A 113,265-nucleotide genomic window follows, 5' to 3' on the forward strand; every position below is an offset into this window, starting at 1 on the left:
GGTTCTATTTATGAGGTGAATGTCGTGATAAGTCAGTTGATCATGGTTCAAGCGCTAGCCCGATCATTAAAATTTTTTATTTTTTTTCAAAACTATATTATTGTTGGGTTTTTTTTAGAAAAAAAACCCAATTCATGACTTGTGTCTTTAGCCAGTTAATTCCCCAGGTTGAGTCTTATATTATGCTTAAGATATTATGAAATATGCTGTTCTGTACTGCTGTTTGGCGGACACAGTGTTTGAGAATACAATTACTTGGCCAGGGTTTTAGCACAGAACAGGTCATGTAATGGTGTTCTAAAAGAAAACGATTGCAAGAAAAGTACAATATTGTTACCTTAAAATCTCATCCTCCATGGAAACATGAAAACTAATGTGATGGATTGATGCAATACGATGAACGTTGTGTTGTTGACTAATGTTGTTTTGGCATCTTGTTGGATAAATCTCAAAAACTATCCTGCAATTCTACTGTTTTGTATGAAAAGGGCAAAGATTTTCCCTTTTCCACTCCTATGACTTTTGTTCTTCACTTTTTTCAGAGGAGAGTCGAGTCTCCATTCCTCTGGTGAATTATGGTGAGCAAGTCACATTCTTTTTTACAGTACTTGCATGGGCTCTTTTGGTCGTTGAAAAATATCCCACACAGTGTGTGAAGATCACTTTCACCAATGAATAAAATATCGAACAAATCTGTGTAAAAAATATTGCCGTGGGAGGATAAGCATCTGAAGTTTGTTCTGTAGCAGTACTGATCATGACCTTCTCAACCTGGACAAGAATGCCGGCTAATGTTCGTTTAATTTGCAGAAAACTCCATGCATAGAGCGACAACGCCCTAATTAAGAATTATATATATATATAGACAGACACATCAGCATGTATTATGGACGTCAATTATATTTTGAATTAAATTAATTACACATCAATATCTATAATTCCACGCGTGAGAGGGTTTTTTTTGTTTATCCAATTATTATAACTTGATTTTTTCAGATATATAATAATAGATAGAAAGAACACTCACAGGGAAGAATCCTATTAAAAAATAAAAATAAGAAATATTGCTCTTCCCTGCTATCCACACTAAATAATAAAGGAAGTCTTTTGAAAAAAAACTTGCTAGTGGAGAAATACCTTCTACAGATCAGAAAAATAAAGCTAAAGAGAGAGCCAAAAAAAACCAATCAATTTCAATTTCGTATGTAATATGATAGAGATTTGCCAAAGCACGTCCACCTCCAAGGTTAACTCTTGTGATGGATCTTACAGAGGTTTGCTATTAAAAAACCTTCACCAGATGATAAAATGGTCTTAATTAAAATTGGAGAAAAATGGTTTTATATATACGTCATCACTCGATACGTAATTTGCAAAGCAGTCCTTCAATTAATTGAAATATTAATTAAGTAGAATTTGGCCATTGTTGGGGATGGGATCGAGATGCTTCTAATAAAGCCACTGTGAGTCTATGACCAGAACGTGTGGACTTTGAGACCGAACTACTAATATCTTCATGCTCATAAAAAACACCCAGAGCATCTTTAAAAAAAAATTAAAAAAAAAGATGTCCATATCATGATCCCATAAGTTCATGTTTTGATTTGGGGAGCATAAGCAGATATTAAGATCCGTGTTATAAGATATGGTTCTATTTATGAGGTGAATTAATGTCGTGATGAGTCGATCATGCTTGAGGCCGGATCATTAAAAAAATATAATATTTTTTTTTCAAAACTATATAACCAGTAAATTTCCCAGGTTGAGTCTTGTATTATGCTTAAGATATTATGAAATATGCTGTTCTGCACTGCAATTCTCAGCTGTCTTCTTCCAACAACTAAAGCTAGACGTAGATTGGCTTGCTGACGTTTGTTTCCATGTGTTCATCTGTCAAAGGAAACTCAAATAAGTTAATGTATATATACGAGTACTCACGTGACTTCTGGCCTTAACACTTTAAGAAATCATATTAACAAGTACCAATTAATACAAATACTGAGCATTTTCTTATTTTATTCGACAAAAAGACAAAGAAAAACCGTACACTATTTGCTATTAACTCCATGGGAGTTGAAGAAAAGTCAAATAGAGAAGAAGAAGAAGAAGAAGAAGAAAGGAAAGGAAAGCACATGCTCGGGTCGTGATCATATCCTTCCTCATCCCCATGAGTTCTTGCCCTCGTCTTCTTCTTTCCACATCTTCTTCTGGACTTGTTCAAACCCAGGAAAGGAACCCTTTTTGTTTGGATCCATACTTGTAGAAAAAGCCCCATACGCAATCCCACAAACAGTAGACCCAAAGAGAGGAAAGGTGTCAAAAAACATGAACCATTTTGGCACATTCCACACTTGTTGCTCCATAACCAAACCGATCACATACGTTGCATGGGCAGAGCCATATTGAAGGCTTGGATGGCTGTAGCCCAGTTCAGATTTCTGTCAATGTTTTTTGCTACTATTAAATAAGTCTAAGTTACACTTAAAATAATATTTCTTGGAGTTTTGTATAATATTTTTATTTTATTTTATTAATTTAATATGTATTTATTTATATTATTATTTGATTAAATAAAAAAATTAATTTAATAAAAAAATATAATAAACATAACCGGATAAATTTTTTATTAAAGATTAAATATCTTGATCTATATTTGTTTCTTGATTTTTTTAATTTTATTTTGAGTTATTAATTTTTTATTTACTTTTTAACATACATAGGTTATAATTTATTTAATTATATATGTGCATAAATTTTTAATTTTAACTTAAATTTTTTTTTAATTACAAAAGTATATTAAAAAAATAATATCTAACTCATAGTGAAACGCGGTGAAATAACTAGTAAAAATCTAAATTTGCTTTTTTAAAAAAAGAAAATGAAATAAAGAAAACACCCTACGATTAGAAACGAAAGGCATTTTCGACACTTGAAACACCAATTAATATGCTTTCCTTTACTGGTCCTACAATTTTGTGCTTACTGACCATAAACTAATGTCCTTAGATTGATTCAGTGCTCTCTCTTCACTTCCCCCACAAAGAACCTTCACCTCATCACCAAGTTTTTCCTTTTGTTTTCTTAGCTCCTCCTCCTCCTCCTCCTCCCCCCTTACCTCAAGCTTTCTTTATTTACTGTTTGATTTCAACTATTTCTTTGATCAGATCTCTCTAAGCTATAGAAATGAAGGTGAGAATCAGCTCTCTCTCTCTCTCTCTCTCTATTTTCTGTTAGATGACTTGCATGAAAGAATCATGAATCAAGTTTTCTTTTCTTTTCCCTTTTTTCTATGTTGATTTACTTATTTTGCTGAAAAACTTGCTTCTTTTTCATGATTCAGTGAGTTTGGTTAGCTTCAGTTGATTTAGTCATTTTTTCTATATTGATTATAACAAAGTTATACATGAGCTTATTTTGTTGCAGAAAGCTGGGTTGAAATTGGGTTTCCACGATGACAAAGCCAAGAAAAAAGCCACGAAGACAGCCTCTAGTCTTTCAGGTATATAATTTAATTATTTATTTTTGGCTATATGGTCATTAACTTATAAATCCAAGATCATCAATGAAGTATTCATGATTTTTATTTTATTTTATTTTATTTTATTTAGTGGTTTAATTTGTGACGCAAATTTGCAGGGGACGTTGATCCCGTAGTGGCCAAATCGAGAAAGCTGTGCGGCGCAGAAATAGTTACAGCACGACCAGCAAAAGAGTCTGGAAAGAGAAAAGACGAGCCCAAGAAAGAACAGTAAAAGAAGCAAGAAGATCAGAAGATAGCGACCATGGAGCTGAGCTGGTCAAGGCTTACCAGGCCTATAATCCTCGTACGACCACCTAGACCATGTCGCTGAGCTGATCAGAAGAGGAAAACCCAGATGCTTGTGTCATCTCTTAGTTTGTCAATTACATGTTAAAAAGAAATCTATAATAGATAGATGAAATAAGTGAAAGAAAAATATAGTTTTGTTGGAGATTTTGGAACATTTGGGTGTGTAGAAGGTTGACGGTGGTGGGTTGTTTTATATTAATAAATTATGGGTCTTGCTTTGATATTAATGCCTTCAAATTCGTTAGTGATTTTTCATTAATAGATATTTAAAGGTTGTGTTGTGTTATTATCTTAGGTAGAAACACAATCTTATTAGATTAAAAAGATATAGACAAGGACATGAAATAAATGTTTTTAAAATATTTTTTAAGTAATTTTATTTTTTACTTTGAAGGCATAATGTATAAGGAGACATATTCTCTATATATATCTATATTATCTTCATTTTTAAAAACTGTTAAATATATTTAAGTAAAATTTATTAGCATTTTTAGTTGTATAATGACAAATGAGCTGAATTGTTTTTGGTATATGGACATATCAAAGAAAATAAGTTAAAAAACAATACATTTTGAATCATTAACTATATTATTTTTAAATAGTAGATTTTTAAAACATAAATTGAAAATAGATTTTTGGTGTTTGGAGAACATTGAAAATAAATTTCTTTTGTATGGTATCGTAGTTTTATAACACAATTTATATGATTTAAAATATATGATTATTATATAATATAACATGTTTTGTATTTAAATGTATTTTCTAGCAATATTATTTAAATTAAAGTGTTATGTAATAATATATCAAATTAATATATTGTATATTAATATATTCTAATATATTATTTTCTATAAAAACATATCAGTAATTTATTATTTTCTAATAACTTATATTTTAAAGTATTATATATATATATATATATATATATATATATTAAAGTATTGTATCATTTTAGTTTTTGGTCCTATAGGGAAAGTGTTTTTTGATATTTTAAACTAGAAAACACTTTTCTCTATTTAAAATTTATATTTTTCTTTGACCAGAAGGTGAATTTCATGGACTAGTTTTGGAAAATGTAATCATATATAATAAATAATAAAGTCAAGAAAATGATTCACAGAAAACACCTTGTGGCCAACAAGCAAGAATTGAAAGTGAGATATCATGTCAACTTTGTGTTTGGCATTTGTTGACACATAATTTGAGTATACAATTACTTGGTCACGGTTTTCGCACAGAAATTGGTCAATTTGTTAATGTAATGGTGTTCTAAAACAAAAACATGAAAACTAATGAGATGGATGCAACATCATTGATGAACACTCTGTTCTTCTTCACTAGTGTTGTTTTGACAATTTTCTTTTTCTTATGAGCTAGAAGATAAAGCAAGCCAAATTAAGAAGGCAAAACAAAAAGGACCCACGAGGGTGAAGAGGAAGACAGATATATGGGCGTTAGGGCAAAACAAAGACAGAACCAAAAAAATCACAAAATGATTCTTTGCACCCTTCGATCTTGGACAAATTGCAAGAACTATATATCCAGCAGTATACTGTTTTGTGTGAAAAGGGCAAGACTTTTCCCTTTTCCACTCCAATGACTCTTGGCTCTCTCTCTCTCTACCAGCAATGTTCTTCGAGTTTCCTTTCCTTTGTGAATTGCAAGAAAGTCACATTTTTTTTTGACAGCTGCATTACTTTTCTGCTTCCTTGAAAAATATCCCACACAGCGTGTGAGGATCACTTTAACCGATGAATAAAAAATCGAACAAGTTGTGTAAGAAATCACGACCAATTAATGGGATCAATGTTGCGGTGGGAGGATAAGCATGTCACCTAATGTTTGTTTTGCAGAAAACACCATCCAGAGAAACGACATTGCCGTTTAAATAAAATGTATTTTAATAATATTATTTATTTGTTTGTAAATATATTAAAATAATATTTTTTATTTTTTAAATTTTATTTTTGATATTAACACATCAAGTGATCTGAAAATATCAAAAATTTTTATTTTTTATTTATTTTAAATTAAATTTTTTATGTTTTCAAATAGTTTTGATGTACTATTATTAAAAATAAATTTAAAAAAATAAAAAAATATTATTTTGATATATTTTTAAATATAAAATACTTAAAAAAATAACAACTTTCCGTTACAAAAAACCAGCTTTAAAACACACATCAACATGTGACTTCAAATTAAATTAAATACACATCAATATATAATTTCAGTAAGATTACTGTTTTCTTAGAGGTTAACTCAGCATCTACTTTTAAGCTTGGATGGTGTCGGCTAAACTTACTTCACATCTCGTATGTGATAAGATGATCGTAATATGATAGATAGAGATTTGCCAAAGTACGGACACCTCCGAGGTTAACTCTTGCAGAGGTTGGCTATTAAAAAATCATAGGGTTTTTAATTTCCAGCTAGTTTCACACACCACCGTCACTGGATGACAAAAGGGTCTTTTAATCAAAATTGGAAAAAATGGTTTTACACGTCATCACTCGAGACGTCATTTGCAAAGCAGTCCTTCAATTAATTAAAATCTTAATTAAGTAGAATTTGGCCATTGTTGGGGATGGGATCGAGATGCTTCTAATAAAAGCCACTGTGAGTCTATAATGACAAAAATGCGTGGACTTCTTGACCAAACTAATATCTCCATCAACAATAAATATCGTATACACGTGTCCATGTCATGATCACACAGGTTCATGTTTTGATCTGGTGTCACATGTGGCGATAAATTGTGCAATCATCATACAAATATTGGGCGAATTAATATAGAGATAAAAAGTTTCAGTGAAATTTTATAGTTTGATTATATCATGTTATGTTTTAGTGTGATATTTATTAAATGTGATTTAATGATTAGATAAAAAATTATAGCATTTTTGAATTTTTATTCTGAAATAACACGCGATCAGACCTCTTCTTGAGTCTAAACTTGTTTTAGTGATTCATAAATACATCTGCTAGGTAATCCATGTAAATTGTTTGGGGTAAATACTCATTTGGTTATAACAGACCCATACTTTACTGCTCAGAATCACAAACTACTGTGTGAACAATAATATTTTAAGATATTAATTGGAGTCTATTTTTGAGACTACAATTTAGATAAATAAATGTATTTTGACTCACAAAATATATTTCGAACAAAAACTTTATAAAATTATGTTTTTGTGTAAAACGGCTAATCGGTTAATACAATTGTATCTAATCGGTCAACATGTTAAGGTAAAAAAATTAAAGTTGTACTATATCACATTTTTAAAACACAACATAATTAAATTATTTAATTTTATTAAAAAATTTTAATACAATATTATTCTATAAAATTTTCACATTTAATGTACCATTTTTTTTTTTTAAATCCCATATGTAGGTGTTAAGAAATGATTGAATATGCTGTGTTGTACTGCAATTTTCAGCTGCCTTCTTCCGACAACTAAAGCTAGTTTTGGATTTATGTGTTCATATGTACTACAATACTGTAGATTGGCGTGCTGAGGTTTGTACGTGTTCATATAAACAAGGAAACTCACCTAAAACATCATATTACAGTACCAATTAATACAAACATTGAGCAATTTCTTAATTTCTTCGACAAGAAGATAAAAAACCATACACTATTTGTTGGGAGCACTTAATTGCTCGTTATTCTCATATAGCTTATATGATGATGATTTGTTTATAGTATGATAATTAACCACTACTTCTCTCAAAGGTGAAATTATCTCAAGCTCAAGCTGAGTTTGGAGGTCAGATCACAAATTAAACAAAATTAATCAGGGCATCAGAGACATCATGCTGTTTAATTGCTGATGTTAAGAAGGAAGAAGAGCTGGAAAAAGAAGAGCCAATGAAGCAAGAAGAGTTGGTGGAAGAAGTAGTTGATGCGTCTTCGCTAGCTGCTGGTATAGGACCTTCAAAAGAGCCCAGGAAGAAGGAAGAAGAGCTTGTTAAGTTTTACAGGTCCTGTAATCCTCAAATGAGCACATATTATTATGCTACAAGTATGGAGGAAAATCCAAAAATAATATGTGCTCATTTGAAGGTCATCAAAATAATTCAAAAATCATAAATTTTTTTTAAAAAAAGAAAAAGTTCAAAATTTTTAAAATCTCCTATTGAAGCGCCTCCCCCAAACACCACCTTGGACCTCAAAAGACAGGACAGGGTGTCTTGAACAATTTTTCTAACCATTTTTCTCTCTATTTTCAAGAAGTCTTCGATGCACGTGGCTAAATGTCTCTTGGACAAAGTCATTGTAGGCCTAAGGCCCAGGCCAGATTTGGTTTTGTCCAGGACCTAGAATTTCATTGATATTGCTTGTGGCCTTATTTCAATGGCCTAGGCCTAGTCTATTAAGAAAATGGATGGGAGTAGAAGAGCGTGCTGTAAAATATAAACCCCTTCTTCCACTTTGAGCTAATTGAAAAATCAAAGAAATGATAGAGAAGCACAAAATAATCCCATTACAGAGAGGCCTATTTTGTGCCCCTTTTCATAAACAAATCCCAGCTCCAATAGCCTATATGTAACAGACACTACATGCCATCAGGCCTTCTCAGCTTCTCGTATGATTTTCTTGAAACCTGCCGATAGAATACTGTTGTCAGCAACAGGAAAGAAGCAAGCAATATTCAGATGCAAAAACAATTACTACATACATTTGAGCATACCTTATTGGAGGATGGTGAATAGTTAGGAGAGCCTGTAAGATGAGCTGGAGAATTTGGAACAGATTTTGCTGGCGGGGAAGCATAAAGTGTTGGCCTAATAAATGGTGAGTAAGCATATGGTGGTATTGGTGAAAGCAGTATAGGAGATACTGGACTTTGATGATAGGGAGAAACCGGTGACGCCGTTCCTGCTCCAGGTGATCTTCGCGGAGGAATCATATTGATTGTAATCCTTTTCAAGAAGATAAAGGCAGAGTGGTTAGTGATTTTTAAGAGTAGCTGATAAAGTTTAAGTTGAGTGAATATATATATGTAGAAAGGAAAGTAGACATTACTTGTTATGAACATCTACATACTCATCAGTTTCATCCAATATTTCTTCCTGCAAAATTATACATGTAAATGTAGACATACTCAAGATGTTAACCAGAAACTGTAACATATGCAGCTAAAACTTTACTGTTATCCACCAAAGTTCGGCGGTCAAACTGATTATTTTCTGAAAGTTATTAGAATTTTACACTGATTTGAAGTTTTCTGAATGTTGTATTCATATCTGAGTTTCCTGATGCGAATCTGAGTAAATGTCTAAGAAAAAGATAATTTATTCATCACCTGAATCAGTTCCTCCATAACATCTTCCAAGGTTATAACACCAATGACTTCCTCATCTGAAGCTGAAAGAAATTCCAATTCTTCATGTGAAAGATTTCCATGTTGGTGTTCTTGATTCTGCAATTTTGGGTGCAAATTGTCTCTTAGATTCCTGAAATCGATCTGTTTCGGACTCTCAATGTCAGTGCCACTGGAATACACAGATGGTGAGTTCACAGGAATGATGAATTGATCTTTCTGACCAAGTTGGTAGCTTCCTGAAACTACAACCATAAACTTAGAAAGATAGGTTTTTGCTTCAAGTTCATAGAAAATATGTGAAAGGCCATGTAATTCTACCTCTTTTCCCCAACATGGTAGGCTTGTAGTTTGCTTTTTGTGCAGTCTCGTTAGCATCATTCTTACTCTTAACAACAACAGCCATATGGCTATGACCTTTCTGAAATTGATTCATTATATCATAAAGAGGCAAAAGATCAGGAACCCTGCCACAGATTTTGAGGGACAGAGTTAAATTTTGTACAGATTGTGGCATACAAAACATATATAAAAGCTGCCAAAGTACAGCTAGGAAACTATATACCTTGGAATCCTCCTGATAGTTAGATCTCTTATCGGTGTTTCATCTTCAGGTCGGCACCTGATTAAATTTTTCACCTGTGCACATATTTTAGCTAACTGTTTAGCATGTTCCTTTAAACCCAAAATAGCAATTGCAGCTTCCATCTTCTTACCAAGATCAGACCGATAATATTTGTTGGATTCCCTGTGTAAATCGGTACACGGCTATGGCCTTTCCTTATTATCAACCCCATTGTTTTCCTAAGGAGAAAAATGAATCATGGATAGGATAAGATGTAAATATCAGAAGTAAATTTTACGGCGATACAAGGCGTGCGTGCATACTCGTCAAGTTTACAATTAATATCCAATGAAAACGTTTCTGATATGGGTGTCATAGCATCTTTTGCAGTTTTCTGAGTGAGATCCAAGGCTCCAGTAATGATAGTTGTTTCATCATGCGTCAGCTCTCCACCTTTCCCTGCCTAACAGTTCAAGATTTCGATCACTTTCAGCCCCTGAAATGTCACCACCATAGTTTTTTCTTTCTTTTTGCTTGTGAAGTTTGATTCTTTTAGATACACTGACCTCATTTCCATGCATGTCCACCAAAGTCTTCAACTCTGCGCGTCGCAGAAGGGCAGAATGCTTTTCTCCAAGGATCCAATCCAGGAGCTGTCACAAGGAATATTGATCAGAAATCTTTAATAACATGTTCTACCAAAAAAAAAAAAAAGCTGAGAAACACCTAGCTCTTACCTTACTGATAGGATAAGCTAGAGGAAAGAGGACTATAACAATAAACCTAACGACGATAGACAGTTTCGCACCAATGCTCAGGCCATACCTAGAACAAACTGCTTGAGGGATAATCTGCAGAACAACATGACTTGTTATTCTAGGAAACTGTGGTTGATCCATGTATGCAAGTTCCTCATGATAACCGAAAAACGTATGATTTTACCTCACCAAAGGTAAGTATGAGGGTTACTGATATTAGTATAGCACCCCAAGCAGGAAGAAGCGCGTCAAGGAAGATAGGCAGGGCCTTAATTCAATGCATAAATCAGAATTAATCACATCTAATTGAGATTTTGCAAGATTTGTTATATTTCAAGGCAATACATATACCTCCATAGCCAAAGCATTTCCTATGAGGAGAGTACATAGCAGTAAATGCTGATTTTTCACAATAGGCAGAATCTTCTCTGCCATGATCGATAAATAACATGTAATTAAAAAACACTCAGTTAGATGTTTAAGCAGTGAAAGAAAATATAGCACGGTGAGAAAATATTGATATGAACCTGCATTCTTTCGTTCTTGGGGCTGACCAGCCTTGATCAGAACCTCAAGATCAACAACAGTAAGAGACATAAGTCCTAATGTAAGACCAGACATTAGGCCAGCAAAAGACACTAGAGCCATGCATATGATTAGATATGTCCAAAACATGGGCTCACAACATGGCACATCATTTGCTGCCATTTTTCTGTATGATATCAAGTGATGACTGGAAAAGATATAGACAGCACGGTTGTTATATACAAAAATGGAAAGAGACTATCTATTCAGATGAAGAAAGAGTTGGTTCTGAAAAGGGATCTGGTAGGGCAAAACAAGACACCGACTTTGGTGTCATGAAGCTTGGAAAGGGCAAGATACCAGCTGCCAAATATTAAATTATTAATAATCTGCCATGCATTACCTTACAGTCTTACATTATGACCTGCTGATCCAAAAAGCAGTTAACTTAATCCCACAAATATATTTTAAATCTTGAGAAAGATGGAGTCTCCATTAGTGTATATATATTTTGATAGCAATTGAAGATATAGTTATTGATCAATACACACACACACACAAGCTAGCTCATTGGACTCATGCATTCTTTTCTTGTTGGAAAATAAAATTCTGAAACTTACTAGTTCCAAGAAAATATCTACTTGTATTCTTCTTTCGTAGCGTTGTGTTCTTGAAATTCTTGTTCCTTTATCATCGTGATATTAATTAAACATAATTTTATTTTGCTAGGAAGTTTCGAGGAAGTTTCCTAGTAGTGATTGACGAAGTCGTCCCACTTAGATTCGATGATTTCATGAAAATTTTGCTTTCAGTGCTGAACAAAAAGAAGAACTAGACAACAGACTATACAAACACACGACTCTTACTCCTTATTGGCCTTTTCTTACTGTATTTTTCATATTTTTGGCCGCCCATGAAGTGGCAAACAGTGGGTCTGATTAAAAATAATTAATTCATTACTCAACTTATGGGAACAAAATCTGCCCATTCATATACACCCTCATTTGATTTTGGTATTTCACATCTAAACTAGTTCATTTATGAAAAATTATCTTTTTCCATGCCCTTTTCTAATGATTTGCTAACTGAATTTGCAAATGATCCAACTAGATTCATGGTCGTTATAAATGTTCTTAGTTAGATTGTTCACTTCTGTGATTTTTTACTTTTCCTTCTCCTGAGTTACTGTTTTAATTTGAACTCCCTGGTTTTTTCTTTCCTAGTTATCTAGTTTTCATCAATAATATTTTTTGATTAACATAAAAAAAATATAATGATAAATGTATAAAATAAATCCTTAAAACATAAATTAACGGTTTAAGAAACCAATGATTTTCTAGATAGTATTCAGTAGAAAAAACAAAGAAAATAGCTTATTTTTATTCTTATTATCTTTATTTTTTCTGTTTCGAGATAATAAATAAATAATATTTAAAAAAACTATTAAAATCGGTGAATGAAATGTGTATTTAATATTACCATTGAAATCTTTTTTTTTTAAAAAAAGAGAGAAATATATTCACATCTCTATATCAAAATCATTTAAAAACATATAAAAAAAAACATCAATTAACATGGAGTAGTTAATTTAGGTCAATGATATTGACATGCATCTCCTTCAAAGCACAGGGAGTAACTTCTTCTGTACGTAGTGGAAGACAGTACCACACTTATTCGAAGTAAATAATATACTCGTGGTAGAAACATATATAATTACGAAAGGGATCATATATAATGCCAAACCAACTAAAGCAAGATAACACATAAACATAAACAATGAACTTAATTCAGAAGGTAGCTGAGGATAAATTAAGATGATTTAATAAAACAGGTGCAGATCGATGAATGAGATCAGCCTAGTTTTTATCATTGAATATTACCAGCTGCTAGCATAGACATGCTTTAACTGGAATACTGCATTATACTTTAGCTAAGGTTAGGTAAGGATTCTTACTAATACCTAAATACCTGTTTCTAATTGCTGTATTAATATATTCATTAAGCAAACCAACTTGGTTTGCTTGCAAACTGCAGGACTTACAGTGCTCTTCACATCCTTCTTGCTCTTCACAACGACAGCCACATGTGGCTGTGACGTTTTCGGAACTGATTTAGTATACTGTATAGTGGGAAATCTTCGCTCACCCTATTTCAATGGTGAAAATGTCATTCATGTCATTGAAGCATAGCTTAAGCATGATGAAGAACGATTATCTATGAGCTGAGATTTCCATCTGGTCAAGGAGGACTAGGGTTTAGATGGCAGAACCTGTCAAGTATCATAAAGCATTCCATACTCAGGAATTTTCGATCCTGATAGACATGCATTTCGTTGGGGTTTCATCTTCAGGATTTATGGGTGTATTGTGCATACTAAAAATAAAATATTTTAATATTTGAATTACCTTCGGATAAGATGATTGCTGTTAGAAAGTATTTCTTCACAATCTGTCCACAAAGTGATGGGTGTTCATATTAAAAAGTTAAAGATGAGTATAAATCACAGGGGGCTTGAATTTAGAGTCACTTGGGGAATGGTCCAAGGTTTTTTTTTTTAATAAAAAAAATTAAAAATAAATAAAATATATTTGTTAATTATATTTAATGAAATGAAAATTATTTCCACTTAAAAAAAATCCCAATTACGAAATAAAAAAGATATCGTTTATACTTAATTTTGTTAAAATTCCTCATTCATCTTCAGTCCGCTAAGGTATAAATAGTAGTTGCTTGCAAGTAATAAATATCAAAACAATATTGACAGAAGGTGATGCTTGAGGCATAAGGAATAAAAACTATGTTAATGATACAACTTGAATAGTTTTATTTATAAATACCAATAAAGTAAATGGCTAGAAGTTTTTTTAATAACAAAAGTTTACACATTATAGCATATTGGTTCGTGCTAGGCAATAATTGTTTTTTAAAATATAAAAAATATATGAATAGTAGAGAGAATATATTAAGTGCGCGTCTTGGATCTGGCGGTAATATCAGATCCAATACTATTAGGTGTGGTAGCCAAGCAAAAAGAAAAAGAAAACATTATTTTTGCAAGTTTTTTCAATGTATAGTTCAAAAAATATAACAAATTAAAAAGTTTATGTATATATGTAATCAAATAAATTAAGAATTATGTGCATTTCTAGTGGTAGCAGAACCCAACGCTATTCAACTCAACCCAACCTCAAATGAAAAAAAAATTATCGTCATCCAATTTTTATATAATATAAAAAAAATTCCATCAATTTATTTCTTCTTTATCATATAAAAAAAAATTAAATAAGAGAAAAAAAAGTTCTAAAGAGACAAAAAAATAAAATTAAAAATATCTAGATCTAACTGAAATTCAGACCGAGCATTTTTGGATAATATCTAATTCATTGAATTATTTTAATTTTTCTTTCTAAAAAAGGATAAAACTCAATCGAAACATTTATTAATCTTTCTTATAAATTCTCTACTTGAAAAAAAGATAAATATCAAACTACTCAATTGAAAACATTTATTAAACTTTTTCTCAATGTATAGCGAAATACAAATTAAAGTTGAGTGATCAATTTGGACATCCTTTAAACGTTAGGGAGAGGTTTTGTAATGTAGTAGAAAAGAAAATGTGTGGACTAATTTGCAAATTCAGTGACAAGATTTCCCGCTTCTTCTTCCACTGAACAGGAAAAAAAAAAAAAACAGTGAGAGAAAAAATGGGATCGAAATCAACAACAATGGAAGACGTAGATAGATTATTCGAATGTTTCAAATGCGGCATTTCTCCTCCTCGTAAGTTCCAAAGAAAAAAGAAAAAAAGCCCAATTTTTTTAGTTAAATTTTTCAATTTTATTCGAATTTAATTTTTTAATTTGATCTCTTTTTTTAGATTTAGAAAAGAAGATTTACAGTTATAATGATGTTGCAGAATCTGCTGTGAGAGAGAGAAAGAGAAGTAAAGGAAAAATCAAGAATCAAGGGATTTCAATAAATGAAGCATCTCCTGGTTCAGCTGAGCAACCAAAGAAGAAAGTACATAATTTTTTAATTGCTTATTGTTTTTTCTACTTTTTCAGAGATGGGTTTTGCTCTTTTTGATTGGAAACTCATGTTTTGATGTTTATTGTAAGAGATTGATAAAGTTATTGACTTTGTATTGTTATTGGTTTTTTTCTTTTCCTAGTTTTATAGTAATGGGTTTTGCTTTTTTTAGTCAGAAATTCATGTTTCGATGCTCGTTGTAATGTAGAGATTAATAGAGTTAATGAATTTGTATTATTGTTGTTTTTTTTTTTTTTGTGATAGATCTTGCTTTTAAATAAAATAAAACAAAATAAAAAAAATTATGTTTTGATGCTGATTGTAATGCAGAGATTGGTAAAGTGATTTACTTTGGATTATTATTGGTATTTTTATTCTTACTCTTTTAGTGATAGGTTTATTTCTCATTGGAAATTTATGTTATGATGTTCATTGTAATGTAAAAATTGATGAAGTTATTAACTTGGTGTTTTTATCGATCTAGATTGCATCAAATGCAGTTGAAGGAAAGAATGTTAGTCAAGGAAAGCAGATCTCTCCGGTTGTGTTTTATGGGTCTCCACATGGAGTGCCACCAAAAAGACCCATTAGCTTGTTGAGACTTTTGCGTGAAATTCGCATTGATCTCGCGGAACAACAAAAATCACAATTGAGGTTGTAGTTCATTTTTTTCTTTATTTCTTTTTCTTTATGGTGTGAAGTGATTGTGTTGCTTGTTTGGTTAGTAAGGAAGTATGGGCAACATTTCCTAGGCAGAATGAAGCGATGAATTTTGCAAAAGAGCATGCAGATGTACGCATTTTTAGCTATCAAGATCACCATAATGGACAACGAAGGTTTCTTGTTTCTACATACAGAGAGTTTTGGAGAAGGTTCTCTCTCTTGTCTTTCCTTTTTGCAATGATGTTTAGAATCAATACAAATATTTCAGGTACTTTCTCTGATAGGTGTCTGGTTTTTTGCCCCATCGTTTTCAATTTCAGATACAAAAACATGGATGCTAAATTTCGCCACCATTATGAAGTGATTCAGGAGGTAAGAATCTTCCCCTTGTTTTCATCATAAAAGAAGACACTAGGATGATTGCACAGGAATCCCATTCATCATAAAATGTAAACAGTGTTTGTTGAAAAATCGTGGTTGGCTTTACGTTGATAAATTTCTATAAATTGCGCCTACAATTTCACGTTGTTTTCTATTTACTGTTTCATTTCAAGGCAATTGCATTGATGTAATTTGGTTGCCGCAAATGATGGTCATTTGTGTGCCATTATTGTAATTTATGCCAGTTCTATGCTATTGCTGTTTCAGGGTTTACCATGCCACCTTTATTTTGATCTGGAGTTCAGTAGGAGAGACAATGCAGAAAGAAATGGAGATGAAATGGTCGATCTCTTGATATCAGTCACCCTAGAAGCATTATTTGAAAAGTATTCTATTCAAGGGAACCAGGATTGGATAGTAGAGCTCGACTCTTCTACTGCAGGTATGGTGTTCTGGAGATGCATGATATTCATACCCTATCCTATATTACATAATGTCAAAGCATATTTATATGCTAAAGAACACTTAGTAAACCACTTTGTGAAATTTGTCTTGCATAATTAAGTGTCACTCAGTATATGAATTTCTCATCCATTTGCTATGCTTTGCTTTATTTGGTTCAAGAAGAAAAGTTATTATCACTTATAATTGTACTCATGCAGAAAAGTTCTCTCGCCATTTGATCATCCGCATCCCGAAGACTGCTTTTAAAGACAACACACATGCAGGTGCATTTGTTTCAGAGGTAAACCTTATGGAATGAGCACTTATTTCTGCTTACAGAAAATGAAGCTGAGAATGTGTTCTGTATTATATATATTTCATACTAGGTTGACTAATGCAGGAAATTTACTTTGGGTATTGGAGTTTAATTTTTCATATTTTCTTATAGAAATACCAATTGTTATCGCTGTGTTCACATATTATCAGATATGCTCTCGGATTCTTAGTACAAGAGGGAGAGATGAAGGATTTGAAAATATGTTTATAAGAAAAGATTCATCCTCTGCTGAACCTCCAAGCCAACTTTTTATAGATGCTGCTGTATATTCTAGAAACCGCTGCTTTCGCTTAGCTCTTTCATCAAAAGCAGGGAAGAATTCTGTCCTGCTGCCTACTGAGCGCTTCAAGTGTAAGGACATGGTATGCCATTTGCCTTGAAAGTTAATACAGGAATTCTTCAGAAGCCCTGGAAACTATGCTCGGCACATTGTCCTTAGGTTTTGTTGGTAACTTGACTACCATACAAAGGGGGTGGTAAATTCTATATTTTACAATTGTTATTGCCTCTGTTTATCATTTATCTGAATCATGTTGTAATAATGCACATAAGTGCCATATTGATCACCTAGAAGTCTTCAATCAACTCTGATGGATTTTTCCCCTTCAAGAGAATGCTGACCAGCTATTTTTCTGTTATTAGCAACAAGTTAATTAGTGATTTTGTGATGATCCAAATTCCCCAGACATTCAGCGCACAATAATATGCTGGTTTGTTGATTAACAGTGTGAAGAAGACATGTTCATGTCATCCTTGATCTGCAGCATGGATGTTGATTGCAATAAACTTCTTGTCTGCAAAATGGACATGGAATGTATGAAGACCCTGCAATTTGATACGGAGGTAAGTTTGAACCCTGTGTTAGTTCTAATGATGGGCAGCCCCCTTCATTTTGTTATGTTTTGCAATACCCTCAAAGTGCTTTAACTGTCATGTACTCCAGTAGTTTCTGCTGGTTCTCTTAAGATTGAAGTTTAGTTATTGTTGGTACTTTCAGAAGCAGCATGCTTCTAATGTACTAATTTTGTTTATCAATAATTTTTTCTAATGTAGGTAAACAATGATTACAGAAGACACTGCACCCCAAAAGAATTTCCATTGAATGGTGTGCCAAGCGATACTGGAAACTCACCATTCCCAGCCTTGGACAAATTCATAGAATCTATTGCCTCAATCGGAAATATATCAGGTGGTACCATTTTCAAGATTTATTTTCTGCAGCCATTGATTTCCCATTTTGGATAGTAAGGGTAAAAAATATGAAAAGTCACCTATTTTCTAATAATTTCATCACTTGAAACAGCAGGACCTGTTAAAACTGCTCTATTTGATTTTTCCTTTTTTTATGGTAGATATCCTTCTGTGGTTTCTTCTTGATTTCATCTCCTGCTGAATTTTCCTTTACAACTAAGTAACTTCAGCTTAATCTAAAGAAATTAATGGGAAGTTGGGACTCGGGCTCATTCCAGCAGCCCTTCAATTTTATTTTATTTTTTTTATCACTGGGATTCATCACATAACCTTCAGCTTTAGCATAAATTAATTTGTCATTCTTTTCCCTATTTTTGCTTCATAATTCTCTTATAAAATGTTTTAGGTATCGACTGCTTTTCTTTTTATTTTCTTTGTTTCCTTATTTACAATTTTCTGCTGTTTAGGAAAAATACGAAGCTGGTATTGGTTCTCGGAGTATGGACTGATGGTCTACAGCATGTCCAGAAATAGATACTGTGAACGAATTGGTAGAGAGCATAAAAGCAATCATGGTAACTCTTACTTTATATTATTTTATTTTTCTTTTAGCTGCAAGTAAAATATATTTGTGCTCTATGCATGAAATCTATACCCTTTATAAACTCTAAGTTATGCGACTGCACATGGCAAAATTACTAAGATATTTTGAAGTTCATCAAACTTTTTCTGCTGCTTCAAAGACTTGGTTGCCATTGTTTTGGAATTTCAACTACTTCCTTTAAATAAAAGAAAGAGGCTTATATGCTTCAATGCCTTTTTTTATTCAGTTATGTATGTTGTTGACTTGAGAAGGGCGGATTATTATCAGAAATGCCATGATCCAGATTGCCAAGGTGCAGTACAGTTTTTTCTGTAGTTTTGATAATTGTTGTGTCCTTTTTATGCATGGGTAATCACTTTTTGAACTGTTATTATCGATGGTACAGGTTACCGATCCCCTTTACGTCCCATCCCTTGGAATGTGATCTCTGATCCTCCATATTCTTATGATTCAGTGCAAATGGTGGATCAAATAGGGTCAACAAATGATTATCTTAAACTTCAACACGTTAGCAACGAATGTGAAGATTTTCTGCTTTGTGATAACAAACATGACCCAGATAGCTGTTCTAAAGATTCTTGGTGGCTTGAAGCCATAAAAGTTGCAGATGATATTGAAAATAAGCAGAGGACATCGGTTAGTGTACTGCTCTAGTCACATTTCAGGAGTCTTACTGCTTAATCTTATCTCATAGCATTTCCCATGTCAAGAGTTGTTATATCATCATTCCCTCCCATCCCCTGCTCCCTTCGGCTTTTTCTCTCATTTGTTACTTTGTTGAAGCAGATTCTGATTTTCTTAGTCAAATGCCCAAAGCATTACTTTCCTGTTCCGTTGATTATTGTATCATGTCCAGATGGAACCAGAGTTATGTTGGGGATCAGGGATATGCCTCCAGAGTAGGTTCTCTATGGCAGGCATGTCGCAGAGAAGTTCTCTCAAAATTGACGAAGTAGCTCCATTGTCTCTGATACTGACTTGGTGAATGGCAAAATTACACATTTTACTCATCAATAGCGATAACATCCAAACTGGAAATATCTCGCCTGCTTAGAAACAAATATAGCTGCCAGAATTGAAGTTTCAAGTTTATTTCAACAGTCCGAGTTCTGCAAATTTGAATGAATGCAGTTTTTAAAAACATGATATTTATTGAACCTGATTATTCTTTTATATTCTGGAACCAGGATAGCATTGACGAGGAAGATGACAATTGGTGGACGGCTGTGGAAGAAACTGCATCCCAATCTGAACTTATTCACTTCAGTTAATAAATGGGTGTTGACAGATGGTTGATAAACGCCCCTCCAGCTCAAACTGATGGCTGATGTGAATAATGTCCAACAGGGAAAGCACTGCCAACTGCGCCCGCGCCCTGAGCTAGTTGTGTAGCATCTTATTATGAAGAAGTAGCACTGATGAATTCGGATGGGTCGCCTTGCTGTTCAAGGTCCAAGCAAACCATGTCCAGCTTATGCATCATTCATCTTAACATTGCTGTACATAGATAGTCATTCTTGCTTTTGCAAGTCTCTATATATATCTGATTAGGCGCAAGCAATCTGGATGTCTACGTTGTGTTAGAAGTTGCTGTAGTATCCCCTATTAGAAATCAGAGCTCTTAACAGATCTAAGAGGTTGTTTTTCAACTGATATCGTGTAAATATAACTATAATCAGCTTATTACACGATTTGCATTGTACTGTATACGTTTATGGTTGCAGTAATTGTAGTTACCCCTTGTATAACGGTTAGGCAGTAATGGAAGTTACTTGATATCCAAGAGTATAATGTACCATTTCTTTATTAATGTACCATCTCTTTATATTTTAAGTTAATGAAGATCAACTGGAGGAACCCAAGTAGAGCCACCAACTAAAACTGTTGTCCATGCATGACTGTGTTATGTCAGACCAGCTGCCCACTTTACCTCTAGAATCAATTTCTCAGCATGCAGCAGTCACTCAATCTCGTGAACTGCTCCCAACAGAGCACACCAGGAATGCTTGATGCTGCAATCTTTAATCCTAGGAAAGCACTTCTGTGGGTCAAATGGAATGATCAAAGCGTGGACATTATCATGGCTTCCATGACCTTGTGGGGTGGAAACTATAAGTTCCTTGAAAATTGTAAGCATTTGCTCATGGTTGTTTCATCTGCCTAATTCCATTGAAGACTGGATGGCAAGAGTTTCAGTACTTCGTAAGCACAGTCACCAGGTTTGTATTAAGCACAATCCATTGCATGTTTTATGTTTATAAAAATAAGGAAGAAAGTTTGGGGCTTGTACAAGTTGAAACTTCTTGCAACCTTACCAGAGCAATTTTACCAGAATTATGACGCCCCTCTGATACATCTTTCCCTCTTGAAACAAAACCATAAATGCTGAAAAAACATTTACTAGCAAGAAGTTTATGTTCATCGCTTTTTTCTTCATACAAGTTACGCAACAAAAGTTCTATCATTTTATTTTACTTTTTGAACCAAGGACAAAAATAGAACAAACCACTTCACATGAAAAAACACTTGCACCAAAAAAAAAAGAAAAAAAAGAAGAGGAGACTAATAAACCAATAGGTAAAAACACACTTCTGACCGATACATTTCAAGATGTATCATTTATTTGGTGATAATATCATGAATAAGAACATGTCATTTAAGAGGAGACCAATAAACCAATGGGTAGAAAATGAATATCATTGTAGTAATATCATCATAATAAAAAGATTCAATCAGAAATTAAACAAGGATATAGAAACTACGAAACAGGCTAGTCACATCTGCTTTTACAATTTCGAAAGGGCCACTCACAAGTTGCAATTTGGTTCTTTTTTATTCACTTACATTGGATAGAGCTGCCTAGTGCAGAGCTTACAGAAGGATATGAGCCAAGACGCCATATGCAGACATCCAAGGTGATCCCCCCATGGGTACCAAGGAAATCATTTGGGACTAGAAGGAACCCCAGTGATGGAGGGTGATCGACTCTGGTTTGGATATTTCTAGTGGAAGATTGGAATCTGACATTGCTTCCCTCCGCTTTTGCTGTGAGTTCATAAAAGTATCCTTGCTTTGATGAAGAAGGCCCCATACAACTAACAGTGATCACATTTCCAAGACACTCCGATCTATTAGTCAGAATGAATAAAACATCTTCTTTCTCTTCTTGAAGAACACGGAATTTGTGATCAACCATAAAGAAAAGAGGGAAGCTGGTATTAAATTGGAAAGATGTCAAGTCACATAAATGTTTAATCCTACAATGTTGGTACAAACGCTTAGATGAGCCCTGGTAGTTGCAAGCTGGCAGGGGGCATGTACATGGAGCATGGGTGCAACTCTTATCATGTTCGTATTTCTTACTGTAACAAATGCTTTCTTTGCACCCATAACTACTATTGGAGCATGATACTTTCAGTGATTCAAGAACTTTCTCAATGGCACGACAGCGGTTATAGCCAATAGGCATAGTGCAAGAAGGACACTTGTGTTGAAGTTTTATGCAGCATGAAGAGCAAGCTGTATGTCCATTGTCACACTAAATTTCCCAGCAAGAACCCAGAAAAGAAAAAATCAATACAAATGTTACTCACATGGCAAAATATCATATGTAATTATGTATCATATAATAGCTCACATAAAGAACTAACGGATTGAATTAATGCAAGTGAAATAGCACTAATTTTTACATCAACTACTGATACAGATCTCCACCGAGGAAAGGAATGTTATTTCTGTGGATCAACTTTTCAATGTTTTGTTTTCCCGAGAGGTCCACGTGTACACATTTTTTTTTTTAAGAATGCTTAAAGAGCAATTATGAAATTTTAAATCACACAAGTTGCTTATAACTGGAAGATCAAAAATGTTTTGAACTATGATGACAACCTCTCTGATCCCCATGACATTGACAACTTTCCTATAAACATAACCTGGAAGCATTTTTTGGCAGAGCAGAATGATTATGTTATTCCTAAAAGTTCAAACTTCATAATCCTAGAAGAACACCAAGGCAATGGATCTTCAACCACCCATTTAAATCTCTCTTCACACTAAATCTGGAAAGTTAGCTCTGAAGATATTTGACATGTAGAATGAACTATGCAAACTTGGGCTCCCAGTGAACCTACAGGACCATCACATACAACAAACCATAGCATTTTTCCACTGTAACATAACAGCAAAAGAAATGCATCCCCTGAAACTACTATCACCATACCAGACATCCTTCTGTAAAATCATCCCAGCCTGCTCTAATACCTTTCAACAAACTCGCTTCACATAAAACATTCACTGCCTTTGATCACCAACCATCTCCAACAACATGCTTCGATCCTACAGCTCTCCTTCAAAATACTCTTGTGCAAAGTGCAACAACCATTTTCCAAGAAGTACCTGATTAAATTGTTAAATTTCTGGACCTCCACCATGCAAGGCAGTATGAACTTCATTCCAATCAAACAAATGACACTTAAATCCATTACATTAACTAGCCACCTTTAAGAAAATTACTGCTACTTTCATAGCCACTTCACCACACATACTGGAATTTTTTACAAGACCTGACAACAACTTCCTCTTCATAAACATCCAATGTCTGTCTTATTAGCTACCTAAAGATGTCAAATGGTAACAACATAGCTCTGATCTTTACACAAAACAACTGCATAATTAGAATAGAAAAATTCAATTTCAACAAACCTTTCTCACACACAAAATAATCCCAAGAACAAACAAACAACCTAAAACCAGATACAAAATCAAAGAAACTCAAAGTAATTGAACAGAATTTTACCCAAAAAATACCAAATATAAGCATCAAGATGGAATCTCAGCCCAAAATTCCAATAACCCATTACCATATTCAACACAAATATATAAATAAATACATCATTAAAACAGAAGAAATGGCATTCAGGTGGAAAAAAACAAAAACAAGTAACAAATACCTGAAAAACAGGAATGGTCAAGGGTTCACAGCAGATGGGACAATCAAGAACTTCTGGGTCTGATAAAGTTGCATAAATAACCCCATTTCTGCTTGGCCCCACAAGGGTATGTCCTAGAAAGACTGAAGCCTCAAATAATCTGTGTTGTGGTGGCTGTAGTCCCACAGTTGTTATCTGATTATTTTCTTGCGGCCGCGGTGGTGGTGGTTGTTGTTGTTGTTGTGGTGGTGGTGGTGGTGGTGGTGGTGGTTGTGGTTGTCGTTGTGGTGGTGGTGGTTGTGGTCTAACTATTTCTTCCACCTGCTCCTCCTCCTCCTCCTCCTCCTCATCTTCTTCTTCACTTCCATCACTTGTGTCCACATCGTCCTCTTCCTCATCTTCTTCAGATTCTTCATCCTCGCGAACAATTTCTCCCATGGTAAAATCAGGAGGAGGAGAAGAGGGAGAAGAGGGCCTTTGTCTTTTTGGCCTTGGAAAGCTTGACCCTTCTCCATCTTCAAGTGAGAATTTTGCCATCTCTCTCTGCAAAGTATTGATTTTTATTTGCATTTCATTACCAGACTCAAACCTTATTATCAGCAAACAACAACCTGTTCATTGTGAAAGGACTGATTTGTCCTTAAAGTTTTTACAGAACTACAAACAAACCCAACCTGTAAATAATTAAAAATCACACCTCTAAGGCTTTGCCTTTTTTCCACTTGTAAGCTGCCCACAAGAATGAAGAATCTCTAAGTGAAGTTTTCTCCCTACAATGTTTGTTTATATGTTTGTTTTTTTTGTTTTAAAAATATTTTAAATATTTTAATTTTAAATTAATATGTTTTTAGTTTTTTTAAATTGTTTTAATGTTTAGTATTAAAAATAATTTTTAAAAATAAAAAATATTATTTCAATATATTTTTAAAATAAAAAATACTTAGAAAAGTAACCACTATTACAATAACAACAAATGTACTCTTTATTTATTTATTTATTTTTATCTCAATTTAAGTATTATTTTTAGTTTTTAGAGCTAAAATAATTCATGATGTAATTGGTTGAGATTGATGAATTATTTACTTTAATGGGATCCAAGTACTCTCCAGTCTCCATGTAACAAAAAAAAAGTGAAATCCATGACCAAGTTTAATTTTTTTTTTTTAAATAAATCCAATTCAAAAGGTTTATTTTTTCTTGCTTTGATTATTTTGATATATAAAGATTTGATATTTAAGTGTTTTGGTCTTCTTTTTAAGTGATGGTATCAGTTAATGGAGGTTTTCAATGAATTGTTACTGTAATTAGTGAAATATAATTTCATGAGGAGAATAACTATAGGAGTTTAGGAGCTGCTTAGTGCGCTTGACAATGGACATTAAGGCTTTTAATCATTTCATTGATTGGAATTCCTACACATTTGTTTATGGCTTTTCATTCCTTCATGTGATTAGCTATTGATTTATAAAAACAAATACGAAAATAATAAAAACGTGTTTGGTTAAAGAAATGAAAATAAAAATATAAAATTAATTTTTATATTTTTAAAATATAAATTACAAAAAAATATACTCTTTATTTTTACTATCTCCATCTCTTTTATATCAAGACATTAAACAAACGCGAAAAGCCTTCTTATGTAATGTTGAATTATTGTGCAAAACGAAAGATAAAAAGAGAGAGAGAATGTGCTTTGCTCAAGACATTAATTTTGAGATACGATATTGAAGTTGGATTAATGTTGTCTCTTGACTGATGCTTGAGCACTTATAAACGGGCTAACTTGGAAGTATGGCCTCTGTACCTGAGTCCACAGCAGGTGCTGATCCATGGTGACCTGACTGCCATTAACTCGTTTTCCACATCATTATACCTTGAAACTCACTGTTGTTTTGTTGGTTGACACAGTAACCTATTTAAATTTCTGTTCATGCTTTTTTTTTTTCCTTTGTGATTCTTTCAGCTGTATGGTAGATAGCGGCACCCAGAAACGGGTGATTGTTGGTTGATTTGGTGCCAAATCGCCTTTTGCCTGGTGTCCAAATTATGCTACTTTTCACAGTTGTAGGGAGATTTATCCAATGGCTTCCTTCATATTTAGAGCAGCTAAATTTTTCAAAAAACATTTTACGTGTGCAATTGTATACATTAGCTCCTCCATTTTTTCAATGCATAAATTGCTAGCTGGTCTTGAATTTTGTCATGAAGGGATTAGTGTTCTTCATATTTGCTTTGCTTTTTTCTTTGATTGCTTGTAATAAACAATTTGAGGCGTTGCATTCTGCACTCGTTAATTGAAAAAACCAAAGAACTGGAAGGCTTGTTTATTTGTCTGATCACCTTGGTCATTTCCCCTTTGGAATCAGGGAACTCTTGAATGATCTCTGTAGTTAGCTCTGATGAACTTCCTCTTGCAGAAAAGCATGTCTGGTGGTTAGATCATGTCTCCCTTTTCCTCAACCTAGAATTTCATTTCTTTCTGTTTGATTAACTTGTTTCATTCTGGTAACAGGATTAAGGCCGCCTTCGTTATCGCATCGTGGGTCAATTTGCTAGGTTACTGGATTGACGCAATAGATTAAGTATCTTAATAAATTCAAATTCATGTTGTTTTTGATGAGTTGCTAAAAAGTTGATTATGCATTCACAGTATAGAATATTACCTCTGCAGACCATTTCTTTTCGATCCTCAGTATCCACTAATTACAAAACTAATCCTCTATGTCACAGTCTCAGTACACAAAAGACAATAATCATTTCTCATACTATATTTTCTCAGGCACAACACGGTAAGGAAATCAGGTTTTTATCAGCAGCCATACTTGAAAAATCATGGAGCACTACTATAAATCCATGTTACTGAGCACTGCCTTTTAACTAAACACTCGTAACCAGTTTTCCGGCCAACAACTTCAGCTAAATTTAGGAATGAGTTTTTTTGGAAACCTGAAAGGACTTGTTTTCTATGCATAATATTAGGCTCTGAAATTCTTTGAGTAGATTTGAGGACGTAATTTCCCACGATATATATCAAGGAAGATGTGATGTCGAAAGAGAGGAATGTCTTGTTGGGTGAAAGGAAAATGATCTCCAAGTGCAAGACAATCAGCATACTTCATCACAAATATACCACAATCTACTCCGCTGCAGTTGCAACAAACAAATCACACATAAATACTCATTAATTAATGGAACTGCAAGCCATTTTGAATTTTCCCAAAAGAGATGGTATGAAAAGTCAAGAAAAAAATTGAACAGAACTTGTCAAACATCTGGTCGCATTGGAGCAAAAGATCAGGCTCAACACTGTCACCATGTCAAACAAACTGAAGAAGACACTGAAAGTAATTAGTTACTTACTTTGTTTGGCGAGGAAGATCCACGGGCTCCAAAAATTGCCATTCTTGTGCATTATCATAACCCAACTTTGGCATTAGGTGCTCTATAATCCACCTTGAAATTACACCCTTTTTATCATGATGAGAATTTAATGAATCTAACCATAGCAATGCCCTACTCTCTATGTCGACACAGATGAGGATCCAATGATTTTCCAAGCACACTGGAATGAACAACTAAATGATGATGAAAATGATAGGTACGTTAGAGAATGAATTGAGCAAGTTACAAACAGGCATTGAAATCATTTGTCTAGCTCAAACATTAAGCTTAATTACCTTTGATGTGCCTGCTATCTCTTCAATGTTTAAGTAAGATAGCACTTTCGACTCGGTCCATTTCCCAGAAAGCAAGAAGCTCTGGTAAATTTTCACCAGAACACAGTTTAAAGCAAAAAAATATAGAGAAATAAAAAGGGCCTAGTTCTAATCTCCTTTACCATAATCCAAGTTGGCAACGAGTAGTTCTTCATGTACAAATTAGGAATCTCCATCCATCTCTTCCTCAGCAGCTCGAAATATGCATTAATAACCTTGTTATAAAGACATAAAACAATGGTTTCAGCATTTACATTAGATTTCAATGCAGAAAAGTTGAACAGAAAAATAGAGGAACTATACATACTGAGTCATCAACGTAATATTGTTTAGCCTCCCAGATTGGGGTGTTAGATGGAGGAATTCTAAGCAAACTTGCCAATGATGTGTCGCAAACGCTCAATTTCTTATCTCTCCCGGCAGAATTCCTGTAAGTTTTTAAGTCACATCTGCATGATTAAGACTAATTGATGGGCCATGTAATTGTTAAGATCTAGAGTGATTTCTGTGCGCATACCCTGTAAGCCGACGGGACATCCATCTGTTAATTCTTCTCGATTCCCTCTCTGTAAGAGAAGAAACCAAATATTCTCGTACCTCCTATAAATGATCATCACATTCATTTGTTACGTTATCATTTGCTATTAACAAGGGTGATTGTGACGATGAGCAGAGGATAAATCTAAAGAAACTTGAGGAATAGGCCTTTAATCTTCAACCGATGACTAACTGCAAAGAATGGAATAAATGTTGATTAAGCATTCACAGTACAGAATGTTACCTCTGCAGACCATTTCTTTTGGTTCCAGAATATCCCAAGTGTTTTAGAATTATCGTAAGCACTGTCATCTTCAGAATCTGAAGAGCACACTTCCTCTGGCTCAATTACTGAAGATACACTTGCATCTTCAATTGTGATGGGATAACTAATGCCAACCCCTTGAGTGATAAAGATTTTTCACAAAATCAGAAAATACAAATGAGCACAATTACTTGATGATTAAACATAGGAAAAGAAGAGGAAGAATGCAAGATATTATTTACCTCTACTAAACTCAGTTGGATCGATGGGTTCCCACAATGAAGCAAAGAACAGTGGGTGACCATGAAATGGGTAGAACATAGGAAATTTACAAATAGTTTTGAACAACCTGGATGCGTTCTGAAATGGACGGAACCCTGCACCACGCAATCGTTCTTTCCACTGATCAAATGTCTGGTGCCGCTCAACCCTGTCAATGCCCTTACATGCAACAACATTGCTAATCTGTCGTCTCCAGTGCCTCTCCAGTATCTCTTCTCTCTCTGTCTCACCAGAAACGCAATTAAAATGATTAAAAACTCTAGAGTAGTATTGGAAAGACAGGGCAAAACGGTCAAAGAAATCAGGACTGTTGTGATCGGCTTCCTGCTCATTAATCAACATAAATTTTGATTTCAGCTCCTTCAGTTTTGAAAGTACTCTCTCGATTGCTCCCTCAATGGCAAGCAATTTGTGGAGTTCAAATTCCCATCTCACTATAACTATCTCATCCTCGCTTGTGCTTTCCAGTTTGAGTACACATTCTTCTATATCAGCAGGAATACTGGCTTCTAATTGTTTGAGCTGGAAATCGATGTTCAACTGTCGTGCCAGTTCAGTGAGTTTTCGTTGCCTTTCTTGGATATGGTTGTTGTCTTTACACGGATTTGGCCCGATATTAGTTAACCGGAATACTCTATTGGGCAGAAACTTTCTTAACAAAGAATCATATTCCCGGCTGCCTAGCATGATGGAAAAGTCAATGAAGTGGACTGGTTGCTTTCCACTGAAATAGGCAGCGGCAAGGTAATCGATGGTGGCAGGGATGAATTCAAAATAACGAAGAGAACGTTGGGTGTTCACAATTGAGGAGGGAAGCAACGGAAAAGGATTTCGAGGATACACTCCATGGACTCGCCTAGCCAGAGCTTCAGCAAAGTAGCTGACAACTTTTTTTGTCACTTCACTGGTTTCCTCGGCAGTCAGACCTTCCATTTCCTCATAAAGAACATCTGCTAGTTTGAGATTACCAACTGCAACTGCCTTAGCACAAGCCATCAATTTGTTGACCAGAGGAGAGCTCATTTCTGTAAGCACCAAATTAAGATCCGGTGGCCCTGTCATGTGGATGGATAAACAGAATACATGGTGATCTCTTTTCTTTCTTTGGTAGCTTATAACGAAGTATTCGTGATCCATCAGCCCCCCCATTCCCTTCCTCCCTCTTTCCTCGTTTTTTTTTTCTTTCTTTTTCTTTATTGACTATGAATTGCTTTGTTCCTGCAAGTCAATGGCGGGCAGGCAGGTACTCTCTGTCCACACACATTTGCCAACCAATATATTTGCTTGACTCCCACGCAACACCATCTTCTTTTGGTCGAGTCTAGCAGGACCCGACCTTACAAGCTTCCTTTCTTCCAAGTTGTATGGCTCCTTCCTTGAAACACTCCATTAAATAAAGTCATAAATTGCTTCATTCTCCGCCACCAATTAATCATTTTAGTTTAAAATTCTTTTTCCATCATCAGATCATCATATGTATTGATATATTTAGCGAAATTTATTTATGCGCAGCACACACGCCTATGCAGAAGACTCGTCGAATTCTATAGAAATAGACGTTGGCAGCCTTGTCAGATTAATAATACGAGAAAGGCTAGCAGTTCAACAACAGGACCTTCTTTTCTTAGCTCGGATAGGGAAAAGGGATCCCACCTCTAATCACACACACATATATTCATGTAGGCACAGACAGACATTTGCCATAGGATCACTGCAGAAGGAACCGAATATCAAGGAATCAGATATCTAGAATGGCTTGGTAGTCGAGGTTTAGTTGCCACCATTGATGACATTAACCAAGTATATTAATATAATCAGGGGGTATACTTTTGGCACTTGCCAAGGAAATGTTCAAGCTAACAACATAATAACCTAATGCATTAGCATTCATATTCTATTAAACTACTAGCTAGTTGTTTGACTCACGTTTGGATATTTGTTTTTTCAAAAAAAAAAACATCCAAAAGAAAATTGTTCCCAAGGAAAACTTTTTTTGAGAATTCAAATAAGGATAATGTTAAAGAAGAGTGGTACTGCCAATAAAGCATTTGTTTAGTTAGGTGCATTGGTTGTGCTTTTAAAATTATAATTGTGTTCTTATAATGCATTGAAAAAAAATAATGCCACTCTTCATTGGCATTCAACTCAACGGATGTGATTCAATTATCCTTGAATTTGACTCAAAAAAAATGCAAACGCATAAAAAAAAACATTTAAGGACTAAATTGAGAAAAAAAAAACAAGGTTTTGAATAACAAATCCACAATAAAATGTGAGAGGGTTAACAGTGATGTATGCATAATGATTTGGCCACACTATTTAATATTTTTTGATAATTAATTAATGATGGAGAATTTTTAACTGTGTTGTCACTGTGGCCTCAAGTATCAGAACACAAATATTTGATAGAAAGAAATGCATTTTGCATGCTATAACCCCTTAACCTCAATATTTGGAGTCAAGCCTATGACACAGTTATAGCTCTGTAATTATGTTCTGTTTTTACCATTTCACTTCAATTCAGTAGCAATGTCATTTACAAGCAAATTAAGCATGCTTAGATTTCTTCCTTTGATGGAGGCTATTGCAGAACAATAAATTATGTTAACCTAAATAGATACTGTCAGAAAATATATCTCCACATCAAGTGAAAAGAAATTCAACAATCATCTTTGAAGTGGAAAGTGAAGCTTTCGTGTCCTTTTCGTCCAATCCACAACTCTATTGCCTTTTTCCAAGTAGAAAGGGCCGGAAATCACCAACAAGGTATTGGATCCGAGTTGACTTCATATGAAGTTAGAATCCAATCGATACTATGAAGTCTGAAATCCCAAATTTACTAGTCAGCAGTCAATAACAAGGCATCTAGTTAACAATCCAAGATGAACGGTTCCATCTTCGGTTTCATAACTCTTACGAAAGGGAAAAGTGATTGTTTAGAAGGTGTGACCCATACCCACTACATGCACTTGTGCAATCCTCTTTAGGCCATCTTTCTTGATTGATTCCAATATGTTCCTTCAGACAAGTTAGATTTTAGTTATGTTAATCTTGTCATCGCATAAATTTTGTCAGCATCATACTGTTCTTGCAATAAGATCCGAAGATGCCTGCTACAAGCACTTTAGATCACGTTTTGCTTTACCTATAAAAGTAACGGGAGCAATTATTTAGCCCGAACAAGCTATGACAATGATTCATAAGAAATATCCGACTGTGGTCCGATTCCTTTATCCCCAATCTCCCATCGTAGTATCAGCAGATGGCCACTAGTGGTGGCCCACCATATCTCCTATATATATTAAGAAGCTCTGGAATGTGTCTACTTCCAAGCTTTAACTCAACTCAAACAAATATGGACATTACTCATAGCATCAAGCAGTTTTTTCTTTCAATCGCCACTCTCTTGAACCTTGTCTGGGGCAGAGTTAGATGCCTTCTACCATCACATTCATCAAATAGATCACCTCCTTCTCCTGCCTTCGACCTCGAATCGCAATCACTGGAAGCACTTGCACAGCTACCCCCACAGACCCCTCTTACCACTAACCAAATATCTCAAAACCCAGAAATCCAACCTACGCGTTTTGATAACCAAGCCCCAGAAATGCTGCTACAGCCACTTCAACCATTACATCCATCACATGCACCACCTGCTTCTCCTGCCATTGACCTCGAATCCCAATTACAAGAATCACAGGCACAACCCTCTGTTACCATTTATAATCAAGGATTATCTGAAACCCAAGAAACACAGCCCTTACATTCCACACCCATCAACACAGAGATACTGTCGCAAACAGCACAATCACAGGCTCCTCAACCTCATTCTGCCATGGAAACAGAGCTGCAATTAGCACCTCCAACACAACAAACACCTCCCCGTGCCATCAATCCACGACAAATCAATATGGTAGTTGTCAGGCAGATATCTGTAGAATGGCCTAATGTAATCATGGGATTCTGTTTTCAGGCAGCGATTCAAATAGCTCTCCAATACGAAACAACTCAACACTCCAAACTCCCTGTTTTCTTCTACCTGCGTTCTTTTTCCATACTACTCACCTTTGCTTCCCTTTTTGTTTCACAGTTAATTAGCAACAGGTTCCCTGACACATCCAAAGTATTCGAGAAAGTTGCAATATTCCTTGCTGCCACTGCTTTTTTCACCACCATTGCAACACCAATGTCCCTCGCCTTCAAGTGAAATGCAAATAAATCTGTTGTAAGACTTTAAGCTGATACGCTTTGTGTTGCCAAAATCTGCTTTGAAGGACAGTGCGGTTGTCTCTTGCGACTCTTTCTTCTCAAGAGAAATGTAAGGTAGTTGATTTGTGTGTATGCTGAGAGATATAATAGTGATACAGTTCTTTATGTAAGATCCAGTTCTACTTCTTTTATTAAGGATTTGTGTTCTTGTAGCTTACTTCAAGAATTTTCTTGAATAACCTTAATCATTGTCCATTGATTAATTCTCTACAAGGAATACAATTGATTAATTTAGAACATGGGATCATATGTGCGTGGTGTGCTAAGTATTTGAGTGAAATGTACGAGACTCACCAATCTTGATACTCAATGCTTAAGTTATTTTTCTTAATAAAATTACAAAATCAATTAATACAATAAAGTTTTGAGAATAACGAAAAAATTAAATTCAATATACCACAAGAAAATAAAATATATTGTATAGTTTTTTTTTAATATTTGATTTTATCTTTATTAAGACCCATTATTAGCAATAATTCTCCTCCCTCCTATCAAACAGCCTTCACATTTCATCCTTTTTAACTATTTTTTTCCTTGAACACTTCACCTCTAAACCTCACCTCCTTGACATTTCTCCTTCAAATTTCTCACCTCATACCGTTCCAGAACAGCCTAATTGTCAAGGAATCAAGTGTTAAGAATATAAAAAATGACTAAGTATGAAATGTTAAGGATTCACTAGCTCCAAGAAAATCTAATTTCTGTCACCAAAATTCCAAATTGAATCTGTCCCTATCTGATTCAAGATTTTGAACACAACTAGTTTATTTGGATCTATCCCTATCCGATTATCACCATTGTTTACTTTGGACACGTCTTGCCATCTCAACTTATCTATGAAAAATGACTTGAAGGATCCCCCCTCTCATACTACTCCAACTTTCCTCGTAAGCGGGAGTAGTTGAAGAATGTTTTTTAAATTGTTTTTCACATTTGTTTTCTTCAAATTTTCATCCAACCTTTCACACGCGATAGCCAAGGGTATATGATGAATATCTTTGACACGCGACATCGGATCGGGTTTCTTTTTTTTCATCCGAACGTTTCTTTCATTTATTTTTCTCCCTTCACAACCCCCATGATCCTCTGCCCACATATCATTGTGTCCCACAAAAGAAAAATCGTGTAAGCCCTGCCGATTCTTTATCTATTCACCAGTGGAACTTGTTACTCTCTCTCTCTCTCTCTCTCTCTCTCACTATTTGTCAAAAATAAAGTTCCAGGGTTGAGTTTACCATGTTCCAGTCAATTTAGGTAAGCTTTAGGGAACTTGGAGGGCAGGAATGGTGATTAAGATCAAAGGGGCAAGCTAGTTTAGTTAGATCTCATTAAGACCAAAAGATTTTAACAATTAAATAAAGGCAATTAGAACAAATTACTTAGTAAGATTAAGTTGAAGTACTTTGAAGTAGCAGTGCTTCTGTTTTTATTATTTTGGGATCTCTAGCAATGAAGAAACTAAATAAGCGTTTGAGAACAAATATTTTTTTAAAAAAAATTATGATCTCAAATTCTGTTTTTGGAGCTGATAATTTTTTTCATTAAATAAAGTATAAATTGACATCATTTTTTCCCAAGGGCATTAAACCTAAAACATCAACAAGGACAAACAAAAAACAAAATAATTCATGGAAAAAAAATAACAAAAGCCATTAAGCAAGCTCAATATTTAACGTGACTAAACATCTCAAAGCTTGATTCATTGATGGATTTTGTTTGAACTCCATTAAACAATCCAATATTTAAGTTTTAATATATTTAAATATATGTAATTCAAAAGGGTGTTATGGTACTTATAACATATAGATATGGATTATGTATGAATTAATATATTTAAATCTTAATCAATAAAATTTTGATATCTATTAAAAAATTAAACTCACCCACTAGATTCATATTGACACTTATGATAGAAAAATAAAAATATTGATATCGAATTGAAAAGGAAGAAAATATGAAGAAATTTTTTCAACTATATACTTCAAGTCATAATTTCTAGACATGGGTTTATTGTAGAAAATTCTTAAAATTAATAAAAACTTCAAATCATAAGTAGTTTAAGTTACATATTGAATATATTTTTTTGGTAAGATGTAAAGTAAAAAAAAAAAAACTCATATCTTATACTAGATCAACACATATCAAAGTTCTTCAAATTGTTCAAAAATTTATGATAGTATAGGAGTTCATTTATATATTATTTAATCCCTTATAAATTTAAGTCATTTGTCTTAATAAAATTATTAAATCAAATAAGACAATAGTGTTTCTGTACAAATTTGAGAATAACTAAAAAATTAAATTCAATATACATCAAGAAAACAAAATATATTATATAATTATTTGTTAATATTTAATTTAGAAATTGATTTTATCTTTATCAAGACCCGTTATTAGCAATAATTTTGCTACCTCCTCTCAAACATCCTTGACATTTCATCCTTCAAAATTTTTTTACCTTTAACACTTCACCTTTAAATTTTACCTCCTTCAATTTTTTTCACCTCAAACCAAAGACAACCTAATTGTTAATTGTCAAGGGATCAAGTGTTAAAAATATAGAAAAGTGATCAAAGTATATTGAAATGTTAAGGATGCACTCCAAGAAAATCCATTTTTGTCACCAAAATTTGGGATTAAATTATATTCTGAAATAGTATATTTACCATTATAAATTAGTTTCATCCTCTCAAATCCATTAGTCGAGTGGGATGGAAAACAAAAGGTCTTCCTTTTAAGAAGATTGACAAAAGAGCAGAAATGTTGGTTTATGTTAGAAGATTCCTTCTCTTCAAAAGCTTAAAGAAAGAGAATAAAAAATCCCCCATCACTGTCGATCATCGGGTATGTTTACCTTTCTTTCATGCCATCTTTCCTTTCAATTACTTTTTTTCTTCCCCCTCCCACAAAAGAAAATCCATGGAAGCCCTACCATCGGTTCTACATCCGCGGTCCTAATTGGTGTCCACAAGAGCAATTGAAGATTTGTCACCATGTTGCAACAAACAAATCACACATAAATACAGAAAAGCCCCATCTTCTATTGGTCGAGTCTAGCAGGACCCGACCTTACATGCTTCCTTTCTATATCTTACTTTTCATTCCAAGTTGTATTGCTCCTTCCTAGAAACACTTCATTAATTAAAGTAAAAAATTCCTTCATTCTCCACCGCCAATTGATCATTTTAGTTTAAAATCCATTTTCCATCATCATATGTATTGATATATTTAGTGAAATTTATTTATGCTTAGCACACACGCCTATGCAGAAGACTCATCGAATAGGAATAGACATGGACAGCAGCAGCAGCCTTCCCTGATTAATAATTCTAGAAATGCTAGCTATCCAACTACATGACCTTCTTGTCGTAGCTCGGATAGGAAAAAGGGAGCCCACATCTATAATCAAAGACACACATATATTCATGTAGGCACAGACAGACATTTGCCATAGGATCGTTGCTGAAGGAACCGAATATGAAGGAATCAGATACCTAGGAAATGTTCAGGCTAGCAACATCATTACCTGGCATTTGTCTTCTAGGAGACCGTTAATTGATGATGGAGACTCTTAAGGGTGCATGTCATGGTGGCCTAAAGGACTAATCAGAACAGAAATGTTTGGTAAAAGGAAATACATTTTGCTAGCCATACCTCTTTAACCCCAACATTTGGAGTCCTATTGCACAGTAATAGTTCTGTAATTATGTTCTGTTCTTATTATTTTACTTTAATTCAGTGGCAAAGTCATTTACAAGCAATCTTGGCTTTCATTTGTGATCTAATGAAGGATATTACTTAAATTTAATATAATATGGTAATAACAAGAAACCTATAATAAAAAAAAATAGATAAAATTGTTGGAAGCAAATTAAGCACACTTGGATCTCTTCTTCCTTTGATGGACGCTATTCCAGAAAAACAAATTATGTTTACCTAAATGGATACTGTAAGAAAGTATATCTGAACATGAAGTGAGAAGAAATTCAACAATCATCTTCGAAGAGGAAAGTGAAGATTTCGTGTATCCACAACTTGAATGCCTTTTTTCCAAGTAGAAAGGACCGGAAATCACCAACTAGGTATTGGATCCGAGTTGACTTCTTCATGATCGATAATATGAAGAGGGTCCCAAGTTCCATGCCCTCTTTCTCCACTCTTTACTAGTCGGTAGGCCAGTCTAGTTAACAATCTAAGATGAACGGTTCCGTCTTAGGTTTTATAACTCTAAGAAAGGGGAAAGTAATTGTTTAGAAGGTGTGAGTGTGACCATTGCCAACTACATACACATGTGCATTCCTCTTTAGGCCAATCTTCTTTCCTTATTTCTTCCTTCATTGATTCCATTCTGTTCCTTCAGATAAGTCAAGCTTTAGTAATGTTAATGTAATCGCAGCAATTTTGTCAGCATCATAGCTCTTGCAACAAGACCCGAGGATGCTTGAGACAAGCACTTTAGATCACATTTTGCTTTACGTATAAAAGAAATGGAAGCAATTATTTAGGCAGAACAAGCTTATGCTCATGAAATATCCGATTAGAAATTTCTCATTTACCCATGCCCACATGACAAATATCCGACTGTAGTCTGAATCCTTTATCCCACAATCCCCTGACTTGGATGTTGTCTTTCCAATAAAGAAATTTATCAGCAGATTGCCACCAGTGGTAGCCCCACCGTATCTCCCTATATATCCACCTCTTGCATGTGTCTGCTTCCAAGCTTTAACTCAAACTCATACAAAAATGAAAACTACTCAAAGCATCAAGCAGTTTTTTCTTCCAATCACCACTTTCTTGTTCCTTGTCTGGGGCAGATTTAGATGCCTTCTACCATCGCGTTCAACAAATAGATCACCTTCTTCTCGTGCCTTCGACCTCGAATCGCAATCACTGGAAGCACTTGCACAGCTACCCCCACAGACCCCTCCTGCCACTAACCAAATATCTCAAAACCCAGAAACTCAACCTCCGCATTTTGATAACCAAGCCCCAGAAATGCTGCGACCGCCTCTTCAACCATTACATCCATCACTTGCAACACCTGCTTCTCCTGCCATTGTCCTCGAATCCCAGTTACAAGAATCACAGGCACAACCCTCTCTTACCATTTACAATCAAGGATTATCTGAAACCCAAGAAACACAGCCCTTACATTCCACACCCATCAACACAGAGATATTGTCGCAAACAGCACAATCACAGGCTCCTCAACCTCGTTCTGCCATGGAAACAGAGCTGCAATTAGCACCTCCAACACAACAAACACTTCCCCGTGCCATCAATCCACGACTAATCAATACGGTAGTTGTCAGGCAGATATCTGTAGAATGGCCTAATGTAATCATGGGATTCTGTTTTCAGGCAGCGATTCAAATAGCTCTCCAATACGAAACAACTCAACACTCCAAACTCCCTGTTTTCTTCTACCTGCGTTCTTTTTCCATACTACTCACCTTTGCTTCCCTTTTTGTTTCACAGTTAATTAGCAACAGGTTCCCTGACACATCCAAAGTATTGGAGAAAGTTGCAACATTCCTTGCTGCCACTGCTTTTTTCACCACCATTGCAACACCATTGACCCTCGCCTTCAAGTGAAATGCAAATAAATCTGTTTAAGACTTTAAGCTGATGCGCTTTGTGTTGCCAAAATCTGCTTTGAAGGACAGTACGGTTGTCTCTTGCGACTCTTACTTCTCAAGAGAAATGTAAGGTAGTTGATTTGTGTGTATGCTGAGAGATATAATAGTGATACAGTTCTTTATGTAAGATCCAGTTCTACTTCTTTTATTAAGGATTTGTGTTCTTGTAGCTTACTTCAAGAATTTTCTTGATTAGTCTTAATCATTGTCCATTGATTAATTCTCTACAAGGAATACAATTGATTAATTTAGAACATGGGATCATATGTGCGTGGTGTGCTAAGTAATTGAGTGAATTGTACGGGACTCACCGATCTTGATATTCAATGCTAAAGAGTCTTTTGTATGGAACTTGTTGTGGTACTTGTCTAGCTGATGATCAAGGAATGATTATCGTGCCTTCAGAACATTGAGTTGGTGAATTTGGATTTAACTATCATGCCATAAAAATTGTTTCTGTTAAAGGATTAATAAAATATTTAGGTGTTATATATCTCTTTCACTCGCATGTGTGATCAAGTGCTTTCTAATTAGTTTGGTTAGTGGGTAAAACCTTGACTTAGTCCCACACGTATCTTCATCGAGGAAAAATCCATTTGGGTCCTTGTAGTTTTCTATATTTTCAATTGTACTCCTATGTGTAGAGTTGATGAATTTCGTCTTAATGAAGAAATTGTAGACATTATTCATATTTGTGATTCTTTTAGACAATGAATAAAGATTTCTGAGCGCTTGAGGACCAAATTTTAAAAAAGAATTCTTTAGGATCTCAAATGTATTATTATTTGATAATATAAGAGTTTATTTATATATCATTTGATCAACTCGCATCAAGATCTTTTAAATTATTCGAGATTTTATGATAGTATAAAGGTTCATTTCTCCCTTATAAAATCAAGTTTTTTTTTTTTAATAAAATTACAAAATCAAATAATACAATAAAGTTTTGAGAATAACAAAATTAAATTCAATATACAACAAGAAAATAAAATATATTATATAGTTGTTTTTTTATATATTTGATTTTATCTTTATCAAGACCCATTAATAGCAATAATTCTCCTCCCTCCTATCAAGCATCCTTCAAATTTCATCCTTTAACTATTTTTTTCCTTCAACACATCACCTCTAGAATCATAAATTCCACATTGGGTATGTCCTTTCTTTCATGCCGACTTTTTTTTTGCAACTACTTTTTTCTTCCCCAAGCTTAAAGAAACCCCACCATCGGTTCTTGTCTTGCTTATCATGGATAGTCGTCGGATCGTACCCCCCCGGGTTTTGGATGGTTTTGTCCGATCACATTTGCTTTCTTTATATATCCAACCAACATTTCACACGCCATAGGCAAGGGTATATGATGCATATCTTTGACACGCGATCATCGGATAGGGTGACTTTTTTCATCCGAATATTTCTTTCAATTAGTTTTTTTTGGAGCCACTACCCGCAACTTTCCTCGTAGGCAAGGCTACGGGGTCACCTACCATTTTTCTTTTGGCCTTTTCTAGATCCGTGTATTTTTTTTCAAATGTTTTTTAGATTGTTTTTCAAATAAAAAAAATATTAAATTAATATTTTTAAAGTTTTTTACTCCTATATTCAAGATATATATATATATATATATATATATATATATATATATATAAACAACCATCTTCTTCCAAAACAATTGTAATTCTATTTTCATAATAATAAATATATTTTTAAATAATCTATGGTAGTAATGGTGGTGGGATGAATCACAATAATTGAAAAAATAATTTTATTTTCAATCCTATCTCTTTAGAAATAGATTATTTTCATGTTTTTTACTCTTTAAATTCATTTTTTTCATTAGAATAGCATTTAGTTATTATTTTAAAATAAAAAAGACAGGGAAATAAAAGGGACATGTCTCCCTTTCAAAATTATTTCAACAAACTTTTATTTTTTATACATGTCTCTATCTCTTTAATAAAGTAATTTTTTATCTCTTTTATATTTATCATTTTATCATGAAACACCATACCAACATAACCTAGAGGATAGACTTGCTTGGAAAGGAAGTCATGGCTAAACCCATAATCGATCGTTCATTAATGTCAATATATATATATATATATATATAGATTTGGCAATATATATTTCAAGGCACAATATCCATTTATAAGTCATCAAAATAGATTGGATTCATATATATATCTAACTCCATATCTCTTATTAATTTGCCAATATATAATATTTTATATAATGAAATGATTTACGATCGATCAGGGTAGTAATTAATATATAGAAAGAACTTAATACTCACACACACACTTCCATTTACGTCCGTACAACTGCACCTTTATATATAACATTGCATCAAGAAGAGCATGTGCATGGAATGAATATACAAAGCAAGAGAAACAAGCAAATTGGTATTTCCTCGTCAACCAAAAAAGATATGGAAAAGTCTTCACTACTCAAGCTGGCCTTTCAGTCCTCCTTTTCACCATTGCAGCTTGTTAGTTTCTCTCTCGAATCATACATTTGCTTCATACTTTCTTTACATTTCTCTTTTTTTTCAGAAAAAAGTTAGTATATTTTGAAATTAATTGTGAAAATATTGTGGTTGTCAGGTTCACATTTGGCAGCTGCAAGGTTTCATGTATACAATTTGAGATGCCATAAGGCTTCAGACTGTGTATAGGCGAAAAATGCCCTGTTTGTGCAGATTGCTAATGTTCGTCAGCCAATGGGTGTCAATGCAAGGGTTTATCCTCTTCGGAGAACACCATGCTTGCACCTTGATGAGCTCAAGCAGCAAACTCAAGGCATTGAGGGCGGGGACACAGTGGTTATGTTGGATGTAATAAACTACACATTCGTTCAATGAAGTCCTTGTTGTTGAGATCAGGATTTCAAGAGAATGATGATAATAAAGATGGACAGTGTTTCTTGAAGACAAAATTTTTATCTTGAATGATCATATATATATTTCGAAGTAATCAAGAAAATATTATTGCGACCTTGAGATCCATGAGTTCACCACAAATTAATTACCAGTCAAAAAATACTGAGGGTGCTAATTTTTCTTATTTATATTAATAAGTCTCGTTTCACCATCCAATTTAATTGGTCTAAGCAACCGTTTCATTAATGTTGCAAGGTTTGCTGTTGTTAATTGTTGCTGGTGCCGAAGCTTTAACCTTGGTTCAATGGTGTGAAATATATAACACAGAACAGTACCAATCTTTGAGCAAAGTTTGTCGTGCGCTAAAGTGTTCAAAGAAATAGATAAAGTGATGATATTTTTGCACAATGAGAGATTTTCAACAGTGACTTGCAGCGAACTTATTTCCAAGTTAAGTTGTAGAGTTTTAATTTAATTTCCTAGTTAAGTATTTTGGTTTATATTTTTTTTTTCAAATTTGATTTTCTCAAAGAGAGAGAGTTGAGCACATGTATTCACTAGCTTGTCAACATAGCAAAAGGGAGCTTGGAAAAAATGGATTTCTAATTAATCATTAGTGGCACTGAAAAAACGCATAAGAATACAAACTATAAGGAGTTCTCTTAAGCAGCTTGGAAAAATGGATTCTCAATGATCAGTACTAGCTTGTTTTTCTTGCCAGGCATGCTGCAATTGAAAAATACATACGAACACAAACTGCATGGAATTTTTTCAAAATTCGACACAAGCCATCCAGAATTAAACTGGGTTATGGCATTTGAGCAGTGTTCTTTTTCTGCAGCCTACTTTGGATCCTTGGGAATAGTAAGTCATTCAGTTGTCTTTCAGCACTATATTCTGAGGTTGCCTGCAGAAACAACGGAGTTGAGAGAAAGAAGTATGTCATGGGTAAAGGAAGGCCAAATCTGAAGTGAACCAGAAAAAAATAGCAAGACTAGAAAACTAAATGCAGCTGATCAACAGGTATTGGCATCAGCAGAAACAATTGCTTACAGAAGCACATACCCTTGAATTGAACGCAAACCGCAATGTTTGGATTTGCGTTCCAGAACAAACTCTCAAATCAAATCCAAGAGAATCTACATCAATAATCGTTGCCTCCTGCAATATAATAAGAAAACTGATTATTTATAAAATGAAAGTAAGCAACAGAAAAATGGATTATTGTTTGATGGCAACAGCAAAATCAATTAGTGTTTGATGCTTCAGGTAATCTAAGTCCAGCAACACAAACCAAATATCAAAATCTAAAATATTTTCAAGAGCTTCGGAGTTGTCCGAGGTTTTCTTTTGTTTTTTTTTTAAAGAAAAAGAAAAAAGAGCATGAAAATTGCATGGTTATGTTTCACAATGGGTTGCCTAACTAAACATTCAGACAGGAGCAAGAAAGGCAATAGTTCAACAAACAATTATAAACTTCGAGTTGAAAGACAAAATTTTCACACGGTGTAGTTCAACATTTACTGATGAACTGAACTTATGTGTATTACCTCCACTTGGATACCCTTGCATCTCCAACAAAGAGATTTAAAGGCCTGCGTAATCTTTTCACCACCAGCTTTCAGACGAGATATGATTTTGGCTGCCGAAAGTGCAATCGCATCAGGTTGTGCTTTCCTAAAGTCTTCTACTTCAACTGTAGTCTTTACAGAACAAGAGAAGGAGAATCAGTTCCTTGTGACAACTTCTTTCTCATATGTCACCAATTTATGTCCACAAAAAAAAATGAGAACATACTTGGTGTCCATGAGCTGAAATCAGCTGAATTTTAATCATCTCCAGCTTGTAAAATGAAGTTCCACTACTTGGAACCTCATCCTTTTCCAATTCCTCCCGCCACAATGAAATATCTTCAGATGATCCTGACTTATGTTCATGACCATTTATCACACCAGGTTCTTCTAGCTTGCCTTCCATGCTTTGCCCAACCTGATTTGTACCAGCATGATGAGACTGATTGCCAGACATATGTCTCTGGATGTCAGATTGCTCTTCCATGAAGGCGGGTCTAATAAGGCCCTGGATAGCTACACCAGCAGGAGGCTGCTCCATCCAGTCTATAGGATCATCTGAAGCAACCTACAACACCCAAATAAGAAATAACATAGAAATGTAAGAACTCAGCTAAGGCCGCAAATCATGGGAATTGCAAATCATGGGAATTCCATAATTTCATGATGATGACTAAAAAAAATACACTTTGCAAGTAAGAAAGAAACTATTGATGATCTTTACACCGATACAAAACAAAAGGAATTTACATATTCTTCCTAAGCGTGTATCAGGTCAAAAATTCACAAGGGACAAGCACCTGAGCCAGCTTTTTGGCAAAATACATTGGATGAGAAGAGCTCATAGTCTCTAATTTTGCCCAGTCTCCAAGTGCCTCATCATCATCATCTTCCTCATCATCATCGTCATCAAGAACAGCCACCAAATCCTACAAACAAGACAAAGAAATGTGTTGCGGAAAACAAAATTCAAACACTTCTACGTTTTAAAGCTAAAACCCAACAGCAAGAATGGACTGAAAAGAAAAGAGAAACCAAACCTCATCATAGTCGTCGTCATCCTCATTGGCCCCATCTTCAACATCACTATCTTCCTCTTCTATTTCCTCAACCCCAAAATCAATTTCTGATGTACCCAATGACTCCATCTCACTGAGCATTTCCGTGGCATCAAAACCTATAATGGCTTGCTGCATTTTGCATAAACCTCGTAAACTCAAGAAGTTCGCAAGAAAATAAGGGGCATTTGAATTCCCCCCTTCATTAAACATTGCAATGTGTCAACCCTTTTCTTTTCCCCTCTGATAAAAAATTTAGAATGCCAAAAGATATGTGAGAAAATGTCATTTTGTTTTCAAAATCCAAAGAGAAGGTTTTCTTCATAATCTGAACACCAACTTGGCACGTCAATGCAGTAAACGGACACAATATTGCTAATATCCACCACTTGTCAGTTACAAGGCCAAGCAATAAAAATAATATGCCACATTTTGTCACAAAAAAGTTTTCCTACATAATCTTAGCATCAACTTGAGATATTAAAGCAATTCACAGGATATCCGGCCAAAAAATACATTCCATACCACAAAATTATTTTCTGTAGTAAGTGTTTGCAAAATGTCTTCATCATTCTTCACTTGAAAGTATATATCTGCAACGTATTAGAAAAAATTAGCACTTCAATGTGCAACAACACTTCTGCACTTGGATTAAAGTTCGCGTGCAAGACAATGTTGAATTTCACGGGCTTGACTTACTCCCATGTTCATCAGTCACATAAGGCAAGTCTGGCCAGATAATGTTCTCATGAATATCATCATTGATCACACCAGTCAACATTAATGTTGCTTTGCTTTTCGCCTGACATAACATACTACAGGCAACATTAGCTCTGCAAACTAGCATAAAATAACAATCAATATACATGAAGACTTGTGATATAGTGAAAGTCGTAACAGCTTGATTTTATGAGGACTGAATGCATTTCTCATCCGCTCTGGATTCGTAACAAATATATAATCCTTTGCAATAAAACCTATACATGATTTCTTTTTCTTTTTCTTTTTTATTCCTTTCCAACTCAATCTCCTAGTCTGCTTTTTCTTTAAGCAGGTGGTACTGATCTTAGAAATTAGCTTTATATGAAGGATAATTGCTTGATGTAAGATGTAATATAAAAATGTTCAGAAGGCAATCAAGGGGGTAACTTTCCCCAGTTAATCTCTTATAATTATTAGGCCAGTATCAAACTAACCTTCTTAGATGGGCGATATTGAAAAGTTCATTTCAGCATGGTCTAGTTATCAGCATTATCACCATTGCTTAAGCATCAATCATGAGACCATAAAATTTGCAGATTTTCAATTTTGAACTCAATATGCAACCATCATTTATATAGATCATAAATTCTCAACAAAGAGCTCTATCTTGATGGTTTGGATGTTGTTCATATGTGAAGGGTCATACACTCAAGTGATATTGTTATTTTCCGTAGTGCTGACATGGGGTTAGACTTGTGTCACCAGAAAAATGAACTAGGAGCAGCAGAAGTCATTCTACATCGAAGTGATGGCTAGAAAATGTAAACTGATACCTCAACAATAGTCCTACATGTTTCTTGAGGTGTAAGCATAGCATCACTACTTGTTTCTGATGTTGACTCTGCAATCCCCTCAGATGGATGGTATTGCAGTTTACCATTCTGCTTCGAAGAATCCAAGTTTGAATCTAAATTCTCTGCAGACGCTTGAATCTTACTCTTTAAATGACTGCTCCTTCTTAAGAAAGAAACGCCATTTAGTCTTCGAAATTTATTCCTGCATTGATATCAAAAACTACTTGTCCTTAATATCAGCTAGTGCTTATACAAGGTTTCAAAGAATTTGACGAAATAAAAACAAAAATATGAACCATATGCATGCAAAATTAAGAACAAAAATTGTCGCTCTTATGATAGAAAATGGTAATGGAGGATTTAGGAGCTCTGATCTTTTGTCAAAATAAGGCTATTTGAGCTTCCAAGTAAATTGGAAGGAAGTTGATTGTTTTATATAATTTCTAACAATGAAAATGTTGTGTTCCTTTTAACATCCTTCACCTTTCAAGTTTAAATACTATTACTTGCGAAATCACCTCTTCAACGCACACTTTCTGATATGTAACCAAACCATAATGCTGAGCAAATTGTATTATGATGTGTAGATGGAGAATGCCAGCTCAAATCAACATTTGAGAAAAACAGGCTCCATGAGTTTGAGCACAGGATTGAGTGACACCAGGCCCAAATAAAATCTACTCAGTTTTGGAGCTGATCTCCATGATATATGAAGACCCTCGAATTCACGCCTTGATCAAAACCAACCCATCAGATCATACCATCTCTAACTACTCTATAAACTGTCCATCAGCCACTTCATGACCAGCATTTACTCCTGAATTCCACCAAAAGGATGACAATTCACACCTTCTCCCGCCATCTTAGACATATATAACCCCCATCAACACACACAAAGTTCAAGTTTTTCAAGCCATTTTTAACATAGAATCATTTACTCCCATCTCCCAAAGTTTTTTTCTTTTTCATACCATTACCCCTTCATTATAGCTTGTACATGATGGTAACATAAGCATCAAAAAATCCCACCTTTGATTTCCTTTCTTTATGCAGAGCCACATCCATGCTAAGCTTAACCAGTACAAGACCAGGTTCATCACTTACTTTTCTACCCCAAAACTCCCAATTTACTTCAAATTAAGAACCCAAGGAGGTGGAAAAGAAAAAGGTGCATTTCCACTGATCCTAAAAACCCACTTTTATTTTTCTTGACACGCAGTAAAAATTTAGACTTTAAACAGTATCCAGCACAATAAAACATAGAATCAATAACAAAAATACTTCAACACAGTACAATGGCAGGCCTTAGTGTAATTTATTCAGCAAAATCCCCACATTACAAGCTCTAAAGAAACAGAAAGAACAAAAAGGAAATCTAAACCGATTGTCATATCAATAATCAGAGATTACTATCAAAATCCTTGCTCCAATAGTAAAAATGAAACCAAAACAAAGAATGAAGCTATTATAGAATGCAAGTGATAATGATAGTACAACTGGATAACACACACTCTATAATGGAATCTCTGATCTATGACATGTTGCTAAGATATTCGCATTTTAAGCTCTTACTTGAAAACAAATGAAAGCTCGTGAAAATTTGATATTTAGTTACCAAAGAATGACAGAGCTGCTGCGGGGCAAGGAGGAGCAGAAGTTTGCAGCAGGAGTGGTGGAGGCGGGGAATCGGACGGCTGTGGTGGTTTCAATCATCATTGCCATGGCCATCATCATTTCTTTCTTCTGTTTGCTTACTGTTTTTTTTTAAGGCTAGGGAGCTTAGCTTGGAAATATCCGTGTAAGGAAGAGGAAGCTGCTTTTGAGGATGACTGGATTAGGATTGTAGGTTGGGATTCTGTGCAAATGCTCATATACTTGCATCTCCTCCTATTGGACACGTGGTGCATCACCTTTGGTTTTGTACTGAGTTACTAAACGTGGCCTGTTCCAATGCTCGGCTTATATGTTTCCCATATTAATTTGAATTAATTAAAATTATATTGTTTGAAAAAGAAAAAAAGATTCAAGTTATTTAAGTCATATTAAATTTATTTTTATTTTTATTTTTATTTTTATTTTAACCTAATTTAATTCAAATTCAAAATTTAATCCATAATAATTTTATATATTTCAACAACTCTTATTATATTAATTAATTTCATTTATTATGGTTAATTTTCGAGTTAGTTTTGACTTACTAAAATTAAATTCTTCAAATCACATTTTAAATAAATCATTTATAATTATTCTATTATATTCATAAAAAAACTATATTTTTTACATTTTTTATGATTTGAATCTTATATGATAAAGTAAACTCATTTATTAAGTTAATTTTTAAAAAACAATAAATTTACTTATCATTTAATCAAATATATAAATAATTCATATTAGGAGTTAGGACCATAAAATTAGGGCTAATAAAATCCAGTTTATGTTATCAACATGGGAAATAATTTGTGTTGATCATATCAAATGAAGGCTTTCGCATCAAATCAGCACAAAGAGGAAGCTCTAGAGCTGGTTGTAGGGAATCCTTTATCTAGATGGAATGCACCGTTTTGTTGCGTGCAAATAAGGAAATATGAAATATCTATCCATTTGTCTATCTATCCATCTTGTGTTTGGCTGCTAGAAAGAAATAAAAAGCGAGAAATAAGAGGGAAAAGAAAAGAAAATCAACATAACAAGTTTTCCAGTCTGACACTCACACTCTCTCCATTACAGCTTCTCCTTCTTCAACTTCTGCCCGGTAACTTCCTCTCTCTCTGATTTTAATTCTTTTTGTTTGCTGAGAAAGTCTAAAATTTGAAAACAAACAAACACATTACATTTGTAACTGTGCTCATGGGTTTGTTTCATATAGTTAGTGTTAGAAATTTCAGAACTTTACTACATAAACCTTAACTAGAACAAAAATGGTATCTGGGTCTGGAAGAACTAGTTGTGTTATGAGCTAATCAGTTCATTTTTTTGTGTTTAAAGCAGGATGCTTTGTTTAAGATATTCGTTGCCACTAATTCCAAATAGATTTCAGTCCTTTGATACTACCAGGAATACCAAAAGCTGTGTTGTGGTAAAGCTTTTTTTTTCTTGTTTGAACTGAATTGTTTACGATGGGAAATGGTGTTTTTGTGTTATTTAGTAATTATTTGGATTTGTTGATGAATTTTATAGGTTTGTGCTGCTAAAGGTCCACGACCAAGATATCCGCGAGTTTGGAAAACAAAAAGGAGAATTGGGACTATCTCAAAATCAGCAAAGCTTGTTGATTGTGTAGGTTTTTTTTTCTTGTTTTTTGGTACTCCTTGTGTTTGATTTGGGACAAATTGTCTTTTTGTTGGACAAGGATTTGGAATTTCAGGCATTGTTTTCAAGGTTGAGAAACATGTTAGAATGTAGTTTTGAAGCACTAAGGAATTAGTGGAATGGGACTATGTTTTGCAATATTGAGATGCCAATTGATTTTGGGTTGTGGTTATGTAGATAAAGGGATTGTCTAATGTCAAGGAGGAAGTGTACGGGGCTCTTGATTCCTTTGTTGCTTGGGAATTGGAGTTCCCACTAATTGCAGTTAAGAAAGCATTAAGAGCTCTGGAGGAGCAACAAGAATGGAAGAGGATAATTCAGGTATTGCCGTATTGGGGACCAATTTTTTCTTTCTTTTTGTTCACATTTCCTTCTGTGGCTATCTATGGGAATGGGTGTCTTGGTTTATCGGCTAAAGAAAATATTGGATTGTAGGTCACCAAGTGGATGTTAAGCAAAGGGCAAGGAAGGACAATGGGAACTTATTTCACATTAATGAATGCTTTAGCTGAGGATGGAAGACTTGATGAAGTTGAAGAGCTTTGGACAAAATTATTTTCACAGTACTTGGAAGGCACGCCTCGAATGATGTTTGATAAAATGATTTCTATATATTACAAAAGGGACATGCATGACCAGATATTTGAGGTATTGTTGCATGCCATCTTCCTTTTTCCTGCAACTTTTAGTTTTTTTTGTAGAATTAATGACTAGGTTTTATAGAGCAGAAAGTCTCTATGTGTCGTGTTCTGTTACAGTGAAGACATGGAAGTTGATTTTATGACACCCCACAGACATCGTATGTATTGTGTATAGTGATATCTATCAATTAATCAGATCATAAATCTATTCATAACACCAGGATTCGGTGATGTACTCTCACTGAGCAGTAGCCCAAAGATTCTACAGGTTGACTAGGATCAAGTCTTATAATCCGGTCCTATCTCATTCTATCTAATCCAGTTATGTTATAGTAGTGATGCCACAGTTTTAGAGATAAACTGAACTATTGCAATACAAGCATTTTGACTTCTCATGGTTGAATTAAGTTGCTTGCCAGTGTCTGTGGATATATTCTTGTATCCCATAGGTTTCAACCTGATGATTGGATGGTTTTGGTAACTACAAGGGAATAGTGTGTCAGTTAGCCACATTATGCCAGATTCTATGCTAATGACTAGTACAATCCTCTCTTGTGAGGCACATGATTAGCAGTAACTTTTCAGATTAATATTTGAATTAATCCCTCCATTTATGTTTTGTTCTCCTTATTGTTTCAATTAGAAAATTTCAATCAACATGATCTTTTAATGACCCTGAATATGATGCGGATGATGGATATCCTTGTCTTGCTTTTGGAAACAATGTTATATGGCACTAACCAGATAGTAGTTCATATTGGAATACCTGAATTACTTTGGTATATTAATTTGATCTCTCATTCTTGCAGATATTTGCTGATATGGAGGAGCTAGGTCTCCGCCCAAGTGTTTCAATTGTCAACATGGTGGGAAATGTCTTCCAGAGATTGGGTATGATGGACAAGTATGAAAAATTAAAGAAAAAATATCCACCACCGAAATGGATTTACCGATACATCAAAGGGAAGCGTGTCAGGGTTCGAGCAAAGAATGACAATGAAGCTGGTGATGTTAACAGTGTTGCAAGTGGGGATGAGGAGGCTTCCCATGATGATGAATTAGATGGCATTAATGATGTTGCAAGTGGGGATGAGGAGGCTTCCCATGACAATAAATTGGATGGCATCAATGATGTTGCAAGTGAGGATGAGGAGGCTTTCCATGATGAGAGTGAAGTAGGCATTCGCATAGATGCGAATGAAGTCGGCGTGGAAACCAATTTAAGTTCCAATGATTTTAGTGTTGAAGCTAACAGTTCTCTCTCTGAGTGTCAAAATCAGGATCGATTGCATTGGGAGCATAATCAACCTTCAGGTGTCAGCAATTCCAGTTAGATTCATTTGAACAACTGACGGTCGCGATACTGAAAGAACAGACGGTAGTGCTGCTCGAAGACTTCAGGGCCATAATCCAAGAAACATGTCCAAGCCCATCAGATAACCCGTTCCTGGATGGTTGCAATTCAAGGTCCTGGCATGTGCCATTGCCATTGTGTTTCTTGTATGGATCAATCAGAATGGCTAGTGTGCAAGTTACTCTTCTGGAACCGAAGTTACTCCGGGAAAATGGAAGAGAGAAAGGGTAGTGATAGAGAAAGATGAAATGATTCTACACATCAAAATATGGAAGCATCTTCAAAATAGAATGGATTCCCTGTATTCTAGTTGCATAACAGTTCGTGAAAATGCAAAGAATATTGATATTCACTTGCCCCTTTCTCATTTTTTCTTTTCATTGTCTTGTTGCCATCAAAGGGCACTCTGCAAGTCATTTAGTGACTAATACAACCACCTAACTCCTTTCAATAAGACCAACTAAAAGGGTAAATTTCAAGAATTTGTGCTTGAGAAGTGGGATTTTTTTTATATATCCAACCGATAAAATCTTTAAACTTCAAAGACCAGTGTGTTTAATTAGTATTCCGAGATAAAAATGACAAATACATATAAAACATGTTTAATTAAAAAACACATCTCTAGAGTATTTATAAAATGATTACTTCTATTTTCAAAACAAAAATTACGTAAAAACATGTTCCTTCAGAAATCATTGTTTGTGTTTTTTTTTTCTTCCAAGAGAGCAACTACCCTTCGATCCTAAGCATATTTTCTATCCATCTTGAGATAGTAACTAAAAGATAAGTAGGGTTAAGATTTGCATGCCCAAGAGAGGGAGAACACTGATATTCCCAAAGTGGAGTTGAGCAACCAGCTAGAAATTACCACCTCTAATTGTCACATACAATGACATCCTCGGCCCAGATATTGTTTTTCCATACAAGCACAAAATATGATCACCGAAGAAACAAAAAACTTAAATGGGCTAAAATCAGTCTGTAACTCAGTGTGTGGTATCAAAAATATGGAAGCATTCTGTCGCCAAGCTAGAAGGTAGACAGATACCATCACTACCGTAGTTGCTCAAGTTATTCCACGATATAATTTATAAGAGAAAAAAAATGGTTAATTTTATTCATTGACAATCAGAACAACATATTTCATTCCTCATCTGAACCTGAACCTTCTGAGCTCGAGTCTTTTTTATGCACTTTGCCATTGGCAGCAGGGCCCTTCTTCTTCGTATCCTTTTTGTCTTCCTCATCTTCACTGTACTCACTCTCGTAATCATCATCGTATTCTTCTTCATCCTCCTCTTCCTCTTCAATTCCATCCTCCGCATTGGGTCCCTCTTCAGTTACCAAACCACCCCGAGACCCAGCCCGTGTTCGTTTCAGAATTTTAACCTTCAAATTCGTCTTCATGTCACAGCCAATCCAAGAGTCGCACAAGCAGTAACATGTCAAATTGTAGTTCCCCTCTGCTGGGGCAGGGAACTTGCCCATCACTAACCTAGAGCCGCTCCGCACCTTCTGAACTGCTTCTCTAACTGCTGCACTAGTCTCTTTAACACTAGCTCCTGAACCCTCCATTGTATCTTCAATTGCCTTGGAAGCAGCAATTATAGCTGAAGCTTCATCCATAAAATTGACCTTCTGGGAAAACCAAACATTATTTGAGACGGGGTCAGCAAGCAGAAACCAGAAATTTTCTTCCTTGTGAAATGGGAAGTTGGGTGCATGGGGAAGTGCACCCACTAGACCATTAGCACGTTTGAGTGTTATCCAAGCTTGTATGGTAACAATGTCACCCTCTTGTATGCCCTCTTCACCTTCAGTCTCACATCTAACCTCGACTGTTACAGAAGGCATCATTCCCAATACCATCTCAACATCTTTTACTTGATCAGAGGAAAATCCAGCTACTTGCTCAAGCAACTCTGCACGTTCTTGGAGAGTCATGTCACGGAAATCCTCAAATGTTCTCACCTTCTGCAATCAGAAAGCAAAACTCATGAACAAGAAGAAAACAGGAGACCAAACTAAAGAAAATAAAAGATTATTGTCAATTTGAAGGGAGAAAATTCTTCATCTGGACCAGAGAGAAATGATATTTGTCTAGGAACCAAAAAATGATGTCAGTGTATCAAGCATATATTTGTTATTAAACCACACAGGCAGAAATAGATAAGTATGAAGGACTAATGCTTCATAGGCTGTATACTAATTTAGTTTCTGAACTCATGGGCAGCAAGAAAATGAAGTGTTCACATTCACAGCTCGCAAAAGGCTCATTGAATTATTGTATTCCAAATATGACATATAATTTTTCCACCTACCTTGCGTGCTATCTTCTTGATAACAGACTCACTAAAATGAGGCAGCTGCAAAAAGGGTGCACCTTCAGTGGATCCACCTGTTGCCTTCCTCGCAGTGAGAGGAACAGCCTGTATCACAGTTAACCAATGAATCATGTCAATCATCAATTATCAGTAGAATAGAAGAAAGCATTTGAATCATCCAGCACAGGTTACCATCATATGGCAGTGGTTAGCAAATATGGGAACCGGAGAATACAAACTATTCATGATTCCTTGCAAATATGTATACAGCAGAGCGAAAAAGCAATCAGGTTTTCAAATAGATGAGAGAAGACAGCCAAACAGGTTTCCCAAGTCAAGCGTAACTAGATTCCAAAACCTCACTACTTAAATCCTGAAATGAGCATAAAACAGAAGAAACACAATAGGGACAGCCAAATTGAAGATAGCAGGGACTAGTGCACTGACAATACAACTATCAAAATTTATGTATTACTGGAAACTGAAAAAATAATTATGCAACCATGTATGTTAAAATATTCAGAGAGGATGGAGAACATTTGCATCAAAAGAAGAATAGAGAATTTGAGGAAATCAACAATGCGTGATGAGAAATAGCAGGCTCTAGCACTGACAAGTTTTCATTTCTATGAATACCAGACATAAAAGAACTAAAATCACTGTTGTGGAAACCATTAAAGTCTAATAACTAGTGAAATGTAGATTATCGACTTTTTATCTGTGATATTTGTAAAAAGTTTCTCTAGGCTTCAATTATCTATAACCATAACCAGTAAATAGGGTAAAATCAACACCTGAATAATGCATTGAGAGAGCTCAACAACCCCGGTTGCAGGTCTCAGCCATCCAAGTCCCTGAGAAGTGCGTGGTATGACTGCCATCTGAATAGAGAGAAAAGAATTAGTATTTCAGTAGGTAAAGAATTAGACTTTAGTAATTTACTTATTGAATGGCTTACAGCATGAAAAGAAACACTTATCGGTGGAAAATGACAGCAGAATGACACATAAGCTACTGCATTTGAAAAGGTAACAAAGAGTGAAAGAGAAGCAAATGACTCCACTTCATCTCTTCTACTTTGGCCAATGTAACTTCACAAGGTAATAACACCTTTCTTAGCAATTTGTCATTTCAGTAGGAGACAAATAAACATTACCAAGTAATATAAGTGATGTTAATATAATCATCCTTCAAGGAGTCATCCTTAAAGGACACCAGACCAGCATCCTTGGATATAATCACAGAAACTGTGTTTCTGATATTTCTCATCTACTTTTCACGTGAATTTCTCGTACAACTGTATCTAAGTAATTCAACAAAAAGGTAATCCCTCAGACACACACATACAGTCGACTATCTATTTATTACTCTATATGACATTGAGAAGTGTGCTTATCTTCAACCGTGAAGCATGGAAGACAAATATCTTACTGGGAAACATTCATTACCTATAAAAAAACAAGTACCAAAGAAGGCAGGCCCATTCAAGTTCCATTAGAGACAAACTTTCCAATGACAACTTCACAAATATGCCAAGATTGTGGTTCAAATGGTTTCCAAATTACAATGAAAGCTTTATTCTGCTTTGTGTGGAACCACTCGGCAGTCTGCACTTAATACCACTTCTTGCCTTGTGCAAAGCAAAGGTTTTGAGCTACGTAAGACATGCAAATGGTTTATGTATCACATTTATTAATGACCCAACAGAATAATCCTTCATTTTTCAGTTTCAAAATCAACTTGAAGAATGAACACAGAATGTAAGACCACCTTCATCAATTCTTCAAGAAGACGAGGTGCGAGTTCTAGAACGCGTCTGAAATCTCCCAACAAAGTTGGTGGCAAGTCTGCTGATTTGCGTGTTAACTGGGCCTGAATTAACAGCTCTGTCTGAACAGAAATGAAGATTAATAACTGTATTAACTTCATAAGAATTCAGTGCTAGGATTGCTCATTGTTGCACAATCTAACAATCAAGCTACCTTAACTAATGCAGGATGCTGCTTCCAAAACTTAGCCTGCTCTTGCTTGATGTTCTTGAGGTCCAGATTCAATTCACTCCTGACAGACATAAACAGCTTATGAAGAGGTTCATCATCAGTCCTGCGAACTGGAGATTCCATATATTCAGCAGCCTTAATGAAGACTTCCATTACTTTGCTGCATAGTCAAGTCATAACATGACATGATAAGCAACCATGATAACCAAAGATGTAGAGGTACAAAAGATCATATTAGGAAGGAAAAAGATGTGTGTCTGAAGATTTACAGATACAAGGGAATCAGAACTGGATTCTCCAAAATAAGGGAAATAAAAAAAAAGGCAATAATTATGTATTTTGGCATGGTTATAATGAAAATAGCAAAATATTTACTGAAATTGTACTCTGCAATAAAAGTATTTATTATGCCCTTCACACCATCTTGAAGTCTGTGCCCAACATCTATTTCTACAGATAAGGGTAAAATGCATTGGATGCTCCAGAAAGAGGAGAAATTTCCCAAACATTTGACAAAAGCGACACTTGGACATCATAATCTAGCAGAGATTATGATTATTCTCTTATTTCTAGATAAAATAAATTTGAAAGTAACAACTGATTCTAGCACCTAGGATTCCAACTTCAGAGAAGGCATTAAAATTGGTAAGCTGGGGCAACTTTGCGATACCAGCTGTGCTTACATAGAATTGCTGGTGAAATGCCATACTAAGGCAATAACTTCTACTTAATACACTTTACACGGAATTGAACCACCACTAAATTGGCACCATGTTGGTAGGAATCAGTCCATTTTACTCCAATAAGGTCATGGTTTGGAATACTATTTTCACAAGTAAAATTCAGAGAAAAAAAAAAGAGTATATGTGCTCTTGCTTACAGAAGAAAAGTTGCTCATACAATTCCAAATAATTACTTAGTCTGTATTTAATAATTACCTTGGGGCCAAAGACGGTTTCATGAAGTAATAGTATGCAGAGAGAGTTTGGTGCATGACATAATTTCCAGTATATTTGGCCGACCTTGAAAGATATATTACAGCTATCACCAATGGCAAGAGTATACATATCCCAACAATCCAAAGTAGAAGTATTCCGCCAGATGCCCCATCAATATCAAGCAAAAATTGAGGAAGAGCTATGCCCATTTGGAAACCCTGGAAGAATTTTTTATGAACATTAGTTTCAAAAAATGAATTATTTCAAGAAAAACATTTTTAAGCAAATATGTGTTATTTCTTACAGACGCAGCAGAACATCACCTGTCTACCATCAGGATGACCATATTTCTCATAATTCTCACGCGATATTGGATCAGTCAAAGCTTGATAAGCTTTCGTAATGAACTCTACAAAATACTTGTTGGCCTCTGGAAAGGTAAAAGAAATGAGAAGAATACAGTTAGTAAACCCACGCTGCTCTTCAAAACCCGTCTTCCATGACAGTTCAAAGATAAAACAAATACAACCGAAAAATCTAAAACACCATCAACCTGGATCAGGATTTTTATCAGGATGGTACTGAATAGAGAGTCTCCTATAATTCTTCTTTATTTCCGAATCCAAAGCACCAGGCTCCAGTCCCAGAATAGCATACGGATCGAAAACTTGAATCTAATCAAAACAAACAAAAACAAAACCCCCATCAAATCCAACATACAAAACCCCAATATCACTAAAACCTCAACAAAAAACATATAACCAACACCTTCTCATTTCCAAACAATTACCTCACGACTCATATTCTTAATGTAATAAACCAAAAATATCATGACAGCCCAAACCAATATCAACGTCAAGTTACTATAGGTCGAAAAGTTCGAAATCTGCCAAAAAAACAAACAGCAATTACAACACAATAACCCTAAAATGAACAAAAAAACACAACTTTACTAACTCACTGACTGACTCACCCTTTTAAATATAGATTTCCGATACTTGCCAGACCGCACACACTCAGAGCAGTTACAGTGAATACTCTTACTCTTCTTCGAGGCGGCTCGGCATAGCTTCATAACTGTGTATGGCACTAAAGGTATTGCCATTATCGTTAAGATAAAAATCGGAAACAATGCACTGTTCTCTTCCGATGCCGCCATGATTAATTAATTAATTAATTAATTCCCTTCTTGTGAACCCTGAATTTACAGATATTCAGGTCATCAAAAATAATCAAATCAAAATTAATTAAAAAAATAAAGTTCTAATTAATCAAAATTGACTCAAATCTTAGAGGAATTGATGAGAAGGAGAGATTTTTTCTGGTACCGGAAAATCGGAGAGAAGGAGAGATCGGCGATCGGATTTGTCCGTGCGATCGGGGAGGTAGGGATTTTTTGGGTTTGGGTTTTTATGATTTTTGTGAGATCCGAGAAGAGACGTAACGGAAAGGTTTTCGGAGCGTGGTTTTACCATTTTATCCATCGAGAAATTTTAGTTTTGGGAGTAAGTTATAATTTAGTCCTTGTAGTTTAATGAAGTTGATTGATTGGTACTTGTAGTCTTAGGATTAAAATTGTCATAATTCAGTTCTTCTGGTAGTTTTATACTTTTTTATTTATTTTAAAAAATAATAATGAAAATAGTGTTAGGTAAAGGGGGATTTTTTCTATTAAAGAAAGTATTTTTTAAGAAAAAAATATTAAATTGAGGATGATCAAATCAAATAAAGAATTATTTTATTGTTTTTGAGAATAATTAAATAGTTTTGAGGAATATCTTGTGAAATTTTGCGGAAATTCACTCTTTCTATATTTTGCCTTTTTTCATGTTTTTTTCTATTTTTTCTCCAAATTCTCACATTCACAAAAATGCTCTTGCATTTTGAAATTAAATAAAATAATTCAAAAGTGAGCTCAATATTTGTTTTTGATAGCAAGGGTCAAATAGAAAGGTTTTCAAAAATTTAGGTTGGTATCGAGAAGTCCTTGAACTTGGGAACTGAAAATATATAAGTGAAAATGTAACTTATCCTTTGTAATTTACACATGGTGTCTTGGATGGTGAGTGGAGTGTTTCTGTTTTTGGTAATGAAGTTGGTGTTTTTTAATTACATTATTGATTGATTTGCATGTATTATACAGATTTTATTCAAAAAAGAATATATGCAAATATAACACCAAAGTTTAATATAAATATGAATCTAATTATTATAATACCAACTCAGGCATGATTTAGAGAAAGTTTGGTATTATGTATCTTTTGCTTTATGTCTACATATGGATAAAAAAATAATTGGTTAGCGAATGTGGAAATCAGTTAGTCAACATATTAACTATCATATTGAAAATTCGTCAATAAAATGGGTCAACTATTGACTTATCGTAATGTAATGGAATTCGAATCCTAATCTTAAAAATTTCTCCATCGGTGTACGGTGAAGATTATTCTTAAGTTTGCACATGAATTGTATATCATCTACTTCTTTCTCTCATGTTTTATTACGGATTGAATATTTAAAAAAAAAATTAAATATATAGGGTTCTTCAATATGTTTTTTTATATAAAAATTTTTCAATTATAAACCAAAATACTTGTACATATATTTAATTAAACAAATTAATGTTTGATCAATAAACAACTAAAATTAAGATATTTGATCCTGTAATACAAGATGTGTACTTAGTTGTATTTAGTAACTTTATTTCTTTAAATAATTTTTTTTGTTTAATCAAATAATTATCCGTGCCGATAAAAGTTTTAAAAAAGTTATTACTAAAAGCGAATTGAATAAAATTACAAAACTTAACTATTAAACAACTCAATATTGAATGATGAAATTAAAAAAAAAACAAAACAAAATAAAATTTGAATCAAGTCAGGTTAACCCGCTAGCTCCATGACCAACCTAATTAAATATTTTGATATCGATGATAGTTAAGTAATCTTACCATGTATAAAAAATGGAAATCCCCATAAAACCCTCCACCAACGTGATTATATAAAAAAAAAACTCATTGTGAAAATACCAAAACGCCTTTAATCACTAGTGAATGAGGTTTACTTTTTAAAAATAATTTAGTTATTTTATTATGCATAAAAAGTTAAAAATACAAAGCTTTAAAAAAATGATTCTTAGGGTAATAAAGTTATTTTACTATGTATAAAAGATATGGGAAGATCGATTTACCCCAATCAATATGGTAATGACCAAAGGATCCCTATGAAAAGAACGAAATACCCTCAAGAACTAGGTATTGAGTTTGTTCTAAGAGTGGAAAAACAGGCAAAACATTATGAATTACTACAGTTTTTGACTACAATGCTTTAAATTTTCTTATAGTAGCCTATTTGGGTAAGCTTTGTTGTGGATTGGACCAAAAAAAATTTAAACATAAAAAAAATATCAAAGTCATGAAAAATTTGTTGGCGGTGTTATTTAACCTGACCAAATAGGTAAACACATGAAAACTCATGACCCAACTCGTTGTTTTACTCGAGTTTTAAATTAAACTGTATGAGAGTTAACGTGAATTAATTGATTCACAAGTCTAAAGATAACCCAAATAATTAATAAAAATATGGGTTAATTTTTTAAAAAAATTTGATATGACAACTTCAACAACAAATTAAGGGACCGAAAACAAAAAATCAAGAAGTTTTTGTTTGAGATTGCAAATCATATCATGGACTCTACTGGTATTAATAACTTGGTTATTTTAAAACAATTCTCTCTTTAATTGTTTGATAACAAAAATAGATAATCACAAAATTAAGCATCAATTTAATACCGGGACATTTAGTTGAGACTACAATAACACTATAGAAAACAAAACAAAAAAATAATCATGAATTCTAATTTAAAGTAAACTCAATATTGAAGGATTAAATTAAAAAATTAACTAGAAAAAAGGAGAAAAAAAATAAAAGTTTAATCTCAAATTCGTAAACCAAGTCAACCTAGGTAAACATGTCAAATTTATAAACCATTTAAAGTACTCTATAAAGTTTAATAACATGATTTCTTTTTCAAAACTATTTTTTTCACTATTTGATAAAAAATAGATGATAAAAAAGATTGAGTCAAATTAAAATAAAAAAGGTTACCTCGCTAAATCTGCAAACTAGAAATAAATATTTAGAAAAATAAAATCCTTTATATGTTATCCTTGATGGTGTAATTCAAAGGTTGATGAAATGGGTTCTTTACATAAATATTAAGAAAAAACTAAAAGAGATCAGACATTTTATATGCCATTTGTTACTTGATATCGGTAAACAAAATCGACTCTCAATTGATGTTTGATTTAGAAAAATTAAATGACAATTAAAATACTTAAAGTTATGGAACCAAATCTGAACATTGGACAAGTATAAAGCCCCCTTTTTCTTGCAAATATTAGGGATTGGATTGCACGGGTATGAGAGAGATTCAACCCTTTTTTTCTTTTAATTTTTTTTTCAATTTAATCGTTTCTCATTGATTTTTTTTATTATTATACTTGACATATTTTTGGGTTGCCTAGAAATGGGGATGATGTTGAGGAAGAATTTTGACATCCAATTGATACTTATTTTTATAAAATAAAATTTAATTTTATCAATATAAAATTATTAAAGCTTTAATGATTAATGTCGAAACTTAAAAACATCCTAAGGATTACAAAAGATGAATGACACAACTTGATTGGTGCATGCATTGCACATGCCGATGTATAGGGGAAAGCCACCACGCTTTGTCAACATGTGTGGCTTCCTCTAATGTCTGAGCACCGCTATCTTTTGTATCCTATCATTTTATTTTTGTGTGAAATTTGATTATTATTTTTTTATTGCTATTTTTGGTTTATGATCCACTTTTAGAATTATTTTTTTTTAATTTTATTATTCAATATTTGGTTGATTAAGAATTGAACTTCATGATTTTTAAATGGGGTGGCCCCGTTCACACAACTCAGGGCACGAGTTTGAAATGTTAACTTAGGTTAACATCAATTTTTTTTAAGTCTTTTTTTCTTATAATTTTTTTTTAATTTTATCATTCAATATTAAGTTTGTTAAAAATTAAGCTTCATGAATTTCTTTATTTTTCTTTCTATGAGGTTATCCTAATTTCATGACTTAAGTTGCGAATTTAGCGTGTTAGTTTGAATTAATTCAGGTCTTTTTTTGAGTTGTTTTTTTTAAAAAACTACACCGAATCATTGTTTCAAGAAGTTACATATTTTTCAAATCTCTCTTTTTTTTTCTCTAGAAAATCACATTTAAATACAATATATTTCTCTTAATATATCAAAGAAAGAATGATTCGGTGTGTTTTTTTTTTCTAGAGGATTTAAAAACTTTTAAAAGGGAAAAATATATAGGAGAAAAATCATGGGTTCAAGGATTTCAGAAACCTAGTTCTAATATCATATTTTCAATAAGAAAAAAAAATTGGATTGGTTTACAACGTAACACGGGAGATTAATTTACTGATAAAATATATTAAATGTAAAATGTTTAATTGGAACATATTTCTGGCAAGAACAAATACCCAATGATAAAAGAAAAGGTTAAGTTTGACCACAATATAAAATATTAGTAATTATATGTTAGCTTCTTAAAGAGACTAAAGTTTATTTTAACTAAAATCTAAAAAAAGTTGGATAAATTCATTTTTTTTCCTTCCTATAAAAATAAAAACTTTTTTTTTGAGATTCCCAATGTAATCTCAAAAACGTCGAAAGACAAAATCCTCAGTCAGCCAACAAACCACTTTTGCATATCTTTCCACCATGCCTTCACCACCAGAACCACCACAGCACCGCCACAACAACCACCACCTCTCTAACTTCCTCAACTCAACCACCAAAACCCTCTTTTCTCTTCTCTCTCCTCCCAACATCCTACCTTTAGCACCACCCCAACCCAAAATTTGCATATCTTTCCACCTCCCCAACGCCCCCCTCCCACTCACTCAATCAACTCTCTCTCTCTTTGAGTCAACTCAGCCTGACTCATTATCCCCTTCAAAATCATCATCAGCCTCTGTCAAGGACATATCTTCTGCTGAGTCTAATTCTGGGTTTCCATCAGCAGTCAGGATTGGAAGGCTTAATCCTAATGGAAATGGTGGCGGGCCTGCTTTTGTGGGGCAGGTCTTTAGCATGTGTGATCTTTCAGGGACTGGTCTCATGGCTGTTTCTACTCATTTTGATGTTCCCTTCATTTCCAAAAGGTCTCTCCTTTCTTCTCATTTCACACTGTTTTTGGACTGCTATCTCCTTTTTAGCTTAGCTGATTGAATTTTTTAAACTTGGTTTGCATTTTTTTTTTATCTTGGACTGGATAATTTGGATGAATTTGAACATGGGCACTTGAGAAGTTTCAGGCTTGAGTTGTTATAGTAATTTACCAAGCCGAGGAGTATAGTACTTGCATTAAAATTAGGTAGAATTGGACCTGGCTGGTGTAAATGAGGAATTTTTCGTTTTGTTTATGGTGGTCTAGTAGAACCCTGTCCATGCTAGCTTAGGTTAGAATAGCTGGTCCGAAGCCTGGATAAAGGAGGAGGGTTGTTGTAGGTTGACTGCCATTGAAACAACGTGACATTTCTATGGTATGGATCCTTTTCATATGAATGGTTCAAGAGGATTTGTATAGCTGATGCCTAACTACTTTGGGATTGAGGTTTGGTTGTTATTTTTTATAGTCTGGTAGTTTTCAGAAACATGGTTATCGAGAAACCAAATTGGATGTTGGATTCGGGGTTTTTAATGAAACGACCAGATTTTAGCTTGGTTTGTCAATTTTTTTTGTTAGTAAGTTGTAGAATGATAAATTGTTGATCAGATGATACGTGTGTTTGGTGTTAGCTTGGTGCTGGCTTTCGCACTTTCTTTCTTGAAATGAGGTCAGTTTTGCAAGATTCGGTTTGTGCTTCTATACGATATTTGATTGCTATTCTTTGCTTTTCAGGACACCCGAGTGGCTTAAGAAGATATTTGCAACGGTTACCAAGAGCGAGAGGAATGGTCCCGTGTTCCGTTTCTTCATGGATTTAGGCGATGCTGGTATGGTTGAAATTTGCTTTATAACCTCATATATCTTTTGGTGGTTTGGGAAGATTAAAAAAATTATTGCTGATTTTTTGGGAACAACCTTTTTTCCTGTGTGGAATTTAATAGAAATGAAAACCCAAGAATTCACCGTAACTATAGATTTTAATCTTTGTCAGAGCCATTAGTGCTTATATGAGCATAAGCTGCATGCAGTAATAAGGGCTTGTTTAATTTAATTCACAAAAAGCCTTCTTGTGTTGTGATTCAAGATACTTTTATGCATGTTATTGTCCTTCCTTTTGTTTCGTGGTCTTTGTAAATACTATCATTCAGTATGCTGATATTATTTTTGCCAGCGATAAGTAATTTGCATGCTGAATTGCTCTGTATTTCTAGTTGCATATGTTAAACGGCTGAATATTCCAAGTGGTGTGGTGGGTGCTTGTCGTCTTGACTTAGCATATGAACACTTCAAGGTATGCTACTCACTTAGTTAGATGGATAGTCTTTATGTTTTATTAGGTATTTAGCAAGTTGTAATATCACATTTGAAACAGTTTATATCTTTCCTTTCTTTTTTTATTCCTCTATAGATTCATGCAGTAATTCACACTATAGATTCATGCATGTTTTATTTTTGAAGTTTATCTTAGTCCACAATTTCTTCACTTGCTCTGAGGTGTTTCGTGATGTTATTACTTGCTATCCTTTTGCTGCAAACTTATTAACTTGTGATGCTCTGATTCTATAAGATTTTAAGTGTTACAGAAGTATATGGGTGCTGTTCAAGTGTAGATAGTCTAGCAACAGGTTAACTTGTGATGCTCTGCTTCTATAACATTTAAAGTGTTTCCTTTTCCCTGCTGTGAGTTGATTAAACATGCATGCGGGGTTTTAGTACTGCCTTTCACACGCAGCCAATCCAAATAGCTAGGATGTGGTTTCTACTGATTTATTTAGTTCTTTCCAAAAGGTTTTATGCAATTATTAGTTTTGTATTGCAAAACTTGTGCACACTTATTTTGCTACACAAATCCAAATTCCTTGATCCTATTCATATCTATAATTTCGTCTCATTGTCTGGACTATTACTGTAACATATTTTATTTTACTTTGTATTATGCAGGAGAAACCTCACTTGTTTCAGTTTGTTCCAAATGAGAAACAGGTACCATATTATCAGATCATGTGGTATTCACAAATTAGTAGCTGCTGTGATATATTCATAATCCTGTTTTTATCTGATGTATCCTCTCACAGGTCAAGGCAGCCAACCAACTTCTGAAGTCCATTCCACATGGTGATGGGAGCAGGAGGGTTGATGGAGTTCCTGTTTTCAGTGCTCAAAACTTAGATATTGCAATAGCTACCACAGACGGGATTAAGTGGTGTGTATTGATTCCCTTGTACAATCAAAGAATTATATATTGAAATCATGTATTACTTGAATTTGTTGGATCTTCTCTCCAAATGGAGATTGCATGGATGTGAATGTTGTGGTTAGTTTAATCTTTTTCCTCTTTTATTTTGGGATGTCAAGCTTTATTAGTTGCCTCCTCTGCATGTATCTGCAATTCTTGTTTGTCTTAATGTTCAATATAAAACAATAGGAGAATCATAATCACAGGATGCTTATCTTAGTTTTTCACAAATCACTGTCTCATCATTGCATTCTCATTTGTGTAAACTCGCTGTTTATTTTTCATACATCTGAAGGGATATTCAGGCTTTCACTTTCTGTTAATCAGGTATACTCCATACTTCTTTGATAAAAACATGCTGGATAACATTCTTGAGGAGTCTGTTGATCAGCATTTTCATGCTTTAATTCAAACCCGGCACATGCAACGCCGACGTGATGTGATTGATGATAATGTTGCCGCAGAAGTGATTGAAGAAATGGGGGACAGCCTATTGGAGCCACCAGAGGTACTAACTTTAGTCAAGTATCTGTGATGCTCTGTCTAGTCATAAAGCCAGTGAAACAACAGAGTCATGTGGAGAATTGAAAAATATCTGCTTTATGTGTGATTTGGGTTTCACATATGTGAGTATATGTTGTTTTTTTTTCCTTTTCCTTTTTCTTTTGACAGTTGTTTTGGTTGATAGGTTCAGGAAGTGCTAGATGAGATGGGGCATCCTGCAATACCTTTGAGTGTCATTTCGAAGGCTGCAGAAATTCAGCTTCTTTATGCTGTTGACAAAGTTCTTCTTGGTAATAGGTGGTTGAGAAAAGCCACTGGCATTCAGCCAAAATTTCCGTACTTGGTTGATTCATTTGAAAGAAGGTATTCCCATTCTTTTTATCCTTGTCTCATATGTGTTCTGCTTGCAGTGTATCATATCTTCATTTCCAACTCCTTGAACCCAAATATTTTCATGACAAATGAATTTGATGGAAATGGATTTATTAACCTTTGTGCCCCAGCCCTTGATCAGAAAAAGCTGCCTGCCCTATGACCCACAACCTATCAATTACACCTTGCTCAACAGAATTGTAAATTTGCAATGCCTGTATATGAAGCTGATTAGGTAACCTTGGTATTTCTTCTGTTGTGTTCCTTTGTGTGCACATGTGGATTCTTGCAGATCTCCATGATTCTGCTTTCTGACAGGCTTGATCTTAGGATCAAATATCATGTAGAAGCAGATTTTGGGTTTTGGGCACGTGTGAACGGGAACTTTTCATCTTTCACCATCTTTTAACTGGCATGATTTGTTGTGTACTGAAGATGAAATGTCCATTGTAAGAGTTATGTCTAGTGGATAAAACTTATTCGTGGGTGTGGAGATCAGTATGATTGATTTTAAAAGTGCAGTGGTGAATAATAGCCCATCAAATCTCTTGACCTGACTTTGTACCTAGTGTTCAGAATAAATTTATGCTGAGTGAATTGGAATTTACTCTTTGAACATTGAAGGGTTTCTGAATGCGGATGCAATTCTTGAAGTTAAACAACACACTGAAAGAAGAAAGAAAGAAATGAGTCATTGGAATTATGTTCTCTATATGAAATGGGACATACTAGTCTTTGTTTATTGCATGCTCCGAAGGAAGGTGTAAGGTGAACAGGCATGTTGTTGGTTTATGTGATCCAGAGTTTGGGAATTAATAATTACTTTTTTTTTTATCTGTTCTCTTTTATTCTCTGAAACTGAATTGGGGGTTCTTTTCTTGATTTGCTTTTCTGTGGAAATCCCAATGCTGAATTTAATATAGCCATAGCAACAACATGTTCACTTTGCTGCAGGAGTGCATCTTCTTTACGAAGAGCGTTAGAATCAACCAGCTGTCTTGCCAACAGTAAAATAGATGATAGCACTTCAGAACATAAATTAAAAGACAATGTTCAAACAGATCATGAACAGAGAAAAGATCTGCGGTTGCCATTTGGAGATTGGTTTAGTCATCCATGGTTGAAAAAACACAGCAAATCGGAACGGGAATCAGACACAAGGTGCCACATATGATGATCCATGCGATGCTAACACATGCATTTTTTATGGCCCTCTCACACTTGTCACGTTCTCCTCTTTTGCAGAAAGGAAGGCTTATCAAAGGATTGCTTAAAATGGAAGTCAGAGTCCAATCCTTTTCTTCCGAAGGTGACGATGGTTGGTGTCTCAACTGGAGATGCAGGACAATTGAGCAAATCTAGTTTGAAGAAGACTATGGAGGATCTGACAAAAGAGCTGGAGCAAACAGATGAGGCAAATGACAGTTTTATTAGCAATAGTAGTAGTGAGTTCAAAGTCAACGATAGGGATCCACTATTTGTTGCAAATGTGGGCGATTACTATTCAGGCATGGCAAAGACAGGCATCTCTCGATGAGTCCGTGGAGAAAACAACTGAAGAGCCACCCAAAACCAAAAAAAAGGGTTCTTTGGCATGAGTTTTTTTTATTTTTTAACCGAAGTGAAAGATAGAGGTAAATTGTAAAGTTGATAGTGCACTGTTTAACAGGTCATATGTCGGCTAGCTTCTTATAGAGTCTATTATTACTGGTGCATCTTGTTTTGAAGTACTAATGTTGTAAAAAGTTAATTGTGTAATTTGATACCGCATCTGACAGTTGAGCTGATTTTGTCACGTGGCTTGAATTTTGAGACATCAATTACTTCTAGAACTGAGGTTTCTGTCTCTGATACGTGTGTTTGCTACTTTGGTAAAAACTTTAACCTGATACGATTTAATTATTTTATAAAATGTATTTTTAATCGAATTTAATTTGATATTTATATATATTTAGTTAAAATTATTGTTAAAATTAAGGTTGAATAAAAAATAATTTAATAAGTTTGATTAAAAAAATACTTTTCAAATTGAGGTATATATATATATATGTTGATGGTTTTTAATTTAAATATCGTAAATTTAATTACTGCTATTACATCATGAAATAAATAATATTTATATCAAATATTTTTTATTGTTTCATTAAACTATCTACAATTTCATCACGTACGAAATCTATCCGACAAGAACTACGGTTTTCTTGGTTTTTTAAGCGCGCAACAACATCAGGTAAAATATTATCAAGAACAAAATTGGGATTGCGATCAAATTTTGTAAAAGCTACGTCATCAAGCGATCTCCTTCTAATTTTTTGAATAAAACACAATTAAAAATTAAAATTAATTTTTTTTTTAACTGAATCGGACCCGGTTCAATGCATTTAACTTTGGACCGAATCCAATTCAGTCATAATAGTGGCCAGAACAGTGGAGAGTGACTCCACTGTTCACGTGAACAGTGGAGTTTCACTCTCCACTGCTATCAGCTGCTTTCCACGAACCTGCGGTTTAAACAAATTTTGTATGAATTCCACGTCAACAGTAAAATATGATTTAGTATTGCCGAACATTCAACAGCAAAAGCTGCCGCCTAAACAAATGGATTGTTGAGTTTCCGTTATTCCGTCATGTAATCTTAGTGTTAGTCAGAATTAGCAATGGATGAAAACGAAGTGATTGTCAGCCTCAGCCAAGTGTTTTGTCTGGCTTCAAGTTTGTGCCATTTGTGTTAGAAGCTGTAGAAGTTGAAGTAGCTGCAATGAGTTGAGAGAACAGGATTTCTGAGAAAGGTTCAAGCAAGATCTGAATTACTTGATCCATAGCAATCTTGCATTTGGTGAGCATATGGGATTGGACAAAGCTTATCTCATGGAGGAAGATGGGACAGAAATCTGAACATGAAATAGACCTGTGCTTAGCCCCCCCTCATTTGTGATTTGTGACCATGAGATAAGCTTATCCCAAGCTTATCAACTTGAGAATAAAAACAAGTTGATTAAATGAACCTAAACAAGCATTATCACGAAGATCTTTTACTTGTTATTCATCTGTGATTTGTGACCACCAGAAAGCTTCCATTCCATTTCTGGTAACAAGATTCATAATGGCATATGACAAGGAGTAGACAGAGACCAAGCCTAAGAATGCTGTTCACTACTTAAGAATGGAAAGTGAGGAGAATTATTGGATTTGATAGAACAAAACAAGCAAAAAAAGTGGTGGTAGGGGCTGGAAGTCGCTTATGGATCGATGTCTTTGCCTTTGGGACAACAATGCTATCTCTTCACATATCACTATCGAAACAGCCAGACCCATGAACACTGCTTTCACAAGCTTGCCAAACCCACCTCTCAAGACTCGTAAAAAAACATGTAATGCATTTCTTGCACGATCCCACAACGACAGTAGCTATCATTTCATTAAATCCTTGCATGATCCCACAACAACAGTAACTATCCTTTCATCAAATCCTATCTTATCTTCCAGGCTCCATAAAGACATAAAATTTATGTCTAAATATCTCATCTGACTGAAGAAGACAAGTAGGGAGGGTTATTGGTCAGAAGTGTATGATCTTGTCTAGCGATGACATCATGTTGGCAAGCAAACTAAGATGTAGCAACTTTCCAAGTCAATTTGGACGGTTTGATGAGGGCTCCCTCAATTCAAATTGATGTACTTTCAGACAAGTTTAAAGTGAGGTAGTTTCCACAATTAAATGATGTAAACATGTTTGGTGAGTGCACATTAGTGTATGGGATGACACTAATCTATATTTTTTTAGTACCACAATCGCCTCGAAATGTTTTCAAGAAGGTGAAATTTCATCTTTATATTTCTAATTCTTCCAATTAGACACTTTCAAAAAGTTTATTTATGTTCTTTGGTTCTATCTCTTCTACCTTTGTTTTTATTTTTAAAAAACATCATACATTACCTCCACTCTTTTCGCTCTAGCTCATCATAAATATATTTATAGTTATTATACTTGATTTGGATTGACTTAACACAAAACTCAAATCACTTGTTGGAGAAGTTGAACAGATTAATCATTTAAAAAAAAATCAAAATATTAAGTTTTTTTTTATATAAAAAAAAGTCAAATTACATTCTAACTTGACTATCAGGTCTGATTTTTTTAATAGCTATCTTGGACGAGAAGATGGATCGATCAAATTTATGTTGAACCTAGACAAATTTAATAACAAAATATCTATATATTTAGCAAGAGAGAGAATGTTTTATATATATATATATATATATGTATATGTATGTATGTATGTAGAAATCATTTTTTCTAGTAAACAAAAACCAATAAAGCAAGTGAAAAGACACCAAAGAAACTATCAATCAAAGATCCTAATTCCTTTAATCAAGAATTTTGGACCTCACCTCCTTAACAAAAGTGCATGGAATTGTTTGCATCATAGGAGATAGTGGTGGTCCCAAAATTACATGTATGATTTGTGAACCTCAGCCTCCTTTAAAAGTACCTAACTTTGCTAACCCCTTTAATGTTTTGGCATCATCAACAAAAGAATTCTATGCTAAGTATTCTACTAAACAGTCTACTACTTCCTTCTTTCACAATCATAGTTGTCAATTATAATATTCTAGTCATTTAAACAAAAAAAATTAAAAAAAAAGTTTTTTTTTTGTGTGCTTGGAGCTAAGTTATTAAATCTGATCCGAGACAAGATCCAAATCATGAATCAAAAGAATTAACAAAAAAAAATCAATTTAACAAAAAAAAATTAATGAATATTTTGATAAGTCAACTAGGTCAACCCAGGTTCTTTACTAGGTTAAACTAGATTAATTATTATTTTTATTTTTTATATATATCTCTAATTATTTTAGAACTCGAATTCACGAGATTAGTCTAAGTTTTAATATATATATATATATATATATATATATATATATATATATATATATATATATATATATATAATTGGTTTTAAATTTAGAAGTGTTCACATTTTGGTAGACAAAAGTTTCTGCTTGGCTTCTCAAATTTGTTTCCCTCCCCCTTAAAAAAAAGTAGGAGAAATAGTATATTTATGTACGAACTTCTCCCTTCTAGAAGCATATATTCTCCATTCCCTTTTCCTTCTAATGATATTCTCTTGTTTCTTATTCTTTTTCGAATAACAATGTTTTTTTTTTTTAACCGTAAGTTGTTTTATAATCATTTGCTTTCTTTATTATTATTTATTTCTCTAATGTTATTTTGTGTTCACATTTAAAAGGAAGCCATGAGAAATGGATTTTTATAAATATATCAATTTGAGCAAATATTATAATATATGCTTAATTATTCATTAACTTTTAAGGTTTAAACCTCGGACAAGTTATAGAAAGAAGAATTCTCATGAATTTTTTAATCTTGACATGGATAATATGCCTTTGATATACCGAAGAGGGGATTTAATACTTCTACATAAAGTTTGAAAATATTCTTGATTGTAAGAAAACATTTCTGTCAAAAAACCATCTCAACCCAATAGCTTAAATTTTTAGGTGAGGTCCCAGGATATGATTTATATTATTCTCTAACACACCATTTCAAGTGAAAGCCTTTTGAACTTGAAATTTGCACAGACCCACATTACCTTGTGCTTAATTTTTATCAGGGGATAGTGAGATTCAAACTCGAGACCACTTGGTCATCAAGGCTCTGATACCATGTCAAAAAATCATCTCAACTCAATATCTTAAGCTTTTAGGTGAAATCCATGATATAATTTATATTATTCTCTAATAATTTTACCATTTTATTTCCACAGCAGGCCATATAAAATAGAATCCCATCGACTTTTTCACCATTTCATTTTCAATTTTTACCATTTCAAAAATAAAATCTACAGAAGTATGAGACAGATCAGCAAAAGATGAACATGTATTCTCTTCCATGAATACCCTACCCTAGTGTTCTAGCCACACCATATATCCCATTGACATTTTGTTCATCCACATACGGGGACCCTTTGTTTTCTTCTCCCCGTCCATGAACAAAAAAAAAAAAACATTTAGAATAGATTTCAAGAAATTCCAAAGAAATCCGATCATGCAAAATCAATTCTAAGCACCTTGAAAGGAAGTAATTTGCCCCCGGCGGCCAACCAAGTCGAGGTGGGATTTCACCGGCGAGCTTCTTGCCATTCAAGTCTAACCAAACCAAGCTGTTGCAATTTCCTATATTGTCGGTCTCTCTCCACTTGAACTACTGTTCACTTGCTGCTCCAGATTCTTGAGGCTTTCAGGACAGTACGAAGAGATTAAATATAAAAAAACAAAGATCTTGCTTTAGATTTGATGTTTTTGTGTGAATATAACGTGTCAAGACAGAGATTAAAGAGAGAAATCATATTTTTGAAAGAAAGAAAGAAACGAGGTTTATAAGAAGATTTTACAAATTTAGATTTATTATATATACGATGATAAAAATAATTTTTTATCTAATTTAATTTTTTCAATTAACAATGGAGAAAAACTATAATTTTTAAAATTTTTAGATGAATAAAAAAAAATCAAAGTATATAAGGTTTTTTTATATAATTATCCCTACCTTTTATCTTCAAATAAATGAAAAATAATATGATTTATTAGATGAAAGAGAAAAATTAAAGTTGTGGCCCATGTTCATTGGCACCTATATTTTCCAAGGAAAAAAAATAATCTCATACCCCCTTCCGTTGCAACCTAACTTAATTAATTGGGTGTTTATATCTCGTGGTTAAACCTATTTTCTTAAAGTGTTTTATACCTTAAAAATATTAAATTAATACTATTTTATCTATTTTTAAATAGTTTTAAAATACTGATATAATTTTTTTAAAATATAATATAAAAAATATCATTTTAATACATTTCTAATTAAAAATACTTTAAAAAACATTTTATATTAAATTATCAAACATAAATAATAAAAAATATACAAATACTTTGGCAAAATTAGATTTGCTTTAGAAAAAATAAGGCAGCCCTAAGTACTTATGGACATATCATAGGACTCACTCCTTCCCTCAAGATTCGTTATGGACCATGCAATATCATTAATTTTGGCCTCTAGAAAGGGGTAATTCTTCTCTCAATACACATAACCCCGCTAGGGATTAGCCTAATTAATTACCCTTAATTATTTTCTTGAAAATATAATATTATTTTTCCTTTTTTTACTATGTTAATGGAGAACGAGTTCCAAATAGCTTTTTTAAAATGTTTAATTTAATTATTTGATATTTTAATTTATTAAAAAATAATATTTTTGAGTTAAGTTGATCTTTTAATATTATATAAAAGCTTTAATAATTAAATAATCTTGAATTTAAATATCAAAATAATTTTAATAAAGATATATTAAAAACTAATATAAATTATATTTTAAAATCTCATTATTCATCTAAGAATATTCTATGAATAAAAAAATATTTTTCAACTTCAATCAAAACTTAACCTTTTTTTTAAACAAAACCATGTAAAATGCTGACCAATTTACTCTAACCCTACCTCACAAAATCACCCACCGTTAAAAAAGCAAAGATTCCCACGTAAGGAAAGCATCAATCAATAAAAATAACAACGAACCAAATCATATATTTTTTAACGGCTCAAGATTCTTCACCAAAAGACAGGTATATAAGCTATGTCACATGAGAACATTTCTTTTTCCACACAAGTGTGTATTGCATGTCTCTTCGGTGGAGGATATGGAGCCCACACAATCAAGATGATCTCCATCCACGTAAATGTTGATCATGCGGTCAATATTGTTTCATCATTACAATCGTGGGATTCAGTATCTACCATTGTCCAGGATTGATTTTTGAAAAGAGAGACCACGCTTGTTTAATGGGACATGTGGACCCAATACCTCTAGTGACGATGGGGTGGACGAAGGATCCTCGTAAAATTTGAAATTATGGTTTAAGATATATTTTTTAAATATATTAAAATAATATTTTATTTTTATATTTTTTTATCAGCACATCTAAATAATAAAAAATTTAAAAAATACTAATTTAAAACTTTAAAACAAATTTCAAGAATTTAAACAAATATGATCCTATCGTACTCTCAAACAATATCTTAATCCATTAAATTACTTACCAGGTACTCGAACAGTCGAACTAACCTAATTTTTATTTTTTTTAAATTATCTCTTTAAATTTTTTATAACACCTCGTAAATATCACATCCTAGTAAATAATTTTGTTTATTTAATCAATAATCTTATTTTTTTATCTAATATTATATGTTATTTAAAAATATAAAATTATATCATTAAATATATTAGTGATTTATACTAAGTAGTAAATTAATATGAATTAATATGGTTGTATATATTTATCATTTAATATATCTTTCATTTTTAAAAATAATATATATAGTGTTTAAATATATACTTATTATTTGTTAAATAATTTTATATCATATATTTTAAATGAAAATATAATCAATCACCTAACTTACATCATGTAATACTTGGTACTTCATATAGAAATATTTTATAAAAATACTAAAGGATACTAATTTACTATGATATGTTCTCAATTAATCATCATCATCATCATCATCATCATCATATATTCATGATTATAAATTAAAATTTAATTAAAAAGTAAATCTAGAAATTAATTTAGATTAATTTTTACAAGGATTGCAATATAATGTAATTATTATTATTATTATTATTCAAAACTAAAGAGAATAGATTTTATTATTTATTTAGCATAATTTATTTAATATGTGAAGATTAGATAATTAAGTTTGTTTTATAGGATTTGTGATAATTATATATATTAACAAAATTAAAAAATAGGCCAAGTGTTGTTTGGGTAATGGGTTAGGCGTACCTTCACCCACACCAACATTTGATTTTAGTGAAATTAAGTTGATTTTTTACTTGACTTGTTTTGATTCTGATCAGATCAAGTAAAACAATCTCATCCAACCGAGTTGGGTCATGTTATGTATCTTTTTATTAGTTGGTAGGATCAAATTGCTACAACTAAGAAGCTATAAGGTAACATTGTGATAATTAAAAAAAAAAAAGTTAAAACCTTCTAGTGTTTGACTTTGCACTTAGACTCATTAAATTGTGTATTAAAATAGTAAAATGATAATTTTGTCATTCTAAAATAAAATTATTTAACTAGCTATTGGGGGCAAAACGATCTTCTTCATCGATCCAGTTATCATTAACATATTGATCGAGGATAAATTAGTCTTTTTACATTCTGGGTACATAGTGAAATGATTTAAGGGGTGTTTAGAAGTATGGTAGCGGTTACGGTTTATAGTGCTTTTCGCTTGAAAATACAATAATTTTTTTAAAAAAATTATTTTTGATATCAGCATATCAAAACAATCTGAAAACATAAAAAAATTGAAGAAAAAAAAATTCAAATTTTTTAGAAATGCGGTTTCAACCACATTCCTAAACATTGCCTTAAAAACTCTTCAAAGCAAAAAATAAATTTTAAAACTAGGGTTTATGGGCTTTTTGGTCCTTGAATACTTCAAATGCATAATAAAATGACTACATTGCCATTAAAAGAAAAAAACATTAATTCCAACGGCTTTTTTGTATTTTTCATCATGGAATTTTAGTTATAATTATTGCGATGAGGGAAAAATTAAGACTTTTAACAAATATAAATATAATTAAAAAATAAAAAGTTATTGGTGCATGCCACATATGGGTCAGTGAGTGCAAGGTACTTGTGCTTTTGAGGAAGCGTGTGTGGTAACGTTGCCTTCTGCAACAACGTTGAAAGCAGCGTGCCATTCTCTTCCTGACGATAAAACATGTGCTCGGTGGAGCAACAATTAGGCTCCGATTGTTTTTTTTTCCTCCATCTTTTCTCTCACATCACCTCAAATTTCATGCCATCCATTTCAGAATCAAATGTGTTCACCAGTTTGTGTTTATATCAATTTTGATCCTTATTTGTTTTGCTTTTATTGGTTTTAAAGTTGATTTTTTTTCAATCCCGCCCCTAAGATTTTTATTTCATTTATTTTTTGTGTCCAACTTGTCCTTAATTTTTTTATTGTCATTTTTTCAACATTTTCTGGATTTGCTTTTCAATTTTGTCTCTTAATATTTAACATCATGTAATTTTTGTATCGAATTTGGTCCTCATTCTTTTGATTGCTATTTTTTATCCTTTTTTTATTTTTTTTTCAATTTAGTCCCTCATTATTTTTCTTTCATTTAGTTTTATACCAAATTTGACCCTCATTGTTTCTATTGCTATTTATTTTGTTTTTTTTTAATTTTTGATGATTATGAATTTTACTTCATGATTTTTTTATATTTACCTTCTATGGGATAATTCTAATTTTATGACCCGAATCACTAGTTTAGAAGATTATCCTGATTTAACATTTGCTTTTTAGGTTCTTTTTTAAAATTTGATTTTTTTTATCAATTTTATCCTTCAATATTAAGTTATGAGGCCTTAGCTTTATTATTGTTTTTGGTTTTTTTTCTGTGAGGTTTTTTCGATCTCATATCCTAGATCGGGGTTTAGCCGAGTTAACTCAAGTTGACCTGAGTTTTTTTTTTAACATTTTTTTAACTGATTTTATTTTCAATTTTATCATTTAAAATTAGGTTATTAGGCCTTGAGCGCTCTATGATTTTTTTCTCTTTCCTTTTAGTGGGGTTATCCTAATTTTATATCTAGGGTCGTGGGTTAGTAAAGTTAAATTAGGTTCACTCAATTGTTTTCTAGATGTTTTTCTAATTGATGTTTTTTTTTCCAGTTCACTTTTCATCATTAATTTGCTTGAGAGGTGACCTCCATTATTTTATTCAATTTTTTCTATTTAGGTTTATCCTAGTTTTATGGTCAGACCACAGATTTAGTATACTGACTCGAGCCAAGTTTTTTTTTTATCCTTTATTAAAATTGATTTTATTTTCAGTTTGTCCTTTAAGATTTCATTTACTGGTAACTATATATATATATATATATATATATATATATATATATATATATTATATATCCCATTCTCATTTAATTTTTTTGCTTTGTTATTAAATGAGATTGTTAAGTTTTTTTAAAAATATTTAGAGGGTATCTTTTTATATTATTGTCAAGTGTTTATTTGTTTTTAAATGGTCATTTGTGTTTTTTCTTGGGATTTTTTTTTTATTTTTATTTTTTTAATCATGTTATTAAATTAACAAAGATTATTAAACTCATTCAAATCAATGATCTGATTCCTAGACTCTTCCTACTCTTTTAAAAATGCTACATTACCTGGATATTTTTGAATATGTTAGAAAAAATTTGATTTGACTCGTGGCGTAGTGCAACCTATCCATCTAGTTTATTCTCTAGATACTTACAATATATCATATAGGATTTGCTTGGCAGAAAGGTAATTCATCTATAATTGCTTCATTTGAAATGTTGTTGAATAGTATTTTTAAAACTATATCATTGGCCCATTCTTTGTCATGGGTTAGATCAAGTTTTTTTAATATAAAAAATATTTAGGTATTGCTAACATATTTTTTAGCAGAAAAATTTTAAACCGTGTGAGGGTTGACTCGATATGACTCAGTAAACTTGACGAGTTCAAAGACAATTCAGATGACCACTAAGAAAATTTCAAGACAACATTTTTTTTTTAAAAAAAATTAAGACGAAAACATATTGAATCGATGTAGGTTAACCTGTCATATCCATGAACCGAATCGTAGGATCAAGATAAACTCATAGAAAAAAAATCAAAATAAATTATGAAACTCAATTCCCAATCAACCCAATATTGAAGGATGAAATTGAAAAAAAATCAAACAAAAGACGTAAGAAATTTTCCAAGTTAACCTGAGTTAATCTGTCAACTCAGCGACCCAGATAATGAGATCGGGATAACCTCATAGAAAACAAACAAAAAAAAACCATGAAGCTTAATTTCAAATCAACTAAATATTGAAGGATGAAACTGGAGGAAAGAAATTCAACTAAAAAAAAGAATAAAAGAACCTAAGTTAACCATTTCAAACTCGCAACCCGGTTCATGAGATCAGATTAAGCAAACCATTAAAAGATAAAATTGACAAAAAAAACTAAATCTTAAGAAAAAAGCAAAAAAAAAAAAAAACAATCCAAGTTAACTAGTCATATCCACAATGTGGATCATGAGACTGATACAAACAAATCATTTGAAACATAAAATAAAAAATAAATAAATGTTTTTTAAAAAAGCAAGAAACGGAAAAAAAAAAAGGGATGTTAGTACTTTCAATTAATTAATTGATGTTAATTTGGTTCGTAAAATCTCCTTGAAACATCTTAAATAAAGTTGTGAAAGCTCTAGTTACTTTCTAGATTAGGCTAGTGGATGAAAATTAATTCTAGCTATTTATGGAAGGAAAGGCTCAACCTATATGCAAAAATTGACTAAAAATGTAATTTGAGTGGTAACTATATCTACAAACCTTCCTATTAACCTAAAAAGAAAATGCTAAATATAGGAATTATCAATATGCATGTCGTTATTTTTTCCTTTCCCTTTACGTTTTCTCAATCCTATGAATTTAGGGTGTGCCTATATAAACTAGTATAGAACTTCAACCAATAAGGAATTGATAATAGGTTAAAATAGAAAATATTCCTAGCTAGCAAATTGCAACAATGGTTTGATAATTTTATTTTTGTAGATTAATGAGACTAAATATGAATAATTTACAACAAAACTCAATACAAAAAAAACTTAAATTAAAAAATAAATAAACTCTCCTATTTTCATAGGTTTTGACAAGCTTCTAGAAAAGTGCATTTTTTATTAAAAAAAAAAGCATCGGTTTTTTAAAACTTTTTTATTATATTTATATCAAAATCATCATTTTCGTTGACGTGAAAAACAATTTCTAACCACATAGATTTTTGTTTTTTGTTTGTTTCTCACCATCCTAATAATAGAGTTGGGTGTCCACACCTCATCCTAAAATCTAAATGATTCTTAGGGCATGTCCACTTTATTCTAGCTGCTAGGTGGCTATTTAGCCCCCACTCTCATCGGAGATGGATTGTGCCCTAGTTGCTAGACATGACATGCCATTGAAAACCCAATACCTTCCCCTTTATCCAATCAGAATTCAAGTACTCACCAGCATAGTCTCAAGCAAGTGGGCAATTCTATAAGCATAGGAACCCACCTCCTTCTCTTCCATTGCCATCTTGCTTTGCTCTGTCTGCCCCCCCCCCCCCCCCCCCCCCCCCTTGACATTTTCACAAAGTCAAAGAAAAAGCAAAAACTCCAACACCCACCTCTCTTTGTATAAATAATAATTAACATTTACCAAGTCAAGTGCTCCACCATCATCATTTCCTCTCTCTCCCTCGCAATCCCAAAAGTCAGCGCAGTCCTTTATGCCTTGCATTCGCTCTTTTATTGCCATTGGAATCAGCAAAAACATACAGGAGGTTAGCATTTCTAGGTAGATTGAGTCTTCAATGGCAGAGGGTCAGGACTGGGATTTGTATGCAATAGTGAGGAGTTGCACCTCTGCTACTACAAACAGAAACGGTAGCAGCAACACCAGTGAGAATCTTGAGAACCCTTTTGAGTGCTTGGCTTCTTTGACTTTTGATGATGATGATGATCAAGAATTTAACCCTTTTTCTCTCCCAAATCTCGCTGTTCAGCCTACAAACAACGATGGTTTGCAAGAATTGCAAGATTCGTACAAGCCCTTTTTGCCTAGCTACACCGCCAGTGGACTTCAAGGTAATAATGATAATATTCCTAGCTCCTCCTCCATCTCTGATTTTGGGGTCATTTTTAGTGGCCAAAATCCACCACAACTTGCACATCAGCAACAGCAGCAGCTGCAGCAGCAGAATCATTATCACCACCACCATCACCAACAACAACAACAATCTCCACCACCACCATCCACAAGTGTTTCCATCAGCCCCAGGTTCAACAATAGCCAACAGCAACCACAGCATATTGTACAGCAACAACAAAATCAAAGGAGACAATTGCACCAGCTAGTGACTAGCACTTCTTCTATGTTTCCTTTAAGAACTACACAATCTCAGACCCCAAGATCAAGAAAGAAGTAAGTAGATTAATTCTTCATTTCTTGTTAAATGCTTAATTATTACTCATAAATGACAAAACCTTGCAGAATATTTATGCTTAGATTTTCCAACTTTTTTCTTGTTTGACAGAAAAAGTAACCAGAAGAAGCTAGTATTGCATGTAACAGCAGAGAATCTCTCTAATGATGTGTGGGCTTGGAGAAAATATGGTCAAAAACCCATCAAAGGCTCTCCATATCCAAGGTTAAAACTTTATTCCAATTCTCATTTTTTCCTTCTTTTCTTTAAAAATATCTTGATTCTTCTCACTAATCATGGCTAAAATTCGATTCCTTTTCTTGTACAGGAACTACTACAGATGCAGCAGCTCAAAAGGGTGTGCAGCAAGAAAGCAAGTGGAGAGGAGCAACACAGATCCAAACATGTTTATTGTTAGCTACACAGGCGATCACACACACCCACGTCCGACTCACCGGAACTCACTTGCCGGTAGTACAAGAAACAAGGTTCAACAAGCAGTTCAAAAGCCTGAAGAAAAAGAATCCGAGCAACCCAATATTTCAGCAGACAAGGGCTTGTGTTCTTCTCCACTTTCAGCTACTAGTTTGTCTCCAAGAACCCCACTTTCAGCTCCCATTGACCATGCTGAGACAGCAGGAAATGATCAAGAAGCCAAAATAGAGAATTTGGAAGGTGGGCATGGATTGATGGGAAGTGATGATGATTGTGATAATGACATTAATGATGATTGTGATGATGATCTTTTGATCCCAAATATGGCCTTGAATGAAGATTTCATTAAGGGGTTTCAAGAGCTTGTCGGTGCTAGTGAAGGCGGTGGTGGTGGTTCGAGTAAATAGTCCAGCTTTTTGGAGATATAATCTTTCCTCTTCTAGCTCTGCCACCACAGCGCCACCACAGCTGCCAGAGTCACTGGTGGTGGCTGCTGCTAATGTAGTTGCTGGAAGTTTTTTTTTTTTTAAGAAATTGGTGTTGTACGAAAAAGGGTAGAAATTGGATTTGATGGAAACTTTTCTTTCCCCACAAAGATTGAAGTAGAAGGACGTAGAAAGAATCTTTTCCCTCTTCAACTATGGTTCCTTTTTGTCTTTCTAACTTTTTTTTTTTTTTGATAATATTTAAATGAACGTATTTATTTCTGTCTCAGCTACTGCTTCAAGAGAAAAAATAAAATAAAATCTTATTATACTTTTTTATTTTAAATTTATAAAAATTTATTCTAAAACAGTTATAAAAATAAATTCATTTTATGTTTTTACTTTTTCAACTAAATATATTTCTATCTCTTTGTATTTATTTACATGTTTTTATCTTTTTAACTAAATATATTTCTATCTCTTTGTATTTATTCATTATTCTAACCACATCCAACTTACAAATACAAGTTGATTACAATATTTTGATATATTTAAATTAATGTATTTACAAAATATTAACTATATATCATGATAGTTAAATGTGTGAAATTGAGAAGTATCATGATAATAACCATGGTAAATGATTTAATTGTCAAATCATAGACCAATTTTTAAATCATATTGGACCAAATTTTTCTTCCCATTTTCTTTAAAGTCAGTTAATATATACTTTCTATTTTGGAAGTTCTTAACAGGATGATCATCGAAAAAATGTGGAAAATCAAGGAATCTGACAAAAGTCTCTTGGATTGATAAAGTTTACAATAAACTAGAATTTAACCTTCGATCAGTGAATGAATTTTAAGATTATATTTAGAGCTTAATTCCATAGACTCAACAAAAATGTAAAATAATTTATATATGATGATGTCTATGAAAGCAAGGCTTCGATGACTTTTTTCAAGGATTAATGATGCACCATCGAGGAGGATTTTATTTATTTATTTTTTCCAAAAATAACATTCCTTTGAAAGGTGTGAATATATAGTAAGAGCACCTCTAAATTTGAAGTCTATTCTTACTTATCCTATAATTTAAATAATTTATATGATAATATTTAGTTATTATCTCAGGATATAAAAGAAAAAAACAATAAAAATTAAGGGACATATGATATGAGATGTATTGGAAACACGTTTATGGACGAGATAGAGATAAGATCAAAATTAAAATAAAAAATTGCAAAGAAGTCCAAATTTATCAGATATAAAGCCTGACAAAAATAACGATAACTTAAGATTTGACTGTTGATCGGTTCATATTTGATAAGATGATTTTATTGGTTGAGTTTCTGTAAGGACTAGCTATGCCAGTCATTGGATTGTTGGATCACCTAAAATTAGGTCAATAAGTTGCTGTATTTTTCTATTTTAATTACCTTTCTAGTTGATGGATTAACACATTTTATGCTAAAATACACTTACTCAAAAGGCCCATGGATATAGGGGCCAACAGAAGGATGACCCATTATTAAAGCTCAATAGAAATCAAAACTCGTGAAGAAAGGGTCTGACAAGATACCAGACTCAATTTCATTGAGCTCAACCACGCGTTAGATCCAAGTACATGTGGGTCTAAAAAGATGTCAAACCCATTTGTTTTTTGGCCCGGCTATGTGCCAGACCCAAGCACTTGTGAGTCTGACAAGATGTTAGACTCAACTCTCTTGGGCTCAGCCCAGATGCCTTTGTGCCTAAAAGAACGTATTACTCAACACCTTTGGATCTAATTCAGATCGCTCTAGATCTAAACATACTATATGAGAATATAGAATCATCATCCCTCAACACATTAGCTATGTGAAAAGTCCTCTAAAAGTTGGCGATATGTCAATCAATATTAATGTCAATTATAAGGGTTGTCTCATTGATAGTAATGTTGTGTACAAGATGACGCGGGGCCGTTTTTTATATGCACGTGATATTCCTATCAACATTAATACCATGTAAGAAAATACTTGCATCAACATTAATGTTGATGTAAAAAGTTCTCTCCCCACTTTGATGTAAAAAAAAGAGAAAAGACTTTCAACCCCTCGAATAAAACGAAGAAATTTCAAGGTACAAATATTATAAATACTCTCTGAACGATCCAGGTAAATGGTTCACGATCTTGACTCTCTCATAACATGTTCTCATCATTTATCATATACAAATTAAGAACATACATTTTTATTCTTAGAATTGAATGCTCATTTACTATAACTCCTTATTATAAAGTTATTGACTTAATCATCAAAGGGTCCCTAAATCCTATGAAAAGATTGTTTTACAGGAAATCAAGCCGCTGTCACCAACCCTCGAAGCCCTTGGTTATGGAGAATAAGATATTGACATGAACGTGTGATCATTCATTATCCAAACGCTCAAAAACCCAAGTTCCCTAGCATACTAGATTCTGGAGCATCATCAATTGATGTCGTCTGTGGGAATGTCATCCATGTGTGAATACCTAAGTCCCTTGCTTGAGGGGTTATTATGATGCTACTATCCCATATCGTCTAAGAAATGAGGGCCTTAGTCCCTTATAAGCACAAAAGACACCTTTCTTCCCCAGAGGTGCCTTTAAAAAAAAGACAAAACCCACTATATAGTTTCAGTAGGACAATATCTTTTGGAGTGCCTATCATATACCAGTGTGGGCACATATCATCACTAGTTAATTTTGAATTTTGAATTTTAATTATTTGTTTTCTACTTAACTTGGGTTTCTTGTTTATGTCGATTTTAGGCTTAATTTAAACAGTTTATAGTGTTGTTTTAAACATCATATTATTATTCAAACTTTTTTATTATAAATTATTGATATTTTCTCTATCTCTCTATGGTATTTAGGGTTGTAACTTTAGAACTTGAGAACCCTAATTTTTATTCTCGCTATTCATTACGTTAACATATCTTTTTGTAATTTTTATTTTGAAAACATAGAAATTTACTCCAAAACCATCCCAAAAACAAATTTATTTTATATCCTTTTCTCTTCAATTAAATATATTTTTATCTCTTTTATATTATTTTTTCTATCTCAAGATATTAAAAAACACAATCCCTATATCATGTCATGTTAGATGGATGGTGAAACCATAAAAAATGAAAATTCACCCTATCAGAAAAACATGTCCTTGTTATTTCTCGCTTTTTGATTAATAATAATTACATTAGAGATAGCAATGATAATTATTCTGTACCAATAAAACAAGATAATTATTATTTTTTGTGACCATCGATCCATTTTAAAAGAGAAAGAACTGCTTACCAATCGAAAAGATGGTGATTGTCCATATGAAGCTCCCTTACATCCACACTCTAAAATTACGGGAAATTTAGCTTTTATGATCATGCAATTATTTTAGCTTAGTGGAATGTACTGTTCAATCAAACAATAATAAACAATAAACAAGTATCCTATGTGCTGCTCGATGCAAGTTGAATGTGCCGTCAAGAGATTCAAATAATTTGCTTAATCATAATTATTTATGTTTTGCCCTAATCCTTAAGGTATTGGCCCAAGTTTATTTGTTTACTTATTTACAGAAGTAGATTATATAGATTATTAGCTGGAAGAGTTAATTACAGTCAATTCAAATGGATATTATTTTAAGATTTATTTTAAAATTAAAATAATATTATTTTAATTTTTTTAAAATTAAATTAAATCTTACTCGAATTTTAATTGAGTAGATCGGGTTGCAGTTTGATCTATTAGGTCACCCTACCCTGATTATATCAATTATCATTCGATTCGACATGTAATTTAACCTGGATTAGATTTCAGGCTAATAAGTTATTCAGTTAATCCTGTAACATTTTATAACACGGAAACACATTTATAAAGTTTTTAATCTTAACATATAGAAACTAATAAAACACGCACAAATCTCGTAATTAAAAATCTTTTGCTGTTTATAATTATGTAAATTCGAATAAAGCAAAGCTGAACCTTTTGTCAAGTTGGTGCATGCAAGTTGTTAGTGCCAGCCTTCCATGGATGTAACAAAGACCACACAAACCGTGACAGAACTCAGATTTTCAGCACCCTTTATGATCACAAGACAAGCACACGATCCCTTTTCGTGCCTGTTCACATTCTCTTTGGTGAGGTTTACGGCCAAATCATTTTTATAATCCTGGAGTACATAAGAATAGGTCAAACACATCTTCTTCTTGATTTATTTATTTATTTTGCATGATATTTACTCGTTGAAGGAGAAATAAATCTAGTTAAGAATCTAAGTTCTTGGTAGATATATAATAATTATTAAATGGGCAACCTCGCTAGCTAGCTATAACATCATCCATGGGGTGGTTCAAGATTCTCATGATGATAAATAATGATGCAAGTTGTTCTTCCTAGCATGTATCAAGTGGGATTTTTTATTAGGCAAAAAGGGATTGAAAATTAAGGTCTTTTTTATATAGGAATGAGGAGAGGTGTCATGCTCCAAGCAGAAAAGATCAAGTCTTTCACATTTATACACTTCTTGATTGCATTTATATTGAATTCAAATTAAGTTTGAAGTGATTCTATAAATAAAACTAATTAAACATAGATATATGTTATACTTAACAACAAAATTTCAACCTAAAACCATATATATTTAGTATTATAGTAGCTTTTATATATGGTCATGCTTTGAAAAAAAAAAGGATTTATAAGAAAAAACTTATATAAAAAATATAAATTGAAAAATTGTTTAGTTACATGTGGTGTTGAATAAAAAAGAAATTTGAAAAATGATATTCATCAAAAAATATTAATTCATTGATAATTCTAAAGACATGTAATTAAACACTAGATGATATTGTGATAATCTCAAATGTAAATAAGATTTAAAAATATCAACCCAATCTCTCTTCTAAACATAAAAAAAAAAAAACAAGATTTTCATGCTTTTCATAAACCTAAAATTTTACCTTAATTTGAAATAAATTTCACAAATACTTTTTATAATTAAACAATTTATCTATTTTTACCATGTCATTATCAAACTAGCACAACCAAAGAAACTCTTACCCATGGAGAGAATCATGTGTGATCACTTGTTGCATGCACATGATTTGCTCCAAGAAAATCTAAACACAAGACTTGGTCAACGAGGATTGTTTGCATCGAGTCTTTTTTTTTTTTAAGTTTAGCATGGAAATTTGAGGCCAACAACTTTAATCTTCTTCTTATTTTAAAATTGTTCTACCTAATTCCTTTTTTAATTAAACACACACACATATATAGACTTATTAATTCTCATGTCTTTTTAGCACACGAAGTTCAATTCAAAGGAAGACTTGGTGGGTTTATATTTTGTGAATAATGTTAATTATAATGGCTGGATTTTTTGAAAAGTAATTATTTGCTTAAAATAACAATGCAACTCTCTCTTTTTATCTTTAATTTACTTTCAATTTTCTCAAGAAAAAAAGGGCTTATATATATTTAAATAAATAATTAAATTATTAAAAACCTTAAAAAGCAAGTGTATTTGGTGTATCAATAGAGTGTCCCTTTATATTTGATTGTCTCTACAAAGAACAATATGGCCCTCATTTTCTCATCCCTCTTACCTTTAGCCCAATATAAAGCCATCTTTCTCCTATTAGATCCTTCAATTTTCAAGACCCATATTTTTACTCCTTTGACCCGTGGTATTGACACAAAATTGCAACATTACCATCTGTAATTATTTGTGTTTGGTGTTATAAATCATCACTCTCCTAGACTGCATAGATGAAATCAAAAGGTTTTGTTGGGCCACAATCTTACTAACGGGCCAGTCTTGATAAATAGCCCAAACAATTTCCCTCACAGGCCAGCGTGGGCTCATAATCCTCAATCCATGGACCCTTCAGCCCGATCTAAACTCAAATCTTTCTCCCAATACATCTTAACCGTTCAGCTCCAAGACCCACAAATAATCTTCTATTAAACGGTCAATACTCAGTCACTATCTCCATAACACTACACAGAATAAAAACTCAATGAACGGTCCCGATTTCTCTCCAAAACCCAAAACGACCAAACCAACACTGATTAAGCCAGAAGCAGTCGTGATCCAGTGCGACAGCGATGTTCCTGCGGGCAATCGGACGGCCATTGCTGGCCATAGTGAAGCAAACGACGGGGATCGTTGGATTGGACGTGGTCCCGAATGCGAGAGCTGTTTTGATCAATCTATACACTAAAACCCTAAAAGAGATCAAAGCAGTGCCGGAAGATGAAGGATACCGTAAAGCAGTGGAGACTTTCACGAAACACAGGCTTACAGTCTGTGAAGAAGAAGAAGAATGGGAGAAGATTGAAGAACGGATTGGCTGTGGTCAGGTCGAAGAGCTTATCGAAGAAGCTCAGGATGAACTCAAGCTCATCGGAAAAATGATCGGTCCGTACATCTTCCAGATTTTATCATTATATATTTTTTTAATATTTTTTGAAAAATAGGGGGAAACACATTATTGGTTGAGTTTTGGTTCATATTTACCTTTATGATTTTGTTTCGATATCATAATTTTTAAATCTGATCCATGAGGAGTTATATGCTAACCCGTCAACTCGGGTTAATATATTTTTTTGTTTTATAAAAAATAAAAATAATATCATTCTGAATTTTTTTTTTTAAATTAAGATATTTTGACCAGGTTTTCCTCATGACCGAAATGCTATTCAACCCAAGTTTTTGATTGATTACAACAGGTAATTTCTATTCTTATTTTTGTTAGAAATTTGGTCTGGCCCTCCCAAGTCACATCAGTTTTAAAACAGTAGTTGTTATTGTACTTGTAAAATATGAAGAAAACCTTAACTTTACCAAAATCTGAAGCTGTAAGGGTAAATATGACCAAAAATTAAAGTAATAAGCGCAAATATGATCAAGAATTGTAAGTACAAGAGCGATAGTGATTAACCGAAATCATTGACCAAAAACATAAACCACATGGACCAATTGTGTATTTTACGTTTAAAAAATAAATGTAGCTGTTTGAGCTTGTAGCAAGAGATTATTTAAGGTTAAATTTAATTTGTTTAGCTGATAAATGAGCTTGATTTAGAATATTATCTTGTACAATAGAGGATTGAGTGTGCAGTTTGATCATAATCATGTTGTGTTAACTAGCGTCGAGTTGAATATTGATTGATGGATTGTTTTTCTGATTTTCGTGTTTTTCCAATAATTGGAAGGATGCATTAAGAGAAATGGGATTTTAGTTTGAAATGAAATTTGATTCTGTTGGGATTTTGTCAATGATGTTTTAGGCGATTGGAGTTGCTTGTTATTAATAGGTAAGTGTATTTGTAATGAAGCTTGGTAATTTGTGATCAACTAAGCAAATTCATCACTCCGAACTAGTTGGTGTTGCTAATGGGTGATGTTACGAGCTTTGAGCTAAACTGGTTCCCGCAGATATAGGCTTAAGCGTAAGCTGTCCAAATAAAGGCGTATTAGATACTGGGGCTTAATTTGTGGGAGGCTTTTATGATACTAAGTCGTGTTTTACCACTTAAAGCTTGCTCCTTTCTGCTCTGCCAGTCAACCAATTTCCGGGACTCATGGAGTGTGTATTGGAATGCTTGAGATTATAGTTGCTTAATCATTACTAATTTGTTAGTTTGATGCTTGTTGGCTAAGGTACTATTTCTGAAATGCGTGGAGTTTGGTTCGATGCTCTACATTTTTTGTAGTTTTAACTGTAGTGTCACAGTAAGTTTAATGTGAAATGAAGCTTGATTCTGCAGGTATCTTGTCAATAATAATAAATTAAGAGAATAGGGTTGTGTGTTATTAGCAGGAAGTGCTTTTTCGTGAACATTGTTAATGTGTCACTCAAATTAGCCGCGTTAAGTTCCTAACCAGTTGGTAACTCTAATGGATATTTTCCTCAGTTTGTTCTGATTGCACATTTTTGTGAGCTTTTACGATTCGATTTTCTACCAATTTAATGTGAATCATTCTAAGCCTACCGAGTTTACCAATTTGTATGCATGGAAGATTTTCTTGGAGTATCTTTCCGGCAAAAGAAAGCAAAAAAGAAGAAAGAGAAAAAGAAGTATGCATATGGATTTTAAACTTTCATTTGCATTAGAATCCCTTTAACAACTGACATGATTTTGTTCCGTGAACAGAGTGGGATCCTTGGGGTGTTCCTGATGACCATGAATGTGAAATTATAGAGAATGATGCTCCCATTCCTAAGCATGTCCCAAGGCATATACCTGGTCCTCTCCCTGCAGAGTTCTACCAGACACTCGAGGCTGTGCTGACAAAACGTGTGGAACCAAAGGGTGCACCTGCTGTCACATCTGGTGAATCGCAGTCAAAGGCGTAACATGCCGCCGACAGTCATTTTGGGAAACACTGAACTTGAACCTGTTTCTTTGCTGATAATTTCTTGTTCGTGTTTGTTTTCTTGTATTCCCTATTTTCCAGATTGAATAGGATTCGATTTATGAGACACGGGCTTGAAGCCTTGAACCATTCGGGGAACAATCGTGAATGGGCGTAACAATTATTTTTTTTTCTTGTTTTTGTTTTTATAACCCTCGCTCTTGCTTCATGGGTAAATAATACATCTGGTATTCGATTGGTCGGAGTACGTGTGCTGGTGCCCTCATTAACCCTTTGTTTGAAGTCAGGATGGCAAGTGCTCCCACGAGCTAAATTTAGTCTATGTAATAATTTCTCGTGTGCGAGGCCATGTACTGTAGTTGTAATGATATACGGTTTCTGTGCTAGCTGGGATTTAAAAAGACAGTGCAATGGGACTGCTATGATATGAACCTTTTTTTTTTATAAAGAATATTTTAAAATATAATAGTGGTTGCAGTTAAGGTACTTTTTATATAAAAATATATTAAGATAATGTATATTTTTTTAAAAAATTATTTTTAATATTAATATATCAAAACAATTTAAAAATATATAATTATTTTTTAAAAAATTAATTTTAGAAAAAATACTTAGTTTTTGGAAATATATTCAATTTGTAGTAGGAATCCGTGATAGGAACCTGTGATTTCGTGAAGGCATGGAGACAGGATATAATTAATTGGTAGTTATCATTGACTCCATTGTTATAAAACCTCCATGGTTTACAGATCATCGATGTGGTTGGGTTTCATATCAATTTATTTAAGTATGGTTGGGAATATAATCAATTTTTTTTTTTACCATGCATGATCTCTTTTTGAATATGAATTTTTAGAATTAAAATAATCTGCATAACTCAAGTACTCTTTAAGTGTGTGTGTGTGTGTAGTGTTTGTTCATGGATATCAACTTTATGTTTCGAGATTGGTGTTATATATTTACCGGGGAAAAAAATTAAAATAGAAGAGAATGCTATTAATAATCTTTATTATGCAACCATGCAATAAAAAAATTAAAATAGAAGAGAATGCTATTAATTAATAATCTTTATTATGCAACCATGCAATAAGATATGTAAGAAAATAGAATAAAAAGATTATACAAAACACTTGATTATAGATTAGATAATTTATTGATTGTTTTCATTCTTTGATTACTTTGATTTGATAATTAAAATAATTTTAATTATTTTAAAACATATAAGAAAATATATAAAATTCTTGATTATATCCTTTTGATTCAATAATTAAAAAACATCCTATGGTTTCGTTTCCTTAATTTTTCCTTTTATTAATTAGAAAATAATTAATAATATTTACTTTAATTATTTTCTTAACATATCAAAATTAATGTTATCTATATAAAAATTCAATTCGAAGACACACCCAAGAACGTCACGCAGCACCACGAAATGCCAATGATACCAATACAGGATTGATGATATTTATCAGGTACTTAATATATATCCCCTCATCTTATGACATGCCAAAAGAGATTTCAATACATAGAATAACGAGCCCTAATGTCTTGTCCATATCTTGACAGAAAAAGGAATTGATCTTAAGCGAAGGTTTGATGGAAATTAATGGTGTTCGATTTGCAGCTAGCTGAACATATTGCAGTAAATATTTAGAGAAAGAAGAGAGAACAACCAGGCTTCTACGCATGAATGTATCGTTAATTTATTGTCGAATAACACTCGGTGTTCCTTATTCATTTATTACAACACCTATGATTAGCAGACTGATTGATTTTAGAGTATTCATGGATTGCCCACGAGTGGCCGAGCTCCAAGAACTTCTTCATTAGGAGGAGGTAGGCCGCAGAGACAAAAGTAGTCCAAGCACTTGCAGTGAGGTCCCAATACCAGACAATCTTTTGAAGTTTGGCACTTCCTTTTTATAAGTGCTTCAGCTCCAAATTGTGTTCCTGGTTTTATCAAACAAAACCAAGATATAAAGAAACAAATGAGTTGAAGAAAGTGAACATCATCTCATATCATGCATATAATTCTCGCACGCACATTTATATGCTTCTCTTCAAATGAGTGTGAAGGTGCAAAGTTCCATGCCACGTTGTCCCCATTTTAAAAACATAATTTTGTCCCTAAAACTCTTTTCAGTGAAAAATTGTCGTTAAATCATAAAAAATGGCGGTGTTTAAGACAAATTTTTGTCAGGAAAAGGTATTTTTCTGACAAAGTTATGTCTTAGAAACATATTTTAGTGGCGAAAATAAGTTGGAAAAAGAAGCTTTGATGATGAAATTTCGTGGGGAAATATATGACCAAAGGCTAGCTTCGAAGATGGCCTTGCTGCTTCGTGATGAATTGTTATAGAATAAATTTGTCATCTTTCCTGATCACTAAAACAGTTACACTATGAACTTTTCCGAGCAATTCTTTGCCTGAAAAAGTTTTCTCGATGAAAAGCAATACTTTCCCTGACGAAAATTTCATCAGCAAAACAGCCTGTCGTAAATAATCATGCATTTGTAATATCAAAGAAAAAAGACTACTCGTTCTAAAAAAAGAAAGAAAAAGGAGTTACCAGCTGCGAAAACAAGGAGGACGACCAAGAAAACAAACTTGATGGAAGACTTGTCCATGTCTTCTGGTTTGGTTAATTCTTAGAGAAACTGTGCTTGATACGTGAGTATGCTCTCCTTGTTTAATCTTGACGATGGGAGTCTGGGAAACCTCTTCAGGCTTGTTATATAGATGAACTCACACATGGGAGAAGCCAGGAATTAACGTGATATCTACCTAATCCTGCTTAATATGGAAATATAATCGAAGGGTTATATACTTACCTAAAATAGCATAATTTTATATTTAATTGAGCTTCCTAAAATGGGATTTCATATTAAGAAAAGTAATCCCACGTGAGAGGATTAGAAATCGATACCTAGAATGTTTTATATTACACCATCCATGTGCTCCGAACCTAAATTATTTCATTAAAATATTGGAAAATTAAGATATATGGAAAAACAAATGAATCCAATGTATCTAGATAATACTTAATAATTATGATTTTGTTTTTCCCAAAATAACAGGATAGAAAAGAAATCCAAAATAGTCAATTAAAAAAATAATATATAAATTGTTATCTGCATGATATATATGAGATACACGGGTCTCACTAGCACAATCATATCTATTTCATTCATAAAGTTCAAATTTGAGATCTTGTTTAAAGAAAATAAACACCGAACCACTTAAATCAGCTACTAATGGTGCTTTTAGTGAGTTTTTGAATGGTAATTAGCACTAATTAAAACACCTTTTTGTTTTAATTATTTATATATTTTACTTAATTTAATTTTTGGACGTTTATTATTTTATAAATTAAATCACCGATAATAGAAGAAGATGGTAAAAACAATATTATATTATAAAAATCCCTAAGAAGAACTATATATATTTGGATAGAACTTAAATTTTAGATTATAATTTACTTAAACATTTTGCAAAATGGGGAGATTTTATATATTCATGTGGTTGCTTACTTGTGGCCATGGAATACCTTGGTGGAAAAGGCCGGAAGAAAAATGGGAGGTGACCCCCTAGCCTTCAAGTCAACGCGGGACCTCTCGCACCAAAGCTAGCGATCGATAATCACACCACTAGCAAGACCAAATGCACATTTGTGATGACGTTTTCGATTCACATTAATTACAAGTAATATTTTAAATATTTAGATTAAGACATCAGTACTATATATGATATGTTTCTATGTGAATTAATGGAGTTTCTACCTCACTAGCTAAGATGAGTTTTAATTAGCGAGGGATGCAAATTAAGCCTGCACGGCTTAATGTTTTAAAAATGGGCAAGGATATGGGATTTCTAGCTATCAGAAATTAATAAATTATATATCGATAGAAATTCATTTTCTTATTCTTAACTCAAATGAATAATGATGTTTCAATGGTAATTAAAGTAACGAGTGGATTTGGAATTTGGCTCCTTTCATCTTCTAAGAATTTGGCTTCTTTTTTTTAGGATTTTGGAGCTGGTGTGAAAAGTAACGAGTGGATTTGGATGTGGGATCGAAGGAAGCTTGGTTTGGGGCTTTTTCTAGGAATTTGGAAGTGATGAGAGGCGGTTTGAAGACTGACAAGCGACCACGGGGTCTGCCATGTGGATTTAAAATAGTGCATTGCAAATATTGATTTTAAGCAACAATAAAGGAGAGTTTAATAATGAAGGAAAACCCACTTCGAAATTTTAACAATATCATAGGACAATTTCTTATTGATCATGAACATTTTCAGCGTGTGACATGCATAACAACGTATGCTATTGCATCCTAATACCATGAAAAACACCCTTCTTTCTTCTTCTTTTCTTCTTTTCTTTTCTTTTTGTTAAGCAAAATGAAGCCTATATATATATAAAAGGCGGAATCAACAACCCAGGGGGTCTATTGGAAACAAAAACAACAGAAACAAAAGAGACCAGGCGGGAGAAAACATATATATAATTAACCCAAAGGCAGGAAGTCCTCCATGGAACGTGCCATTATCCCCCAAATTAAAGACGACACTGGAAGCCATAGTTACAGATCACTACATAGTGAGTAGGGATCTGAAGTAGGTAGCCTAGCTAGAGAGCATACTTGAGTTGGCTCATGTCATCAATGGAAGTGCGAGGATGATGAAAAATGATGCGAAACCCAGGCTGATACCAACTTTCTCTAACATTCTCGACGCAAGAGGGAGCTTGTCGTGAATCAGCTGTGAAAGAATAAGAGAAACAAAGGTAAGTGCGATACAGGCAGCGCGTAAGTATAACTTAAGATAGGGTTTCGTGTGTTGATCAATTTGTTCATATGTAAGATCATTTTGCGTAGCTGCACTAAGACAGAAGGCTATGAGTATCTTTGCCCATGGAAAACGCTGGTTAACAGCACTCTCTGTATTGGTTGGCTGGTGGTTGGTTGTAAGGGAATGTTGTTGTTGCGGCGGCGGTGTTTGGAGGTTGATGGAAGCAAGAGGGAGTTCTTGTGGTAATGTTTCTGGTAACTGTGACTCCAGATCAGTAGCCTGAGAAGAAGGTTGTGAATTTGGTGGTCGTGGTGTTTCTTGATTGACAGTACTGCGAGAGAGTACTGGTGGTCGTGTTTCTGCAGACAAAGGCAACTGATCTAGATTGATAGCCGGATCAGAAGGGACCAGCTGGGACAAAAATGCTTTTGCTGAAACATAGAGCCTTTGTATGACGGCCATGACCATTTTTGTATGTGCTGAGAAGAGGCTGGCCAGACCAAAAGCAAACGTGGGTTTTTCTATAGAGAGTTAGGGCTATGCAGTCTAGGAGAGTATTTAAAACCACCAAACACACATTACAGATGGGAGATGATGGCCCTACTTCTAATTTTTTTTCTTGCTCCGCCCTTTTGACATCATCATCTCGTTATTTCCATCACCTGCCTCTCTCTCTTTTAAAGATGTGACTTACCTCGTTATTTCCATCACCTCTGCCTGTCTCTCTTTTAAATGATTGACTTTTCAGATAATTTTTTTGTACTAAAATATATATTAATAATTTTTTTTTATTTTAAAAAAATTATTTTTAACATTAGCACATCAAAACAATCCAAAACATACAAGTTATATTAAATTTTAATAAAAAAAAATTAATTTTTTTAAAAATACAGTTGGCACCGCATTCCCAAACGCATTTGAACTCCCATAACATTACAATATCATAGTTTTTTTAACAATATTAAGTAATAGTAAATATTTTTATAATTTTTTTTGTCAGGATTTTTTTTATAATTTGAAAGTAATATTCGTTTAAGCTTTCAAACATTACAATATCATTAAATATTATTTATTTTTCCATCATTTTTATTTTTTTATTATCTGTAACTTATTTTATAATAAGTTTTGATTTTGATGAATTGACATGTATTTTACTATTAATTTTATATGGAAGATTTAGAATTATTGTGTAACTCAACTGATTTTTGTTTAACAGTGAATTATTGTGTAGTTGTGTTAATTATTATGTAGACACTAATGATGATAAAAATATCCAGCAGATTCATATTAAATTAACATGTCACTAGACAAGTATTTCAAACGTGACAAGTATTTCAAACGTAAATCCATTGAGGATGAAGAGTCAATCAAAGCTACATAATATAATATTTGTTAATAATTTACCCCTCTTATTTAAAAAACTCTGGCTCTGCCACTGCCGACGTGGATAGGGTTTTGCCTTCGACAAAGTCCAAACGCATGCAGATCGTGATTTTGAATTCGAGATAGTAAATATTTTTATAATTCTTTTTATCAGAGTTTTTTTATAATTTGAAAGTAATATATATTCGTTTAAGCTTTCATACATTACAATATCATTAAATATTATTTATTCTTCTATCATTTTGATTTTTTATTATCTGTAACTTATTCTATAATCATTTTAATTCTTATTTTTAATATTTTTTTTTAAATTTCTCAACAATATTATATAATAAGTGGGAGTTCACAAACTAATAACAGATTCAGGGACCAAAATAGTAAAAATGAAGAAAAAAGATTGCGCATAAATAATACATGTCCAAGAAACTACTCATTTGATAGAGACTCTTCACTTCCTCTCTATCTCACTTCCCACACATCACTATCTTCTTTTATTCCATTTAAGTCAACCGTGCGTGTTGGAGGTGATAACGAACGAGCTCTGGGCTGCGCGTGCAGTGTCATATAGCTAGAACGGCCAATATTTGATTATTCTTGAGCTATAAATGTGGAAAAATATTTTTATAATTCGAGTATATAATAAATTCTTCAATATAACAGGTTATTTACGATAAAGCAAACAATATTGTTTATATTGAATAATAATGGTAACCACATACAGAGACAGAACTAAGGGGAGGCCGCAAAACTTTTTTTTTTTTTTGTTTTTAAATATAATAATTAATAGTAATAAATTATTATTTTATTAGTTATGATTGATTTTAAAACTATACCTCCGTGTAATAAGCTTTTTCAATTCAATTCCCTTCCTTTACTTTTCAATTTAATTCATTTCTTTTACTTACCAACTACTATCTTTCTCTTTCTTCTCTAACCCTAATTGAAAAATATAATAATACAAAGTAATAAGATAAAGCAAAGCTGCTGCTTTTTTCATCAAAACAAGGTAATTTGTGACTAAATTTTTTTTTTTTATGTTTGTTAAAAATTTGATGAATATATATATATAATTCTGCTATTTTTCTTTTCAGATCTACTAGTTTTATCATTTTTTATTTCTTGTTATAGTGAATGATGTTTTTTCTAATTAATTGGATATATTTTATGGGTTTGTTTCGATTATGCTTGATTTTTTTATGTTTTGTTTTTAGAAGAGCCACCAAAATTATTAATTTTTTCTCATGTGTACCTTACTATCACCAGGTCCAATATATAATTAGACACGATTTTTATAGCCAAATTGAGTTATTTGAAGAGCATATATTTAACTTTGATTCAGTGTAAGTTTTCTTTTTTAAGAACCAATAATCCCATTTTTTATGTTAGGTATTCTTTTTATATATCAATTTCTTTTTTTAATATGTTAATTTTGCTTTCATATGTCAGTGTGGTTTACATGTAAAAATTTATTTTTTATTCTGATTATTGCTTCAACACATCATTATTTGTATTTATTTTTAAAACAGGAAACAATAAAAATTTATGATGTTTTGATTCTAGGTTGAACCATGAATAAAATAAGAAGAATTGATTCCTTTTTTGAGAAAAAGAGGAAAAATATTGATAACTCATAGCCTAGTAAATCAACTCCAATGTGTAATATTGAAGTTGTGGTTAGATAACCTCAATGTGCTTCAGTTTATGAAGAACTTGCATTGATTAATGAGCAACCTCCTACTAGAATCGACATTGCTCATCTGATTAGAGATCCAAGCAATTATCCTTAAATTTGAAAATACCTGGTTAATCAACAAGATGAAATTAGAAGGGCATACATTAATTTGAGGCCATATCAATCTTTGATGTCTGAATATCCACTCACTGGTAAAATATTTGATGTGTTTACTAGAAAAATCGAGGCGCCATTACAGCAGGACTGGTAATGTTCCTACTTATACAAAAATGGAGAGGAAACAAAACTGGTTTGTCATATGTAGGTTTCGCAATCCCATTGTTGGCCAAGTCTTATTATGTGAGCCTGACTTTGAACAAATCATCGAGACCGAGAGGTGGGTGGCAAACATATAGGTTGCAATTTCCTTTTTACTTGACTCCACCGATGTGCTGTGGCAAAGCCATAGTGGGTTAAAAAGGGGCAAATGTCTCTTTTTTTTATATTAAAATATTAAAATATTAGTTTAATGAATTATTGCTAAACGACGGAAGGTTTTTATTGTTTATTATTATTAACTGACTTGATATATGTTAATATAATATAATATAATATAATACATACACACACAGCTGCCCCAATTTTTCCCCTTTCCCTTTTTTTTTCTTTATCTTCCGTTGTCTAATAAAGAGGGTTTTTTGTTCAGCTGTCGTTCCCTACCTCGCTAATACTATATGTAAATTTCTTATCAATTAATTTTTTTTTGTCTTTTGTTTTATATATTAAGTAAATTTTCTTCATCTTTTCTATTTGTTTCATTATTTAATTTTAATTTTATATTTTTTATAATTAATTATTAAAAATATTAGGATTTATGATAATTTAAGAATTTTAATATGAATATATTCAAATGTGTTCAAAATAAATATTTAAATCTGCTAATTTAATCAATTAACTGTTTCTTTTTTTATTATAAAAAATAAATTAATATTCATGTAAAACCACTATTCTTGACATCTCTTGTATTGACAAAGTAGTTTATTGAAATTTAATATTTTCATATGATTTATTTGTAAGTAAAATATCAAGTAAAAATCATATTTTTCAAGCATTGTTCCTCTTACACATACACTAGGCATTGTTCCTTAATTAAATGTCTAGAAATGATTAAGTATAATTTAATCAACATACTTATTATATGCATATAGATATGAATTGAAATAAGTTTTGATTTTGATGAATTGACGTGTATTTTACTATTAATTTTATATGGAAGATTTAGAATTATTGTGTAACTCAACTGATTTTTGTTTAACAGTGAATTATTGTGTAGTTGTGTTAATTATTATGTAGACACTAATGATGATAAAAATATCCAGCAGATTCATATTAAATTAACATGTCACTAGACAAGTATTTCAAACGTGACAAGTATTTCAAACGTAAATCCATTGAGGATGAAGAGTCAATCAAAGCTACATAATATAATATTTGTTAATAATTTACCCCTCTTATTTAAAAAACTCTGGCTCCGCCACTGCCGACGTGGATAGGGTTTTGCCTTCGACAAAGTCCAAACGCATGCAGATCGTGATTTTGAATTCGAGATAGTAAATATTTTTATAATTCTTTTTATCAGAGTTTTTTTATAATTTAAAAGTAATATATATTCGTTTAAGCTTTCATACATTACAATATCATTAAATATTATTTATTCTTCTATCATTTTGATTTTTTATTATCTGTAACTTATTCTATAATCATTTTAATTCTTATTTTTAATATTTTTTTTTAAATTTCTCAACAATATTATATAATAAGTGGGAGTTCACAAACTAATAACAGATTCAGGGACCAAAATAGTAAAAATGAAGAAAAAAGATTGCGCATAAATAATACATGTCCAAGAAACTACTCATTTGATAGAGACTCTTCACTTCCTCTCTATCTCACTTCCCACACATCACTATCTTCTTTTATTCCATTTAAGTCAACCGTGCATGTTGGAGGTGATAACGAACGAGCTCTGGGCTGCGCGTGCAGTGTCATATAGCTAGAACGGCCAATATTTGATTATTCTTGAGCTATAAATGTGGAAAAATATTTTTATAATTCGAGTATATGATAAATTCTTTAATATAACAGGTTATTTACGATAAAGCAAACAATATTGTTTATATTGAATAATAATGGTAACCACATACAGAGACAGAACTAAGGGGAGGCCGCAAAACTGTTAGGTAAGGTCCCAGGATATGATTTATATTATTCTCTAACACACCCCCTCAAGTGAAAGCTCTTTGGGCTTGAAACTTGCACAGATCCATATTACCTTCTGTTTAATTTTTTTTTATCAAATAAATAGGGATGGTGAGATTCGAACTCAAGACCACTTGGTCATCAAAACTCTAATACCATGTCAAAAAATCATTTTAAATTAATAGCTTAACTGTTAAGTAAAATTTCAGAATATGATTTATATTAATTTGAAATTTGATCCTTTCATCTTCTAAGAATTTGGATTCTTTTTATTTTTAGGATTTTGGAGCTGGTGTGAAAAGTAACGAGTGGATTTGGATGTGGGGTCGAAGGAAGCTTGGTTTGGGGCTTTTTCTAGGAATTTGGAAGTGATGAGAGGCGGTTTGAAGAGTGACAAGCGACCACGGGGTCTGCCATGTGGATTTAAAATAGTGCATTGCAAATAATGATGACCCCGGCCGTACGTAGCCTTTCTTGCGAGGAAAGTTGCGAGCGAGCGAGTAGTATGAGAGGTGGGCTCCTTCAAGTCATGTACGTAGCCTTTCTTTTTAGTTTTTTTTAGTTTAACATGGTGTTCGGATAGCTTGCGTGTATCTCGACTAATTCCACGGGCCTTGAAGTTAACGACTATGTAAGCCTCCAGTGGCCATCATATGAGCAATCACAGGACTCGAACCTGAGACCACAGAGAAAGCAAACCTCTTGATTTCAAGCTCTTATCACTGGGCCACCACCTAGATAATTTGTACGTAACCTTTCTTATTCTTAACTCGATTGAATAATGATGTTCATTTCAATGGTAATTAAAGTAACGAGGGGATTGGGAATTTGGCTCTTTTCATTTTCTAAGATTCTGGCTTCTTTTTTTGAGGATTTTGGAGCTGCTTTGAAAAGTAACGAGTGGATTTGGATAGGAACCTTGGTTGGGGGCTGGCTTTTTCTAGGAATTTGGAAGTGCGGTTTGAAGAGTGACAAGCGACCATTGGGTCTTCAGTAAGGATTTAAATTAGTGCACTGCAAATATTGATCTTCTGCCTAACTAACACACTACAACATTATCCAGTTTTACCGACGGATTAATTCTGTCGGTGATAGCCATGAAATCCGTCGGTGAAAGAAATACCGACGGCTTCACCGACGGAAGCTATCCGTCGGTGAACCAGTCGTCGGTAAATCCCATTTCCGTCGCTAATTCTGTCGCAAATAAAAAAAAATCCGCCGACGGAAATATCGACGGTAATACAGACGGATACGCGCGCCAACAAAAAATTCCTCGCGGGAAAATTACCGACGGCCAATCCGTCGGTAATTTTAAGGGTAATTACCGACGGCATCACCGACGGGTTCGCCGTCGGTATGTATAATTTTGTTGCAACTCTCTGTGTAATACCGACGGATAATATCCGTCGGTAATCCCGTCGGAAGGTAATCACCGACGGATATAATCCGTCGGTGATGTCGTCGGTAAAGATGGCATGGATGGTAATTGTTCGGCAACTCTCTGTTAAATACCGACGGATAGGTATATCCGTCGGTATGTATTTGAAATATATATATAAAATAATTTATTAATTGTAAAAAACATTAATAAACAAATAAAAATGCATTAAACATTAAAAATCTAAAAGTAATAATATTCATTACAAATTTAATGTGTTTAAAAAACAAAATTAAACTAGAATAGCGGCGGAGCTGGAGGAGGAGGCGGAGGAGGAGGAGGCTGGTTGTTCCCGGGACCAAACGGCCAAAAAGAAGCTGCACAAGTATCGTCACCCATCTTTGATCTCATCTCCATGACTATTTGACGGAGCTCATCATAATTCGTCGAGAGTTATTGATATTGTTGTTTCAACGCAATGAACTCCTCAGACTGGGTGTTCGATACTGATGGAGAGCTTCCAACAGTTGAGACACTACGAGTCGAATGCAAGTTGTCAGCCGTAGTGTTGGAGAGCCCGTAGATCCTGTTTTTATCGGGTCCACCAGACGATCCCGCCTTCATCCACAAATCTGGATCGAAATCTGGATGGGTCGACGGATTGTCCCCATATCTCTCCCTCAATCGGCTATTATAGGTCTCCTGAAAATTCCATCGGTAAAAAAATCATCAAATGCAATTCAAGATGCAATTCAAGAAAATAATAACTTACAAAATAAAATGAATGAACGAACATACCACGAAGTGCTGAGCACGGTTGTCCACAAACTGCTGCACCCCTTTTTGGCGGTCTTGACTCCGCACATGCGTCTCTAGAAACAGCTCCATTAGACTCGGTTCACGTCCAAGAGACGCAACCTGTAAGGCAAAAATAGGTTGAAAGTTAAATATATTATAAGGAACGACAAATTAATTATCGATATATTTCAATAAAATTAATCTTACCATCCGCTTTGCATGTGCGCTGAATGGGACGGATCCGTCAGTGTGCGTGGTCACCGAACCATAAATTTGCCGGTTCCGGTTGTCGGCGCCAGACTGTGAGCGCCGTGAGAACCGCTCTGAGGTCACGTGCTCAATATATGCCGTCCATATTTCCCCCGAGATGAATGGCGGTTTGAATTCCTGCCAAACCGCCACCTCATTCCATCCTTCAAGACCGTTATCCCTCGCATGTTTTTTTGATTTTTTTTAGGTGTCATACCAAAAATCACGCAACCTACTTCCATAGTAACAAATTAGAATTTAAAACATTAAATTATAAAACAAAAATAAATATTATTTTTGATGTTACCTAGTTGCCGCGTGATTCTCCCATACCCTCCTCACAACATTGTTGTCCGCCCTCACAACATTGTTGTCCGCCCTATTCTACTCAAATTTGTTCTGTGTATATAAATAATTCATATAAAATAAAAATAGTACAAGATATAAAATTATAAAAATCATTTATTAAAAATAAGCTGGAAATTAAAAATTAACACCGACCTGAAATCGCTTAAACCATGCATCGATATTAGGTTTCCACTCAGGATGTTTGGAAACCTGGCTCCATTGAAACAATGGAATCTCCATCGACGATTTAAACGCCAATGTTATAGTCCTTGCAGCCTCAATGTTTGTAAACCTGAAATTAAATCAAAGTAGTAATTAATATTAATTAGTTGTTCATAAATTATGTTATAAGTATATAAAAAAAAATCTAAAACCTAAACGAACTTACATTGAGAGGTCATCCTTCCATTGTGCCTGGTACTTGCGGGTGAATTGACCCCGCTGTGAAGGCACACCGCTTCTACGCTGTGAAACCGCGCTAGAAGAGGCAGCATCACAAGTTGGCGTAGATTCCTCGCCGTGATCAGCACCTAAGGATACGTCCTCCTCGCTGCTAGAAGAACTAGCTGCAACCGTCTTCTGACGACGTGCTGTAGATTTCATTCTACGCATCTACACACATGTATACGAATAATTAACTTCAATTATTTAAAAAAAAAATTCGACAGAGTCTCCCCTGTACTGGGGGGTCCCAAGTTGTCAACAAAATCAAATTACACTTCCAATTTTATTTCACATCCCGATCCAATCATCCTGGATCTCAACCCAACTCATCATCATCAACACAACATTTTATTCAATAACATCATATAGAATTACAACTATGAACATTCATTTAATTATTTTATCCTAAATTAAGATAAACTAATAATTAAATGCAATTCTATATATATAAATTATCATTTTTAAAATAAATCAACAATAACAATTATATTTATAAACTAACATTTTTAAAATAAATCAACAATAACAATTATATTTATAAACTAACATTTTTAACATAAATTCAACAATAACAATTATAACAATACAAACAATAATATCAAAACTAAAAAACTAAAATTAATAAATAAAATTAAAAAACTAAAAAACACTACACAACACACAAAATTAAAAAACATTATATCAATTCAAAATAAATTTGGGAATAAAAAATGCTTACCTTAATAATGTGTTGAATTTAAGATTTTATCTACAAACAATATACAAAACAAAGAACACCAAAAAAAAAAATCATAATTAAAATAAAAAAAATACAAAGATAAAGAAAAAAAAATACATACCTTTTGAAACTAAACTTGAGAAGAAGATCACACTTGAGAAGAGGAGAAGAGAAAGGGAGAAGAGGAGAAGAGGGAGGAGAAGAGGGGGAGAAGAGGGGGAGACGACGGGGGAGAAGAGGGAGGAGAAGAGGGGGAGAAGAGGGGGAGACGACGGGGGGAGAGGAGGGGAGGGAGGAGACGGTGCGGGGGGGTGGGGGCCGGTATATATAGTGAAATTCCGACGGAATTACCGACGGCCCTTAATTGTTGTCGGTGCGATTACTTTCCGTCGGTAATTTCGTCGGTAATTAATTGAAATGCGCACCAAAAAAGTTCGAAAATCCCGCCAAACTTTTAGATCCGTCGGTAATCAGTCGGCAATGCCGTCGGTGATGTGCAGACGGGACACGTGTCAGACATGCGTGCGGGCCATTCCGTCAGTGATTCCGTCGGTATTGGCGTCGGAAAAGTCGTCGGAAAGCCGTCGGTGAATGTGGCAAAATCCCGTAATTTTTTTGCAACTCTCTGTGAAATACCGACCGGGTTATATTCCGTTGGTATATCCGTCGGTGAATGTGGCAAAATCCCGTAAATTTTTTTGCAACTCTCTGTGAAATACCGACGGGTTATATTCCGTCGGTATATCCGTCGGTGAATGTGGCAAAATCCCGTAATTTTTTTGCAACTCTCTGTGAAATACCGACGGGTTATATTCCATCGGTATCTACGTCGGGAAACCCGTAATTTTTCTTAATTTTTATATGTAACCCTCTCAAAAAATCTTGAATTGCTAACTAAAAAACACACACAACACAATAACAACGGCTGACCCTTAAAGAAGAATAAATATTTCATGTTTCAAATTATTACATTATAAAAATAAGGCTTTATAACATGTTTAGTTAGTCGGAATTTTCATCTTCGTCCTCCATTGAATTGTTATCATCAGCTTCATCGCACTCTTCAATTTCGTTATCATCTTCTTCAACAACATTCTTTTTTTCACTAGTGGAGCTCAGAACAACATTCAACTCCTCTGCGTCAACATCAACAACACTATCGTTGAAAACGCGAAAATTCGAATTTTCTTCTAAGTCAATCGACGGAGCAACTCGGTATGGTTCAACCAACTCACTAGCTTGAAAGACTTCATCTATCACACTTGTGTCTTCGTTCTCATCCTGAACAACCTCGACACGACCCTTGGGTTTTGTTTTTAAAACGGATAACCAATCAACTCTTGATCGGTCCTTTCTAAAGGAAGGGGTGTATGTGTAATAAACTTGTTGGCATTGCTTTGCGAAAACAAAGACGTCGTTTACGTTGCGGTGTCTAGCTTTTGAATTGATTTCAACGAGACCATAGTGAGGATCTACTCTGATTCCTCTGTCAGTTGTGTCATACCAATAACATTTGAATAAAAACACTCTATTTTGCTCGCTATGATATTGCAGTTCGATGACCTCTTCCAATCTACCGTAGTAGTCAACTTCAAACTCACTAGAAGTCGATCCCTTAATACAAACACCGCTGTTGTATGTCTTTCTTCCATGCCCGTATTCTTCAGTATGAAAGACATCCATTGACAAAATATCCATTATAGCACTTGACTTTTCTTTCAGGGCCCAGACATAGTAAAGACAGTGAAATAGCAGCACTACCTCCCATTTGATAAACCTAGCTTGTAAATTAAATACAACAATAATCAATAAACGGATATTATGTAACATTGACTACAATTAATTACATTGCAAGAGATAATGAGTTTGTGCTAGGACTTACATGTGTTCTAAACCATGTGGCAAATTGTTCATCTTGTAATTGAAAGATCTGGGATTCGGTCAGCTGTGAGTTATTGGACAGTAAGTATCGTCGATGTTGCCTGCAAGGTTGTTCCAAAGTATATGAGTGTATGGTATCACAAAACATAAATAGTACACTCTTGACAAAGTTTAAGTCGAACATCTACTTACTTAATAAAAGGTCTCAGCTCATCACAGTTAAATAGGACATAATTGTGTGCTTGTCTGAACTCTATTTCAGACAAATATCTTCCCCTCACGGCATTTTTAGGTGTGGGTCGTCCAGGATTGGAGAATATTGACAAGTTCCCACTTGAATGCACTTCACCACCATCATCATGCCGTGGAACACGGTTTATCCTCGTTCTCAAATGAGGTTCGAAATAGTATGAGATAAATGTTGAGATCTCCTCAACAATATACGCCTCACATATTGACGCCCCAACATGCGCCTTGTTCTTAACCTTTTTTTTTAAGATTGAACAAGTACCTGCATATATATATATATATATATATATATATATAAAATTATCAATTAAAAACATTAAAATAAAAACATTTAATTATAAATGTCATAGCAACTGTAATATCTAACCTCTCGAATGGATACATCCATCTGTACTGGACCGGTCCTCCAACTTTTACCTCAAACGGTAAATGTACGGGTAGATGCTCCATTGAGTCAAAAAATGATGGAGGGAATATCATCTCAAGTTTGCATATTGTCTCGACGATATTCTTTTCAAGCCTCTCAATGTGATCAACATTCAACTTGCTGGAGCATATATCTCTGAAGAAATGACTAATCTCCGTTAGTGCATCCCATATCCCCTTTGGCAACAAATCACGAAAAGCTAATGGGATGAGTGTTTGCATAAACACATGGCAGTCATGACTCTTCATTCCATATAATCTGCATTCCTCCGTATTAACCAGCCTTGATATGTTCGAGGCATGTCCATCGGGGAAACGCAGACTCTTAAGCCATTTGTAGACTAGTAGTTGTGCGTTTTTCTATAGCACGAAGCTTGCTCTTGGTTTTGCGACCCGTGACCCATCACAAACCAACTCCATATTTTTACGGTTACAGAACAGCGCTACATCCAATCTAGCCTTGATGTTGTCCTTTGTCTTCCCCTTCACATCCATGACGGTGTTGAAAATGTTCTCAAACACGTTCTTTTCAATGTGCATGACGTCAAGGTTATGGCGGAGAAGATTGGTCTTCCAATAAGGAAGCTCCCAAAATATACTTCGCTTCACCCAATTATGGGTCAAACCAAAACCAGGAAACTTCTGCTTACCTGATTGGAGACCAAACACAATTTCACCGTACTCTGACACAACATCAAACAATTCTTCACCGGAAAGACGCGGGGGTGCAACATCATTTTCAACCCTGCCAACAAAGAAATCCTTTCTGTTCTTTCTGTACCTGTGGTTATGTGGCAAGAAACGACGGTGACAGTCAAAAAAAGAAGCTTTACCCCCGTTTGTTAGCGTGAATGCCTTGTTGTTCTCCATACAATATGGACATGCTAGCTTTCCATGCGTGCTCCAACCAGAAACCATTCCATAAGCTGGGAAATCATTGATAGTCCACATCAAAGCCGCTCTCATAACAAAATTTTGTTTCCTCGAGATGTCATAAGTCAAAGCTCCAGAGGACCACAACTGCGTCAACTCATCAATCAACGGACGAAGACAAACATCTATATTCCGCCCCGGACTGCTCGGACCTGGTATGACCATAGATAAAAACATGAACTCCGGCCTCATACACATCCCCGGTGGCAAGTTATAAACCGTCAGTATGACCGGCCAACAAGAATAAGGAGCAGCAAATAACCCGAATGGATTGAATCCGTCTGTACACAACCCAAGACGCACGTTCCTTGATTCAGCTGAAAAGGGAGGATGCATACTGTTAAAGTGTTTCCAGGCTTCACCGTCAGAAGGATGAACCATCACTCCATCAACCGCATGGTGTGATTGGTGCCATGTCATGTGTTCAGCAGTCCTTGGTGACATGAATAACCTCTGCAGTCTAGGTGTGATTGGGAAGTATCTAAGTTTTTTATATGCCACGAGAGTCTTCCCTCTACCAGTTCTGGGTTTGTAACGGGAATGCCCGCACGTCATGCACTCGGTCATCTCGGCATTTTCAAGGTAGTATAACATGCAGAAGTTAGGGCATATATCAATTTTCTGGTATCCTAAACCGAGGGGTTTCATCATGGACTTGGCAACATAGAAGTTCTCTTTCAGCCTGTTCCCTTCAGGTAAAATGCTTCTCGCCCATTCAATAATCTTGTCATAACCGGCCTCACTCAACCCGTGATCTGACTTGATGGTGAACACCTGTGCTACGGCTGATAATTTACTGTGGTTCGTGCAGCCATCCCATAATGGTTCGTCAGAATCTCTCAATAGATCAAAAAACTTGCTGCATCTGCATTAGGTTCTTCTTCTACGATTGGACATCCCCTGACATTATCTTCACTCATTCTCATTGCATCCATAACCATATTCCTGTAAGGATTACTGTTCTCATTTCCAACTTCATGCATGTTACTAGCACTAGAAGTTGACCCAACCACCTGTTCTTCCATGCTCTCATCAGGAACAAATAGTTCTCCGTGAGCATACCAACACAGGTAATCTTCCATGAACCCTTTGGTTAGAAGATGCATCGTTACAACATCTTGATGTAGAAACTTTAAATTTTTACACTTCCTGCATGGACACCTAATACCGCCATCAGTAAAATTCCTCGGAATAGATGTTGCGAAATTAATAAAACCCTGGACACCGTTACAATAATCCATCCTCCGCAATCCTTGGGGTGAGTTCCGATACATCCATGAACGATCATCCATGACTTCTATTGAACCTCTATAAAACATAACACAAATATTGGTTTTCCCCGACATTATCCAACAAGCTAAAACAACACTTATGTTAAATATTCATTATCAATTATCAACTATCAACGTTCATACATACAAATTTATACATATATAAATTTACAGAATTACTCACAACTTCGAAATATAATTGATAACAATTAAACAAGACACTTAAATAAGCTATTAATTATTTATTTCATCACAACGACACATTTAATTCGGTGTAATTCAAACAAAATTTCAACAATTTACAAACAAATAAAATTTGACAAAATCTAAAACAACCTATAACAACTACAAAATTATACATTCATACTACAAGTTTCTTTGACAAATAACAATTAAATAAGTACAAACGTTAACAAAATACATATACTAAAACAATAAAATTCACAATTAAATATTAAAACTAATTAAAAAGGATAGATTTACTTACAAAAAAATGATAAAATCTACAAGAAACGGATATTGTGAGTGCTCGTGTTGAGAATAGTGGAGAGTTTGGGATGGGTGTTTGGCTGCAGTTTGGGAGGAGTTTGGGAGGGGAGAGGTGGGATGGGAAAGAAGAAGAAGGAGAAACAGAGGATGAGAGTGTCGGCAGATGGGTGCATATAATGGTTTTTCCGACGGTATCACCGACGGCAGTAATCCGTCGGTGACAGCGCCACGTCACTGTACGGCTATCACAGTTTGAATCCCTCGGTACTTTCCGTCGGTAAAATCCCCTGACGTCACCATGCCGTTGCGTATTTCCAGACGAAATGTATATTCCGTCGGTGAAGTCGACGGTATATACCGACGGAATATTTTCGTCGGTAATTCCGTCGGTATATTCCGACGGAAATATTCCGTCTGTATATACCGACCGATTTGGAGACGGAATTATGTCCGTCGGTAATCATTACCGACGGAATATTTCCGTCGGTAATTCCGTTGTTTTTCTCCGGTTTTCTGGTAGTGACATTTGGAGATAAAAATATTAATAATAGAAGTTAAATTTTTTTTTAATATATTTTATATTTTTAAAAAATAAAAATTCATTTCAAACTATCCTAGATTAAATTTCAATTTAAACAAGCTTATGATTTGAGGGGGGTAGTGTTAATTTGACTTAATTAATTGTCGGAATAGAAGTAAATAGTCTTGCCTGCCACGTGGCAGAATATTGACCGTCTGATCAGAGACTTTCTGGGTCTGACTGGGGGGGGGGAAGCGGTGGCAGTGTTAAAGAAAAGTGGGACCGGAGATTGCTAGGAAACACCAACAAGGAGAGGGTAAAATGGTAATTCCATTCATTCCCTTGAAAATGACAGAGATGCCCTTTGCCACGAGAGGTTTTTGAAGAAAAATTAAGAACCTTTCTTCTGCATCAATATCTTCCGTGCAGCTTCAGACCAACTCTTTCTTTTTTTCAAACGTGTGTGTGTGAGTGTTTTTTTTTTTCCTCGTTTGATACTTGATTCTTTGTTTCTCGCCTTCATATGCTTAACGATAAATTGATCACAACAAAATACAAATTAAAAGAAAAGAAAAAAAAACACCGACAGGAATATCAATCTCTTAAAAACACACGTGGCATCATGAGAGAGCGAGCATTAGACAGACTACTGCTATAGAGAGGAGTCCTTTTCCCGGTTTAATTAATTAGTTTGTCTTCTGCAAGCAAACAGCATGTATCCTTTTAAGTTAGATTCTCAAGTTGAAAATTTAAGGGGGCGGGGGGCAACCTTAACACTCTATATATATATATATTACAACAAAAGTAATGGTTTTAAACTGTCTTTTTATTTGAAAAAAAAATCAAAATAATATGGTTGGAGAATATTGAGCTTCCATTGTTGAAGAGAAAATTGAAATGGGATTGTCTTTGTTAGCAAGGAGAGAGCCAGACGTGGTGAGAAGATCAGTTGGCTGATCAGGTCTGGCGTCGAGCAAGAAAGTCAGCGCCTACATGGGCAACCACATGCCAAAAACATCCATGTCTTTCTCTCTCTACCTCTTGTCTGTTTAGAGACCAAATGCACATTTGTGATGACGTTTTCGATTCACATTAATTACAAGTAATATTTTAAATATTTAGATTAAGACATCAGTACTATGATATGTTTCTATGTGAATTAATGGATCGAGTTTCTAGCTCACTAGCTAAGATGAGTTTTTGCGAGGGATGCAAAGCCTGCTCGGCTTAATGTTTTAAAAATGGGCAGGATATATATATATATGGGATTTCTAGCTATCAGAAATTAATAAACTATATAACGATAGAAATTCATTTTCTTATTCTTAACTCAAATGAATAATGATGTTTCTGTTAAAGAACCATCTCAACCCAATATTTTAAATTGTTAGGTAAGGTCCTAGGATATGATTTATATTATTCTCTAACACACCCTCTCAAGTGAAAGCCCTTTGAGCTTGAAACTTGTACAGATCCATATTACCTTGTGTTTAATTTTTTTTTATCAAATAAATAGGGATGGTGAGATTCGAACTCGAGACCACTTGGTCATCAAGACTCTAATACTATGTCAAAAAATCATTTCAAACCAATAGTTTAAACTGTTAAGTAAAATTTCAGGATTTATATTAATTTGAAATTTGGTCCTTCCATCTTCTAAGAATTTGGATTCTTTTTATTTTTAGAATTTTGGAGCTGGTGTGAAAAGTAACGAGTGGATTTGGATGTGGGGTCGAAGGAAGCTTGGTTTGGGGCTTTTTCTAGGAATTTGGAAGTGATGAGAGGCGGTTTGAAGAGTGACAAGCGACCACGGGGTCTCCAGTAAGGATTTTCTGACTAACATTTGTCTACTATTTGGAGCTAGAGAGAGAAAAAATATTAAAAATAAATGTTAAATGGTTTTTTTATATATTTTATATTTTTTAAAAAATAAAAATTCATTTCAAACTATCCTAGCTAGATTTAATTTCAATTTATTAAACAAGCTTATGATTTGAGGGGAATGGAGTTAATTTGACTTAATTAATTGTTGGAATAGAAGTAAATAGTCTTGCCTGCCAAAATCTATATCTTTATCTCTCTACCTGTTTAGAGAAAATGCAAGAGATGGATGTTTTTGGTACGTGATTGACCATCATGGTGTTGTCTTTAGTTTTTTTTTTTTTATAATCGAGGATGTTCGGATTAACTTATACACACCATAACAAATTTTTAAATTTATTAAACATCATGAAAATCTAATAAATATATAAGACACTACAAAGATAACATGCATGCATAATAAAGCTCGAACCTAAGTGCAGAAAAAAATAACAATTTCCATCTAACGCTCGGCCACAAACTCAAGTGCCGTTGTCTTTAATTCTTGCTGGACGGCAGACCTGAGTCAACCGATCTTCTCACCACGTCTGGCTCTCTTCTTGCTAACAAAGGCAATCCCATTTCAATTTTCTCTTCAAAAATGGAAGCTCAATCTCCAACCATATTATTTTGATTTTTAAAAAAATAAAAAATAATTAATTTAAAAAACAACACTATACCAAGGTGGTGGTTCACTCAATTCTTCCAATACTCTAGTTTTCAAGAAGGGGCTGTTCACATGAGGATTCATAAGTCTTTGCTTTGCTGAGTCAGATGGATGGTTATTGTGGGGCCAAAGAGGAGGGGAATTAGAGAGAAGATCACGGCCAGGTTGCAACACTTGCTGAGCCAGTACAGGTGACCGGGGCCCACAGGAAAACCCACTTCGAAATTTTAACAATATCATAGGACAATTTCTTATTGATCATGAACAAGTTCAGCATGTGACACGCATAACAACGTATGCTATTGCATCCTAATACCATGAAAAACACCCTTCTTTCTTCTTCTTTTCTTTTCTTTTTGTTAAGCAAAATGAAGCCTATATATATATAAAAGGCGGAATCAACAACCCAGGGGGTCTATTGGAAACAAAAACAACAGAAACAAAAGAGACCAGGCGGGAGAAAACATATAATTAACCCAAAGGCAGGAAGTCCTCCATGGAACGTGCCATCACCCCCCAAATTAAAGACGACACTGGAAGCCATCGTTACAGATAACTATAGTGAGTAGGGATCTGAAGTAGGTAGCCTAGCTAGAGAGCATACTTGAGTTGGCTCATGTCATCAATGGAAGTGCGAGGATGATGAAAAATGATGCGAAACCCAGGCTGATACCAACTTTCTCTAACATTCTCGACGCAAGAGGGAACTTGTCGTTAATCAGCTGTGAAAGAATAAGAGAAACAAAGGTAAGTGCGATACAGATAGCGCGTAAGTATAACTTAAGATAGGGTTTCGTGTGTTGATCAATTTGTTCATATTTGAGATCAATTTGCATAGCTGCACTAAGACAGAAGGCTATGAGTATCTTTGCCCATGGAAAACTAGTCTGGTTAACAGCACTCTCTGTATTGGTTGGCTGAGAAGATGGTTGGAAATTTGGTGGTTGTGGTGTTTCTTGATTGACAGTAAGAGAGAGTACTGGTGGTTGTGTTTCTGGTAACTGCGACTCTTGATTGATATCAGGAGGAGAGACCAGCTGGGACAAAAAAGCTAATGCTGAAACATAAAGCCTTCGTATGATGCCCATGACCATTTTTGTATTTATGTGTTTAGAAGAGGATTGAAGAGGTTTTTATGTGCTTAGAAGAGATCAGACCAAAAGAAAATTAAATTTGGGTTATTTTTTTATATATATAGAGGCAGGGGTTTGTATGTGCCAATGCAAATGTTAGTATAGAGAGGTAATTAAGGTTCTTTATGGGTTTGGAAAAATTATGCCTGGCATTTATAGAGAGGTTGGCGATTTATGCAGGATACTGTGAAGATTCGAGGAAGCAACGATGTATAAAAAAGATCATTGCTTCCTCGAACCTTCCCGCTTATCGCTAAATATATATTAAATTGGAGGCCATTTTTCCTTCCGGTGGGGAGTACCGAGCCTTCTTTAATTACTAGCCGGGGCTTTCTTTCTCCTTTTTTTCTTGGCTCTCAAGATTTTAAGAACTATCGATTTTCATTATGAATCTTCAACACTCTGTTACACAAGATTTTTACTAAATTCAAGTGAAAAAGACTGTGATGTCTAAAACCCCATTTGTTATTAATTGCGTAATGGCATAACTAGAATGTGTTGTATAATTCAAATATAAATTTAGTAACGTGGAAATTCAAATATAAATTTAGTAATGTATAATTCAAATATCATGCTACAAACTCTTCAATAAATCTATTTTTTATTATTTAAAAATATTTGATTATTCTTGACCTATAAACGTGGAAAAAATATTTTTATAATTAAAGTATATGATAAATTCTTCAATATTTTTCAACTCAAACACAACCTATATATATAACAGGTTACATAGGTTAAAGCAAACTAAGAGAAGAACATAACAATTAAGTCACAATATTCAAGTGGTGCTTACTTGTGGCCTTGGAATAGCTGGGTGGAAAAGGCCAAAAGAAAAATGGGAGGTGCTCTTTTTTTATATAATTTTAAAGTAATATTCGTTTAAGCTTTCATATATAATTACAATATCATTAAATATTATTTTTTCCCATCATTTTGATTTTTTCTTATCTTTACATAATCATTTTAATTCTTATTTTTAATATATATATTGTTTACTTTCTCAACAATATTATATAATAAGTGGGAGTTGACAAACTTATAACATATTCAGGGACCAGTTAAAATAATAATAAAAAAAGAAAAATAATTGCACATAAATAATATGTGTCAACGTGTTATGTGTTGGAGGTGATAATGAACTTTGGCGGTGATTATTTTTAAAAATATTTTTAATATAAAATTTAT

General features: G+C 33.7%; 10 protein-coding genes and 1 long non-coding RNA gene across 21 annotated transcripts; 6 read left to right on the forward strand and 5 right to left on the reverse strand.

The window, feature by feature from the left end:
• The first annotated feature begins 2,937 nt into the window (after positions 1–2,937).
• On the forward strand, positions 2,938–4,108 carry LOC112324806 (uncharacterized). The gene is made up of 3 exons (XR_002978798.2): positions 2,938–3,189; positions 3,424–3,499; positions 3,637–4,108. It is a non-coding gene; the product is annotated as an uncharacterized LOC112324806 (long non-coding RNA).
• Positions 4,109–8,242: 4,134 nt separating this feature from the next.
• Positions 8,243–11,620, reverse strand: LOC18106455 (DUF21 domain-containing protein At5g52790). 3 transcript variants are annotated; one of them, XM_024589437.2, is made up of 13 exons: positions 11,010–11,619; positions 10,834–10,910; positions 10,667–10,750; positions 10,462–10,575; positions 10,291–10,377; positions 10,048–10,187; positions 9,876–9,963; positions 9,725–9,798; positions 9,481–9,626; positions 9,142–9,398; positions 8,862–8,908; positions 8,527–8,758; positions 8,243–8,439 (listed from the first exon to the last, which is right to left on the reverse strand). In XM_024589437.2, the coding sequence occupies exons 1-13, from the start codon at positions 11,188–11,190 to the stop codon at positions 8,392–8,394; spliced, it is 1,575 nt and encodes a 524-aa protein (XP_024445205.1). In that variant the 5' UTR covers positions 11,191–11,619; the 3' UTR covers positions 8,243–8,391. The 3 variants fall into 3 exon arrangements, with proteins under 3 accessions (XP_024445205.1, XP_024445204.1, XP_024445206.1); XM_024589436.2 differs by having other exon boundaries at positions 9,142–9,404; positions 11,010–11,617; XM_024589438.2 differs by lacking the exon at positions 10,667–10,750 and having other exon boundaries at positions 9,142–9,404; positions 11,010–11,620.
• A 3,023-nt stretch (positions 11,621–14,643) lies between these two features.
• LOC18106454 (uncharacterized) lies at positions 14,644–20,498 on the forward strand. 2 transcript variants are annotated; one of them, XM_024589131.2, is made up of 15 exons: positions 14,644–14,787; positions 14,924–15,027; positions 15,521–15,690; positions 15,762–15,908; positions 16,020–16,071; positions 16,348–16,522; positions 16,743–16,825; positions 17,011–17,223; positions 17,588–17,704; positions 17,915–18,050; positions 18,520–18,627; positions 18,883–18,948; positions 19,042–19,292; positions 19,513–19,637; positions 19,844–20,498. In XM_024589131.2, exons 1-15 carry the CDS (start codon positions 14,712–14,714, stop codon positions 19,950–19,952), a joined length of 1,932 nt encoding a protein of 643 aa, XP_024444899.2. In that variant the 5' UTR covers positions 14,644–14,711; the 3' UTR covers positions 19,953–20,498. The 2 variants fall into 2 exon arrangements, with proteins under 2 accessions (XP_024444899.2, XP_024444901.2); XM_024589133.2 differs by lacking the exon at positions 19,513–19,637.
• Positions 20,499–21,327: 829 nt separating this feature from the next.
• LOC18106453 (E3 ubiquitin-protein ligase SINA-like 7) lies at positions 21,328–24,256 on the reverse strand. Its single transcript, XM_006372315.3, has 2 exons — positions 23,606–24,256; positions 21,328–22,194 (listed from the first exon to the last, which is right to left on the reverse strand). Exons 1-2 carry the CDS (start codon positions 24,152–24,154, stop codon positions 21,493–21,495), a joined length of 1,251 nt encoding a protein of 416 aa, XP_006372377.3. The 5' UTR covers positions 24,155–24,256; the 3' UTR covers positions 21,328–21,492.
• A 1,980-nt stretch (positions 24,257–26,236) lies between these two features.
• LOC18109206 (protein SLENDER RICE1-LIKE 1) lies at positions 26,237–29,731 on the reverse strand. The gene is made up of 8 exons (XM_024588615.2): positions 28,345–29,731; positions 28,082–28,239; positions 27,818–27,900; positions 27,608–27,728; positions 27,423–27,515; positions 27,262–27,342; positions 26,945–27,159; positions 26,237–26,728 (listed from the first exon to the last, which is right to left on the reverse strand). Exons 1-8 carry the CDS (start codon positions 29,531–29,533, stop codon positions 26,560–26,562), a joined length of 2,109 nt encoding a protein of 702 aa, XP_024444383.2. The 5' UTR covers positions 29,534–29,731; the 3' UTR covers positions 26,237–26,559.
• A 12,027-nt stretch (positions 29,732–41,758) lies between these two features.
• LOC7496588 (uncharacterized protein At3g49140) lies at positions 41,759–47,195 on the reverse strand. 5 transcript variants are annotated; one of them, XM_024588449.2, is made up of 10 exons: positions 46,974–47,195; positions 45,355–45,560; positions 44,502–44,604; positions 44,328–44,395; positions 43,785–43,934; positions 43,545–43,673; positions 42,971–43,312; positions 42,724–42,876; positions 42,239–42,334; positions 41,759–42,080 (listed from the first exon to the last, which is right to left on the reverse strand). In XM_024588449.2, the coding sequence occupies exons 2-10, from the start codon at positions 45,442–45,444 to the stop codon at positions 41,982–41,984; spliced, it is 1,230 nt and encodes a 409-aa protein (XP_024444217.1). In that variant the 5' UTR covers positions 45,445–45,560; positions 46,974–47,195; the 3' UTR covers positions 41,759–41,981. The 5 variants fall into 5 exon arrangements, with proteins under 5 accessions (XP_024444217.1, XP_024444215.1, XP_024444216.1 ...); XM_024588447.2 differs by having other exon boundaries at positions 44,502–44,617; positions 45,338–45,560; XM_024588448.2 differs by having other exon boundaries at positions 44,502–44,617; positions 45,338–45,578.
• Positions 47,196–47,945: 750 nt separating this feature from the next.
• On the forward strand, positions 47,946–51,014 carry LOC18106449 (pentatricopeptide repeat-containing protein At4g21190). 3 transcript variants are annotated; one of them, XM_052448200.1, is made up of 7 exons: positions 47,946–48,110; positions 48,347–48,434; positions 48,536–48,634; positions 48,845–48,988; positions 49,103–49,315; positions 50,118–50,348; positions 50,406–51,014. In XM_052448200.1, exons 2-7 carry the CDS (start codon positions 48,348–48,350, stop codon positions 50,640–50,642), a joined length of 1,011 nt encoding a protein of 336 aa, XP_052304160.1. In that variant the 5' UTR covers positions 47,946–48,110; position 48,347; the 3' UTR covers positions 50,643–51,014. The 3 variants fall into 3 exon arrangements, with proteins under 3 accessions (XP_052304160.1, XP_024444358.1, XP_024444359.1); XM_024588590.2 differs by having other exon boundaries at positions 47,947–48,110; positions 50,118–51,014; XM_024588591.2 differs by having other exon boundaries at positions 47,956–48,110; positions 48,344–48,434; positions 50,118–51,014.
• Positions 51,015–51,493: 479 nt separating this feature from the next.
• On the reverse strand, positions 51,494–57,410 carry LOC18106448 (dnaJ protein ERDJ2A). Its single transcript, XM_006372310.3, has 11 exons — positions 57,253–57,410; positions 56,898–57,122; positions 56,715–56,810; positions 56,478–56,598; positions 56,248–56,354; positions 55,925–56,142; positions 54,969–55,146; positions 54,757–54,876; positions 53,781–53,867; positions 52,984–53,091; positions 51,494–52,636 (listed from the first exon to the last, which is right to left on the reverse strand). Exons 2-11 carry the CDS (start codon positions 57,081–57,083, stop codon positions 51,806–51,808), a joined length of 2,052 nt encoding a protein of 683 aa, XP_006372372.3. The 5' UTR covers positions 57,084–57,122; positions 57,253–57,410; the 3' UTR covers positions 51,494–51,805.
• A 4,185-nt stretch (positions 57,411–61,595) lies between these two features.
• On the forward strand, positions 61,596–67,109 carry LOC18106447 (uncharacterized). Its single transcript, XM_006372309.3, has 9 exons — positions 61,596–62,143; positions 62,884–62,978; positions 63,363–63,442; positions 64,093–64,134; positions 64,227–64,354; positions 64,715–64,895; positions 65,076–65,254; positions 66,218–66,424; positions 66,509–67,109. The coding sequence occupies exons 1-9, from the start codon at positions 61,701–61,703 to the stop codon at positions 66,798–66,800; spliced, it is 1,647 nt and encodes a 548-aa protein (XP_006372371.1). The 5' UTR covers positions 61,596–61,700; the 3' UTR covers positions 66,801–67,109.
• Positions 67,110–78,573: 11,464 nt separating this feature from the next.
• Positions 78,574–80,429, forward strand: LOC18106446 (probable WRKY transcription factor 27). The gene is made up of 3 exons (XM_006372308.3): positions 78,574–79,355; positions 79,468–79,581; positions 79,685–80,429. The coding sequence occupies exons 1-3, from the start codon at positions 78,745–78,747 to the stop codon at positions 80,196–80,198; spliced, it is 1,239 nt and encodes a 412-aa protein (XP_006372370.1). The 5' UTR covers positions 78,574–78,744; the 3' UTR covers positions 80,199–80,429.
• A 5,784-nt stretch (positions 80,430–86,213) lies between these two features.
• LOC18106445 (probable NADH dehydrogenase [ubiquinone] 1 alpha subcomplex subunit 5, mitochondrial) lies at positions 86,214–88,852 on the forward strand. Of its 2 annotated transcripts, XM_024588584.2 has the most exons (3): positions 86,214–86,649; positions 86,906–86,960; positions 88,255–88,374. In XM_024588584.2, exons 1-3 carry the CDS (start codon positions 86,337–86,339, stop codon positions 88,346–88,348), a joined length of 462 nt encoding a protein of 153 aa, XP_024444352.1. In that variant the 5' UTR covers positions 86,214–86,336; the 3' UTR covers positions 88,349–88,374. The 2 variants fall into 2 exon arrangements, with proteins under 2 accessions (XP_024444352.1, XP_006372369.1); XM_006372307.3 differs by lacking the exons at positions 86,906–86,960; positions 88,255–88,374 and adding an exon at positions 88,389–88,852 and having other exon boundaries at positions 86,218–86,649.
• The last annotated feature ends 24,413 nt before the right edge of the window (positions 88,853–113,265 follow it).

This window comes from Populus trichocarpa, chromosome 17 (assembly GCF_000002775.5).
Source record: "Populus trichocarpa isolate Nisqually-1 chromosome 17, P.trichocarpa_v4.1, whole genome shotgun sequence".
Classification (NCBI taxonomy): domain Eukaryota; kingdom Viridiplantae; phylum Streptophyta; class Magnoliopsida; order Malpighiales; family Salicaceae; genus Populus; species Populus trichocarpa.

Excerpts from the sequence above, each read along its gene's own strand:
- LOC18106447 (XM_006372309.3), top strand. The coding sequence starts at position 61,701 with ATGCCTTCACCACCAGAACCACCACAGCACCGCCACAACAACCACCAC. Across the intron at positions 64,135-64,226 it reads TTGTTCCAAATGAGAAACAG|GTCAAGGCAGCCAACCAACT; the intron begins GTACCATATTAT and ends ATCCTCTCACAG. Across the intron at positions 66,425-66,508 it reads GAACGGGAATCAGACACAAG|AAAGGAAGGCTTATCAAAGG; the intron begins GTGCCACATATG and ends CCTCTTTTGCAG.
- LOC18106446 (XM_006372308.3), top strand. The coding sequence starts at position 78,745 with ATGGCAGAGGGTCAGGACTGGGATTTGTATGCAATAGTGAGGAGTTGC. Across the intron at positions 79,356-79,467 it reads ACCCCAAGATCAAGAAAGAA|AAAAAGTAACCAGAAGAAGC; the intron begins GTAAGTAGATTA and ends CTTGTTTGACAG. Across the intron at positions 79,582-79,684 it reads AAAGGCTCTCCATATCCAAG|GAACTACTACAGATGCAGCA; the intron begins GTTAAAACTTTA and ends TTTCTTGTACAG.
- LOC18109206 (XM_024588615.2), bottom strand. The coding sequence starts at position 29,533 with ATGGGGGGGCTGATGGATCACGAATACTTCGTTATAAGCTACCAAAGA. Across the intron at positions 27,516-27,607 it reads AATATTACGTTGATGACTCA|GTTATTAATGCATATTTCGA; the intron begins GTATGTATAGTT and ends CTTTATAACAAG. Across the intron at positions 27,343-27,422 it reads CGTTGCCAACTTGGATTATG|AGCTTCTTGCTTTCTGGGAA; the intron begins GTAAAGGAGATT and ends AAAATTTACCAG.
- LOC18106445 (XM_006372307.3), top strand. The coding sequence starts at position 86,337 with ATGTTCCTGCGGGCAATCGGACGGCCATTGCTGGCCATAGTGAAGCAA. Across the intron at positions 86,650-88,388 it reads GCTCATCGGAAAAATGATCG|AGTGGGATCCTTGGGGTGTT; the intron begins GTCCGTACATCT and ends TTCCGTGAACAG.
- LOC18106448 (XM_006372310.3), bottom strand. The coding sequence starts at position 57,083 with ATGGCGGCATCGGAAGAGAACAGTGCATTGTTTCCGATTTTTATCTTA. Across the intron at positions 56,143-56,247 it reads GTCATCCTGATGGTAGACAG|GGTTTCCAAATGGGCATAGC; the intron begins GTGATGTTCTGC and ends AAATTCTTCCAG. Across the intron at positions 55,147-55,924 it reads AAACCGTCTTTGGCCCCAAG|CAAAGTAATGGAAGTCTTCA; the intron begins GTAATTATTAAA and ends TTGACTATGCAG.
- LOC18106454 (XM_024589131.2), top strand. The coding sequence starts at position 14,712 with ATGGGATCGAAATCAACAACAATGGAAGACGTAGATAGATTATTCGAA. Across the intron at positions 15,691-15,761 it reads CAACAAAAATCACAATTGAG|TAAGGAAGTATGGGCAACAT; the intron begins GTTGTAGTTCAT and ends TTGTTTGGTTAG. Across the intron at positions 16,826-17,010 it reads CAGGTGCATTTGTTTCAGAG|ATATGCTCTCGGATTCTTAG; the intron begins GTAAACCTTATG and ends ACATATTATCAG.
- LOC18106449 (XM_024588590.2), top strand. The coding sequence starts at position 48,348 with ATGCTTTGTTTAAGATATTCGTTGCCACTAATTCCAAATAGATTTCAG. Across the intron at positions 48,635-48,844 it reads CAGCAAAGCTTGTTGATTGT|ATAAAGGGATTGTCTAATGT; the intron begins GTAGGTTTTTTT and ends GTGGTTATGTAG. Across the intron at positions 48,989-49,102 it reads AATGGAAGAGGATAATTCAG|GTCACCAAGTGGATGTTAAG; the intron begins GTATTGCCGTAT and ends ATTGGATTGTAG.
- LOC18106453 (XM_006372315.3), bottom strand. The coding sequence starts at position 24,154 with ATGCAAATAAAAATCAATACTTTGCAGAGAGAGATGGCAAAATTCTCA. Across the intron at positions 22,195-23,605 it reads TGACCATTCCTGTTTTTCAG|TGTGACAATGGACATACAGC; the intron begins GTATTTGTTACT and ends TGGGAAATTTAG.
- LOC7496588 (XM_052448214.1), bottom strand. The coding sequence starts at position 47,092 with ATGATGATGGCCATGGCAATGATGATTGAAACCACCACAGCCGTCCGA. Across the intron at positions 43,313-43,544 it reads TTGCCAAAAAGCTGGCTCAG|GTTGCTTCAGATGATCCTAT; the intron begins GTGCTTGTCCCT and ends TGGGTGTTGTAG. Across the intron at positions 42,081-42,238 it reads GGTTTGCGTTCAATTCAAGG|GCAACCTCAGAATATAGTGC; the intron begins GTATGTGCTTCT and ends TTGTTTCTGCAG.
- LOC18106455 (XM_024589436.2), bottom strand. The coding sequence starts at position 11,190 with ATGGCAGCAAATGATGTGCCATGTTGTGAGCCCATGTTTTGGACATAT. Across the intron at positions 10,188-10,290 it reads TGGACATGCATGGAAATGAG|GCAGGGAAAGGTGGAGAGCT; the intron begins GTCAGTGTATCT and ends TTGAACTGTTAG. Across the intron at positions 8,759-8,861 it reads TATGTAGATGTTCATAACAA|GATTACAATCAATATGATTC; the intron begins GTAATGTCTACT and ends CTTCTTGAAAAG.